General features: G+C 41.9%; 4 protein-coding genes and 1 pseudogene across 12 annotated transcripts in view; 1 reads left to right on the forward strand and 4 right to left on the reverse strand.

Moving 5' to 3' along the window:
• cspg5a (chondroitin sulfate proteoglycan 5a) overlaps positions 1 to 5,328 on the reverse strand; it is a 42,759-nt gene extending 37,431 nt beyond the window's left edge. For 2 of the 7 annotated variants that reach the window (XM_029451031.1, XM_029451026.1), the window contains exon 1: positions 4,184 to 5,325. In XM_029451031.1, the coding sequence (XP_029306891.1) occupies positions 4,184 to 4,280 (97 nt within the window). In that variant the 5' untranslated portion in view covers positions 4,281 to 5,325. Of the gene's footprint in view, positions 1 to 4,183 lie in introns of all 7 variants that reach the window. The other 5 variants (XM_029451027.1, XM_029451029.1, XM_029451028.1 and 2 more) reach the window with 5 other exon arrangements.
• Positions 5,329 to 16,939: 11,611 nt separating this feature from the next.
• On the reverse strand, positions 16,940 to 39,421 carry smarcc1a (SWI/SNF related BAF chromatin remodeling complex subunit C1a). 2 transcript variants are annotated; one of them, XM_029451322.1, is made up of 28 exons: positions 39,169 to 39,421; positions 36,723 to 36,842; positions 36,492 to 36,577; positions 36,227 to 36,308; positions 35,990 to 36,082; positions 35,821 to 35,890; positions 35,431 to 35,500; positions 34,779 to 34,854; positions 34,425 to 34,550; positions 33,188 to 33,282; positions 32,243 to 32,373; positions 31,251 to 31,310; positions 31,103 to 31,140; positions 30,312 to 30,433; positions 29,968 to 30,039; positions 29,715 to 29,828; positions 29,112 to 29,265; positions 28,755 to 28,865; positions 28,413 to 28,472; positions 27,953 to 28,211; positions 27,403 to 27,564; positions 26,142 to 26,197; positions 25,327 to 25,480; positions 24,298 to 24,470; positions 23,773 to 23,907; positions 21,408 to 21,735; positions 20,530 to 20,655; positions 16,940 to 19,940 (listed from the first exon to the last, which is right to left on the reverse strand). In XM_029451322.1, the coding sequence occupies exons 1-28, from the start codon at positions 39,352 to 39,354 to the stop codon at positions 19,849 to 19,851; spliced, it is 3,351 nt and encodes a 1,116-aa protein (XP_029307182.1). In that variant the 5' UTR covers positions 39,355 to 39,421; the 3' UTR covers positions 16,940 to 19,848. The 2 variants fall into 2 exon arrangements, with proteins under 2 accessions (XP_029307182.1, XP_029307181.1); XM_029451321.1 differs by having other exon boundaries at positions 33,188 to 33,306.
• Positions 39,422 to 46,944: 7,523 nt separating this feature from the next.
• LOC115021446 (fucolectin-1-like) lies at positions 46,945 to 49,357 on the reverse strand. The gene is made up of 5 exons (XM_029451906.1): positions 49,294 to 49,357; positions 48,482 to 48,767; positions 48,098 to 48,252; positions 47,211 to 47,493; positions 46,945 to 47,095 (listed from the first exon to the last, which is right to left on the reverse strand). Exons 1-5 carry the CDS (start codon positions 49,355 to 49,357, stop codon positions 46,945 to 46,947), a joined length of 939 nt encoding a protein of 312 aa, XP_029307766.1.
• Positions 49,358 to 52,889: 3,532 nt separating this feature from the next.
• On the forward strand, positions 52,890 to 72,444 carry LOC115021249 (uncharacterized; annotated as a pseudogene).
• A 4,068-nt stretch (positions 72,445 to 76,512) lies between these two features.
• On the reverse strand, positions 76,513 to 100,139 carry dpy19l1l (dpy-19-like 1, like (H. sapiens)). Of its 2 annotated transcripts, XM_029452025.1 has the most exons (22): positions 99,752 to 100,121; positions 99,293 to 99,317; positions 99,093 to 99,180; positions 96,978 to 97,115; positions 96,451 to 96,571; positions 94,170 to 94,263; positions 93,900 to 93,957; positions 92,665 to 92,756; positions 91,527 to 91,626; positions 89,520 to 89,597; positions 87,805 to 87,891; positions 87,520 to 87,579; positions 87,083 to 87,163; positions 86,444 to 86,545; positions 86,093 to 86,164; positions 84,828 to 84,907; positions 84,195 to 84,219; positions 82,658 to 82,777; positions 82,356 to 82,530; positions 81,435 to 81,534; positions 78,699 to 78,824; positions 76,513 to 78,540 (listed from the first exon to the last, which is right to left on the reverse strand). In XM_029452025.1, exons 1-22 carry the CDS (start codon positions 99,972 to 99,974, stop codon positions 78,378 to 78,380), a joined length of 2,208 nt encoding a protein of 735 aa, XP_029307885.1. In that variant the 5' UTR covers positions 99,975 to 100,121; the 3' UTR covers positions 76,513 to 78,377. The 2 variants fall into 2 exon arrangements, with proteins under 2 accessions (XP_029307885.1, XP_029307886.1); XM_029452026.1 differs by lacking the exons at positions 76,513 to 78,540; positions 78,699 to 78,824 and having other exon boundaries at positions 82,325 to 82,530; positions 99,752 to 100,139.
• Positions 100,140 to 125,000: the final 24,861 nt, after the last annotated feature.

The following is a 125,000-nucleotide window of genomic DNA, read 5'->3' on the forward strand; positions in this document are numbered from 1 at the left end:
GAGGACGTTACAGATGAGATTAGGATCACGTAGTTTCCCAACAAACAGATTTATCCGGGATGACGGACACAGATCCTACTGTAGTGCAGCGGGAAAAGTTTCTGTCTCTCTTTGTTCCACCGGGAGAAGGACATCTTTCATGCATCCGAAACACAAAATGTCACGATCGATTACTTTGTAACTAGTTGCATAAAGAATTATATGAGAATTGCTTGTTTTGTCTGACTAATGGTGCAAAAAACTCATTTCTAATGATATGAAAGTGAGTTAAAAAGCTGCAAGCAGTAAACGTTTGATGATTAAATATGAATAATGATTTAAATAAACTGATTATAACAATTGTCTTTGACCACTTGAATAATCCAATAACCATTAAAGTGTTTAATTGTCAGTAAAATGTAATTAATTGTAAAACAATGTATGATAATGCTGTGTGGTGAAACGAGCTCCATGCAGTGAAGTAAAAGTACAATGTTGGCTTCTAGAATGTAGTGGAGTAGAAGTATAAAGTATAAATGTACTTAGTTACATCCCTGCACGGGTCACAACCCTGTCACCAGAAGGATCAGACTCAGTAAACGGACCTCCCTGCTCTTCTGCTGACATGATTGCATGTTACTGATAACTCCTCTCCTAACGGGACCCTTTACTGCGTCAGCTGTTTGACAAGTGTTCAACTCATTTGGTGAATCGTCCTGGCAGATCTCGACGTCACTCGAACATCTAACACACACAAACTACGACGCTGAGTCCAAAGTGACGTCGCTTTTCTCTTTTTCTGTTGAACTCTTCAAGCTACATTTTAGGAAACCACGAGTGGCGACGGCGACTCTTTGAAGACGGACTGCGTTTCACTTCTTGCGTTCAAATCAAGTCGTAACACTGATGTTTGCGCGGCCAACAGTGGAACGTGCACATCTGCCGGAGATCAAACACAGTGTGCCGCGCATGAAATCATTTTGCAGAAATAATGATATCATCTGCAAATTAGAGCTGGTAATGATGGACTACACCCATCGGCACAAACACACACACACACACACACACACACACACACACACGCACGGTCAGTAGGCGTAGAGCCACCAGACATTTCACTGTGCCAAAATCCAACCAACATTTTGAGCGTGAACACATGATGGCGGCGGCGTGAACACACTGTTCTGCCAGCCGGTGTCAATGGATGGTGTGTGGTTTCCATGGCGACAGAGAAGATGCAGAGGGGAGACTGCAAAGCCATTGTTCGCCAATAAGCAGAGCTGTAGACGGCATTAATCTTTATGTTTGGTAATCTTTTCCTTCCATACATTGCAATAAAAATAAATAAAAAAGGCTGGATTGAGGTAGTGGAGTCATGGAGGAGGAGGATGGCTTCACCCACATCAAAGATAATGTGTCAGCAGGCCAGAGGAAGAGCAAGATGAAGGGAGAGGGGAGGGGCATAGAGGTACATCCAGTTTCAGAAACCATTAGTCCGTCAATCACCTATCTACCAGCTTAGTGTGGGGGAGGGGAGGACGGGAGGGACGGCGGCACATCATCGGTATTAAACACACAGAAGGAGGAAGATTGCAAATGGCCACCGGAGAAAAAGCCGGCAGGAAATGACTGACAGTATTCTGGTCCGCTGTTGTCAGTTCGGGGCAGTTGGCCCTGGTCGTCTGAGCATCATTCACAGATGTGGGGCAGGCGGCCTGAACCACACTTCACCGGTGAAGCGAGAAGATGTGTGTGTGTCGGTGTGAAGGGGGTGGAGGAGGTGGAGGGGGAGGTGGAGGAGGAGGGTTTGCCCAAGGTTGTTTTTAGGCGTCTGCACCAGATCTGCCAACCTCTTTTTGTGAAATATCCACCTGAGTACGAGCGGACACAAACCCCCCGCAGCATTGATGAAAAGTGACACAAATATTCCTGAAGGGGAGTTATGAAGTGCTTATTAATGCTCAACGTTAAGATGTAGTAATATATGATATTAATCTCCCAAACACTTAATAAACCTCCATCTTTTTCCACGCAGCACTGCAGCTGCGGGGCTCTGTGGACGTCTGCTGGTTGGTCCAGCACTTGAGATATCTCAACAACAGTTGGATGGATTGCTATGAAATTGTGTAAAGACGCTCATGTTCCCCGGAGGATGAATCCTCATGACTTTGGTGATCACCTGACTTTTCTTCTGAGATTGACACTAGCAGCAGCAAAGAAACACTTCTGCACATACACCAACATTTTTTGAGCAGATTAAACAAACAAGATCCGTCCTTTAGCTTTGCACACGTCTCTTTTAGAGGCTCGTGGAGGCTCGCCATTAGACGAGAGGCGGGTTCAAACTCTGCACAGGTCACCAGCCTCTCAGGGCTGACACATAGAGGCAGACAACCATGAACCCTACAGGCAACGTAAAGCCAGTGTTAACACTAACCTGCAATGGTGTTTGGACTGAAAGAAACCGGAACACCTGGAGAAAACGCTGCAGGCACAAGGAGAACATGCAAACTCCCTGTGAAGGGACAGCGCTAACCAGCAACCTGTACATGATAAATCCCATTTAAAGGTGGAAGTAGATGGATTTCTTTTTTTACGTTTGGACAATGCACACTAGCCGTTTCCCCCCTGATTCCATTCTTTATGCTAAGCTAAGCATCTACATATTAAACCTACAGACATGAATCAATCTTCTCGTCCAATGATCGACACAATGCTCGTCTACAAAATGTGCATTACTGCCCGGTGAACACGCTTAATGAACCTTAAAACGGTCTTACATGTCTATAAGACATTAGGGGTGTAACTGGGGAAGGAATGCACTTGCACCTTTAAAGAAAGAAAAGAAAGGAAACCCTCAACACCCTTTAATTTGACGGGGAAAGTGAAGCAAAGGCTGAAAGAACATAAACTGGTTAGTTTGTTAAATCCTTATTTTTTGCGCTCCAAATAAAACACCCACAATAACAACATCATGTTTGGGGGACTTCACCTTTATGTCACACTCCATGAATTTCAGCCAGTGCAATGAAAGGAATCAACCAGATTATATTGGATTATAACGCCAGACTGATTTCATCTCGTGCACGCTCCTGCATTATTAATCTGACAGTAATGTAGCTCGCCGTGCGCAATGAATCTCAGACAAAGAGACGGAGAGAGAAAGAGAGTCACCGTGTCTTTTTTTTTTTAATGTTTATTCTGGTGGTTTTTCTCTCTTCTTCTTCTCTCTGTGTATCAGAATGTCCGTCCAGATCCCTTCATGCATTATTCATAAAGTCCCCCCAGCCCTAATCCTCGCCTTTGTGTCGCTGTAGTGCCAGTGCGCCTCCAGGGATCAGATTTACTGCATCGGCTGGACGCTGTCACTGACACACATCTCTGTAATTTAATCTATAATATTCCTACAGTGGTTTAAAATGCGCGTGCAATAATCCAAAGTGTTGATTTAGTGACCTGATTGTGCTGTGGTGTGTTACCGGTGTTCCCTGTAGTGTGTGTAGAGTTCAATTGTGTTTTTACCCTCCATGTTGTATAATGTTGTCTGCAATACTCAGCATTGAGTTTATAGTGGCCCTATTGTATAATCATATCTTAAAATATCCCTGAAATATTATATAGATTTACAATGTGGGATCTTACAATATTTCAACTAATATCCTCTTTTGTTTGTCTAAGGTGTCTCCATTAATGCTTCTCTTGTGTCCATACGCGCTCAGATTGTCTATGTGTCTTTATTGTGACCTAATTTCAGTTTTTGTCTTCTGTGACATCTCTGAAATATTCCTGCAGGGACATTCAATAATGACTTAACTATGACATGTGTCCCCGAGGGATCATTATAAGATTTATTGTTCGTGTGATATTAAGGCGATATTTGCAAAATGGTATTTAATGGTCTCCAAAATCCTGTTTATTATCCAGGTTGCAGTGACTGGAAAATGTCAAGATATATAATGAGCTAAATAATAATAATAATAATAATAATAATAATAATAACCAATAGTATATCAATACCAGTTGAGTGTGCGGTGCCTCGTAACCTACAATCCGAGCCTCACTGACCTCCTTTCTGCCTGCCCTGTGGGAGTGTGTTTAGGTACCCGGAACCCACAGAGAGGTTGTGCTGCTGCAGCAACATTTTACCATTTAAAAGTGGACGTTTTTGCATGATTAAAGTGCACAGTGAAGGGCAGTTTCTTACCGTGGACAGGCAGCGGGATCATGTGCAGAGCCAGGACGCATGACAGCAGCGTTACTCTCCAGCATCCCGTGCAAAAGCTCGCCTCCTTCCGCTGCATCCTCGCCGTGCAATGATATTATAAGATGATAAAGACGGTTGGAGGAAATAATAAAGGAAATCCCTGTTCTAATAATGATATTAGAGTTCAAAAAGTGTTGCAAAAAGTAATCCGGTTGTGTTGATTTGCGTGCAGTCTAGACTCCAGCCTCCCTGCGCTTCTCCTCCATAGCCGCTTGGTCTCAGCTGTCTCTCGTACCGCGGCTGTTTCACGCGCTCGGCTCAGTCACACACACTGAGGGTGGTTACGGCTCCATTGCCACAGAACGGCGGTCGGAGACGACGAGGCGAGGGTGGGGTGGTGGTGGCGGTGTTGGAGGCGGAGGCGGAGGGGGGGAGGTTCGTTTGGGGGCGCACACGCACGCCGTGGTTCGGCTTGGCTTGGTTAGGCTCGGAACGGATCGGTGCTTTGGGCACTTTGTGGCTGAGAGGGAAACAAACGCACAGCGGATTGCAGCGCGCTCGGCAGCCTTCTCATCATCTGGGGAGGGGAAAAGAGGGTTGTTGATGCCCCCCTCCTCCCTCCTCTTCATCCCTCCTCCCCCCTTTTCCTAAGACGCTTCCATCCTCCTCCTCCTCTCTCCATCCTTCCCTTTCCTAAAACCTTTTTTTAAATTTCCTCGTGCTTCAAAGCTTCTACATCTTTTCGAGTTCCCACTGTTGTTGTCCTCTTCTCTGTTACATACATTTCTCCTCCTATTCCTTCTCACGTTCTTCATCTTTATTACTTTTGTTCCTCTTTTCACTTCCTTGTCCTCTTTCCAAACCCTTCATCCTTCACTATTCCCTGCCTTCCTTTCCTAAACACTTTAACCGTCCTCCATCCTTCCTTTTTCCTAAAATAAATGTCTACTTTTCCACCTGTGTCCTCCTCCCTCCTTTCCAAGGATTCTTCCAGAAGACGTTTTGCCCTCTCCTATACCTTTGCAAACACATTTCCCTCCCTGTTCCTCCTCCTTTACTTCCATCCTTCCATCTTGTACTCTTCCAACTTTTCCTAAACTTAAAACTAAACTGTTCTTCCTTTTTCTTCCTGCAAGCCGCCTCCTCCTCCTCCTCCTCCTCTTTCTTCCTCCCTCTGTATCCACTCAGACAAACTTGTGAGACATTTTTTCCCATCTTTTCCACTTCCTCTTTTTCTTTCCCAAAACTTTTCTACCTCCTCCCACTCCTCCCACTCCTCCCACTCCTCCCTCTCTCTCTCTTTCCCAAAGCTTTGAGTTATTTGCTATTCATCTGACAGTGTTGGATCTCAATAGGAGTGCACACTCTGCCCTGGACACTTTTCTTTTCTCCCCAAGGGAAATCGGTCTACTTCGAATGAGCTTAACTTCCCTTCATCGTTCCGTGTGTGTGTGTGTGTGTGTGTGTGTGTGTGTGTGTGTGTGTGTGTGTGTGTGTGTGTGTGGGGGGGGGGGGGGGGTCAGAGAGGGTGTAGCAGTTTGAGATTATGTAAAAAAAAATAAAAATCAGTGTAATGTATGATGCCGTCAAAACAACCAGCTTTGTTTAATGGTGTGACATAGAGAAGCAAACAAAAGGGGGGAGGATGAGGGGAGACGTGGGGGTGTCTGGGTGAAAGGGGGGGGGGGGGGGGGGGGGGGGTTGGAGGGGTAAATGGGGGGATGCACACGGTGATGAATGCCCAAGGGCCCCGGGGGTAATGGTGGTGGTGGGGGTCGTGGGCATTCTTCCACACACAAAAAAGCATAAAGAGAGAGGGGCTGGGCAACAGGAGATGTTTTATGTGTGTGTGTGTGTGTGTGTGTGTGTGTGTGTGTGTGTGTGTGTGTGTGTGTGTGTGTGCATGCGTGCATGCGTGCCTGTTGGTTGTTTGTGTGCATGCGACAGCAGTAGCAATGCCAACTAAATAAAATCCACAATGTTTAGTCGAATAGAAAATGTGTTCTGTGAGTGAAAAGTAGGTCAAGAGGACATTTTGGTGGCTTCCATTTAAATCATATAAAATATCTTTCTGACATGTTTTGAGCTGAATGAACAACGTGTATCCTCCCAAAAGAAAAGCTGCCATAAAAACCTTGAATAAGTACCAAGCACCTGTGGTTTCTCTCTCGTTCTGCCTCACACACATCAGTGTGTTCATTATGAGCACATTAAGATTACCTTCACACGACCGGCCTTCCTGCTCCTTCCTGCTCGTTCCTGCTTTATCTGATTCCACTGGACGACTGCTTTTTATCTATTCCGCTGTGTGATGCCAATATGAGCTGAGAGCAGCGTTGGACAGGGAAACAATAACAAAAGCCTGGCACACTTCTTTCAGTTGTAACTTCCAATCCACCAAATCTAATAAAGTGGGATATTTGTTCTGACTCCACTGAGCTGTCGTCTTATCTCAGGTGAATCGCTGGTGCCAATGAATCTCTTACAATCAGTGCTTATTAACACTCAACAAGACGAAGAGTCTGCAGCCATGCTAGCTGCTTTGAGCTAACGTGCTGATGTTTAGCACGTACGGCCGAGTCTGACGGGGATGCCTTTAGTTTCGCATGTATTTGGTCGTAAACCAAAGATTTAGACACTGTGGAAAGTTTTACCAGATGATGGAATTAGAGGAACTGTGAAGGAATCTCCAAAGTTAATACACTTCATCCTGCAGGGGGACATGGATATCTGAACCAAATCACATGGCAATCCATCCAATAGTTATGACCTTAAATGCAAAAAGAAGTCTGTTCCTCCTCTGTGTACAATTATACACATAAGTAACTCACCACATTTGAGATCCAGATCATTTCTGACATTTATGTTTGATAATTAAGTAAAAATCTGCCTCAGTACACAGTGACACAGCTGATGACAGGAAATGGATGTAACACACACACACACACACACACACACACACACACACACACACACACACACACACACACACACACACACCTCAGTCTGGTGTGTTACTCAGTATTTTGGGGTTAATTCCTCGTACCTATCATGTCCGATTGAGTGTCTCGTGCTGTTGTTGTGACAGTCCCGGCTGACCTCTTTAGTAATATTAACGAGGGGACAGGGCTCATCAACACATGGATTATGGGAGATTTAATCCTTTTTGTCCACCTCCAAAAACATAAACACCCCCCACCCCCCCTTTCTCTGCATCTGCATCAGAGAGAAGAAGTACGACATGCCACCCTGACCACGACACACACTTATTATCTTCTCTCCTCAGCTCTGTCTTTATGTCAAACTGCAAGCAAGATAATAAAAATTCCAATAAAGTTGAACAAACAGAAAGTCACATTTGGTGGCAGCACGACCTTTCATAGTCAACCATGAACAGAAGAACTTCAGTGTTTCTTTGTTTCCTCACAAAAGTAATTTCCTTCTTGTTTTTACAGGAAGTGCAAACTCAATAAAAAAGTTACAGCAATGAAAAGCTTACAAAATTCCCTTTGCAAGAAAACGTGGAACAAATCAATAGTTGTCATTCATTTGATCGAAGCTCTGAAGATTATGGATTGTTTTCTTATTTTTGTATTAATGCTACATAATTAGCACTTGTTAGCTACACTGGAGAATCAGTTACTTTATGTTAGCAGCTGCACAACACAGAAACAATTCAAACCTCTTGAATCCTCCGGACACACGAACATGCATGAATCAAACTGCTGGCTGTGTGAAGTCCACGATGCTCCATCATTCACAGTTCAAACCAACGCAAGTCTGCATGTGTGCGTTAGCAGACCTGGGGTCATTTCATGACCTATATCTCAATACGTGCATACTAAATCGTATCAAGTCTAATTAGCTCGCTCTGTAACTATTACGTAGTAACGAGAACAGAATCTGGCCTTGGAGCTCGTCTGCTGCACATATGGATGTTGTGTCCTGGATAGGTTCAGATTGTTCATCTTAATACAATACTCACATGCTCATATATTGGAAGAGTTAATGACCGCTGTAATTATTCTGCCTCACTGGCTCTCCTCCGAGTCTTTAGTGACGGTTAAAGTCGTGCGACAGTTGTGTGGTTCGTTTATAGTCTTAACGCTTAAAAAGTCATAAAAGTGGTGTTTATATGTGAAGGTTATCTCGCTGAACAAGCGCACAGACACAGTGGTGGCAACTTCAATCATAAGGCAGTCATGCACTACTTGTGGGCTTTTACTTTTTATATATCTACATATTTAATGAGCATTGAAGGGAGCCTGAGAGAGTGGAGCTTGTTATGACCAACCGCTGCTTCTTGTACTTGTTGTGCATATGCTACGTCCAATAACAACTAATCTCAGGCGCGTGCACGAGATACAAGACAGAACGGTACCAGCGATCGGAAGCATGCTGCAGGGTGCATGCTATTTTTACAGTTTATTGCTGCACACATAACATTTTATGTGTTATGGTAAATATTTGTTATTGATCAACAGCGTTAAATATTACATCGATCGCTGTCTGACACTTTGTTAATATTTGGTTTGTCAACAGTCTATTATGTCGATGTTATAAAGTTGCATCTGATGATATTAATACCACGTTAACTAGTTAATAAATCCTTAGTAAAGCATCTTTAAACATCATTAACATAGATCTTTAATTCTTTGTCAATTAATGATAAATGATTTGTTTCTGGTGCATCGACCTATGTAATATTTAAAGATGATTTACAAACATCCTAAAGGTTTGCAAATCATTTCGTATTAATTAAAAAAATACTTAATATATTCTATAAAATGTTAAGAATCTGTTAATAAATAGTTCACTAATATAATAAAAATGTAATGTTATAATCTCTTATCAGCTGAGATAAGCGATATAAATTAATTTCTAAACTAATTATTTGTAAATTCATTCATTTATATTACAAAAAAAACAAATACATAACTTATAGCGTTACTATGATTTGGTAAATATTATTAATTATGATTTCACTGTATGCTAACAGTAAAAAGAACAAAAAATAAAGTTGGGAGATAAAAGACATGACGTCATCAAAGACGAACTGCAGCTCAACTCTTCACACTTACAACTAAGTTTGTTCAAGAAGAACTCTACAAGAGCATCGACAAACAGCTGTTTTAATTGTATTTTACTGTAAAAAATGCACAAGATTAAACATTTGGTTTTTGCAGGTTTGGCTCTCCAGAGAGGAAGAAGAGGAAGATGATCTTGGATGAGGTGGAGACACAAACAAGTAAACAAATCTTTGACTCAATGGGTCGAACGTGTCCTGTGGAAAAATCACGCATGGTGAGAACGTGGTTGGTGAAACATAAATACTTTTTCCCCACAGAGAAGGGTCACAATTGTGACTGAGGGTGAGGAAGGTAGGTGGAGGAGCCACAGAGATAAAGGTAGGTGGAGGAGCCACAGAGATAAAGGTAGGTGGAGGAGCCAGGGAGATACAGGTAGGTGGACGAGCCACAGAGATAAAGGTAGGTGGAGGAGCCACAGAGATAAAGGTAGGTGGAGGAGCCAGGGAGATACAGGTAGGTGGAGGAGTCAGAGAGATACAGGTAGGTGGACGAGCCACAGAGATAAAGGTAGGTGGAGGAGCCACAGAGATAAAGGTAGGTGGAGGAGCCACAGAGACAAAGGTAGGTGAACGAGCCAGAGAGATACAGGTAGGTGGACGAGCCAGAGAGATAAAGGTAGGTGGACGAGCCAGAGAGATAAAGGTAGGTGGAGGAGCCACAGAGATAAAGGTAGGTGGACGAGCCACAGAGATAAAGGTAGGTGGACGAGCCACAGAGATAAAGGTAGGTGGAGGAGCCACAGAGATAAAGGTAGGTGGAGGAGCCACAGAGATAAAGGTAGGTGGAGGAGCCACAGAGATAAAGGTAGGTGGACGAGCCACAGAGATAAAGGTAGGTGGAGGAGCCACAGAGATAAAGGTAGGTGGAGGAGCCACAGAGATAAAGGTAGGTGGAGGAGCCACAGAGATAAAGGTAGGTGGACGGAGCCACAGAGATAAAGGTAGGTGGAGGAGCCACAGAGATAAAGGTAGGTGGAGGAGCCACAGAGATAAAGGTAGGTGGAGGAGCCACGAGATAAAGGTAGGTGGACGAGCCACAGAGATAAAGGTAGGTGGAGGAGCACAGAGATAAAGGTAGGTGGAGGAGCCACAGAGATAAAGGTAGGTGGAGGAGCCAGAGAGATAAAGGTAGGTGGACGAGCCAGAGAGATAAAGGGAGGTGGAGGAGCCACAGAGATATAAAGGTAGGTGGAGGAGCCACAGAGATAAAGGTAGGTGGACGAGCCACAGAGATAAAGGTAGGTGGAGGAGCCACAGAGATAAAGGTAGGTGGAGGAGCCAGAGAGATAAAGGTAGGTGGAGGAGCCAGAGAGATAAAGGTAGGTGGAGGAGCCAGAGAGATAAAGGTAGGTGGACGAGCCAGAGAGATAAAGGTAGGTGGACGAGCCAGAGAGATAAAGGGAGGTGGAGGAGCCAGAGATAAAGGTAGGTGGAGGAGCCAGAGAGACTAAGGTCGATGGGGGGCAGGTCATTAGTAACACTACATCACTCGCCCAGTATTCTGCCCATAAGACGCTAAACGATCTCTGGAAGGGAGTTCCCTCTCGTGTGATCCTTCCCAAGGTTTTTCCCATCCTTGCCCGTTAAAGGGTTATTATCTGAGTTTTTTCTGAGCTAATGATAGTTCTTACAACAGAATAGAAAGTTTGCTGCATAACTATTTTATATAACGTCTGCCATTCTATGTATTTCATGTCTCTTCTCACCATATGTTTTTGCTGTTGTGTTATAGAAAACACATATTTAATTAATTAATTTAAAGAAATGCTGTAAAGGAGCCAAAGTGAACATTTTACAAGGTTTTCACAGGAATAATAGGAGCTCTAATCGGACATTAGTGAGCCATACAGCAAGAAACAAGAGTCTCAATCTGATGTAAAGCACAAGAGTGGACACGGATGGACACACAGACAACATCATGTCACGCCTAAACAGTGAGAACTTAAAAATATTTCTGCATAGTTAGCTTGCTAGTTGTTCACAAAATTTGACTCCAACTTCCCTTTGGTGCTGGGCAGCTAGCGGTTAAGCTAGTTAGCTTTTTTTAGGCTGGAAAAGCTGCTTAATAAGGTTGAAAAAGCACTTAGACCGGACCAAATAGTTAGTGTGCTTTATAACCAAAACCACAAGCTAAAAGTGGCGGGAAAAGCTCTGGACAGCTGCAGAATTGTGTCCTATGATCCAGAGTTTTGGCACTATGCATGCGTGACCCTTTCATATTACAGAATTAAATTCAATAATTAAATATATATATATATAAAATACATGGTACCCGCAGGTTTAGAGCAGGCTGAATACACAAATTGCTATTGACGGAGCAGTTTTGTGGCACTCAATGAATTCAATCCTGAGTCTGGCTTTCAGAAACATAGACTGTATTAGACTTTGACAAATATTAACAAGAGCGAAGTTTGGATGTATGTTGGCCTCCTGGGAGCAGCGGTGGTGAAACCAGCCCTGAAGACAGCGTGAAGCGCTGCTCCCATTAATGCCAGCACCACAGAACTCATCACAGTCTGCCTTTGACGGATGCCAAAGTAGTAGACATCAACAAATATTAACACGCTCACACAGTTGGGATTTATTTTGAACTGCAAATTTGAGAAAACGCCATCGAGAACATGTCTGTCAGTCAAAAAGAGAAACTTGTATTGCATTAGGAAAAGAAGGAATACAAGTGCAGTGTGTGCGACTATATATGTGTTAAACAAGGTTTGTTTTGGAGGGAATGGGGGTTCATATTTTGGGTAGACAGAAATGGGAGGGGTTGAGTATGAAGAGGGGGACAAACAGTTTATTTCTGCTCTGGTTAGCAAACACTGCAGGCTGCACCCTCTGGAAAAACAAAAAGAGATGAAGGGATATTATTTGGGGGAAAAGGGTGGAGGAACAGAAGAGTGAAAAAGATGGATGTGTAAAAGACGGTGTGATTGTTTGAACGCGACTAAAAGTCCCAACCAAGCTGAGCTTGAGCTGTGAAAAAGGCCTATTGTTACACTTCATGCTGCCGTTAGCACCGGGCTACTGTTTAGCTCACAGTTTACATAACATGCTCATTTCTTTGGTTGCTTAATGTGGGTTGATGCTTACCATATTCATGTTAAGTGCTCGTTCGAACACCCACTAATGTGGTATCTAGACTTTGTAAGTGGAAAGTTGTGACAGTATATTTTAAAATATCTGCACCAAGTGTCAAAGAGTGTGTTTCATTCCTTCTAATATCTAGCAATCCACTTGTATAGAAGTCTTCTCACTTGGTTTATTACCTCAATAAACATTTTCCTTAAGAGTTTATGGCCTCAATCATTAAGTCATGCAAGTCTTCTTCAATACAGCGTGACGTTCATGTTGTAAATTATGGCTCCATTTTGATGAAAATAGAAAGATGAAGCCATGTACGCTTCAGTTCATGGCTGCCTGAATGAAGTCAATACGTCGGGCACATGCAGGGATGACATATTGTTGTGAGCCAACCCGGAAGTGAGCTTAGCCCTGGTAACGGATTATTATAAATAAGCTTAGTGGCAAATATGAAACTTCCACGTTTTGTTCAGCAAAATAATCTTCACAAATGAACCACTTTTAGGATTTTCTAAGCGTTAATGCAAACGCTAGAAGTCAAATCTAACGTTGTAAACGTAGAAACGTCTACAAGGAAAAACAGGAGAGCTGAAAGTGACCTCATTTTTCAGGACAGTGAATGTAGTTAAAAATTGTGAACTTTGACCTTTCTCTTGTGAAGTGTGAACTTGCACAACACTGAGCCCGATATCACAAATCACACGTTTGCCTGAAGGGGCTTTACAGTCAGACCGCCTGTCCTGACTCCCTGCAGCTGGATCTAATGAACGCAGAGATGATTGTGCAGATCTATTCTTCAGGATCTACTACATTTCTGAATCACCACAGATGAGGGATTAATGATTGTTAACATTTGTCACTATTATAATCATATCATCGAGAGGAGAGGGACGAGGAGAGAGGGGGGACGAGGAGAGAGGAGGGACGACAGGAGAGGAGGGACAAGGAGAGAGGGGGGGACGACAGGAGAGGAGGGACAAGGAGAGAGGGGGGACGACAGGAGAGGAGGGACAAGGAGAGAGGGGGGACGAGAGAGAGAGGGACGAGAGGAGGGACCGAGAGGAGAGGGACGAGGAGAGAGGAGGGACAAGAGGATAGGAGAGAGGACAGACGAGAGGAGAGGAGAGGACAGAGGAGAGGAGAAGGAGAGGAGAGAGGAGAGAGCGGAGGATAGAGAGAGGACGAGACTAGGATAGAGGAGCAGGCGACAGGAGAGAGGGGGGACGACAGGAGAGGAGGGACAAGGAGAGAGGGGGACGAGAGGAGAGGAGGGACGAGAGGAGGGACGAGAGGAGAGGGAAGAGGAGAGAGGAGGGACAAGAGGAGAGGAGAGAGGACAGACGAGAGGAGAGGAGAGGGACGAGGAGAGAGAGGAGGAGAGAGGAGAGGAGAGAGGAGAGGAGAGGAGAGAGGAGAGAGGACAGACGAGAGGAGAGAGGAGAGGGACGAGAGGAGAGGAGAGAGGAGAGGAGAGGAGAGAGGAGAGGAGAGGAGAGAGGACAGACGAGAGGAGAGGAGAGGGACGAGAGGAGAGGAGAGAGGAGAGAGGAGAGGAGAGGAGAGAGGAGAGGAGAGTAGAGAGGACAGACGAGAGGAGAGAGGAGAGGGACGAGAGGAGAGGAGAGAGGAGAGGAGAGAGGAGAGGAGAGGAGAGGAACGAGAGGAGAGGAGAGAGGAGAGGAGAGGAGGAGGACAAAGAGAAGGCAGCGTGGGAGGGGAGGGATACGTCTTTGCACGGCTCCTTCAAGCCCATGTGGTGCTGTGAACCGCTGGCCTACTTTAGCCTTCTCCATTTTTTATGACGCACATGCACTTACTGTTCATATGAACACGAACACACACACACACACACACACACACACACACACACACACACAGTAGGTACTGTGACCCAGTACATTATTATCTTACTCACAGTACCATGAAAATAACATAAAACAGCTTCAAGTTTTATTTTAATTTTTTAAACGTCACCGAGCTGGAAACAAACTTGGATCCAACTGTTTCCTAGCAACACAATTCTGAATAAACTCTCTGTATGGTGGTGCAGGAGGTGGAGGTTACTGATTTCAAAGCGGCCTCACACCGACCGAGCGCTGGGCACACACGGGCACATCAACTGTAACTATGGAGCCAATCGCTATAGCAACAGGCTGCTCCAACAAAAGGGCAAGGACCTGCGGCATTTCAGCCACACACACACACACACACACAAGGATGGATGCAACTGTAAAATGCAGAGTACTTCATCTAATGACTAGTAGCTAAAACATTTTCCACTGCAAGCCTGCACACACTGAAGCATTTATCGCAAAGACATCCTAATATTTGATATAAATCAATCTAGAAAATGTATATTATGCACAGAATTAATGACATGTTAGCGTGAAACCACAGTAATGACATGTATGAAGTCCTATAATGTGGCTTCATGAGCTTTTTCCACCTCTCGACTGACACAGGCCGACACAAGAAGACTAACCTTACAGCCAGACTTCATCTCTTCGTGAGCAAATACTGACATGAGAGCAAATCTCAACAGACGCGTGTCCATCATGTTGCTCCTCGCTGTCAGCCTCGCTCCCATCGTGTGATAAGAGGCAGTCAAAAGCTCAAAGAATATGAAATCTCTACCTAAATATAGACATCTGACATCAGCATCGCTGCAGATTGTGAACACACGCACTGTCTTGGAACTAAAAGGTCACCGTTTGTGTCAAGTTAAAATGCCCTCGTGTAAAACACTCGACCTCTTCTTCCTCACTCGCTGTCAGATACTGTTTTCTGTGGGAGCGTCAGCAAAATGTAAATTGGGGAGTTTATCTGAACTCTTTGGCAGGAAGTTGGTCCATCTTCAGTGTGTTGAGAGCTTTGACACACTCCCCTCAACGGCTGCAGGTAGCACTTAAAGCTAAGGTGGGGAATGTATTTTAGAAACATTTCATGTTATATATATATATATATATATATCTTTACATCCCAACAGCAATCACTCACAGCCTTCCACAAGATGCTAGCTTGACAGATGAGTAGCAACAAAAGCCATGTTTGTTGTTTACGATCATTATGATGATGTCGGGGGCCTGAAGTGACGAGCCGTCCGTGTTGCCAACTTCTTTTTGCCAAGACTTTGCCACTTTTGGAGCTCGTGCTGCTCCTGCCTTCTCCGATGTCACCTACCCGACCTTTAAAAGGGAAACACATTCTCTACATCTCTATATAAGAGATAATGACGAGCCAGGATGTGCTTCAAGTGCTGAAACTAAATTAGAATTTTAGAAATGAAGACCCCCCCCCCCCAACCTATGTCCCGTCCAGGGAGGGAGTAATCACCCTCTGGCCCTTCATCCCTCTCAATAACATCCTCATGGTCAATCTGCCGGACTCAGGAATACCCCCCCCCTTGCCAGATTACAGCCCCGGCGGGTCAGGATTAGGTTTTCAACAGTGGCAGGACTTGTGTTGCGTGCGTGCGTATACACATATACACACATACACATACACACACACACACACACACACACACGGCTCTAAAATGAAAACTGCAGCGTCAATCCAAACTCTTCACTCTAACTGTGAACAGTTGTTTTACTATATTATATAGTTTCACAACTAAATCAGTTAAAAATATATTTAAAAAAGAGTTAATAAAATAATGCAGCGTGTTAGTTTATCTTGTAATTCTATCTAGACATTTAAATCTCATTGATAACGTTTTAAATGTACTGCAGGAGATAAATGCTTTGTGTGGGACACTTTACAGATCCAGCCTGAGAAGACACATATTGTGGAGAACCTCTCGATCTATAACGAGAGTTTCTCCACAATATGTAACGAGCGATCCAAGAGGGAATAAAGAAGTCTGCAGACGTCACGATGCTTTTTTTTTTTTTTTTTTACAAATGAAAATGAAACGCTCACTTCCACGAGAGCTTACTACAGACGTTACTACACACTGCGAACGCTTTATGTGCAGATGTTTTGCAGCGGCGTCCCTAATCCCAACACAAAGGCAAGAGGGAGACACAAACAGATAATCCCGTTCCTCCTCCTGGAGCAGCAGCTTGTGAGAAGAAAAAAAATCCCACAGACAATAAAACCAGGAAACACAGTAACAACGTTCATCTTCAGATTACAAATCCTCCATTCACCGGTTCACCGGGTACACCTGTGTGTCTGGCAGGGGAGTGGGTTGAGGGGGGTTATTGAGATGGTTTCCCCAGTTATTCCAGAGCAGTGGTGGAATAAGTACGGATCATTTCCTTACATATAAGTACAACAATGTAAAAGTACTCCATTACAAGTCCTTCATTCAGTAAAAGTATACACGTGGAGTCGCTGAACTTGCTTTTAAATGTTCAAAGAGAACTTTTTCCTTTTGGATTTGGGCACACAAGTATTAGTATGTAACACACACACACACACACACGACTTTTCAGGAACCTGGATCAGATATTAAAGCACATACAACCAGCTAAAACCTAAGCTTGTGGGATTCCTGCTGGCTTAAGGGAGGATCATGTTGTCGACACGAGTCGCAAAGAAAAAGCATTAAAGAAACAAATAAAGGAAATCTGGACATCAACCTCATACAAAACACAGTTTATTCAGTGTCTAGGTCCAAGTACCAACAGACCCCATACAAAAGAAAGAAAGAAAAACAAAATGCTACAAACTTCCAAAGAACAAAAGATAACTTCCATCTACACAAAACTTCTCCTTAAAAATACATTACCATTAACACAGAGTATCGATTAAAGATAATATACGTTAGGGGATCCCCGTCATATTAAGTGATATTACATAACAAGCCTGTAAGATGTTGAATGGGCAAGGAGGGCGAGGTGAATGAGCGCGAGAGTGAATGACCGTACGCGTGTTCTTCTTCCAACAGACGAAGAGGGTAACAGTCAGCGATGCAGCGGTCACGTGGGCAGGACAAAAAGAGGAGATAAAAAAGAAAAGGAAACGGGAACGAGAGGTAGCAAAGGGATGCGCAGAGAGGTAGCAGACAGCGAGAGGAAGATTTCTAGAAGAGGTAGCTAGCGGATGAACGAGGAAGAGGTAGCAGAGACACCAACAGTGCTAGCGAAGGAGGAGAGGAGTGGTTCGAGTCGAGACTTCACATTAAAACGACTTTATTTAGAGCTTATCATCAACCTGTGTGGACTGAAGAAAGATGCAGCGAGTAGCGAGAGCAGGAGAGTAAAGCCGCTCGAGTTCAGATCTTAATTTAAGCCAATCTGCACGTTACACTTGAATTTTAACTTTTCAGATTTGTGTAGGGCTGAAAACAAAACGATCTGGTCACATGGTCCTTTCTTTTTGAATCTAAATATTTCATCATCAAGCAAACATACAAAATATCTGCTTTAAAACTTAAAATCAACTTTAAAGAAAAGGAAACGGTCGGATTCTTTTCTCAATGAATTAACCCCCATTTCAGTCGAGACAAAGTCAGACGGGGGACGCGCCTCGTACAAACTCCTGAAGCTCACGGTGACGTCTTCAAATATTCAGTTTAACATACAGGACAAAGACGCTCAGCAAATATTCACATCTGAAGAACTAAAGACACGATCACTAAACTAGTTCCAGATCAACTTCCTGTCGCTCCACTAAATCCTTCCAGCTCAATAAATAAACATTTGCTAGTTATTCTATTTATGCACCTTTTTAATCACGGGACACACAATTTGAGGCCTAAACTGTGAAATCATGATTGCTTGTTTTTGCTAGCGCCGTGTTTTTCAGTGTGGCGACCACGAATATGTAGATACAATGAGAATATTGCTTAGTCTTCCCGTGGCTAGTGACCAAAAGCACAAATGGCCGTGCGTGGAGACGCGCGTGTGAGAGGCGGGGTTAGCGAGGTAGGCAGCACTAGGCGTTGGATAATTGTGAGCAGAGGATGGGGGTGGGGGGGGGTAATCGCTACAGTATCAGCACCAAAGAAACATCTAGAAGTCCACCGCGCTGAGGAAGAGCGTCATTCATGTTATGATGTTTCAGTCGAGCCGCATCACAGCGTCTCCCTCTCTGTAAAGGCTGTGTGAAGGTCAGCAGGAGATTATGTGTATGTGTGTTTTACCACGTGTGTGTGTGTGTGTGTGTAGGGATGGGGGGGGGGTCCAGTGCAGGGTCTGGCCAAGTCGTGCACACAGCCTCCAGTGTGAGCCTCAGCTCACATTTCTGTGTGTGTGTGTGTGTGTGTGTGTTACAGTGCTGTGATTGGTGTGTGGATGGAGGAATGACGTCCGACTGAGCCTCGGTTTGTGCCCAACGAGATCTGAGACTTTTGCTGTTAATGTGTGAAAGATAAATCTGACGATATTGTATATTTTCCTTATCGTCAACAAATCCAGTCAAAGAGTCAAAAGCAACCACAGAGCTGTAATGTGTCCAACGTCAACTTTGATGGTTTTGGTCGTTTAATGCGAGTTGTTGAAAATGAATCGGTTTCTGTCAAATATTTGACAAAGTGTTTTTAGAAGAACTAGACAATGTCCTGAAAAACCCGTTTTGTTTTGTTGTCCATCGACGCGCCTCGTTTGTATCTTTATTTTATAAAAGTGGAAATTATTTCTGTATCTCAACACATTAATGCAAAAGTCTCCAATAAAAAAAGCGATGATTACTGAAGAGACACAAACTTTGGTCAGAGGAGGCAGGCGAGTGAACCTGCCATGAAACACCCACACACACATTCACAGACAGACACACACACAGAACTACAGTGTATCATTTGAAGAGGAGTGAGAGGTAGATACTCGACAAGACAAGAGCGAGGGCAGGCTGGGTCCCCTGTGTGTGTGTGTGTGTGTGTGTGTTTTATTCATATCATTATGTGAACACCCTGCTAAGCCTCTTGTGTGTGTTACAGCCCAGGTTGCTCAGCACACACACACACACACACACACCTCTGCATGTTTCTCTCGAGCTCCCCCTAGTGTTTGGCTTGCAGAAAGAGGCACCAGACAAGAAGATGTGTGTGTGTGTGTGTGTGCGTTAAAGAGAGATAGGAGGGGGGGGGGGGGGGGGGTTACAGTGTTATTTAAAACGGTAATGGAAAGAGAAAAAAGATAAGACAGAATGTTTGTTTTTTTTATCTGATCTCTCGCCTTGTTTTGTTTTCTGTACAGTCATTCTCTCCAGAACCCATCCGGCCCGACAGAGCAGAAAACAGTGTTTATTACGAGACTACCCTTGCCACTGTGCCCTGAGAGGAAGTCTGGATGTGTGTGTATGTGTGTGTGTGTGTGTGTGTGTGGAAAATTGGGTTACCCTTGCCACTGAACCCTGAGTGTGTGTGTGTGTGTATTCTGTGATTTAAATTTATGGTAGTTTTGAGTGTTGAGGGAAATATGCAGAGCCAGTAGCAAAGGCCATCAAAAAGGTGTTTTGAGATAGCGTTAGTTCTGTGTGTGTGTGTGTGTGTGTGTGTGTGTGTGTGTGTGTGTGTGTGTGTGTCTCTGTGTGTGTGTGTGTGTAGGTCTTAGTTGTCAGCCACTCGTCCACTCGCGGGCGCTGGAGGACCCACAGGAACTGGAGGAACCGCTTCAGGCTGTGCAGGTTGTGGGCCGGGGTCTGGAAGGAGGAAAGAAGCCGTTTTTAGAAAGAAAGAAGCGCTTGACTTGGGGGCTTCACTTGGGGGCTTCACTTGGGGGCTTCACTTGGGGGCTTCACTTTAGTTTCCAACTTGGGGGTCTGGAAGTTCTTTCAATGTTATATTCTTGGAAAACAATAAATAGAGGTTATCCAGTAATTTCATGTACTTTGATTAAGGATAGGTTCTCTCTCTCTACAAGTGTCTACAGCACAGGTGGAAGATAGACGAGTCTCGCTTGACGCGGTCATCTCGCTGCTGATCGGAGAAACAAATGCAAACTACAGGCTTGTTGTGTGAAGTTACAAACGTTTGTCTGCAGCTGACATCCAAAGTAAATACCAGCTGTCAGCTCTTGGGTCACAATAATATTTATATTGACAGAAAGTCCTTTTTCTGAAGTTGTTTGTGGGGTAAATACTAGATTCTAAAAACTGCTTTTGGTGAATTAAACTGTGGAAACAACATCTCTATAAAAAGCCTTTTAATCTGATGTACACAAACATACAAGATTATACATGTCAACATATACACTAAACAAACGTGTGGCAGAAGGAGATGTATACTCACACATGCCGTTGGGAGCTCCCGGGTGGCGTGGGGGCATCATGGGAGGCATGCCGCCAGGAGGGGGGCCGGCGGAGGGCGGGACGGGCATCATACGTCCCGGCATCGGCTGGCCTGGTCCCATCGGTCCTGTAGTGTAGAAAATATAGCAGGGACAACTCAGAAGTGTGCAGAGGACCATCTCATCTCCCATGAGTATATTAAAAGGGGTTTTATTCGCTGTAATTGTTTCTCCTCTCGATACTGGTCACAAAGAGATCCCCTCTGTATCATTATGAAAGTATTTTCAAAGTAAGAGATGGAGGAAAACATCCACAGTGCTTTGGCTTCGTGTAGCTGAAGCTTAAATGAGGCTGCAGCAGTCCGAGTAGATCAAATCAAGTGGGATCTAAAGTTCATCTCTGTGTTCCCATCCCTCTCTTCAGAAGATACTGGAGCAGCAACGATTCGTCAACTGAGTCCATCGACAGAAAAATGATCGCCAACTATTTTGATTGTTAATTAATTGTTTCATACAAAAGTGGCAGAAATGCCGTTTCTAGCCCCTCAAATATTCAGATGTTCAGTTTTATATCATATCAACTGAAGAAAAGACATTAACTGCACATTAAAAGTTAATGTAACTTTGAGAAACTGGGATGAACATTTTCCTCTATTCTGACATTTTATATACCAAACTATTAATCTAGAAGAAGATTAAATCAAAAGTGAAAATAATGGCAGCCCTAGAGGATCCCCACTTGATTGGTCTAACTCTGCTCATGTTTACACACGTGAAGGACTGTGGATGTTGTTCCCATCACTTACAATAAAAGATCTCAAAGAAGGGACCTCTCCTCAGAGGGAACAATCAGCACCTGTTCTGTGTTTCTGTCTCTCACCAGTCTGTCCCGGGTGGTTCGGGCCCATGGGGTGGTGACCCATCGAGGGGTAGCCGTGGTGCAAGACAGCACCGGGTGGGGCCACTCCGTGGTGCACAGGTGGTCCATGGTGTGGAGGGGGCCCTCCAGGGTGCATGCCCGATGAAGGGGGCCCGGAGTGGGGTCCAGATCCAGGAGCCTGCCCCTGTCCTTGAGCCTGGGCAGCAGCGGCAGCCGCAGCAGCCGCTTGCTGCTCCATCTGCTGCCTCGCCTTCATCTCGGCGTATTTGAGCTGCTCCATGTGGAACGCCTGGCGCTCGGTGAGCAGCTGCTGTCGCTGAAGCTCCAACTGCGAAAAGAGATGGAAGGAAACGCCAAGAGAGACGATTAAACGAAGACGACTGTTATGACCAACACCAACAATGACATTCAGCTCCTCACTAATTGCTGGTGGGTGAGTTAAATACATATTTAGCCCAATTTCACAAATCACAAATTTGCCTCAAGGAGCCTCAATCTGTAGAATATGAAACCATCGGTCCTTAGACCCTCGATTCAGATAAGGAAAAACCAAAACCCCTTTAAATGGGAACAAATAGAAGAAACAGAGGAGGGATCATGACTATGGATGGAAAGACTTGCAATAGATGTGAGAACAGAACAACCAACATAATATAATTACAGAATAGGAGAACAAAGTTATAGATTAGTTGTGAACATATATGGAGGTGAGGGGTGTTGAAGAGCAGTTGACCTCAGGACACACCAGAGGCTCACTGGGTTTCCTGAGCCTAATGAAAGTTGAATTAGACCATTAACATTAATTCACTCTGGAAAACAGCATTACAGAATGTCGAAGGTTTGAGAGGTTTCCCTTCACCTCCTGTTCTCTTCAAAGATCTCAGAAAGTCGACACATAAAACCAAAAGTATCTGCATAGCTAGAAAAATACGTCCTTTAGTAATGCAAGTGAATTGAGCACGTCTGTTAAAATAACTTACATTCTTGTATAAAGATCCTCTTTATAAAGCTCAACGATAATATTCTACAAGAGGACGAGAGAGCAGCATATCTGTACACCTCAGTGCTGCCTGCAGGTCTGCAGAGGAGAAGGTGCATGCTCAAGCCTGTGAAGACTCAATGTGAAACTGTCTCGTGTCTCTTTGCTGTACTGTGTTCAGTGTTCAGTGTTTTACAGCCTGTGGCAGCAGCAGAGGTTTGATTTCTCTCCAGTCTTTGGAAAGCTTATGTAAACCAGAGTCCTTTTCATGCACTATTTACAGCTGTGAAACTGGGCTGCACTCCCGATGCCTCCACTGTGAAAACACAGTTTTACACTCTCTCTGGCGTCTCCAGGGATTGTCCAGCGGCAGGACACACACACACACACACACACACACACACACACACACACACACACACACACACACACACAGCTGAGGGCTATTCATTTGGCTTCAAGAGGCAGGTAACAGTTTCACTTGCCTGACCATAAAGCCACTTTGTTCTGGAAAATGTTTTATTCTCACTTCACAAAGAAGTGATTCTGTGTCTCCTCTTTAGTCTCTGCGGAGGATTTGGACCAACTTGTTCAGTGGCCGATGAACTCCAAATATGTACTTTCCACTTATTTAAATATAGCAACAACAGAAGTATGTGTGACACTGAGTCATTACTGGACAATTACAGAAAACTGTCATTTAATTAACATTTATTTATTTTATGTCATCTTTCTTTTTTAAATTGTGTTTCATTCTAAAATGATGAAAACTTTATTTTGAAAAACTTCAGTTTAATACTTTACAAACAAGAAAGTAAAAGGCTTCTCTTGATTGCATCAATCAATGCTAAAACATATCCCAGTTCAGCTTCAATGCATCTCGTATCAATAATTTAAATCGATCAGTGTAAAGTCCCCGAGCATTTGGAGCAAGAGGCTTAAGAAAAATAAGATGTATAATTAAGCAGCTACACCTGTTATTCTAATGCGTCTCATACAAACTTAATCAACACTTGGTGTGAAGCTGCTCGTCTCTTCTGTAGGTTAACATTAACTAGACCTCCATCTCCTCTGCAGACAGAAGCTGCGAAGTTTGAGTTATTTACACATTTGTTTACTTGCAAATGTATCAATTATATTAAACCACAACATGCGTGTATATATATATATATATATATATATATATATATATATATATATATATATATATATTTCCACTTTAGTGAGTGGGTGTAGCTTCAGCCTCCTTCATTATTAATAACCACAGCTGAGAGCCCTTACCGAGTGCGTAGCGAGGTGAAATGTTAATGCACAGGGTCAATGTTGGCCAATAACATCCACATTTAATCTCAACTTCAACGCTCAAACAAAGTTGTTTTCACTCACAGCCTCTTTCTCTCGGTCCATGATGGTCTCGAGCTCCTCGAAGTGCCTCAGCTTGATCTCCAGCTTCTTCATCTGGGTCTCCACCAGCAGAGCCACCAGGGACTTGATCTTCCTCTCCTCCACTGCAGCCAAGTGCTGAGAGGATGAAGAGGGGAGACGGACACACGATAAATATCTGATCAATGTCGAGTACTGTGATAACTATTACATCACGGAGTTTATTTCATTCTGCAGTTATTTTGTGACAAGAATCTGATTGAATTTACTGCTTTGTTTACATATTTCCCACATTTTACAGACAAACATTTAATATTCCAACATGTAGTTTGAGAGTGTGTGCAGTACAATGAGAGCAGAACGTTGTTGTCTTATGTCTTCTTGTCTATTGTAGCCGTAATACACAAACTCAACGGGATCAAAGCAATGACTGACAGCAAAGGTTTCAAAATACAACCCAGGTGAACATTGGGAAGATCAGACTTGCTAAACTGTCCGTTTGCCGTGTCAGCACTCCTGTAATCTCACCTTGGCCTTGGTGGCAGCAGATGCCAGGGCAGCTGCGGCCGCGGTGGCAATGTTTCCCTCTCCGATGTCGTGCTCCAGTTTCTTCCTCTTTTCCTCTCCTTCATCTGTAGACGTCTTCTCCTCCTTCTCTTGCTCCGAGGACGACGTCTCCATAGCCTCCTCTTTGTCTTTGTCTGACAGGGACGGAGACAGGAATTTAAATACTACCACGGGAACACGAGGAAGTTTCTCTGATAAATGTGTTTACATGTTCTTTACACAATTAGTGGAAAAGTGAAAGATTAAAGAATATATTGGAGATAAACTGTCTTCATAAAACTTAACAGGTTTGTTTATGAAGCGGCTTTAACCAAGATCCTGCCAAAAGAATCTGGACTCACGGAGACGTCGGTGTTTTATACGTTAAGGGTCAATAAAGAGTTTGACAAAGACGACCAGGAATGTGTAGCAAAGGGAGGAAACCAGTTGAAGGGCCACAGGGGCCCATTGTTGATCTCATGCTTTCAAAATATGGCTCTGATAGTTTAAAACATTTACAAGAGTGGTGATGAATGTGGTTTTCCGACAGGAGGCTCGTTAAGTACGGCACAGATACAGAAACTAGGCCCAATACTCCAATGTGATTTTATACTATTTTAATTCTGCTGTTTGTATAATGGTACTTCAGACTCATGTACATCTACACTGTGATTATTGTTCTGTAAATGTTCTTATTCTGTCTCATCTGTACTCATCGTTATGTTTCTGCTGTGAAGCACTTTGAGCTGCAATTCTTGTATGAAAGGTGCTATACAAATAAAGATTATTATTATTACTTTAGACTCAGAATCATCACACAAAGGAGGTGATTTGAGGATCTGCAGCTTTTTCTGTGTCAAATGTCGTCGTAAACCGAAGCCCTTTGTGTTGTGGACAAACAGAATGTCACAATGACACACTTTCTTCTACTTTCTGACATTTTACAAACAACCGGATTAATCGCGTGTGTGGAACATTTTATTATATTTTTATCCTGAATCTCAGTGTTACCTGCTGGAGCTGTCTTGGCCTCCCCTCCCTCTTCGTTCTCCTCCTCGCGCTCCGACGACTCCGATCCCTCCTTCTTCACCTTGTCTGCGGCCTCCGTCTTGTCACTCTTCTCTGCAGACTCGCTGGGCTTCTCTGCCTCGTCCTTCAACTCCGCCTGAAGGATGAGGACACAGACGCACAACGATAAGCGACCCGTGTCAATGCCACAGGAACAAAGGGCGTATATTACAAGTCTTTAAGATCCGACTCGAGATTGTGTTTGAGGAAAGATTATGTGACATTTAGCAAAACACACAAAAAAAAGCAACATATCAAAGATGGCCGAGATACAGTATCTACAACAGGTTAACATAGCTGAAGTAATAGCTGGTAAATGGAATAATGGCTCGTATCATGGCCCTCTCCACAAACGGGTTAATGGAGCTAATGAGGAAGCCATCAGCCAACAAACTGCCCAGCAGAGCAGGGACAATGGGGTACGCAAAACAAAAAGCCATTACATTCAGCAATTGGGCCTTTCCAAACCAAGATAAATCAAATATAGATGAGAGGAACATTTACTCCAAACACCAAGTGGGAGAGAGGAAACGTGTTGAAATGGGATTTGCTTGAGGGAGTTGTTTAGCCTTTTTTTTATTTTATTTTTTTTATAAATGAAACTTTATATTTGGGGCCAGTTTTTAAAGATCCATGTCTACGATATGGGCTGAGGGCCACAGACAGGTTGGGAAAGTCTAAGAAAGTGCTCAGAGACAAACCACAACACTCGTTTTTCCTCGGCATGTAAGATGATGAAATACAAAAGGTGGTCTTACCTTATCGGCCTGCTGGGAGTCTGTGTCCGTGTCTACCTTCTCTGCCTCTGGGGCTTCTGCAAGTGACAAGCGTAGCGGAGGAATGAGCATCATGTTGGACTGAAACTTATCAAGACGGTTCACGTTGTGTTGCAGCCTAAATATTTATTGTTTATCCCCTAATGAATTCTTTATGCTGCCAAAAAAACAAGAGTGAGATCGCATTCATGCATCATGAAAGAAATTACAAAACAAATCCAATACATTCAACACTTGTGAGACGACACCAACAGAAACTAGTGTTTGAGTGAAGAAACTCAGGGCAGGAAATTAAGGTCAAAAGCATTTCAAGAGAGCAGGAACAGTTGTGAAGTGCGTGCGAGTGTGTGTGTGTACACACACACACACACACACGAGTGTTAAACTATGTCACGGGTGCACTTGAGCGTGTGTTAAGGGTTTGAATATTGATTGCGTGATGTGTGTGTTGGTCGACTGCTTCAGGCCAGGCGAGGCACTCAACACATTTAAGCTTATTGATTGAAACTGTGGCTCAGAAGGTCATTAAGTGTGTGTGTGTGTGTGTGTGTGTGTGTGTGTGTGTGTGTGTGTGTGTGTGTGTGTGTGTAGGAGAGGAGAAGGAATAATCAAAAGTGAAAGAGAGAGAGTGTGAAATATATTCAAGAAAGCAGTGAGCAAAATAGAGAGCGAGAGCGAGAGAGAGAGAGAGAGAGAGAGAGATAAGCACATGGTAGTCTGTGATGACCCAGTTTTCGGCTGAACCCCCTCCCCCTCCCCTGCCCCATCTGCCACTGTTGTTTTAATCCACTGGTGCGAAACACACACCAATATTTCTGTATTGCTCACCCCCTGCTGGTAAAAACTGACATGTGTGTCGCCTACAAATGTCAAGAAGGACTGATCATCTTCAAATCATATTCAGGAGAAGAAAAACCTCCATCTTTGAATAAAGATGGAGGTTTTTCTTCTCCTGAAAACAATGATGGGAGTACGTGGTTTCCACCCGTCCGTTAGAAAATCAAAGATGCCTCTCCCTGCCCACTAGCTTGCAGTGGTAATGCAACCATCTGCTGCCCTCCAGTGGCTACAATAAATCATACCAAATCTCCTGCGAGTAAAATCAAATGACAGGTTTAAGACTACTTTTGTTTTAACAACAAACTCCTTCTTCTTTTTTTACACATGGTGTTTCCTTTCTGGTCCGGAGACCTTAACCAGCGACTTCGGCTCCTGTTTCTATTCTTCTTCACGTTCTACTCACCAGTCTTTTCTGGTTCCTCAGGGGCGGTGCCAGCGATGCCACTGCTCTCCAGGCCGAAGGCGGGGTCCACCTTCCCCGTGCTCCTCGCCGCCTCCTGCACCTTCTTCACGTGAGCCTCCACCAACTCAGCCGGCACTTCTTCACGCACACGTGAGAACTCCTCTGCAGACAGAGAGGACATTTATTCATTCACAATTCTGACACTCAACATTAATATGGGTACATTACTGAATTTAATTTTGCATTTCTAAGACCTTGTTACTTTAAGTTTTTAAGATTGTTTTTAGATATTTATTACCAATTCCACACGTTCTTAAGCTTACAGCCTTGGACGTCTTTAGTTTTGTGATTTGTATCTGTTGATCTAAACCGGCTGCTGCACATAATTACCAAAATTGTAGTTGCACAAAGCTGGAAGAAGGTATTGAGTCTGTATTTAAAGATACATTTCACACATTTACAGGGTTTCTTACATGTTGCTGCAAATGTAAGAAAGAAAATAGACCTGATAATTTATCACAGTGAAAATTATCCTCCCGTCAGTTCTTACCTAGGGCTGCCCTGGCGGCAGCAGACGCCACTCTGGGGTCGACCACAGAGGCTAAGAAGGCGACTGTGCTCATGACGGGGTTTCCAGACTGGCTGAAGGGAATGGGCTGGTAGGCCAGAGGGCCCAGGGAGGCCTCAGTGCTCTCCATGTATGGATCCTCAATTGGCAGCCGCAGGAAGTGCAGGATACACTCGTCCTGGGTGCGTGAACCGATGTGCTCCGACACTTTGTTCCAGTCGTCTTTGAACATCTCCAGAGCCTGGAAGAGGTGCAGGGAGCGCATATACAAGTCTTACTCGCAATATCTGGTCAGTGTGAAATATTCATAGGCGGTATGCAGGATCATAAGAGCAACCGAAGAGTAGGAGGGGAGAAGTACAGAGTAAAGGGTCGTAAGGCGAGAGATGATGAAGGTTATTTAAATGTAAAGGTAAGAAGAGGAAGTTCCCTTTAGACTCACCTCCAGCAGCAGCAGAGTCTCCTGCTCGGTCCAATCTCTGATGGAGTTGACAGCTTTACTCTGTAGGGAACCCAAACAAAATAATCACATAAAGAGATAAAAGGGCAAGAGGAACTTGTATTGGCAGCATATTAAGGAGAATAGCAAAGAGGCTTTTCATCCATATTTGCCTGTAGCCTCCAATATACGTTTCTTTCAAAAAGAGAAAATATTTCAGGTTTATTATCGTAACTTTTCTCTTCACTCATCATTTAGAAACCCTAAGAACCACCACCACTTTAAGAGGAGTACAATTATAAATGTAAAACATATTACAGGTTGTTAAAAGAGTCGTTTGCTGACCTTGAGATTCTTCTTGTTGTAGAGGTCGGTGCGGAGGCCGAAGTTCTGCAGGTCGATGGACTTGTCTTTGCATTTGTCTGCAAAGTTGGGCATTGGCTGTTGAGGGGGAATCTAGAGGGATACACACAACACAGGACTGTTTTAGTGCCTGTAGAGACTTTATAGCAATCTTACAGAGTTTTGTAAATAAAGCTTATAATGCAAACGGTAGAAAAAGATGGATTCCAGAGAGAACAAGATGCTACATTACAGTGAAGCTGTGATTCTCATTCGTGCTCTTTCAGTTCCCTTTTCTCCATTTTACAAACTCCCTCCTTCCTTCCATCACTTTGTATTGTATATTTTTGTCAGCCTTACCGGTGGGGGTCTGTGGTTCAGGGGCATGAGGCCAGATGGTGTGTCAGCCAGCACGGTGAAGTGGGGTGTGGGTGGGGGGCCCATTGGCAATGGGCGACTCTCAGAGTCCACCTGGTAGTTCACTAAACCCCACTGCTCCAAGAATGCATGAACCCTGGAGACGGAAGAAAGTAAAAGCATATTAAATGTTATTTCTTGTCCAGCTGATTTGAACATATTCATAAAAAGTAAATGCAATAGTGATTAGTGATAGTCCTAGACATCGCATTTCTCTGGGATTATATTCGGGTAATATGACAATTGGGCTGCACGACATTAAGAAAATATGCAATAACGTTGTTGAATATCACAATAAAAAATGTTTTTCTTGCAATAATAAAGTTTACTACATTCTGCTGATTTCATTACACTGCTAAAACACAACAAATTGAACTGAATATAATAATTATAATAATAATAATAATAATAAGTGAACAATAACTCAAGATTGTGAGAAAGTTCTCCCTCAGGTTGTATGTGGGTGAGACAGGGAAATAATTTGAAGCTGCTACTAGAAATATTTTGTTGAATTAAAAACCTTTAAAAAAGGAAAACATTGCTCACCTCATGATGGCACAGACATCCCCGGTCAGGTTCCTGCGACAGGAGGTGGAGGTGAGGTACTCCTGAGGGTTTAGCCGATATGTGTCGATCATGAAGTTACGGTAGGCCAGGAATCTGTGGAAGAGTCGAGAAGAACCACAAAGAGATTAGCACGACAGGAAACCTATCGCTTGGTTTCATTTCATTTCTGACCGTGTGTGTGAGTGAGAGTGTCAGTGTGTGTGTGTGTGTGTGTGTGTGTGTGTATGCTCACATCTCTGGAGTTTTGGACTTGTTCTTTCCGTTGAAGAACTCGGGCAGGGCTCTTCTCTCAATCTCATGGATGCTAGCAGGAAAGTAAAACAAATAGGAAAAAGAATCCTAAGTTTTGGTTTGACGCTCAATGATTTTAAGTGACGACACATGAACTGTGGATCCTTGTTATCTGCTATATTACAACCGGTTTAACTACTTCAAATTCAAACGCACGTACAGCATTATGGCGCATTTTATCTGGCCGTAAGTCGTCATTACATCACAACATAAAACAATGCAAAAATCAGAACAACAAGCCACATTTGTGCAGTAGTGTGTTGATCCTCAGACCCCAGCTCTTACCAGTTATAGTCAAACCAAGCGCCGTAGCTGGGGATAATGATGTGGTGAGTCTGTTCAGTCACGTTGTCCTCGCTCGCGTCCATCAGTCGGTTGATTTCAGCTTTGCCCTGCTCCTCATCATCCTGCACAAAGAGACAAAGATTCAGATACGTCAGCATGACGACGACAGCTTCTGAGTGAACAGTTATTGAGAGGCACAAAGTGAAGCGGAAAACTTTCTCAACCTCAAGAAAGTGTTTGATCTTATAGTCTTATAGCTTATGAGAACAAACCAGGGAGTAATACATGCTTCTTTTAAACCACAAATGACAATTTGCAACATCATAATATAAAACAATAACTAAATTAATTGTTTTTTTATTCTGTATGGGCTTGTATATGTGCTGTATTTCACATTCCAGTCATATATTCGTTTTATAATAAGTTACTGTGATAATGTATGACATGTATTGAGTTCTATCATGAATATATACGTATACTTTGCTCTTTGTCATGTTGGCCATGTTCCTGATGAAACGTTGCCTGTTCTGGTTACAGATTGTTAAGTGTATGGTTTCAATTTGATTTTTAAGGTTTATATAATTGAAAACAAAATTCCTAGAGAGAGGGACGTGGCACTTTATGAGGGATGTGTGTGAGACCATTAGTCAACAATGGCGTCCTACTGACTGATAACATCTGGTGGGCGTTCAACATTTCTTTTGTCTAAATCATTTTTCATGTTACCTCCCTCTCACTCACACACAGCTACAGTATTTGGTGATGATGACAGGAGAAATCAATCCTCTTACCTTTCCACCAGACATCACAGAGCCATCCTCCATGTCATCTGGAAAAAGTAAAAAGCACATGTTAGTTAAGATACATCATATTTGAAAATGATCTAAAACTGTGTTATTCTTCTGAATTGATTAACTAAGCACAGTAATAGATGCTTACCCAAGTCGGCCATATTCCCTCCTTTCACCGGAGTATTCTCACTGTCTTTCTTTGAACTTGCTGTGTTTGGAAGAAAAGGATGAAAAAAAGAAAGAAAGTTCAAAGAGAGTTTAATTCAGCCGTAGGGAGGGAGGCATTAACGGCCACTCTGGTTTGCAAAAGAGGACACTAAAATAGATAGAGTGAGAAACAGTATGTGTGTGTTGTGTGCGAGTTGGCTGTGTGTGTGTGTGTTTGGGGGGGGGTTGTAAAAGTGGGAAAATCCCAGATGGGACTCGGTCTAAAAGGAGCATTTTAAATAAGGATTGTTTGTTTCCTCCGGTGGTTCTTATTTTTCTGATGTGTGTGTTCACGTCATCGTCCCAGTGCACGATAACCCCACAGGGACTCACACAAAGCCCACCACAGATTTCATGCTTGAAAATAAATTAATTAAATGAATGTCTGATATTAGTTTGCTGTTTTGTTTTTAAGAAAAAGAAAAACTTTTTTATACATTAATAAATGAAGAGTCTGAATTAAATGTTTTTCACAGTTAATCCACTAAATTGAATAATAAATTAGTCTGATGTGCAACTGACTCTGATACACAAGAAACAACGATTTAAATGCATTCATTTCATTTCTGGCTGATGAAGCTGGATGAAACTAAATGTACATTAGACTTTATATAGAGGATTATTATGAAATGTTCAAGTTATTGTTATTACCATTAATCACAGTTTTATGTTTTATAGTCATCTAAATACGTTTCATTTTGGACTGTTAGTCAAAACAAGTGTTGTGAAGATGCCATGCTGGGCTCTGGGAACTTTTAATTGCATTTCTTAACATGTAGCCCCCCCCCAAGACAATGGTAGGGGAAACACTGCGTTTGTCTGTGTCGGGGTGTCTTCGAATGTTGGTCGAATAGTCAGTGAATCTCAAATAGTACTTTTGCTTGCCATCCCTACCATGTATTAAAACCCCTTCACCCCACCCTCAGCACGTACCATTCTTGGACACGCTGCCCTCCTCCATGCTGGCACCAGCTGAGGAGTCGTCCATGTCCTTAGTCATGTCCTCCTCAGTGTCCTCTTCTTCGCCTCTGTGGCCCCGCCGCTTCCAGTGAGGCCCTGGGTTCCTAACACCAAAGAGAGTAATAAGTCAACAACATGTTGTAGGAAACTAGCCAGAAATCACAAGATCAAGCATGTAAAAGGGCTTTAGAACAATTTCCTCAAACATCTTTAGCTGTGCAGACCATGAAGCCAGCCTAAATCAAGCTTTTCCAGCACCTTACATGTGTGGTAAATAACATTTATATACAGTATACTCATTATTCTTCACATTATTTTATAGGTTATGGTGCAATTAACAACTAAAGTTAAAAGGAAAACATAAGAGTTTCATGTTTTAATCTGTGTCACTTGTTTGTAAGTAGACTTGATATCCTATACAACATATATTTCAAATAGTTTCTAGAAATTCATTCAAAATCCAAGCACTTTTCAAACCTTCAAAAAGCACCACATTACAAATCAAGTGTTTCCAGCACCCGTAGGAACCTCACATCAGCACACATGAATCAAAGACAGTGTGTGTTTGGACTTAACATTGTTGTTACTCTGCCAATATCATTCATTTTCAGTTCCCAGAGCATAGACATCTTTGGTAACATTAAAAAGGATACGTCTGGTGATATTCTACATTTTTGTTCTGCCACCGCCCTATAAAAAGCTCATAAGCACTAATTAAGTCCAAAAACTATTTAAAAAACACATCAATGAGGCACACTGTTGCACTGGGTAATAATAATCCATTACCATGAATATGGCAATTGTAGTTGCTTCAAATAATGTGCTAAACATTAGCTAAAAACTAGAACACCCAGCTGCTTTAGGCAATAACTGGGACTTAAAAGCTATGAAGGGGAATATTCAAATTAGCCTCCTTACCCCTTCTTTCCTCCCTTCTTGCGGGATTCAGCAGGGGTGCTGGGCGGAGAGGGTGAGCGCCTCCTCTTCTTGCTGGCAGAGTTGGCCTTGCGCTCCTTGCGATCGGGTGTACGGGAAGACTGATCAGACAAACCCCGTGCAGCGCAGGGAGCGAGGGATGGAGGATGAGAGAAAGAGCCGCAGAATGAGAGGATGGAACGGTTGCACACACAAGGAGGGGAAGCGGTGGGAGAACGACGTCAGGGAGGGGGGGGAGGATGCCGTGGTGGTGGAGGAGACAACCAGGGTTCCTGTATACTGTCCTCTATCTCTAAATAGTTGATCTTTCACCTAAACTCATCACTTAACTTTTGTAATGACGGATTGTCTTATTTCCTATAGTACAGTTTAATTTGTTCCTTTACTAGTTTTGGCAACTGTGCACTCTGTAAAACAAACATAAGTAAAACAAAACTTCTGAATCAACTTCTGATTAGTAGCCCATTGTGCCAGACTCAAATTAGATGGTAACCGTGAAACATTTGCATGGTCAGTTATCTTAATGTTAGTTAAAACTGTGAGGATAGTTCCATGTGGTGTCAGACAAAAAGAGGTAAAAAATGTTTTACTAAAACTTAACGTTTTCCCTCTCGCATGGCATCTAATTGTCATCATGTCAAAGTTTTTAACCTGTGTGGGAAATAATTTGTGACTTGTAAACCTACTTTACCAGATTTTATTCAGATTTTTTAATCCTCCAAATGTTAAAATAAATGTTCCCAACATGGACAGAAACCCTGAAATACATTAGAAGGAGACAAAGAGCGAGGAAAGGTTTGGAAAGGATGGGCAACAAACAGACAAAGGCCAGGTGCAGACGGAGGACGCCGCCGCCGCCCACTTCACAGAGCAGCCACATGCAACAAAACACAAACTTGCAGCAAAATACACTTTTACACAAACCAGCGGTAAGAGGTTTTTTTTTTTCATGACCAACTTTCGATACAGTAAAGAATTTTATGACCAGTATTTGATTTATATTTTCAATGTCTTCTGCTGGTTGGTGTCAGTGTTTGTTGGTTAGTTAAAGCAATTACAACGTGGGACACGATCAGGAAAGTTGTTGCCGATATTGAACAACAACAAACTGTTTCAAGCTGCACTGATGATCTGAAGGCTCGAAAACTTTCAGACCCCAACATTTATGGAACTGACAAACACACACACACACACGCACACACACAGCACAAATACCTACCTCCTCCTCCTTGGGAAAGATCCTTTGGCGGAAGTTGACTGGCTTCTTGTTGTCGTCCACCTCGTAGTCTTCTTCATTCATCCACTCATTGAATGCATCAGTGTCTAAAACCCACTTTGCATGGACCTGAGTGGGCGAAAGAGGTGGAGGCAAATTGTTCAACATGATCGAGTCTCAGTGTGCTGATCGTTTATTATTGCATCCTACAAGAATCTGATCTTCCCTTTACACTGCTGCCCTGATTTTTGTTAATTGGACATGATGCAACTTTTACCAAAAATATTTTTAGGTTTTGTTTATAAGAGTTTAAACTTGCTAAAAGTTCCTTCTCTGCTTGTGATGCTCATTGCTCACCTTCCATGGTCTGTCATTGCTGGGTGGGTCCTCCACGTCCCCATCCACCTCGCCTGCCGATACCCAGGTATCATAGCTAATAGAATCAAAAACAGCCATGGGTCAGTGATAAAAACAACATTGATAAACTGACATGCTGCCTCCGAGACTAAAACCCAGGACTGACAGAGATGTTGTTATTAGGCATTAAAAAGGATCACCATTTCATCTTATTAAAATATATATTGAATAGTTTAATGTTAAAAATTGCAATAAAATTTAACTGTCAAGAATCTGCTTTATAAAAACAAAAAAACTCTACAGCACTGTTTTTTATTTTTATTAAATTAGAGTGACAATTATTTCAAATCAATCTACTCCCTCAAAAAAAAAAAAAGGAAATATATTTATCAGGCTAGTTAAACTTTATATGTTGTTTAGTCCCTTCAGAAGACACCAGAGCATCGTGCCTGCCCTCTTTATCCTTTACCAACTGACTGTAATCATTTTACAATTGAGGAAAACGTATTTGTCTATGGTAGCTTAATGACAGACAAAAAAAATTAAATTACAAAAGTATTTTCAGAGCTGGTTCCCCAAAGATCACGAGGAATGAAAACAAATCTATGACATTGTGAGATCTGTGAGCCTCTTCATCCTCCTCTCTACTCACCTGTCTGGGGAGAGACCCCAGTGAACCAGCACCTGTTTGTCTTTCCTCAGGACAGGACGAAGCCACTCGTCTGCAACATACACAAACCAAAGCTGACTTACACACCAAAAAACTATACAAAATACTATTACACATACGGAGTATTCCATTAACTAAAACATATCTGCTTTTACAACATAACTGATAACATCGGTAAAATGATTACTAGCCACATATTTGGTATTGGATTTCTTTTGTTATCATCGGAAATGTACTTCCTCACTGTATTACTTTTTCTCTTCTTTTTAATGACTCACGTTTGTCATAGCTACAATGAATAAAACACTAGTTTGAGGTTTTAGAGATACTAAATTAGACCCAATCTGTGAGTGACAGACACTTCAACCCTACCTTCTTCTTGTTGGGAAGCAGAGGGGTAAATGTGGTGGGTGGCCTTTGACTTGTCATCAGTAATGGAGCCCTGAGGAGGACAGAGTGAAGACAATTATATTAACAACCTAAGAGACAGATACAACAGAGTTGGTTATTGGAAAGTTTGATGTAGTAGGTTTGGGCTCACCTGGTGCCTTTTGATAATGTCTTTGAGCTTACTGGCTTGTTTCTGGTCGATGTCCGGCGACAGGAAGACGGTGGGTCGAGTCAAGCAGTTGTTCTAAACGCACAGAAACAATAAGTTAGAACAAGTGTATTCACATAAATACATGAAGAGTATCCAGAGAATGCAGCAGACATCTTATTTGGGGACACCGAGTAGTTCATCAATCAGCCGCTTGTGTGTGAATAGTATGTGTCGTACCTGGACCAAGTTCTTCTCTACATTTAAGAACATTTCCACGTTCCTGTCCATCCGGGAAGGATTCTGCAGGTCAAATCTACGCCTGGGAATGTTGACAAAAAGAGACACATAAAATGAGATGTGGTTGAAGAGGTAGAGTACAGTACAAACAGCTACAACGCAGAGTTTAGCGAGAGTGAAAACAAGAAAGTGAACGTGTGCAAGCAAAAACAGGAACTTCTTTGTAATGACATGTCAGGACTACACAAGGGTTAAGTCAACTCACCACCCCTGCTCGCTCTTAAACTTGTAGACAGACCCCAAGATGTGACAGAGAGACCCTGCTGCCTTGAAATCCAGGAAACACTTGGCCTGAAGATAGAAGAATAACAATGAGGATATGACATTACAGCACTATGGAGGCTATTCAAGAATTTCATAAACGCCATACAGCACAAACACAACAAAAAGTATGTGGTTTTAGTAGAAATACAAAATATGAGTGTGTTGTGCTTACAGGTAGCTTGGTAAGAGCAGGATTGTTGACCCTGCGTCCAAACGCGTCCTCCTGGAACTGCAGCAGCTGGACAACCAGGCCCGCCAAGGATTTACTGGAGGGGGAGTCATTCTGGACATACTGGGACCAGACAGAAATTAAAATATTCATTATCTCCACTCAACACAGTAATGTATCACAATACTAATGCCAATGATTAAGGGGGAATTGTATTTGAGTAAGTCTTAGAATAACAATTATTCACATTTTTAAGCAATCTCTGATACTTTTTTGATTTGTCAATTAACGGAGTTCCTACATCTATCTACCGTAATTTCCGGACTATAAGCCGCGACTTTTTCCCCATTTTGCGACCCTGCGGCTTATATAACAGTGCGGCTTATCTATGGATTTTTACAGCTAACGGCCACTAGGGGAATTCCTAAATCTATGGATTTTACAGGTTACAGTCCACCGGATGCAGGGAAAGAGCGCGCAAAAGTAGCGAGTGGTACGAGAGACAGACGGACATTACGAGAGCGAGGCAGTGTGTGAGACACCCTCATTATGGAAATATATATATTTATTTCGAGGAGTCTTATTTTGTTAAATATGCTTTTATGTTGATACTCCTGAAACCGGATACTCCTGAAACCGGCACTTTCTGGGGGTTCGCGCCACTTTTTCGGGAGACGGAAAGAAGGATACGCTGAAGAGAGGGGTGCATGTCCAAAACCCCCGACTGTGGAGTTACCGTATGATGATGACTTCCATGTGTTTCTTCTGTTTCAACGGTAATTTATGGACAAATTAAGGAAAACACCAACGGTCAGAGACAATAAATGCTGATTGAACAGGCAGAAGTTCTCCATCGTTATTTCCTGGTTCTACACAACACAACGCAGAGTCGATCGTGGTGTCAGCTACAGACCGGCTACATACACATCAGTCAATTTAGCGTCTGCGGCTTATAGCCCAGTGCGGCTTATATATGTACAAATTAGTCAATTTAGCGTCTGCGGCTTATAGTCAGGTGCGGTTTATAGTCCGAAAATTACGGTATCTATCTATAAAAATGGATTTACTACAAATTACAAAGCTGTCCAAATGTTTAAGGGCGGATTTTTCAATTTAAAAATTATGTGAAGTTGCCATTTCAGGTGCCTTTAATCTGAAGCACCCACTTCAATGTGTGGGTTTACTTGCTGTCTTCCACACATCGGTGAAAGGTCACCAAAAACAACACCAGGAGCTTGCAGAAGATTCAGGATCCTTTCAAAAGAAACTTTCAGCAAGGTAGATATTTGCTGTCACGGGTGTTACCATGCAGCAAATGTCATGCACACATGAGTATCTTTTCCTGGCCACAAATACATTTCCACTCCCGCTCTGACATAGAGATGCAAAGGCATACAATGATAAAAGGTCTGGTGAGGAGAAATTAGGACAAGCCAAACTAAACAGGGGGGAAAGCTCCCATAAGACATGGTCTATTTATAACAAGGACAATGTGAAGGAGACCCACTTCTAACCATAAAACACACCCAACTTAGTCGTTTTAGGTACAGTGATTACATATAAACAAACCCAAGCAAAGCATGTTTGAAGAAGCTTGTTTACACGTTTAGATCCAGATGTGTTGTAACTTAGTCTCTAAAACAGCTTCCACAATTCCTCATTAAAAAGGTATTAGATTTTTTTTTCTTCTTCAACATAACCGGCTAAAGCGTGTTAGTGGGTTTGAATGAGAGCATGAAGAGACAGGAGGACTATTCTTTGTTTGGCTAACTAAGTGGGCGAGTGGAGCCTGCACAGTCTGGTATGCTGCTGTGTTGACAAAACTCAACACCGCTCACTCTTCAGCACAATATACAACAGCGCTTGCAAAACACACAGTGATCTGATGATTATTGTGTGACTGCAGTGTAATTAAAGCAGGAATAAAAGGGAAAGCTCGGTTCTACTTTGCTAATATTTAAGATGTTTGATTGCACGGTGTCCCGTGACTAACGTTGACATTTGGTTAGCTTCTCAGGCCTTTTGCAACGCTCATAAGAGAGTTCGTTGAAATTGTGCTAATTAGAAAAAGTTGCAAATATAAATAGCACAACTGCAGTAGCTGCAGGCTCCATTTGTCGCGCGCTTATTAACGTTCTCGCCCCGAGTGTGTTATTTTAACGGTACTGAAGGAGCCGTTAGCTAGCTAACGGTGAGCTAGCTAACAAATAAACAGCTTCACTCTTGTTAAGTTAGAGCCTGTGTATTTTGAGGCATGCTATCACGAACATGTTCTAACGGGGTATCAAGTGTCACTCGCAGATACAAGTAAACGTTTGTATACACAGGTTAAACTCTAGCTTTAGTTAGTTTGGTGTGGCAGCCGCTAGCTAGGATAGCAGCGCTCCATTGTGCCAGCGGGACGCGGGCCGTCATAGAAATCAATGGAGCACCAGTGCAGCTAGCTCACCTTCTTGTAGTGTTTTCCGATCCACTGCCGCACCGTCTCGAACTGGGATATCGTTTCTGAACTTTCCCAGAATTTCGTAGACGGACCGCCGTCCTTCTTTCTACCCACTGCAGTCCCGCCGCCGACCGGGCCGGTGGCCGGTCCGCCTGAGCCCGTTCCGCCTGCCGTTGTCGCCGCCGTCGCCATTGTGTGTTTTGTTCGCTGCGTTGTCTTTCTCCTCCACGGCGTCGCTCGCCGTGCAAGTTTTCGAATGATATTGCGCAGCCGCAAACGTGTTGACACTTAAGTCTCGCGAGTCTCGATATTATAGGGCTTATGGGAAATCTAGGCGACTACACGTCCTTTTAAAAAGTGATAAATATATAAAACATTTTATGAAGACCTGATAATATTTGCTGACCCACAGGAGTAATTTATTTATCTGATTTATATGCCACTGTTTTGTAGTTTGTTTACTTAGTTTATCCTCTATTATTTATTTCTAATCGTATATGCCTTGTTTGATAATATCGATTTTGCTCTGCACTAATGTTTGCAAATGAAACTTTTTGCAATAAAAACAAACTTAAATGCTTTGAACGCATACAAATGCACACATGTTCCATCTTCTATCAGTAACTAGTGCTGTGTGCACTAGCTAGATTGCTGTGCATACTAATGCATTGACGTCTACTAATGCCCATTCAACCTCACTGTATTTAACACATAGTACCTGTATACAATATTAAAATTCCAATGTTTCAATGCTCTATATTACACACTGATCATGCAAACAGAAATCCAACACATTCTCAATATATTATTATGTATTATTGTGGAACTTTTTTCTCCTCCTTTGTCCTCAGGTGGTTTCACACTTCATTGCTTGTTTTCCTTTTCAGCATAAAAATTAAATTCCTGAGTATGCACACTTACACACTATCTAATCTATCTTATCTAATCAAACCTGGAAGTTGTGCCTTATATGATCCACCTGGCAGCGTATCCGCAACATTATTATCACTGTTTTATCTATGTGTTTATCTGACAAGGAAGTACAACTGTATTTATTTGAGAATTAACAGTAAACGGCAACTCCACGTGACACATTTTCAAAACAAAAGGACACATAATATGAACTTGTTCATCTATGAACGTATTGAACTTTTGCACAGCTCTCTTGCAAACACAGCACAGACAGGGAGAAAAAGCTAAACATATATGCACAACCTAAAAAATCATTGGTACTAAGCTACCATTTCTCTCAGAAGTTTAGCTAGGAATTGTATCTAAGCATGAGGCCAGTGTTGTTGACAAGAAAACAAGAAAAAGGCAGTATTTTCCTGCTAGCTAGCAATCAAGAACAACTGGATTTATTATGGCAATGAGGACTTTTCACAACTCATCTGTAACAATCAAGGTGCTATGGCTTTAAAACTGCTAGAAATGATGGCTTCAGAAGGCAAAATGGTGAGCAAGTCAGACAACAAAATTTACCCAGATTCCCTCTTAAAAGCACATTAATAGTACAAATATAAAAGCTAAGTGTCATCAGTCCTATTGTCTGTATGTTGTCCTGTAGCCTATCACCCATAACATTTAAGAGCAACAATCTAATCCACTACCCAGCCTGCTCCTGCCTGAATGCAGGAAAATAAGATTGATGACATAAGACTGAGATCGGAGACTGTTGTGCTCACATCTTTACTGAGACCTGGCTCTGTTATGGCGTCCTGAATCAAGCACTTGACAAACTCTTTCACACACCGACACCACAGAAGAGCAGTGCAATAGCTTTATTACTTTCTTCAAAACTAAAGTTGACACCATCCGCTCTTTTCTCTCCAGCTGCACGGCTCAGTCTGTCGTTACTGTCAACCCACAGCCTGGGATTTTCCCGCCTCTTCGCGTCTTCTTGGAGATCTCTCAGCAAGAGGTTGAGGACGTCAGCCGCAGGATGAAACCTTCCACCTGCGCACTGGACCCTTTTCCCACAGCCATGGTAAAATCCAACATTTGTACTCTAAGCCCCCTGATCACCAAAGTCATTAACCTCTCGCTCCAGACTGGTCATGTCCCATCTTCTCTAAAAACTGCCGTCATCAGACCACTTCTCAAAAAAACCACCTGAGACCCGGATGTCCTCACCAACTACAGGCCCATCTCCAACCTGCCATTTTTGTCCAAAAAATGGAAAAAGTAGTTGCAGCCCAGCTTCAGGACCATCTCAAAGCCAAATGCTTCTTTGAGAAATTCCAGTCCGGTTTCCGTTCCGCCCACAGCACCAAAACAGCTCTGGTCAGGGTCACAAACGACCTGCTGATGGCGGCTGACGCTGGCTCCCCATCTCTACTCACCCTCCTGGATCTGACTGCAGCGTTCGACGCGGTCGAACATCAGATCCTCCTTCAGCGCCTCCACTACACCATCGGACTCTCTGACTCCGCCCTGAGCTGGTTCCAGTCCTACCTCTCTGGAAGAACAGAGTATGTATCATTGGGAGGTGCAAGTTCCCAGATACACCCAGTAACCTGTGGTGTCCCTCAAGGGTCGGTTCTTGGCCCCACTCTGTTCACCCTCTACACTCTGCCCCTTGGCCGTGTCATCAACCAGCATGGAATACCATTCCATTGCTACGCTGATGACACACAGCTATATAAAAACCGACCCGATGCCACATGCAGCCCCACTGTCGACATCATCATCATCATCATCATCATCATCATCATCATCATCATCATCATCATCATCATCATCATCATCATCATTATCATCATCATCATCATTATCAATTTCCTTCAACTAAATAGCTATAAAACAGGCTATTTTAGTTGGCACACCACACCAGGTCCAGTCTTCCCCCATAACCCACATCACTTTGTCTGGCCAAGACATCCTCCTATCACCATCAGTCACCAACCTGGGTGTAAGATTTGACCCTCGTCTGACCTTTGAACCCACATCAAACATCTGTGCAAGACCTCCTTGTACCACCTCAGGAACATTGCAAAACTCCACCCCACACTCTCCCAGTCAGATGCTGAACAACTCGTCCACGCCTTTGTCTCCTCAGGGTTGGACTACTGCAACGCTCTGCTCATCGGGATTTCAAGCGGGGGCCTTCAGAAGCTCCAATATATCCAGAACAGCGCCGCTAGGATCCTGATGAGGGTGCAAAAATATAATCACATCACACCCATTCTCCACTCCCTCCACTGGCTTCCTGTCGCATTCAGGATCGAATACAACATCTCCCTACTCACCCATCAGTGCATACATGGAAATGCTCCTCCGTACCTCAAGGAACTCCTCCCCCAACAAACCTCCACACGCAACCGCCGCTCCTCTAAAAAAACTTTGCTCCACCCCCCCAGGACCAAGTTCCGCACCATGGGCGATCGGGCCTTCAGTTCAACCGCTCTTCACCTGTGGAATTCCCTCCCAGAACACCTGAGGGCTCCACAGGCCACCGACTCCTTCCAGAAGGAACTAAAAACCTTTCTTTTCACAAAAGCCTTTCCGTAAAATCTTATGTCTGTTGTTGTTGTTGTCCTGCATTATAGCGCCTTGAGATTGCTTTTAGCTTGGAAAGGCGCTTTACAAATAAAATGTATTATTATTATGAATAACATTTGACTAAATAAGTAAATAGCAACAGTTAGGCTGGAATAATCGGATTTTTCCCACTCTATGTCAACTGTACGAATACTCTGAAACATACGTTTCTCCATGTATGCACACAAAATGCAAAGCATATTTACAAAAGATACATCTCACGCGTGTCTAAACCTGTCATTTGCAAGTTACACCAGCTGGTCATGATCTCGGTGCTGTTGATTAGCAAGCCTAAAGATGTTTCCTAGCAACCAATTTACACATTGCTAAAGTGTCAAGTGGTGAGAGTTGAATATGTGGCTGAAGCCACACAGGATGTGATAATTTGATGCCTCCTTCTCATTTTCTATACAGCTGCGGCCACATCACAGTTTAACTGAATTCATCTGAAGGAAGAAAAATTGGCAAAATGCACTTCCTGTTACTAATATATTTGTCCTTTGCAAAGTGGTATCTATTTAAGCTACATGTGTCCTCATTCTAACATGCAATACAGTGAGTCTCACCAGCCAACTGGCCTATTTTGAAAATTATAAAATGATAAATCATAAGAAGACACAGTTTCTCAAATGTTATGTATTTTGGATAGTTGCAGAAACATATTTGCAAACTTGTTATACACCATTTCACAGTTGTAGACATAAACATTCTAAATACACATTTACAATGTTTATGTTGATTTCCTGATGTAGTGTATGTATGTAGTGAATCAGCTGACAGGAAGTAGTCATGGACCTAAAATGTACACATGTACTAATGCTAGCTGCTGGCAACAAGTGGCAACAGGCATCTTCACAACTTTCCATGACCTCTCCATCTTTTACTGCATTAGCTTCTCACCACTGGAAAGGGCAACAATGTGCAAATTGTCTCATTTATAGAAAATGTGTGATTGCAAGGAAAGGGCGACCCAGTCAGACAGTAATGCCAACATGTAAATCATGTTTGTTCAATCAGTTTTCATTCAATTATATTAATCCATGTCAATCATCATCAGTGTGTACAGAAATCCATCACAGGGCCCCCGTCTGGAGCCAGGCCCAGAGGGAGGGCCCGACAGTGAGCGCTTGGTGGCCGGGTTTGCCACGGAGCCCGGTCGGGGGGCTCCAGTAGGGGACTCCGTAGTCTTGCTGGGAGACTTCAACGCACACGTGGGAAACGATGGAGACACCTGGAGTGGCGCGATTGGGAGGAAGGGCCTCCCTGATCTAAACCCGAACAGTCGTTTGTTGTTGAACTTCTGTGCTAGTCATGGAATGGCCATAACAAACACCATGTTCGAACATAAGGATGCTCATAAGTGTACGTGGTACCAGAGCACCCTAGGCCAAAGGTCAATGATCGATTTTGTAATCGTATCATCTGATCTGAGGCTGCATGTTTTGGACACTCGGGTGAAGAGAGGGGCGGAGCTGTCGACGGATCTTTAACTCACACCTCCGGCGGAGCTTTTCAGACATCCCTGTGGAGGTTGGGGGCATTGAACCTGAGTGGGCGATGTTCAAAACCTCTATTGCTGAAGCTGCGGTGATGAGCTGTGGTCTCAAGGTCTTAGGTGCCTCAAGGGGCGGTAACCCTCGAACACCGTGGTGGACCCCGGTGGTCAGGGAAGCCGTCCGACTGAAGGAGTTCGGAGAAGCTATGGAGAAGGACTTTCGGTCGGCACCAAGGTGCTTCTGGAAAACCAGACTAACGACTAACACGTCCTCTATGGTAAAGGCAGAGCTGGAAGCTGATGGGGGATCATCGTCAATTTCCCTGATGGAAGTCACTGAGTTAATCAAACAACTCCACACTAGCAAAGCCGCAGGGGTTGATGAGATCTGTCCAGAAATGCTGAAGGTTTTGGGTGTTGAGGGGGTGTCTTGGTTGACACGCCTCGTCAACATTGCGTCTAAGTCTGGGACAGTGCCTAGGGGTTGGCAGACCGGGGTGGTGGTTCCCCTATTTAAAAAGGGGGACCAGAGAGTGTGTCCCAACTACAGGGGTATCACACTTCTCAGCCTCCCTGGTAAAGTCTACTCCAAGGTACTGGAAAGGAGGGTTCGGCCGGTAGTCGAACCTCTGATTGAAGAGGAACAATGCGGATTCCGTCCTGGTCGTGGAACAACAGACCAACTCTTTACTCTCGCAAGGATCCTGGAGGGGGCTTGGGAGTACGCCCATCCGGTCTACATGTGTTTTGTGGATCTGGAGAAGGCGTATGACCGGGTCCCCCGGGTGATACTGTGGGAGGTGCTGCGGGAGTATGGGGTGAGGGGGTCACTTTTGAGGGCCATCCAATCCCTGTACGCCCAAAGCGAGAGTTGTGTCCGGATACTCGGCAGTAAGTCGGACTCGTTTCCAGTGAATGTTGGCCTCCGCCAGGGCTGCGCTTTATCACCAATCCTGTTCGTGATTTTCATGGATAGGATATCGAGGCGTAGTCGTGGAGGAGAGGGGTTGCAGTTCGCTGACCTGAGGATCTCATCGCTGCTGTTTGCAGATGATGTGGTCCTTATGGCATCATCGGTCTGTGACCTTCAACAGTCACTGGATCGGTTCACTGGCCTGGGAACGCCTCAGGATCCCCCAGTCGGAGCTGGAGGATATGGCCCGGAGAAGGGAAGATTGGGGTTCCTTACTGGAGCTGCTGTCCCCGCGACCCGATCCCGGATAAGCGGTAGACGATGGATGGATGGATGGATTGATTTGATTTGTATTATACATCATTTTAGCTACATAACATAATGTGAGGAGCTAAAAACGACTCTTAAAGTGCAATTCGGTAAAAACATCCACTCACCAAACTTAGAATTGTGTTTTGTGCCTATTTTACGGCACACATTTGAATTGTCATAGCAGGAAAAGACACAGATGTCACAAATAACACTAACGATGGCTGTGTTCTTTTCAACTTTCACAGTTAAATCATAAACAGTATGAACAATACCAGGACCCAGGAACTGAAATACAGCCGTAATTATCTTCATTATTTACACCAGTGCTTTTTCCTACTGTGACATGTCAAAATGTCACAGTACAATATTTTGTTTAAGAGTTGTTATGAGTTGAAGATTTCAAATACTGAACTTTTCCTGGAACGGCCTGCAATTGAATATTATGTCACCTTTGCTGAAATAAATTAAAATGATATAAAAAAGTCATATCTTTGTTTTCATTCAACCTGTATTTATTCATTCCACATGGAACAATTTATAAAATGTATTATCTCCTATTAAGCTTTAAAGGTAAAAGTAGGTGTGTTGTTTTTTTTTCTTCCACTTAGTAATCATTTAAGTTAGAATGAGGATAAGTTTGAATATACGAACAGCTGGTGCAACTGGCTTCAAACATTTCCACACAATGAACCCTGGGGCCACATATACTGCCCTGGTGCTCTGCTGCACAAAACCAACCAACCTGTGAAAATCGTCCCACTGCAATAATTACTACTGTTTGAGGAATGGTTGCTTAAAACTACAGTAGCGTAGTGGCGCCACAGGATGGCGCCATCTTGACTCTCACACACACGCTCCAGTATTTGAAACATTATTTTATTCTTGCAACGAGCAAATAAGAACACTATACATATATTTGCAGGTTATATTACATTAGTTGAATATAGATTTCAACAATGCAAAAATGCACTTTTTTATTTTTTATGTTTATAGGCTACCCTTTGTTTGGACAAATTGTACCACGTGCACTTGGCTGTTTACTGTCAACTCCTAAATTAATATACTTTTCCTTCCTGGTGAGATAAACACAGAGATAAAACAGTAAAAGTTACCGGTCTGATTAGATAATGTGTGAAACCCCATGAGGACAGAGTGTGTGAGAAAAGTCCATAATACAAAATAAATCTAAAGAAGCACTAAAGAGAGAAAGATGTTTATTTTGATGACACAGATCATATAAGTCACAACTTCCTGGTTTGATTAGATAATGTGTGTACTTTGCATTCTCAGGAATGAAATATTAATTTAATAAACAATGAAGTGTGAAACCACACGAGGAAGAAGGAGGTCCAATAATAATACAACATATAACAATGCACTGAAAATGAGATGGTTCCCTGAACACACTGATGATGATGGAAGTGATTAATTGAAATTGAGTGACTTTAATGTATTTTAACATGATTATGTCCCACATTAGTATGTAAAACGTCATTGTTATACATTTTAAACCTCGTCAGACCTAATCCAGTCTGGAGCCGTACACCTCCACCTCGCAGAGGATCAGGTACTCGGTTCTTCCAGGAATGACGATGTTAACGTAGCGACCGTCCATCCCGTTACACTGGAAGCCTTGAGTGAAACCTCCACTGATGCTTGAGATCACAGCGCACCTAGCAGAAGAAGGAATTAGTTTGTTAAATCATGGAGGGATCATTTGAATAAATGTGTAATCTCAAGGTACAAAGCAAAATTATGCCAAACTGTACACTGTACACTGTAAACTACCTGGGATTGTTGTTGCCATTGTTTTCAAGAGAATCTCCAATTCGGATCTCAGCTCCATTAAGTCGGGTAGGGACCGAATCTAGAGTGTTGGTTATGTAAACAGAAAAGACTCTGTGTGTTTTGCGCAGGTCCAGTCGCCACCAGGGGTTAAGGTTATTGCTTGTGTGAGTACAAGAAGCCTGGTTCCAGTTGCTGGCACGATTCCCATCTATGGCATTATATGCAATGCCTGTAGAATGCAGTGATGACTGGGTGGCTTTTCCTTGGAGTGCCAAGTTCTCTCCTGCACAAAGGACACAAACATCAGGACTGATGGTTACTTTTCTCTGCAGAACAAAGTGGCGCCAATCTGTGTATATCCTATCGTATATCCTATATATATATATATATATATATATATATATATATATATATCCCTTTCCAGTGGTAAGAAGAAACTACAGGAAGAGATGCAGAGGTCATGGAAAGTTGTGAACATCCCTGTTCTTTATCTGGCTCATCACTGCACCACTTGCAAAAAAGGATGCACCAGGAGCCAGCAGTAAGTGTGTAAATTGTTTTGTATGTCAGTGTCCACAGTATGTATGAAAATGTGCAAATATTAACTTCTTTACCATCTATATCACATATGAATCATTTTAAAGACGTTTTCATCTTCAAAAGGAACCAGCTGGTGAGTCTCACTATATTGCATGTTAGAGTTAAGACACATTTAGCTCAAATACTTTGCAAAGGACAGATCATCTCTATTACTGTATTAACAGGAAGTGGATGCATTTTCCCGTTTTCTTCATTCACTTTGAACTGCAGCTGGATAGAAAATTAGACGGATGTATGAGCTAGAAGATCAGATCCTGTGTGGCATCAGCCTCAAGTTCAACTCTCACCAGTTGGGGTCCGGTACCCGTAGACTTCCACTTCACAGAGTGTAAGGACCCTTTTTAATCCAGGTAGAGCCACAGTCACGTAACGTCCGTCCACACGTTTGGTAAAAGTGATTTTTAAAGACCTGCCTATTGGGATATGAGAAATGACACCAGCCCTGAAAGAGAGAGAGGAAGCAGTGCGGAGAGTTGTTTTAGAACTGCAGTACTTCAAAGGTGATATGAAGAAATAATATTTAACCTGCCAGAAGAAAAGTAAAGGCAGCATTTCACACAGAAAATCTAACAGATGATAAGATGAACTGTGTCAGAGTCATTGAGGCACGAGTGTGCTAAAAATATTTCCTGGGGGAACCTTGTATTTCAGAAGTCATTACGATCACTCACACTGGGTTTGCAGCACCATCGTCCTGTAAAGAGTTGCCGATGTGAATCTCTGCCCCGTTGATATCTTCTGAACAGCAGTCTCCTCTGTTGGTGATGGTGATGGAGGTGACGATGTAGGACTCCAGCAGGTCCACTCTCCACCAGGGGTTGGTTTGTATAGCAGTGCGGCTGCATGATCCAGCCAGGTAGTTAGAATCACGGTTTCCATCGATGGCATTTTGGGCAAATCCATACAGGTCCGCAAGACGCGTTGACTGGGTCGCTTTTCCACGCAAGGCCACATTTTCTGCAAATAAGAGAATTGAAACATACATTCACATGTTCAAACATGCAATAACCTATTTGTTTGGCCACTTGGGGACAGCCAACACACTTTGCAAACATTTGCTTATCTACACATGTAGCAGTTACAGAGCCAGATTATCATTCATTAAGAGTTGTGTTTATGTCCACCTGATGAAGGTAAGTTCAATATTCACTCTCTTTTAACTTGTTTTTGATCTCAAACAAACTCCTGAGATAAATATCCGTCTCTTTAGCTGCTAAATGCTCTACTATGTTCAGCAGCTGCTCTCTGAATGTGTCTGTCTGCTGTTTGCTGCAGAGGTGGTCGTGCACGGTGTGTTTGACTGAAAGCGATCAATTACAGCTGATTTAAGTGCAATCAATGTGAGATCAACAGACTCAAACTATGCAAAAACATCATTCTGCACAGTGAAGCTCAAATATCCAAGTGAAGCAACAAAAAGCAAAACACATGTCAGCGTGCAGGGGACTTAAAGATATCACAGATACAGCCAGAGCATACTTACGATAGGTGTCAGCTGCGCACGTCGGCAGAAGGAGCAGCAAAAGCAGAAGTGAACTGTGTTTCATTGTTCTGGTGGAGACAGACAAGAGACTCTTTACAATAATTACACTGAAGAAATAAACATCATTATTACTGACCAACAATTTTTGATCCAGATGTTAGATACCCAAAGTGCATACAAATTAAATAACGTTTAAAATAATAACTGGTAGCAAATGAGAAACAAGTGTTTAACCTTATTATTACTACAACCACATACCTTGACTTGCAAAATGAACTCAGAAGAAGACGAGGAGCCGCTGTTTATGTTGTGTTGATATGATCTGATGTGGACCACACAGGGATATTTATGTGCACATCTTATCCTGGCACATGTTGTTATTAATCGATGATTTACCCACCGCAGATACGGTTCAACTGAAGCCGATCAGAGATTAGCAACTTCTTATGACGTTGTAAAAAGTGTTTCCTTGAATTTGTCGGGTGCTAGCTTTGTTATTGTAGATAATATATATATAGGCTGCCATAAAGCAGCATACAGTAAATGCAATTTACTGCTTCAAAGAATTGATTAAAGTTCCTTATTGTCTAGAATTCCAATGAAAAGACCAAAAATCAACGATGAATTGATCCTAATGAGAATGTTTTTTATTACCAAAGCCTGATATATCTTCTTCCTCTGTGCCATGGAGCTCCATTGTTTTAAAAACTATTAAAAACACATCAATGAGCCTCACTGCTGCCCTGGGTGACATCCTTCATCACCTTGAACACACACAATGTAGTTTATTTTGAAAAGCACAGTATGAGCTGAAAGAATAAAGGTCTTAAAAGTAGATGTTGACGAAAGAACGCTCCTCAAGATCAGAAGTTATTCATAAATCCAAGTCCAAGTTCATTAGTTTCAAACAAGTCATTTACTAAATCGCATTTCACTACTTAAACGTAAAGAAACGTCTTTGCTAGTGAAGACTTTAGGAGTGTGCAAATCGAGTGCGAGGAAACTTTGTAAACAGGAAGTCACTGAAGCATTACAAGGGTCGTGTATAGATGGTAACCCAGGATTTGGAAAACTTGTGAAAAACCCTTGTGAGACTCGCTGCCAGAGAGAGCTGTTATAACCTTAACTATTCGAGGTCAATGCCTAACCTCAAATATTTTGAAAAACTACAGTTATAGACTTGCAAGATATATATACAAATTTGTAAATGTAGTTTTACTTGATTACATTTCAAGGGGAACTATTGTAGCCTTCTTTTTTACCCCACTACATTTATTTGACAGCTTTAGTTACTTTGCACATTCAGATAATCAATACTAATTATAATATTTTAGAATATCAAGTCGTTAATATGAATTATTGCCTAGTTATTGTAAGTTGCTAAGGGTTATATTGTCACATGGGCACAATAGGTGTTATGTGTTGACCCATCATCAGAATAAGGCGTAAATTCACCTTAAAATTGATAAAATAGTAGAAATAATATAATATATAATAGTAATATAATAATAGAAAGTATACAAGTAAACTGTAGAGTTTCTGTGTTTTCAGAGAGAAACAGAGAAGTAGTCGAAAAATGTAAATGTTGAAACATTGACATTTAAGTTTCTAGGATTACGCAAAATAATATCTGCAACTAAGCCTTTTCATCGTTAACAGATACTGATGTTTTCTTTCTTTTCCTGCGTGTTTGATATGTCGGTAACTTAAGTCAGAGATATAATCGTTCGTAGTGTCAAAGATGTCTTCAAATGTGCACCAACCGCTGCACACAGAGAGAGGCTGACACTGTTTTCTGCTGTTCTTCTCACATTTGGATAAATCATGTCCCACTAAGGAAAGTGCTAATTCCGTTGAAAAGCAACAACATTTTCTCATTTAAAATAATCAGGGTTGATCATCTGAGGGTCTTTTACACAAATGTAATATTTTTTCATATGTTTGTCTTTAATTTGATAAATTATATGATTATATGATCGCCCAATACCCAGAAAATCAGTTGTCCCCAGACAAGAGGTTGTCATTTCAATTCGATAAAAAAACTCATTCATTTAAAATGTATAATCAAGAATTCTTACATATTTATTGATGTTGCTACTGTCACAACCATGATGTGTCAACACTGTCTCTTTTGTAAAGAAATAATTATTTATATTATGACATAAATGTATGCATTTTAAGTAAAGGCTAGAGGCAGCTAGCAACAGACAGAAAACAAGATGGCTGCTGTATACAACTCATGCATGACATGTCAAAAAGTGAGTTTTTGTCACAACCGTCAGGTTTTCTGTCTTATTCATGCTTAAAACATTGCAGTACTCTAGTTTTTATCTTGCCGTTCACCATTGTTAATATTTACAGAAGGATAACATGTACATAATCAGGCCATTGTCACGACCGTCAGGTCTCAGTCACCACCGTCAGATGGAACTTTCTTTGTTTTAAATTAATATAACTACAATATGTTCCTCCAATGCAGTTGATGTATTGAAGTAAATGTCTATTTGAAATCAAAAATGTGATTTTTTTTTATGTCCACAATTATTATTTTGTATATTTAATGCTAATGATGAAGGTTGCATGATACTAAGCAATGACAGGAAAAACACATAATTATGAAAAAATGACAATCAGGAGGTTGCCCAGAAATATTGCTCGATTGCTGAGACCTTGTTCTATAAACACATACCTTTAGATTTCTTAACAATAAATCATTTTTTTTTTCAAATTTAAAACCTGTTTTATCCAAATTCTCAAGAATCAGTGATTAGTTAAGGAGCTGCAAAAGACCTCAATCACACAAACACATTGAAAGTTTGAATATAATCTTAAGTAATGACCATCAGGCTGTTGCATCGTTGGTTATGACTCATAAGTTTACAAGAAGTGACTGTTCATACTCGTGAACCAATATTATCGGGGATAAATGGATGTGTATGATCTTTAGCATACTTTTTGGCATGAACTTGGATGATCTCTGAAATGAAATTCACAAGTAAAGGGAAGTGAAATACATGTGCATGGGAGTAAACCGATAGGATGTGATGGGATAGTGTTGAATATGATCTGATTTCTGTTGATTGGTTGGATATGGTTCGACCGAGATGCATATAGAGAGCACAGGACTCGCCCGGTCTTTAGGGGTATGATAGCTTTTCTCTCTTTTCCATTGACTCCATCAGACTGTCGGGGGCTCCATGTAACACTTTTAACTTCTTTGTTGCATCAGATCGTCTTAGTACATTAATATCTGTGTGTCCTGCTCTCTTACCTGCCTGAAATAATACTAATACTAATATTTGTTATGCACCTCTGCAGCATAGGGTGGCAATTAAGAGCCACAATATTTTAAACCTTAATCCCAATTGTGAAATGTAACCACTACTTAATACTTATACTATATATGTTATATACTATATAACAATTTCCTTCGGGATAAAGACATCTTCTATCTTCTATCTTATCTTGATGTTGAATGTATAATCACTGCTCTGCAAGTCTTATATGATGCATTTCTAACAGTAATAACGACAAAGAAAGTGTTTTTATTTATTTTAAATATGATCTATTAATGACTATCCTCTGTCTCAACCAGGATGATGAAACTCAGTGTTTTCCTTCTGCTGCTCCTCCTGTGCTCAGCCTCCATTTATGGTAAATATAATCTGAGAGTATGTATGACGTTTTCGTTATAAAAGAAATATGTGGATGTCGGTATGTTTTAGCAGGAATAGTGTGTCACAATGTGACGAGTTGGGAACTAGAACGGGTTGCATTGCTCAGAAATTCATGTTCCCCTCGGGATGAATTAAATTTGGTGATCCCTTAACTTTTCATCTAGCACCATTATCGGGTCAAAATTTGTAATTTGTCTAATACTAAATGGACTTTAAGACCTGCAAAACTAATGACATTCCCATCAGTTTCAGCTGTACTTTGTGTTTAGTGCTAACGACAATATTTTTGCATGCTAACACTAAGATGGTTAATTTTAACAGCTTTAGCATTTTAGCATGCTGACGTTAGCATTTAGCTGTGTAGCCTCACAGTGGCTGCTCTCTGATAAACCCACTTTAAGTTGCTCAGCACCAAACTGCAGACACACACAGTTAGTAACTAGCTGGTGAACAGAGTGGAGCATTTAGAGGCTAAAGAGCCAGATATTACCCTCAAGACCAAAACAAAAAATGAACAAACATTTCTGCTTCTTCTGCCAGGTGTGCTGTGATCACAAGTATCCCTGCAGGTGGTGTCGGTGAGTTCGATTGTAAGGGGATGGACGGTCGCTACGTCAACATAGTCATCCCAGGACGAGAGGAGTTCCTGAGTCTGTGTAGTCTGAAGAAATTCCCATTATCTCCTAGTATGATAGAGATTGCATTGGGGAGAGTTTTAGGTCCCTACTTAGTGCATACAAATTATGTTTTACTTCCTAAGGCTGTTTTTTTGGTGTACCGTAAAACTGTTAATAATACTGAATTACATTAAAAACATTAACACAGTCTATTGTTAATTTCATTTCATCATTATTGGTCTGAATCAAAACATTATTTCAGGGATTATTTCATATATTTTCATATATTTTGTGGGTTGGTATGCACCTTAGATTCCCAAATATATGTGCATCTGATCCCAGAATCAGAATCAGAAATACTTTATTTATCCCCGGTGATAATTCACACATTATCGTCCTTATATAGTTAAGTGTATTATTATAACTGTCAATGTGATAAACCAAAGTCTGAGTCAAGTGCTGCTGTTTGATCAGTGCAGTCACTCCGTGTACGGAAAGCAAGATGACCTCAGATGACCATGGATCAACTGAAGAGGGGGTTAATTCATGTGCATGAGGGTGACTCCCCCAGATGTTGTGATTGGATCTTTGTTATTGATCGACTGTAGAGGGAGATTTTAGATAAATATCTCAGTTTCAAGGGTTTTCATGGAGTTCTTTCAGGGTGAAGCTGCAACTGAAAGTCTAATCAGCAAAATCAGAGATCATTGAGCTCCAGAGTTAAAACATCTGTTCTAGCCAGGAATCAGGGTAAGCACTTCTTTTAGCATTTCTCTTATTTTATAATGCATCTTGTATGTTACAAATACATTGTATGAATATATATGTTTGTTGTATCTTGCCATGTGATGTTTATGGAAAGTTGCAGCCGTTTTGATTCTGCAACTAAAGTTGGGGAGAGTTCAGCCAGTGAACGTATCAGTCCGTCAATCAGTAAACAGACTCCTGGGACATGTTGACACATGTTACAAATAATTTCTGACCGTCTGAAACACACGAACACAGAAAATGTAAGTGTTATCCACATAAAACTTAATTATACAGCATCATCTAGTGTCATTTTGTTGTATGAATAAGGCACTAATAAAATATTTACTGTTTCCTATGTAGGTACAGGAACAATTATGAATATTAGTTTGAATTGTTATTAACAGTTCTCTCTCTTGTCTCAGAATAATGAAACACAGCGTGGTTTTGCTTTTGCTGCTCGTCTTGCTGACAAGCTCAATTTATACTTATGGTAAGTATAATGTAGGGATATCTGTATTTACATTGCTCAAAACACACATCTGGTGCTGTCATTTAATATTTAGCTGTTTGAAAATAATGTATTCTATACAGGTCATTAAAGGTGGAGGTATAATGTAATGGATGTGGTGACAATAAAAGTCTGTTCTGTCACCTACTACTACTACTACTACTACTACTACTACTAGTAATTAACACTAAACACAAAGTACTGCTGCATGAGGCTAATGGGAATTAGTTTTGTAGGTATTCTGTCATAAACCAAAGCATTGAACAAATTAAAGACGTGACCTGATGATGGCACTGGATGAAAAGTAAAAGGGGAACCTCTTGCTGAGAGTTAGATGAGAAGGTGAAGATGAAAAGGTTGAAAATGAAAGAAATCTTTGGGTGTGAAAGAAGTCAGTTTTAACAAACCCGCTCGGGAGGCAGACACCCTCTCCACATTTAGGAGCAGGCTAAAGACTTTCCTTATTGATAAAGCTTATAGCTAGGGCTGGCACAGGCTTGCCTTTAACCAGCCCCTAGTTATGCTGCTATAGGCTTAGACTGCTGGGGGACACCTCTCTCCTCCTTCTCTTCCACTCTCCTCCTTCTCTTTCTCTCTCCTCCTCTCCCTCTCTATCTGTATGCATGTATGTAAATGTATGTTACTAACTCAGCATCCGGGGCATTATTCCCAGAGTTTCTGTCTCTTATGTGGCAGGTTGCCACTATTAATGTTTAAATCTGGATCATGAATCATGGCTGCACCTGCTGTCCTGGTCCTGCCTGACGCCCACGTTTATATATACATTATATATATATATATATATATATTTTTTTTTTTGGAGTCACCGGGAAGCCTTTTTGACATTATACTGGATTCATCCTTTTTTATTTATTTATTTTTGATCACTCCATCAGTTCTGTCACACGGATGTTGTATTTGTACTATGTTGTTTATCCTGTACACACAACATCTATTGCTCGTCTGTCTGTCCTGGGAGAGGGATCCCTCCTCAGTTGCTCTCCCTGATGTTTCTTCCATTGTTCCCCCTTTAATTGTGGAGTTATTTTAGGAAGTTTTTTCTTGTGCGGTGCGTGGGTCTAAGGACAGAGGGTGTCGTATCCTGTACAGTCTGTAAAGTCCACTGAGCCAAATGTGAAATTTGTGATATTGGGCTATGTAAATAAATTTGATTTGATTTCAAGTTACCAGTTAGTAGTCAACATTAAGCTCAAAATGTATTTCTTTCACAGACAATGTGGCCTTGCGCGGCAAAGCAACTCAGTCACACGTCTCCACGCTATCGTTCGGGGCTGCCTACAATGCCATCGATGGAAACCGTGATTCTACATTCTTTGGCGGTTCATGCAGTCAGACTGGAACACAGACCGACCCCTGGTGGAGAGTGGACCTGCTGGACTCCTACATCGTCACCTCCATCACCATCACCAACAGAGGAGACTGCTGTGCAGAACAGATCAATGGAGCAGAGATTCACATCGGCAACTCTTTACAGGACAATGGTGCCACAAACCCAGTGTGGGTGCATAATGTGGAAAAACTGAAACTGCTCATTTTCATATTCACCCTGTTCAGTTTTCACCACATTTTACCTTCAACCTCAGTGCAGCCAGGAGGGTTTCTTTAAGCATGACACTACTCACCCCACCTAGATACTGAACATCATTAATGAGCTTCTCATTCTCTTTTTGTGTCTCTTTTAGGGCAGGTACCGTTCAAGCAATCCCTAAAGGGGGCTCAGACACTCTGAATTTCAACACGACAGTGGAGGGACGTCACGTGACTGTGCTTCTACCTGGTTTAGAGAAGACTCTTACACTCTGTGAAGTGGAGGTTTATGGCTACCGGGCTCCAACTGGTGAGAATTTAATCTATACCATGTTGTATCTCTGTGTTGTATAGCTTATTATAAGTAGCTATATAACACAGAGATCAGAGGTTGCCCAGCCTGCAGGAAACCCTCAACATGACTCTTATTATCATCAGAATATCATACAACTCTGTCAATGCTGCTCAATGTTTGTCCTATTGAGACGAACTTCAAAATAGGTTAGAATAACTTACGAGTGCTGCAGCATGGCACACATGCAACAAATTCCTATTTGGCCACTGTTTGTAAATAACAGCTATTTGCCACAGTGAACGCAAGGCAGGCTAGGCAAGCATATCTGTATAAAAAAGCAACAAGAAGTGCTAAGTAGTGAAAGTAGTATTGCTCTTCCATAAAGGTTGCTTGCCAGAGACGATTAAGAAATGGTGTAGATCCGTGAAGCAGAGGCCAAGACATCTGGCAGGTTGCCACTATTAAACCTGCCACAGAATGTGACACATTTAAGAAAATCCACAATTCTTCCTGATGTTACTATGTTTTAAATGTCTATGTATCAGTGCTGTGACTACATTTTCTTTACAGGAGAGAATCTGGCACTCCAAGGAAAAGCCACACAGTCATCACTGTTTTCTTTTGGCACTGCATATAATGCCATAGATGGGAATCCTAGCGGCACGTGGGAGGACGGTTCCTGCTCTCACACAAAAAACAACATCAAACCCTGGTGGCGACTGGATCTGATCAAAACTCACAAAGTATTTTCTGTCCAACTAACCAACCGAGAGGATAACCCAGAACGACTCGATGGAGCTGAGATCCGCATTGGAGATTCTCTGGCATACTTTGGCAACAACAATACCAGGTAGCTTACAGTCTCCTGGTTTCTTCATTTACATAGGTACATTTGTATTTTGTATTTTACCACAACATACTTTACAGCTTCTCTTATCAATATTTTTTAGCCACTCTAGCGGCCGGTCCAATGCTTTGTTGGGACTGATACATCTCAACAACTGTTTGATGGATTGCTGTAACATTTTGTCCCAGCCCAGTCTCATCACCCAGGCGTCAAATACCACCTCAACACGCCCCTCAGTGTCTGATACCGACACACAAGGCATCCTTTAGAATCTTTATGAGATGCATGGGCTTTCAAGTAACTACAATGTCAATGCACCCGTGTCAGTATTAGACCATCAAAACAAATGCTCTGAGGGTCTAATATTTATCTAAGCCTAACCAAGTGACCTGACCAAGTGTCACTATGTGACGAGTTGGGAACTAGAACGGGTTGCATTGCTCAGAAATTCATGTTCCCCTCGGGATGAATTCAATTTGGTGATCCCTTGATTTTCATCTAGCACCATTATCGGGTCAAAATTTGTATTTGTCTAATACTAAATGGACTTTAATACCTGCAACACTAATGACATTCCCATCAGTTTCAGCTGTACTTTGTGTTTAGTGCTAACGAGAATAGTTTTGCATGCTAACACTAAGATGGTTAACATTACCTGCTAAACATCAACATTTTAACAGCATTAGCATTTTAGCATGCTGACGTTAGCATTTAGCTGTGTAGCCTCACAGTGGCTGCTCTCTGATAAACCCACTTTAAGAAGCTCATCCCCAAACTGCAGACACACACAGTTAGTAACTAGCTGATGAACAGAGTGGAGCATTTAGAGGCTAAAGAGCCAGATATTACCCTAAAGAATTGGTGGAGACCAAAACATAATATCTTATTGCTTATTTTAATCACTTACAAAGCCTGCTTAGCCCCAAGCTATATATCTGACCTAATAAACCCAGACGTGCACGTAAAATGACCCATTTGTAACCTGTTTTTTAACTGACTTGTATGATTTTATATCAACTGGACAATTTAATCTGATTTATCTGGTTTTTACTTTTGAAAGTATGATTTTATTAAAGCTTTGTGCCCTTTGTTAAAGCAACAAATCAATCTTTTTTGGAGTCAATAACACCATTTCTGCTTCTTCTGCCAGGTGTGCTGTGATCACAAGTATCCCTGCAGGTGGTGTCGGTGAGTTCGATTGTAAGGGAATGGACGGTCGCTACGTCAACATAGTCATCCCAGGACGAGAGGAGTTCCTGAGTCTGTGTGAGGTGGAGGTGTACGGCTCTCGCCTGGATTAAGTCTGAAGAAATTCCCATTATCTCTTAGTATGATAGAGATTGCATTGGGATTTTTGATGTCCCTACTTAGTGCATACATATTATGTTTCGCCGTGTAGGATAAAACTGTACATCATTAATACTGAATTACAATCAAAAACATTAACACAGGGTATTTTTCCTTTCATTTCATCATTATTGGTCTGAATCAAACCCTTTCTTTGAATTTAAAGTTTAATTTACCAGAACTAGTTAGTCAGATTTGGTGGTGAATACACCTGTCAACATTTTGGCAACACAACAAGTTTTTGATATATTCTTCAATAACATATACGTTTTAAGAATGTTTAACCATATTATCACCCCACAGTTTTGGTAGTATTATTATGTACAGTGTTGGGTTTTGAAGCCCAAAGGGCGCTGTGATTGCCTTTCAAAAGAATCCAGTAAACCTCTAGATGATCAAGATAATTATTTATTTAAAGTGATGATGACAGCATTTCAAAAATACCCTCAGCCGAGGACACTTTCACACACCAAGTCCACAGTCCGAATCAATAAAGAGCCAGTTAGCTGTCTGTTGGTAAAAGTGAAAGTGATACAAAAACATCATAAACATTTTGCTATATTCTCTACAGAAGGGTGTCGTCGTCTCTCATTGGTCCATGTTGGCGCGGTTATGCCCCTTGATGGGCAGTCTTGTTGTGACGAGATGGAAGAGAACCTACAGTGCTTCACATTCATAACTAATATAGTGCTCATTATACATTTGTGCAGAAATACATGTTGTGCAATAATACATTTTGATTGAGGTGGACGAGTACATGTGATAATCATTAAGTGTGACACAATACAATCAGGAGTTTATTTACTTCACAACAGCATATATATGTATATGTATATGTATATGTATATATATATATATATATGTATATATATATATATGTATATATATATATATATATATATGTATATATGTATATATATATATATATATATATGTAATATAGAGAGAGAGAGAGAGGGAGAGGTAGAGAGAAGACAGAGAGAGAGAGAGACATAGAGAGAGAGAGAGACAGAGATGAGAGACAGAGAGAGAGAGAGAGAGGAGAGAGACAGACACAGAGAGAGAGAGAGAGAGGAGAGAGAGAGAGAGAGAGAGAGGGAGAGATAGAGAGAGAGAGAGAGACGGAGAGAGAGAGAGAGAGAGACAAGAGACAGACAGAGAGAGAGACAAGAGAGAGAGAGAGAGAGACAGAGAGATAGACAGAGAGATAGAGATATATATATATATATATATATACTATATATCTATTATATATAACTATATAATATATAACATATAATAATACATATATATATATACATATACATATATATATTATACATATATATATACATAGATATATATATTATTATATACAATATTATATACATATATATATACATATAATATATATATATATATACTATACTATATATATATACACATATCACAGTGCTGTGTCCTGTAGAATATCTAATATTTCCATATATAGTATGATTTATTCTTCCTTTTCTCTAAAATGTCCAATAGTTAATCTATTGCTTTCTTTTAACTGTACCTACATACCAGGAAAAGTATTTTATTGATACATGATTCAGACATTTACACATTTATCAAACGTCTGCATAGAAGTGGCAGCAAAAACTGACTGATTATTTTATTTCACTTTGTGGGTTGGTATGCACATCAGATACCCAAATATATGTGCGTGTGATACCAGAATCAGAAATACTTTATTTAACCCCAGGGGATATTAGATTTCATCACAGTTGCTCCATTTTAGAATAAAACAAAAATATTTATATAAATATAGAGAAGTCAAAATAAAAATGTGCACATTATAATAGATTATATAACAAAAATATATTTACATATATACAACAAGAGTATTGCACCGTTAAATAGTTGCACAAGTAGTATAAGTATAGTCCTGTAGAATTGATGGGGTTATTGCTGCTGACGGGGTAAATCATTTCCAGGGCGCTCTGAGGGAGGAGTTAAAGAGTTTGATGGCCACAGGCAGAAATGACTTCCTGTGGCGCATCTCGTGGAATGAGTCTTGCACTTACTTCTGTGTTTGACCTGCAGATTCATGGAGTGGGTGGGAGATATTATCCAAGCTGACCCTTGTACAGCATCCTGGTCACTGACACCGCCGCCAGAGTCCAGCGCCACTCCCACAACATCGTACTTGTTTGATCAGTGCAGTCTTTATTTCAGGGATTATTTCACAATTTGTGGGTTGGTATGCACCTTAGATTCCCAAATATATGCGCACGTGATTCCAGAATCAGAAACAGAAATATTTTATTTATTTATCCGGGGATAATTCACACATTATCGTCATTATATAGTTAAGTGTATTATTATAATGTGATAAACCAAAGTCTGAGTCAAGTGCTGCTGTTTGATCAGTGCAGTCACTCTGTGTGAGGAAGACAAGGGGAGTGTTTGATACGTGTGACCTCAGATGACCATGGCTCAACTGAAGAGAAGGTTAATTCATGTGCATGAGAGGAGACTCCCCCAGATGTTGTGATTGGATCTTTGTTATTGATCGACTGTAGAGGGAGATTTTAGATAAATATCTCAGTTTCAAAGGTTTTCATGTCCAGACACAGGAGTTCTCTCAGAGTGAAGTCGAATCAGCAACATCAGAGATCATTGAGCTCCAGAGTTAAAACATCTGTTCTAGCCAGGAATCAGGGTAAGCACTTCCTTTAGCATTTCGCTTATTTTATAATGCATCTTGTATGTTACAAATACTTTATATGAATATATATTTGTTGTAGCTTGCCATGTGAAGTTTATGGAAAGTTGCAGCCGTTTTGATTCTGCAGCAAACTAAAGTTGGGGAGAGTTCAGCCAGTGAACGTAACCAATCAGTAAACAGAGTCCTGGGACATGTTGACCCATGTTACAAATAATTTCTGACCGTCTGAAACACACAAACACAAAAAAATGCAAGTGTTTTCGAAGTAACACTTAATGTTCCTATGTAGGTACAGAATTAAGAATATTAAGAACATGGAAGTAATCATTGGGAATTTTAGAGGAAGGAGACTTATTTTACAAATAGTGGATGCTTACTGGGCCCAGTAGCCTAATAAAAAAAACTGCCATGAGCAAAAGCATTTGTCAATCCAAAGAAGATAAAATGGCTAAATTGCATAGGCGTTGGGTTAGTTTTTCTCCTGTTAAGTACATTATGGTCCATTAATAATTGAAAGTCCCTCATTATTCCAAGATTTATTCTTCCTACGACAAAACTATATTGCTGTGTTGTTGAAAGTTTGAATTAAGTCTTTATACAAATTACCAGTGAAGTCTACTTCAACTTGTCGTTGGAATATTTATTCTCTGCACAGAGAACGTTCAACAAAACTGTGTTCATGTATTTTACAGACAGTCAGGAGAAGAAGGGGTGGAGGATGTTAGGAACACATGAGAGTACAATTGTAGACATTCTGTTTGTTATGATGACCTTCAGTCTACCTAAGATACAATGGTCGAGTTTGACGAGTGGGGCAGGACTTAAGTTTTGTTTCCCAGCACTATATCCTGTAGGTATCCAGTATTTACATATATACAGTATGATTTATTTCTCTAAAAGGTCCAATAGTTAATCCCTTGTTTGCTTGTTTTTTTCCACTGTACCTACATATCAGAAAAAAGTATTTTATTGGTACCTGATTCATACATTTATCAAACGTTTCACTCGGACTAACAGTCAAAATTGTGCAGCTCACAAATAATTACATGAATAATCACATAATAGCCAATCAGAGACCATTTAACCAACCTCTTCCCCATTGTTCATTCTTTTAAAAAACTTTGTTTGCAGCTATTTTTCATTCAAGATCATGTCGACAAAGTGCTTTCATCTCTTTCTTCCATCTTGTTCTTCTTCTAGAAAGTCTTCATCATACAGTTTTTAATTGTTACTAACAGTTCTCTCTCTTGTATGTCTCAACCAGAATAATGAAACACAGCGTGGTTTTGCTTTTGCTGCTTGTCTTGGGGACGAGGTCAGTTTACACTGATGGCAAGTATAATGTAGGAATATCTGTATTTATACGTTAAATATTATATGTAGTTGCGTACATTGCTCAAAACACACATCTGGTGCTGTCAATTAATATTTAACTGTTTGAAAAGAATGTCTTATATACAGGTCATTAAAGGTGGAGGTATAATGTAATGGATGTGATGTCCATAAAATGTCACAAGTGGACAAAGATCTGGAGTAATTTATATAATACTACTACTACTACTAGTCGTCGTAGTAATAATAATAATAATAACTGTAATGATGATAATAATGATAATTATTATAATCATTTTAATTATAGAATAGTAATTCAATTATTTTTAGCCTCATGCAATCTTAATTTAAATGTATAATAATTTTTTATCTTAACCCTGTGTTCATATTTTTGTTATTCAGCCAGTGTTCGTGGGTCTGGTGGACCAGCTGTATTTTTGGATTTTTAATTCAACACAATCAAACAATTTTATGTTAAAATACTCAACAGGTTACTTCATCCCAATTACAAGCAATATAAACAGTATATATGGTTAACATTTGCCCTTTACCTTTGTTAGATCACATTTATGAATTAAAGTGCTACTCGTTTTTGCTGGTCCTGTGGCTCGTCTTCATTTTGGAACTAGCTGATGTTCAATCTCATCCTCTTCTTCAAAGTCACTGTCAGACTCTGTGATCCTCACATTCTGAAACCTCTTCCTCTACATCATCATCAAAATCTTCTCTCTCTTTCAAAATCAATTGCAAGGCCCTCTGAGCTGAGAGTCTTTTGGCCATCTTGATCTGTTGTGATAAAGAACCACACTGGCAAAGCTATAATTATTGTGTCCCGCCCCCAATTTGCAGCTGGGATAAAGTATGAAAAATAAAGATTGGTTCCCGCAAGAGAGAGGATGAAATGTGCGGGAATGTGAGAGCAGAGAGGTGTCAGTGCTGGAATTTTGCAACAATGTTGCAACCTTGTGCGGGAACGGCAGGTGCAGATACACACACACACACACACACACACACACACACACACACACACACACACACACACACACACACACACACACACACACACACACACACACACACACACACACACACACACACACACACACACACACACACACACACACACACACACACACACACACACACACACACAGGTGGAGGACAGAGTGAATGTACACAGGACCTACAATTTCTACACTTTTATTATCCCCGGGTCCAGTGGATGTAATATACATGTGTAGGGGGGTGTACAGTGTGTGGTCATTGAAAATATGTTCTGATATATGTTCTTCACAGAGAATGATCCAAGGACAATGAGTCTGAGTTTGAAAAAATAATGAATCGTATCATTTCTATTTTGATAAAAAATTAAAACAATCATACAAGGGTTAATATTCCAAGCACATGTGGTGCCTAAAATGATCCTTCCTTTGTCCCTTCTCAGCTCCTATAACATAATATCCCAGCAGGGTGTCGGCTGCATCTTATTAAATGACAAAGGACAAGGAGAAAAAGTTAACTAACACTAACAACTGCGACGTCAGCTGACAAAATCAACCTAAATCCAGGTTAATAACAACCGGTGTGCTGTGTATTAGGCTACACTGGCATTTAAAATGAACGATCACAGAAAAAGAGGCGACTACAGTTGGCACACAGACCACAACCCTCACTGGGCTGGTTTACTTCATCGTTTTGGAAAAGCTCCATTTTCCCCAAACACACTGAAACACCAAACTGACACATTAAGATTCATACACTCTCGTTTTGGAAAAGCTCAGTTTTGGATGGAGGGTGGAGAGGGAGAGAAGAAGATGTGTCTGCAGATTTAACTGGCCTCATCTTAATTGACTACAGCCATGCTTGCATCACAATGATAACATGTTGATATTTGGCAGGTGTAATGTTTACCATCTTAGTTTAGTGTGCTAGCATGCTAACACTTGGTGATTAACACTTAACACAAAGTACAGCCAGTTTTCATCATAATAGAATAGTTTGAACGGGGGCTTGCAGTCGCAATTTTTGCAATCGTGAAGCTCACAATGAGATTCTGCCCATTTATTTAGCTTTCTCCCACTTTTGAACGTTTGAACATCCTTTCACCACACAATGTCGGTGTCCAAATCCCATAACTAGAAGAGCGATGATTACACACTAAAAACTAGCCATATACAATGTAAACACGCTTGAAGAATAAGCTAAATACAATGTAAACATGTAGAGAAGAAATCCAATATGGCGGCTCTTGTAGAGTTGGTGCTCACTTTTCTAGGCTTGCCACACCAGCATGCATTGCGATTCCACCGGAAGCCCGAAACTCCGATTCCGTCTATAGGCTTAGACTGCCAGGGGACACCTCTCTGCTCTCCTCCTTCTCTCCCTCTCCCCTCCTCTCCCACTCTATCTGTATGCACATACATAAATGCATGTTATAAGCTCAGCAGTTTCTGTGTCTCTTATGTGGCAGGTTGCCACTGTTAATGTTTACATCTGGATCATGAATCATGGCTGCGCCTGCTGACCTGGTCTTGGTTTTTTTTAGACACCGGGAAGCCTTTTTGACATTATCCTGGATTCATCCTTTTTTTTTTTTTATATCACACCGGTTCTATCACATGGATGTTTTATTTTTACTATGTTGTTTATCCTGAACACACTCGTCTGTCCGTCCTGGGAGAGGGATCCCTCCTCAGCTGCTCTCCCTGAGGTTTCTTCCATTGTTCCCACTTAAATTGTGGGGTTCTTTTAGAACGTTTGCTGTACATTCTGTAAAGCCCACTGAGACAAATGTGTAATTTGTGATATTGGGCTATGTAAATAAATACATTTGATTTGATTTGTAGTTACCCACTCCTCAAGACATTAGCATACTAGTCAACATTAAGCTCAAAATGTATTTCTTTCACAGACAATGTGGCCTTGCGCGGCAAAGCAACTCAGTCACACGTCTCTACGGTATCGTTCGGGGCTGCCTACAATGCCATCGATGGAAACCGTGATTCTACATTCTTTGCTGGTTCATGCAGCCAGACTAAAACACAGACCAACCCCTGGTGGAGAGTGGACCTGCTGGACTCCTACATCATCACCTCCATCACCATCACCAACAGAGGAGACTGCTGTGCAGAACAGATCAATGGAGCAGAGATTCACATCGGCAACTCTTTACAGGACAATGTTACCGCAAACCCAGCGTGAGTGCATAATGTGAAAAAACTGAAACTGCTCATTTTCATATTCACCCTGTTCAGTTTTCATCACCACATTTTACCTTCAACCTCAGTGCAGCCAGGAGGGTTTCTTTAAGCATGACACTACTAACCCCACCTAGATACTGAACATCATTAATGAGCTTCTCATTCTCTTTTTGTCTCCTTTAGGGCTGATGTCATGCCAGCAATCCCTTTAGGGGACTCATACACTGTGGATTTCAACACAAGCGTGGTGGGACGTTACGTGACGCTGCTTCTACCTGGTTTAGAGAAGAGTCTTACACTCTGTGAAGTGGAGGTTCATGGCTACCGGGCTCCAACTGGTGAGAATTTAATCCATACCATGTTGTCCTCTTCCATTGGTTGGCTTGGGGCCAGGTCGTTATTGGTCACATTGTTGGTGCGAAGACGTGTCCACACCTCTTGGCGCTGATGTCATCAAATTGATTTTTTTGGTCGTCCCGTGGAAGGGCATACCTCTAGCATGCTTCTGCTGAACTTTGTCTCATCAATACTTAGTTCGTTAGACAATAATGAGTCAGTTGAGTTTCTTACAACCCGTCTAAATATGAGCTTGGTAAATACATATAGCACATAACACTACTTCACATGGGCAAAATAAATACATACAATAGTTAATTATATCACAAATTAACACATACAGCAGTTAATTGTATCACACCAGTAGCTGTATAACACCGAGATCAGAGGTTGTCCAGTTCATTCAAGAAAATCCACAATTTGTCATGACATTGTGTTTCAAACGCCTATGTATCATTCCTGATACTACATTGTTTTTGCAGGAGATAACCTGGCAGTCCTAGGAAAAGCCTCACAGTCAACAACACTTGAATTTGGCTTGGCACATAATGCCATTGATGGGAGTCGTGCATCCAAGTGGGACGATAGATCCTGCTCTTCCACAGAAGTTGGGCACAACCCCTGGTGGCGGCTGAGTCTGCCCAAAACCTACAAAGTGTTTTCTGTTCAGATTACCAACCGATATAAATTCTCAGAACGACTCGATGGAGCTGAGATCCGCATTGGAGATTCTCTTGAAGAAAATGGCAACAACAATACCAGGTAGATTAAAGCATGTTAATTACAATACTAATGTTAAAAAGTCATAAAATTGGATTTTAGCATATTTATGCTACAGGAGAAAAGTTCAGTCTCTCTCCAAAATATTCACTGGTGCAAAGACCTGGTGATGACACCACATCTCCAATCCTTACGTCACAGCAGAGTCTATGTTACAGCCCGACACTTACCAAAATTGATATTCACTCTTATGTAAACTAATAACACTCAAATAATTGATTTATGAATTGATATATTTATTAATTAATTGCAAAAAAGGTGTAAGAACAACGCTATGGTTAAAGTTAAAGTGTAATTATATCAAAGTCATTGAGTCTCAGCAATCATAGAAATATGAGGGAGAAAATGATGCTCATGGAACGGCACCATAGAGAGTTTTGTGTCATGAATTGAAGAGACATTCATTAAAGACCTGAAATATCAATATTTGTCATCATCCAACACCTGCCTCCAACAGTCTAACAAAGTAAAGCGTACAAACCTACGTCGCTCTGTTTGTTGTATATTACACACAAAGTTAATCGTCTATTCCTCCTGCAAACCTTTTAAAGTCTTAAGTGATTTCTGCTTCTTCTACCAGGTGTGCTGTGATCGAAAGCATCCCGGCAGGTGAAACTGTTGAATTCCAGTGTCTCGGCGGGATGGATGGTCGCTATGTTAACATAGTTATCCCTGGAAGACGGGAGGAACTGCAACTGTGTGAGGTGGAGGTGTTCGGCTCCGCCCTGGATTAGCATTGAAATTGACTTCATTTGTAAGAATTTAGCCAATGCCGTTGTATGTACTCAAAGCAACTGAAATAAAACATTCATCTTAAATGTGTTCGCGTGATCAATATAATTGTGTTATGGGGCTGAGTTTGTCTAAGAATAGTTAGATAGACAATAGCGAATGGAAAAAGTCGACAACAACAATATGTGAAATAGAATTATTGTCATTATGCAACACAAGGTTGTACAACAAAATGCATTTGCACCCTAACCTTATGAGAAAAATATGACGGAACAAAACAAATCAAAAACAGTAGTGCATTCCTGTCGTGCATTTTCTGTGCAATTTGCTTCTCTCATGCACATGAATTAACCTCCTCTTCAATTGATCCATGGTCATCTGATGAAACATGCATCAAACAGTCCCCTTGTTTTCCTCAAACAGAGTGACTGCACTGATCAAACAGCTGCACTTGACTCAGACTTTGGTTCATCACACTGACAGCTATAATAATGCTTACACATATGACTATATTATGGCCGAAATGATCCTCACAATTATTTTATTTTAATCTTGACATCACGATTATTATTAATGAAAAAATATTTGTATTTATTCACATTTAAATACACAGAGCTGTGCTTTCACTTCCTTGTGCTACAATCCTGCTAATGTACAAATTAGCGCTGCACAATATTGTAAAAAACTGACTGATATTTGGTGCAACATGAGGAAATACAGGAATATTCACCATTCATTTTGTTGGCTGCATTTTAATCCAACATTGCTGCATGCCCCCTCGCACTATGGACAGTCCACCCAGTTGGCAAGAGTAGATGTTAGACAATGTTTGCAAGTTTAAAGTTCTGCATTAACAAATACAGAAGTTGGTCCATCATTTATTCCCAAAACGTTGAGTGGTTTATCTGTAATATTGATGATTTGCATGAGTTTCTTTTTGTCGTCATTTTTTAAAATCATTTCAGTCTGTGACTGTAGTTGATTTCCACATCATGAATTGCACTGATGCTGTATTGTGTTCCTCACAGGGAGAGAACCAAGCTGTACATGTACTACTCCATGTACAGCCGCATGTTGTAACAGTCGTTATTAAATATGATCAACCTGTCTCTATTATCTGACTACGTACCACAATCCTATAAGGGGTAGAGGAATTTATCTGAAAATACCTACAAACAACATACCCAAAGTAAATTAAAAGCTGCTCTTCAACAATTTGGACCAGATGCATGATTTTACTCTCATTCAAAAGATAATTCTCTTATTGTTCTTGCAAAATAGTGAAGAATCACTTCAAGTGCTTATGGAACTGAGTAATAGTGGTCTGAATATACTGAATTTGAAGAAAATAAACTCTGCCTGAATTTTTTTGCTGAAGATGGGTATAGCTGGTAGTTATGAGCTGGGAAACACAATAGGAACATAGCATCAAGTATTAGCAAGTTCAGGTTCAAATTTCAGAACAAAGGCACAAAAACTTAGACAGGTTTTTCTAAGAGTAACTCCAGGCGTTCACAAGCTGTGCATTTGGAGATATTATAATATTTATTGATAAAAAGGCCATAAATAACTATCATAAATAACTATTCTATACCCAATATTCCCTGGCATTAGTAATGACACAAAGTAAGTGAAGTATAAACAAATTGTTTATAATATTTGTGTTTTTTTGTAATTTGATTTCCTGAACCACAACACCAGTCGGTATACTGGCCCTCTCTTTAGGTCTTGGTCAGCAAGGCCTTCTCTGCTGGCCTAAACATCATCAGAATATACATTTAATTTTGATATATTTTTTCCAAAAATATGTATTAAATTATTCCCCATAGTCTATTCTCTTCATTTCATAGCTTTCCTCTTGGTTGCGCTGCTTCCAGCCTCAGATCGAGATTTGGAGGTCTGGCCTTTATGTTAGAGCTTTTATCCAATCATATTTCAGCTGTTTCAGCTGTTGCCAGGGTCCAAGAAATCTGCCCTTAGGCCCTCAACAGTGCGGGCGCCTGTCGCTTAAAGTGAACGGAGACAAAACTGTGGCGTTAACCAATCAGATTTCGAGTTGGGGACACCGGGGCCAGCTAGCAGGTGTGAAGTAAATTACTCCTGATTGCATTAATCCACACTTGAAAGACTATCATATGTATTTGTCTACCTCTATGAATGTATTTCTGCACTATTATGCATTTTCTGCACTGTATGTATTACAAACACAATACTGTATGTATTACAAACATAATATTGAATGTAAAAGCAATAGGAACACTTCCCCTTTAAGAGAACAGGTCAACAAACCATCACTTCCTGACTCTGCTGACGGAGGAGCGTGATGGCGCCAACGGGGACCAATGAGGAGAAGGTCAACGCCTACTCCATGTGTTAGATGCGATGTTTTACAACTCTTTGTACACACTTGAGCGGAGCCGTGAGACAGCAACCTGGATGTATCTTAGCCATGCAGTCTGTGGTAACGGTGATGTGATTGTGTCCTCAGCTGAGAGTATTTTCTATGTTTGACATATCACGTTAATAAATATATCGATTTAATTAGAAGATTGCTGTTTTGATTCGACATTCAAGCTCTGAGTTCTTCATCTTTTTCCTCCATTACAGGCGTACGATAACGTCAGCACGTCCACGTCCTTTGATTGGATACGCACTATTGAGAGGCGGAGCTATGCAGAGCTAGCAAACTTTGAACAAGCTAATTTGTGTAGATTTCTACAAGCTGTTTTTTTTCAACCCACAATGGCTGAAGGAGGAGAAGAGATCGATTTGGTCGCAGATATAATTATAACGCCATTTTCAAGACCAACTTTTCAAGACATCGTGAGAAGAGAACGGCCAACCCCGACGCTAGCGAGCCTATCACAGCTGGGAAAAGGGTTTGTCCGCCACTTTCAAATCACTAACTACGAGCGGTACCCCCGAAACACAGCCTCCGAGAGGCACTGCAAGTTGTACTGCTGGGAATGCCTGCTATTTACAACCTAAATGTTTCGTAAATATTGATATAACTCTGTTGTTAGGGTGATGCAATGCCCGATTATACTGCGTTTCTGTCTAAGTGTATAGTTTCTAGAGCCATGGCGTCATAATGATGGTATTAAGAGGTGGATAATTCAGGTAGGACTGTGTAGGACATCACTGAAGGCCTAGGTGTGAAATGCACGGCCCTCCACTGCCTATATCTATCAACCGGGTGCTACCCAGGCCTTCTCCAAAGGACTTATCTTTTAATTTACTGGAATGACTCCGGGCTTTCCTAAAGTCTTTTAAACTTTAAACTAGTTTTAACTATAACTACCGAGTATGATTCGGGCCTTATCAAAGGACTTGTTCGCTCTTCATTTTCATTCACCAGGACGTCTCCGGGCCTCCCAGAGGTCTTTTTAAACCAATACAGTATACAGTTTATCACATTTTATATCTTCAATGCTTTGTCCAAGTATTTCAACATCAATGGTTGTTTTATTTATTCAAATCGTTTTAGTCCTATCGGAGACGACCGTAGGGTTATGTTGCTGACACCCGCACCTAAAATCACCATTTCTATACAGATTTGAAATCCAACAGGTTCTGTATACCTTGTCATTGAGGCCTTTGTACGGGTATCAGACGCCACAAACCTCCGGTACTTCTCCGCTGTTTTCTCCGTCTTTCTCAAATCACGTCGGGGTCACCAATTTTGTCGTGTTCTAAGTCGGAGTTTCTATGTTGAAACAATCCAGTAAACTTCTTATTTGTCTCAAAGCATTTATTAAAGTGATATGACAGCATATAAAATATACTCAGCTGAGGACAATCCTGTTTCACAGCACCTCTCTCTCCCCGTTCCACAAAATCATACCGCCTCCAAGATTTTCACACTTTTCACCATGTGTTTAATGTGACTGTAGTGTCAAAGCTTGATGCACTGGGTCCTGACCAATGTTGACGAGTTGGGAACTAGAACGGGTTGCATTGCTCAGAAATTCATGTTCCCCTCAGGATGAATTCAATTTAGTGATCCCTTGATTTTCATCTAGCACCATTATCAAGTCAAAATTTGAATTTGTCTAATACAAAATCAGTTTCAGCTGTACTTTGTGTTTAGTGCTAACGAGAATATTTTTGCATGCTAAGATAGTTAACATTACCTGCTAAACATCAACATTTTAACAGCATTAGCATTTAGCTGTGTAGCCTCACAGTGGCTGCTAGGCTGTCGACTCTTATTCTTTTAACAATGAATGAAATTAGGCATACTATGTATAAAGTGAAATTTGTAACCTGTTTTTTAACTGACTTGTATGATTTTATATCAACTGGACAATTTAATATGATTTATTGGGTTTTTACTTTTGTGTGCTGTGATCACAAGTATCCCTGCAGGTGGTGTGGGTGAGTTTTATTGTAAGTGTATGGACGGTCGCTACGTCAACATAGTCATCCCAGGATGAGAGGAGTTCCTGAGTCTGTGTGAGGTGGAGGTGTACGGCGCTCGCCTGGATTAAGTCTGAAGAAGTTCCCATTATCTCCTAGTATGATAAGGATTGCATTGTGTTAGACAAATATTCTTAATAACGCCACAAAGTCAGGATCCAAATCAAATAAAAGGGTTTAATCAATATTCTTGCAAGAAGGAGCCGAGGTTTTATTCATGCAAAGGATGATCAAACTCACGCACATACAGGTTGTAAGTTCTGCTGTGTTGCTCACTGGAGCAACTCTCCCAGCCTCAGTATTTATACCCATTCAAAGGACAGGAAGTCATGAAGAGCTTCCAGGTCAGTCTTCCTGTGTTCTACAAGATGGGGGTTTACAGTAAACATAGATGTACTAATCAACTCAGGTCCCAGACGTGCTAATTCAACCGACTGAGGACTGTTCTTTGATTGAGCAGTTCACCCCCGGTCCCCTGCTGTGCTTAACAATTAGTATTGCCTGTATTTTCCTAGAATCTGTGTTCTTCCTAGGGTACATCGTCACGGCGAACCAGATTCAGATGGACCCTGCCAGTCAGTGCGGTAGCCAATTGGCTGACACCGGACTCGAGAAAGAAGGTTCAGCAGTTCCTAGGGTTTGCTAATTTCTACAGACGATTCATTCAGAATTTCAGTTCGGTTGCAGCCCCGTTGCATGTGCTTACCTCCTCAAAGGTCCTCTTCAGATGGACCCCCCAGGCCGACACTGCCTTCCGGAGCCTCAAGGTGAGGTTCACCACAGCTCCCATTCTCACCATCCCGGATCCTCTACGCCAGTTTGTGGTCGAGGTCGACGCCTCCAATGAGTGCATTGGGGGGGGGGGGGGGGGGGGTCCTGTCACAAAGGTCTGCAGAGGACAACAAGATGCATCTGTGTGCTTAACTGTCACGTAAGCTAACACCAGATGAAAATAATTATGATGTGAGGTTAGCGGTGAAAGCTGCCCTTGGGGAATGGAGGCATTGGTTAGAGGGTGAAGAGCAGCCTTTTTTAGTCGGGATGGACCATAAAAACCTGGAGTACATCAGGAAGGCTAAATGCCTCAACTCTCGCCAGGCCAGGTGGACGTTATTTTTTTAGCAGATTCCATTTCACGCTCTCACCCTGGAACCGCAAGCCAGATGCTCTGTCTCGTCTTTATGACCCAGAACCTCTTGCCAAAGAACCCGAGATAATCCTTCTACTGAACCGTGTGGTCGGAGCAGTTTCTTGGCAAATAGAATCAGACGTGAAGCAGGCTAATGTTGTGAGCCCGGCTAGTGAGTGCCCAAGCAACAGGTTATTTGTTCCCTTGTTTCTCCGCTCCAGGGTAATCCACTGGCTCACATGTCTATGCTCACGTGCCATCCAGGTGTTAGGCGAACTATGTTTGTGATCAGACAGCGCTTGTGGTGGCCTGCCATGGAGAAAGAGGTGGCAGAGTACGTGGCAGCCTCTCCGGTGTGCGCCCGGAGCAAGACCTCGTCCCGGGCCCAGGTGGGCCTGCTACAGCCGCTGCCTGTGCCCCAACGCCCCTGGTCCCACATTTCTATGGACTTCGTGACTGGACTCCCTCCTTCTAAGGGAAATACCACCATTCTGACGGTGGTTGACCGCTTCTCCAAGATGGCTCACTTCATTCCTCTCGCCAAACTCCCCTCTGCCAAGGGGACGGCAGAGGTCATGATGAACCAAGTGATCCATGGTTTTCCCTGTGATATTGTGTCCGACAGGGGTCCACAGTTTGTCTCCTCATTTTGGAAAGAGTTTTGTCAACTCTTGGGAGCCACCGTCAGCATGTCTTCTGGCTACCATATTCAGTCAAACGGGCGGTCGGAGCGGCTCAACCAAGAGCTGGAGATCACCCTTCGCTGTCTCATTCATAATATATATATGTGTATATATATATATATATATATATGAATATGGTGGATGCATGCACCTTGTGTCCCTATTTAGGTATGCAGATTTGGATGTGTGACCGCCGCCCGCTTGATTGGCTGCGGCGACACCTCCTCCTCCCCACCTTGATGACCAGCTGTGATTGGTGTGCACCTATTCCGGCTCTCCAATCCGAGGCGCACGGGAGAGACAAAAAGGTAAAAAGTAAACTGAAAAGACAAACCAGGATGACACGAGAAGCACGAGGACGCACAAGGAGACATCTGCAAGGGTGACACTTAGATGACGATCTGACAAGGAACACTGGGAAAGACAGGGATATATACACACAGACACTAAACGAGGGGGACGAGACACAGCTGGGGAGATAAGCTAAAACACAAGGGCAAGGTGAACGGACACAGGAGGAAGAAATCAACAATCACAGAGGGAAAACACACAGACAGGAAGTACAACTAGACATGACATAAGGGGGAGTGAACACGTCAAAATAAAACAGGATATACAAAAATCATGATCATGACAAGTTTAAAGCATGTTAATTACAATACTAATGTTAATTAAATTGGATTTTAGATGGAGCGCATTTATGCTACTGGAGAAGAATTCAGTCTCTCTCCAAAATGTTCCCTGGTGCAACGACCTGGTGATGACACCACATCGCCAATCTTTACATCACAGCAGAGTCTATGTTACAGCCCGACACATACCTAAATTGATATTTATCTCAGTCCTAGTTTGACATGTCTGTAGTGCAACTTCTTGTTACTTCTCTGCCGACATACACAGATACAGTCCTAAGAAAAAGAAAGTGACCCTTTTGAATTTCCTACATTTATGCACAATTTATCCATAAAATGTTGTCCGATCTTCATCAAAGTCACTTTAATAGTATAGATCTACTCTTATGTAAATTAATCACACTAAAATAATTATTTCATGAATTGGTATATTTATTTATTAATGATAAAAAAGGTGGAAGCTAAAGACTAAATATATCAGTCAGTGAGGTCGTGATTTATGTCTCAGCAATCATAGAAATATGAGGGAGAAAATGATGCTCATGGAACGGCACCATAGAGAGTTCTCATTTGTGATTCTGTCATGAATTGAAGAGAGACATTCATTAAAGACCTGAAATATCAATATGTGTCATCATCCAACATCTGCCTCCAACAGTCTAACAAAGTAAAGTGTACAAATTCCTCCTGCAAACCTTATGAAGTCTGAAGTGATTTCTGCTTCTCCTACCAGGTGTGCTGTGATCGAAAGCATCCCGGCAGGTGAAACTGTTCATTTCCTGTGTCCTTTGGGGATGGATGGTCGCTATGTTAACATAGTTATCATAGTTAACCATGGAAGACATGAGGACCTGCAACTGGCTGAGGTGGAGGTGTTCGGCTCCGCCTTGGACTAGCTTTGAAATTGACTTAATTTGCAAGAATTTAGCCAATGCTGTTGTATGTACTCAAAGCAAATAAAATAAAACTTTCATCTTGAATTAGAGTGTTCGCATGGTGAATATAATTGTATTATGGGGCTGAGTTTGTCGGTCTGAAGTTAGATAGAAGATAGCGATTGGAAACAGTCAAGATAAACTCTGATCATCTTTGTGTTAATATCAGCCGACAATGTGTGTGAAATGATTTCTGGATCATTTATTGTCATTATGCAACACAAGGTTGTACATCAAAATGCATTTGTACCCTAACGCTATAAGAAAAACATGACGAAACAAAATGGAACAAAACCAGTAGTGCATTCCTGTCGTGCATTTTCACAATTTGCTTCAGAAAACAGACTTACTACTATATATTATATTATTATATGGATGGACACAAAAGGATCAAATCAACAATCACTAAGGGAGGGAAAAAAAGGACAGGAAGTAAAACAAGACATGACACTGTAATATAATTAACTCCTGAATGTATAAATATGCATTTGTTTTACTACAATTTTTAATAGCTAACTACTATATGTATTATGTGTACTACTGAAAATAAGTATTATGTACTGATTGTATTCACTGTTCAGGTCAAGTCAAATAAAATAAGTGTGTTTGATACGTTTTTGAAGATATAAAACGTAAATTTAAATCAACGTTGACATTTGGCTTCACTCGGGACACAAACACCTTCTTGAGTTTGTGAGATGTGAAAGGGAATAGACGTCAGATTTCCATTTTTCAAACATACATCGAAGACAAAAAAAGGTGCTGATGGCAAATACTTTATTTTTGAAAATACAGACAAAATAGACAAATATTATAAAAGACATCTGAAACACGCCTGCGACAGGAACAAACTTTTTATGTCAAAGTATTTCGGGAAGTGTGACGACTTAAAAACGGGCACTTGACCTACAAGATCACTTCTGAAATCAGATGGACAAAATGTCACAGATTAAATGTGCACTGTATGATTTGTTCAACCGCTCGCTCCGGCACATTTAATCCCACTTTCTTTTGTTTCGTTTAAAATTGTTCACTCATTCTTTCATCTCATCCTGAAGCCCAGTCAGTGAAATCTCCGGCACCAGGATGTGTAAAGCCCAAATGATTTCAATGCGTTGCAAGTTCATACACAAAAAATACATTAAAGCTGAGAGAAACTTTTAGAAAAGAAAAACCCATCACGGAGTATTTTATAAGTAGTCACTGATAATTGTGAAGGACGTGGCATCATCTTGGAGGAGGAAACATGAAACTACCAAATATCCGTGTTAAATTCACGCTCTTGCAGGAGGAAGAGGGATCAGGAAGCGTTAATGTTGCCACTCCTACAACATGATTACTCTTAGAGGAATATAGAACATTTTGGCGGATAAATGTATTTGCTTTCTTGCCCAGAGTTGGATGAGAAGATCGATACCCCTCATATCTCTGAGTGATATCACTCTTCTCATCTAACTCTGGGCAAGAAAGCACTTCAGCTGTTTCCTGAAATCCTAAACGGTCATTAATGCACCCTGAAGAAGGAACCGACGACTGCTACCATTTACATAGAACCCACTGCTACACAGAGTTGTGATTGGCTGTTACAGAACTCACAAACCGATAAAAAAACACGTCTTTTATGCGTTACAGAACCCCGAACACGCAGCTTTAATAACAAGACTTCCTTTGGCAGAAAATACAGAAAGAAACAAAAAGAACCTTTTAAAGGCCGTACGTTGTGTTGGGTATTTACAGAAAGGTTGTTACAGGGAACAGTTCGGGGAAGTATACTTGTTTTGCGATAAAAATGTCTTTATGCCAGTTTAGAACTGAATTAAGAATGAAAGCTCGTCTCAGATGTGAACTTTAGTTAAAAACCTTCCATCCGGACACTAAAGCGGAGTGATATGTAGGAAGAATATTTTTAAAAGCTTCCCAATACAAGAACAGATGTTCCCCCTGTGATTCCAAAGACTCGTAAAACACTGTTGGCTTCTGAAGAAAACATCTTAACAACTTGAAGTTTGCACACAAATAAATTATAAACATAGCAGTACAAGTGAAAACTCTTTTCAGAGATCAACACTGTGCAGAACAAGAGAAGAAGTCACATTTTGTTGCAAAGGGTATTACTTCACAGTATGTGGACATCATGGGTCCTGCCAGACAAAATGTACTTCTTAAGCAAATCAAAGTAAAAGTATTCCTTATAGTAAGAAACATTACTGTCGTATGAACAGCATCGCTTTGAAGACAATGTGTTTTAAACTAAAGATTCTATAAAACAGAACCAATGCAAACCAATTAAAAGCTACGACACCTTTTGGCTTTCACTTGGGTACCAATGGGCGTAATGGGAACGTTGCTGGACGACAACGATGCAACAATAAGGATGATTGGCAAAATGTGGGGAACAAGGAGTTCCTTTAAGTCAAAAATACTGAGTACTGTGAGCGCACCAAGAGCGGAGAGACTCATGGCGAAGTGTTTTGGCGCGTCCAACCGCTTGGTGAATCAGAGCACAGCTGACGAGGGGAACTGTGGGGCTTTGAGTAAAAAGCAGCAATGGCAGTGACTGATCAAAACCTGTAAAAGAAAGAAGTGGTGGAAAGAACAAGTGCTGAACTAGTCCGTCCCAATGTGTTATCTGAGTTCTTTGGGGACTTTGAGAACTTTGTAAATGTCGTTGGAAAAGACTGTGGTGAAGTGGGGTCGTGAGCTCCGGGACATGTGGGTGCAGAGGGGAGTTTTACCAACATTCTGGGAATCCTCAACGTCCCAGATCTCTGGCATGCTGCACCCGGGCCTGAGCCAAGTGAAGAGGAAGGAGAGAGAAATGAAGACAAGGTCAATGACAAGTACAAACTGTCTGTCCTGCATTTGAACTAAATTCAAATCTTTGATATTATCCCTGGATAAAAGCAAATACCCAGAATCTAAATATGAAAGAAGATGTTGAGGCACCTGGTTCGCCTGGTGCACCAGGAATCCTCCAGGACGAAGAAGTCCACTCCCAGCTTCATCAGGTTCCCCTTCACTGTTTCTCCAGACATGCGGCTGTACATGGAGTAGACAAGCTTGGTTCTCTCCCTGCGAGGAACACAATACAGCAGTGCAATGCATGAGTTGGAGAACAACTAGTCAAAGAATAAAATAATTAAAAAAAACATTATGACAAAAAGAAACACATGCAAATCATCAACATTACAGATAAACCACTCACACAGTTTTAAGAATGAATGAAGGACAAACTTCTTTATTGTTAATGCAGAACTTTAAACCTGCAGACGTTTGATAACAGCCACTCCTGCCAACCGGGTGGACTGTCCACAGTGCGGGGGGGGGGGGGCAATGTTGCAATGTTGGATTAAAATGCAGCCCACAAAATTAAGGGTGAATATTCTTGTATTTCTTAATATTGCAATGTCAGTTTTTTTCCAATATTGTGCAGCGCTAACTTGTACATTAGCAGGATTGTAGCACAACATGGAAGTCAAAGCAGGGCTCTGTGAATCATGGATGCCCGCCAGAGGCAGTGCTAAACACTGAATATCTTCTGTCTCCCGCATGCGCAGGTCGAATATTTATATCAACAAAGTCACGTGTGACCTCGGATGACCCCCGTCATGTATAAGATCGCGAGGAATCCCGAGTTCCTACCTCATAAAAGGTGGAGCAGAGGGACTCTGCAGAAGACCTGAAGCTTAAGCTTCCCAGTAGCTGAGATGCTGCTGGGAAAAAAGCCGACAGCCGGCCCAGAGACCTCAATCCCTGCCCCGGGGGGCTCTGGGAGGGACCTCAATCCCAACTCCCGTGGCTGCCCTGGTGGGGGTGCCCTACGAAGACCCGAGAACTGCTGTCTGGTCTGCCTAGCCTGGACAGTCCGCTCTAGAGCATGTAGGGCAGCTGAGCCGAACAGCTACCCCGGTTCCACTGAGACAGAACAGAGGGTCCTTCTACAGGCCTCTGACAAAGGTGACTGTGCCAGCCAAACCTGGCGGCGAGTCTGAACCAATGTGGAGTTCTCTTGACATTACGGCAAAAGCTTGTAGTGAAGCATCACTGAGGCTGGTGGAGGAAGCGCAGAGGGCATTCTGCTGCAGGGAAGATGACAGGGCGAGCATGAAGTGAGAGAGGGAGTTGCTGATATGGCCCATGCGTGCCGCTGTATCATAAGCCGTAGAAAGTAGGTAATCAGTGACCCGACATTGGGGTTGAGGACACCTGGCATTTTGCAGGGGAAACTATGAGGGAAGCGATGGTAGGCTCAACAGTTGGCATGTGGTCAAGGCCAAATTTTGCCGCATCCTGCATGTCTGCCAGGGTTCGACCGTCAGGTGGGAGACGGGAGAGAGCCCTGGTGTCCCTCCACCATGCATGTAACTCCCTCAGATATTATCAGAAGGAGGAACAGAGAAGGTGGTGGGTGCTGGAGTGCACCTGAAGAAAGCACTAGCAGGCGTCGATTCCGACTGCCATACATCCAGTTGCAGGCGAGCCAGCGCCATGCGAATGAAAGCCCCCATGGAGCCGTTTTAAAGGAGCAACGAACTGAGGAACAGGAGCCAGGCCCGCTTCTGGAAGCACAGAAGGGCTCCTCTTCGTTGTACTCATTAAATTGAGTGGCTGAAGCTGCCATCGAGACAATCACCAAGACAGTTTGTCAGACTTAGCCTTCTTCTTGGGCGAAGCACCCGCAGTCTCTGCGGCATGACGCTTAGCATGGGTAGGTTGGGCTGGAGTCAACTGCTCAGACAAGGGGACGCCAGCTTCACCCATCTGATCCACCTCAGCCAGCCGAGCAGCCCTCACCGCACGAGACATGATGGGTCTTCAGAGGCCCTCCCTCAGATGCTCGAGGCCAAGGCAAGAGGGGCAAAGGTCATGGCTGTCTTCTGGTTGAAGAGGAGCCATACAGGTGTTACAGTCAGGAGAGCTAAATATGGCAACCACGCAGTAGAAAACAAAACCATACCATTGGTGAGGGCTGCTGCGAGAGCACTTGTTGTAGAGAACCAGGCCAGGGAGCAGTATATGCAGTGAGAGGTGAGAAGAGCGCTTCCTTCACTGATGCAGTCTGTAGGTTAGCGTGAGCTAGAGCACACTGCTAACTTGTAGAAACACCAGGCCAGGGAGCAGTATATGCAGTGAGAGGGGAGGAGAGCGAAGGTCCAAAAAAGGTGGCACCCTGCCTCTGGAGGGCGAGTAACCCGCAGCTCCGACAAACGCGGTTGCGTGGCTACAGCGACAAACTTTAAGTAATAGTGTACTTCATGATTAGCTCAAGCGAATGCTAAGAGAGTATTCGCCTGCGTCTTAGTGAGAAGAAATTAAGGACTGATCTCGTCGATGACACCGGATCTTATACATGACTGGGGTCATCCAAGGTCACATGTGACTTTGTTGATATAAATATTCGACCTGCAGGTATTCAGTGCTAAGCACTGCCTCTGGCGGTAAGTAAGAATGAAATAGAACTCACATAACGTTGTTACAAGCTTGTGATAAAGTTATCGTCATTTGTCCTGGATTTGAAGCTAAACTCATCCATGTTTTATGTATCCTGCTGTATGTTGCATCATATAGCTGTGTCTTTTTATGACCTGTATCAATTAATCTTTCCACAACATTTACATAAAGAGATGTAGATTTTACACAAATTGTACAGAAAAGTGATCTGCTGCTGTGAGCTGCACTGACCTCAGACCAGCGTCTTCGTAGTGCGGGTGGTTGACGATGGGCCGACCTGTAGAAAGCTTCACGCTGGCCATGGTGGGCATGGCCCCAGCAAACACAGAATCTGCATCAATCACAAACAAAACCACAAACAAGACAATGCTGTTGAGTTTCTGCTCTACCAGTTACATGTCTTTTAACCTTTAAATTCACCAGAACTATACTAACTGTGAGAAACAACAAAGATGTCACCCACTTGTCACACGTTGACCTTTACCTCCCTGACCTTTGAAAGGAAACAATACTTTTGTCCAGCGTGCTGTGTTTCAGATACTAAGTGGACCTGACGGGACTCATGCTTGGTAGAACTATAAAGGCTATAAAATGGAACGAGAAGCTCTCTTGGTGCTGTGTATTGTCGCACTTAATCATAAACTTCTGATGTAATCTTTAATAACTTTGTGATTATCCAACTCATTTTACTGATATTTTATTAGTCAGGTTTACATCCAAATGTATCGCTAATTTGAACCGAATTTTGAGAATATCTTTTAAATGGAAATGCAAATTAATGCTTATTTCCATCCACTACCGTTATGCGATTATTAGGTCGTAAACAACATTATACCACTGCAGAAGAAGATGGAGCAACAAGATGGCGGAATATAAAGAGCGCCAGTCGAAACACAAACGGTGAAAAACAACTTAATTTATCAAGTAATTCATACTATTAATATTATAATGAATACTACCTCCCATATCTTAGCATCTTTAAGACTTTTAAAAGATTGATTTAAAAACACATTTTAAAGGGTGACAGACTTTTTAAGATTTATTCTGCATTTCCACTCGGGGGTTATTTTATGCTCAAATTGAAAATTCACTTAAAAACAGGTGGATGGAAATGTACCTACTGTAGCCATGGAAACAGGCGACTTCACTCACCAGGAAGGGTGTTTTCCTGGATCCAGTCGAGCAGCTCCTCCTGCGGCATGTTGCTAAACTCCCCTATGATCCCCCACTGGGCCTGCATGTTGGCCACTCCCTGCACGGCCATGATGGCCATGACTGCAAACACCGCAACCTGGTGTTTAAACCGCTCCCCGATCCAGCCAAACAGCTGACAGACCCGCCAGGGAGAGAGATAGAACATTACTTAAGGACAAACAGATAATCTCCTTAGTAATGAACTTCAGAAGAAACTCAGAAAACAAATACTAAAAGTAAACTTTGCATTTTTATTTTACCTGTTTGGAGCAGATGAGCGAGGCCATGATGCACATGTGGGGCGTGAGGAAGAGCTTCAGACGCATGATGAGGACGGCGAGGACAGCAAACGCCACCAGTTGCAGGCTGTGGTACACCAGCTGCAGAGAGACCAGTTACACACCGTGTAGGCACACTGGCTTGCATTTCTTGGTGCTTTACTGACACTAGCTGTCGATCAGTGGTATAGAGTGAAACCTTTTGCACATGTGTGTTACGAGTGTCTGCATGCTCGTGCGCATACATGAGAAACAAACAAACAAAAGGCCCACGTGTACAAACGTTACCCCTTCATATTGCCCCATAATTCAAGAGGTTCAGAAAAAAAGTGTTGAAGAAGAAATTGACCAAATTAAAGAAGCTGGTGTCCCCTTGAATCAAATATTATTTTTGTTAGGATCTGTACAGTAAGCAATATATGGCACAGATCTGAGAAAGCAGGTTTACAACTGAAAACATTTATTTATATATCGGTTTAAATTCTTAAGATGAACTGTGATCCACTGCTTGCCCAGTTGCTCGGCTATTATTTTCACAGAATGGAGAAATGATGACATCAGAGATGTAATGTGAGGGAACATTTTGGTTTCGACATCACAGAAGGAAATGTTGTGTGTTAAAGCTGCATGCTGAGGTGAAATCCAACTGACTCACAGGAACATTAGCTTGTCAGCTTATTTAAGGTAGTGGAGGAGAAACGTGCTGCAGCGTAGGTTGGGATTATGCTACGTGGTTTGCTTTCAAATTCATTTGAATGAATTGTGTGTTCTAAATAATAGGTCTTCAACATTAGGACATTAGACCTAGACATTAGCCGGAACGCGCTCCTAACTACCTCCCCAAGTAACCCTAGCACCTAACCCTGACGCCCCTTTACTACAACTCGTCGTTCCTTGGCCTGAAAAACGTTGAAGACTGTTCTAAATCGTTGCAAATGCATATTTCCTAAAAAGTGACAGCAACGTGCTGCCCTGCCAGTGAAGTCTATTTAGAGGAAGCTTTAAGTGACCTGCACTCTGTATCATGACATTAGCATGAAGCTTTGATCTTTCTGAACGGCGCTGTGAGGAGTGAGAACACCCTCAGGGCTCTGCAGAGCTCATTGAGCTATACAGAAACATTAAAGCAATTATCTGGGATACTCTGGAAACCTCCGCACACTGCAGCTATTGGATGCACATGTGAACGTTTCCCGCCCTGGGAAAGAGGGATATTACAGAAGATGACATGAAGCAGCTGAGAGAGAGCCGACAAAAGGCAGCGCAGGGAGATTTTATAGCAGTAGGGTAAGCTGCCTTTCATTTGGAAGTAATGAGAAAAGGGATGAAACTCACTTAGGGACATAGTGACTGAGCAGACCTTATTGTACTGGAGGAAGCTAATCAAATAAAACAGATTTAGAAAAATGGAACGCTTCGGCTGCAAAAAAAAGGCGTCCGAGTTCACACTGAGGTGTTATCATGAGAACTGGTGATGTATTTAACAATAACATAAAGGATGTGAAAAGTAGTTTCTCACCTCTCCTCTTGCGGCTATTTCAGACCTGCAACACAGAAGAGACATAAAGTCATAGAGTTATAAAGTCATAGAGTTATAAAGTCAGCTGTCCACCTGGGAGAAAACGTCCCACAGCCTATTCTGGTCATTGTAGGTCAAAGTAAAGAATATGAGAAAAGGTAGCACTTTTGGGTTTTGTTTATTCGCCTATAAATACAATTTATTATCATTCTAAAAACACAAGGATATTCTCTGAAATAAAGTCAGAGGTTGATCCAAAATCGTAGCTCTTGATCGTAAATTTAAGAGTTTATAATGTCAGAGAATATTTGAGTTCTTTTCTTTTGAATGCGTCACTTTAATCTAAGAGAATAAGAGTTTTATTCTCATTTCATTTTGACCTACAATGGATTGAATACGCTATCTTACGAAATAATGTGCGAATGCTTGATTGAGGAAAATGTATTATTCATTAAGATATTATTCACTAAAAGCTTTAATAACACCGCCCCTTTACTACCACTTCCCGTGGTTACACAGGGATAATCTTGACACCATTGCATTCGCAATGCCTGAAAATGGGGGGGGGGCAGGACTTGGTTTCAAGTGTCTACGACCTTTCTTAAAAGTAGTAATTGATAGAGAGACGCTCACCCTGCAGCTTCATCGACATCGTCAGGCTTGACCGACGCTTTCCCTCCGTCCCTCAGGAACCGGACTATATCCTGGAGAGTCTGAAAAGTAATGGTTAGAATAACGTCATGTTTCCAACAAATAGTGCACAGCAGGAGAAGATCTTCTTACAGCTCGCTCGTGTGCTGGATACTATGCTTTGTCAAATCGACTTAAGTATTCTTGGCTTAGCGTGGGCAAGGCGTAATGAGATTAGACTACATAAAGAGCAGTTCCTTAAATATCTTCTTTCTCTGATGCTTCTGTCCCCAAAAATATGTCATGTTTTAGGAATCAGGAATAAATCTCGCTGTTCGTCCTTTCTCAAGGCTTAAATATACACATGTAAATGTCAGCTACGCTTCCCATGCAGAGCGAATAAAACCACTGCAATTTCTCTGAAACTGAAAACCTGGAATAGGAAACCCTCCTCACACAGTTCTCCTCGGGGTAGAATAAATGTATGCATAGCGAACAGAGCAGATCGACTCCCAGCTTTGTCTTCCTGCTGCCGTGAGCCAGCGTCTCACTTCATGTGTGACTGCCTGCTGGATTGTTCTGAAAGGTGAGACGGGAGGCGTCTTACTGCAGGTCTGACACATCTGCACAAGTTCTCCAACTGCAAGCTACACAGAAGACTCTTCACTTCCACAGATTGGGAAACAGGAGAAGACGCGTGATGTATGTAGATGCACGCAGAGATTACTGAATGTGTTGACTTGTGATGACAGTGCAGTGCATGTGACGTGTGGTTCTGGAAAAGCTGAGAAGTGGACCTCCAGTTAATTTGTCCTCTTTATGCTGCCGTACTTTGTGAAGTTAAACTAATGATATCAAAGATTTGCATTTAAATAAACGTTTGTTAAGTCGCTGTTTATCGCTGAGCCTTTGGCGCACTGATGAAAGTATTACAATATTTATATATTTGCAGTATTATGAACTGCTTCAGCTTCACGTTTAAAGTATTTTCCTGTCCAAACATGACTTTGATTTTTGAAGTAATCACAGGAAATGCAATGTAACCGCTATAATTCATCAGGAGCTGGTAGATGAAGAGCTGCAGACGACAGGCTGAACACCTCAAACTTCTCAAAGTAACCAACTACTTTCACTTTGGCGGACTTGTGTGCAGCAACACATCTGATCACAGAATGATGGAAAAAGGCCAATTATTGCCCGACTTCTTTACTTAAACGTATTCTGGGACGTCGGGTTATTTGCTGTCCAAAAGCTACAAGAAAACGTACCTTCCCAGCGATGAGAGCAACCACCAGCATGTTGATGGGCAGCAGCAACGTTCTGAGGTAACGTAAAGGGGTCTGAGGGAGAGACACAGTAAGGTGAGAAATCTAATAATGCAGACTGTACACTGCAGTCACAACACGCAACCAGCTGTGTAGCACAGAACTAAATAACAGTTTTTCCTGTTCTACTCAGGACAGACCTGGCTGCACTGAGACCAGCTGGGAGAAAACAGCAGGCTTTCTGACGATGATGATGAAAATAAATGGTTTTCACACAAACCCCCCCTCATCCTCGTGAGCTGAAGTGTTCGCTGATAAACGTCAACTCTGATCGAGGGCAAAAACTGACTTTACCTCCAACTCTAGGAAGTCAAATTCTGCAGCACACGTGTACATCAGAGTGTGGAAGTCTTGGTAGCTCGTGAACTTTGACTTGATCAGTCCACTGATGTGAGCCTGGAAAGACACACAAAAAAAGACAGAATCCAGACATGTTTTCTATACATTTCTTTAAAAATCCTCCAATTCCTGACTTAAATGTTTAAATTTGCACATTTTAAGCATTTTCTGATGTTTGCGTTAAACATGACACGACATTTAATGAGGCGGTTGGAATAGCTAATACAGAGTGTGGAGTAGTATGCATCGTCAACACGTTATATGAACTGATACACAAGAATTATTTTTGTGCGGTGTCGTAGGGCAATTGTAGGTAAAAAACCAGGGGAGGGGAGGGGGGTTATATTCAGAGATGAAAGTGGTACATTTATGAGAAAGAAACTTGAATATTCTCTGAGATTATAAAGAGAAAGGAATTCTGATTTCTTTCTCAAAGAATCAAAAATTAGACGTGAATATTTTCTATGAACATTTGTAGCCGTTACTTGGATGTTAAGTAAATTGTCAAATTAGTAATTATCATTATAAGGAACACAATCTACTGTAAACACGATTCAAACTGAATATTTCCACGTGCAAGTTTCTGTAGCTTACATCATCTGAGGCACAGAGGACTGTGGACAGCAGGAATTTGAGCAGAACTGTGGAGCCAACCCACGCCAAACCCTGCATGACCTGAGGAGGGAGAGGAGATGCACACTGACAGGCTGACATGTGTACACACACACACACACACACTCTGGACAGGAACCTGTAATTAAAGCCTGGGAGGCTGTTGTCTGGACAGCCAGGTCCGATATTTGACTTCTTTAAGCTTTAGTGTTCATTTAAGTGAGAAACAAACTAACTGCTGCAAAGTAAAGGCTGCATAATGAATAGATGTGTATTTGTAATATGCTCGTTTACAATAAGAGTACATATACAACACTGAATTTAAACATTTAAATATGAAATGTGCTTTTTAGTCACATAATGAAGCGGCTAAATGATGTGTGACCCTCCAAACACAAGCAGAAGTCATCGGCACATACCCAGAGGACGATGCCAGGTTTGAAGACTTGAGCAAATCGATCCCTCAATGCAATGATTGCCTGAAATAATTCACCAAAACAGAAAACCACAAAATAATTCATCTATAACCACCCAAAATGATAAAACACAAACATATTTTCACAACAATAGTTTTGCATTTTCAAGTCCATTCACTTGAACAAATGTATTACCAGCTGGAGGCATTAATCGCACGTGTCCTGACCGACGCAATACATCGGAGAAGATTCAACGATACATGAATGGTACTGGAGGATCCAACTCACCCAGATGGAGATGAGCGAGGAGGCGTAGAAGGATGTGAGCAGCATGGAGTTACCAAACATCAGGACAAAGCAGACGGCGAGAGTGATCTGCAGGTTCAACAGGTAGGAGGCGTCATTCACCAGCTTGATGTGCATGTCTGTGAGCTCAGACGTACAACAGGAAGCACAACTACTCCATTACACAGAACATCTCTGGGATAGATCGTGTTAAGTGTTGATGATGAATCTTTCTGTGTGAAAGTGTTGTGGAAAAACACTCCAGAGATTCAAACCAGTGCATTAATCTTTAAATAAACAGCCACTAGCTAAATATAATCCTATTTAATGAACTGTTGATGCTTAATCCCACATGAAGCGTAGAATAATGCATTATGTAGACAGAGCATTTATAACCCAGGGGGTGCGAGGAAAGATTGTAGAGAAGCTCAACTAACTTGTAAAAACAGAAATTACATCGAGCCAGCTTCATTTTGATCATTTATTAGGGCTGCAATAAACTATTATTTTCATTATTATATATAATATATATTACATTTGTCTATCTATTATCAAAATGATTGCAGAGTAACTTTCTGCTGATCAACAAATTGATTAATCATCTCTCAGTATTGTTTCAGATCTATATACTTTACTGCGCTGTATATTGAAGGACGACAATAAAGCTTCTCTAATCTTAATTACAGATTAGTTGATAGTGAAAGTAATTGTTAGTTGCAGTCCTACACGTTTGTATTCCCTGTAACAAGTGACACTGCTCAGGCTCATTAACAACGCTGTAGGTCATAGAGGACACACATGCATGGTTGTGTGTCTGTATTTCTTTTCTTACACACAAACACAAACACACAAAGTCATCGTTGCCAAAGTCTCTAAATTATGCAGAGGCATATGCCTTCCTTTGACACAAATCTCCAGCATCTTACCACAAAGAGCCTTCTCCTTATCTGTGGAGCACACAGGGCCAGGCTAACAGCTTGGCATGCTGAAAGGATTAGGGGCAAAGAATGTGGAGGAGAGGGACGAACGGCCAGAACAACACAAACACACCCCCCCAGAACACAATCATCTTTACACATCATCACAGATGTACTTTTGTCCTTGGCAGGGTGAAGCAAGTTGCCTCCTCTCCTCCCTCTTTAATACTAAAAAGGCAGTCTTGCACGCACAGGGGCATCGTTAATGCTAAAGAAAGTCACCCCCGTCTCGGCTGGTGTTGTCCTCGCGGCTCATGAAATTCTCCCGGCCGAGGAGCTGAGCGAGATAAGGAGAACCGAGGCAGAGCACATTACAGCTCAGGGGACAGCAGCTGGAAAGGCCTTCACTTATGTTGGGCACAACACATAATCCTCCCACACAGTGAACCCTAATGTACATAGTGATCCATCAAACTACCGGAAACCTCCACCTCCACATTCTTTTGAGGTCCTTTCTCAATTTGGAGGTGGTTCGGGCATCTAGTAAGGATGCCCGAACCACCTCAACTGGCTCCTTTCAACGCAAAGGAGCAGCGGCTCTACTCCGAGTCTCTCCTGATGGCTGAGCTCCTCACCCTATCTCTAAGGGAGACGCCACCCGTCTGAGAAAACACATTCCGGCCGCTTGTACCCGTGATCTAGTTGTTTCGGTCATGACCCAGCCTTCGTAAAGTTAGGAAAGAGAAACACTTTTCACACGGATGGATTTGTGTCAGACTTTGGAAAGCTTGTGTACGGTACCATATGAGTGACCAGGATGGATTGCATCTTGGCGGCACCGAGGTAACCCAGGATGTACGAAGCAAACAGAGAAGCCACCTGAAGAAACAAAAAGACAACTTTGACAATAGTCCAGGAAAAGTTATCAGCATAAACTAATTATTAATGATGAATTATTATGATTAACTCAGTCTTTCTTTTTTATGAACATTTTGTTAAAAAAAGCTAAACGGCAATAAATATGTATTGAAGCAGAACATTTTGTAAGATAAACTCTGTGTGTTTTGGAAATGGTGACATCGAGCTTTTTTAAATGTGGACTTTGCTCGACACATTTTGGACTTATTGGAAATGTTTTGTTTTACTGTTTGAGGTCAAGTTTATTTGTGGAGGCCCAGGCTGCACGTCTGTGCGTGTGATACAGCCGGGGCAGTTTCTCACATTCACACCTTACTAGACGCATATTTTCAGTTTTTAACTTCCACACATCACCCCACCTTGGTTTCTTAAAAAGGGACCTAAAAGTTAATGTCGATGCATATAAATAACGTATGATGCAATTCTGATAGAAGCTGGACAAAATATGCTCAAACTTACTGAATTGAAACTGATCAAAAAAGCGGGACTGCACTTTATGTGTATCTTTTTATATTGCCATTGAATCGCATTAAACTCTAAATATAAACTAAAAAGGAGAGCGGAGGAAAGGATAGAGGAGGAAAGGAGAGAGGAGTAAAGGAGAGCGGAGGAAAAGGAGAGCGGAGGAAAGGAGAGCGGAGGAAAAGGAGCGGAGGAAAGGAGAGCGGAGGAAAGGAGAGCGGAGGAAAGGAGAGCGGAGCAGAGGAGAGCGGAGTAGAGGAGAGCGGAGTAGAGGAGAGAGGAGTAAAGGAGAGCGGAGGAAAGGAGAGAGGAGGAAAGGAGAGCGGAGGAAAGGAGAGCGGAGTAAAGGAGAGCGGAGGAAAGGAGAGCGGAGTAAAGGAGAGCGGAGGAAAGGAGGGGAGAAACAGCAGTAGAGTGTATTTTGTTTCATTATTCTCACTCCTTCCACACATGTACAGTCTTCAGTATGCACGCAGTGGACGAGGTGAACAGGCTTATTTAGCAGTTTACAAGTATGAAACACAGAAATCATAGTTAAATAACTCGTCTTGTGTTATAAACCCGGTACATAAAGCTGCAGCCTGAACGGATCCCAGATGCTCGCTGCAGTGAGCGTTTGTTCTGGAGTTGTGGTTCAAACTGCGGCTCTTCTGTCTGCTGCCTACACTCTTTAACCTGCTCGTCTGCATCTCTGGAACAATCTGTACTTCCCCTTGCGTTTGTGTCCAGGTCACTAATGGAGACAACAATCTTTGAAATTGGTAGCTGACAACATTACGGAAATACTCAGCCGTGAATCTTCAGATAACGCTAAGCTACTCTTTCTGTAGTCCAAAACAACAAACTCAGACAGCACCGGCACTTCTCTCTCCAACTCTCACTGTCGTTGCACCGTCGTCTTCTCGCAAGATCTCAGAACGAGACTTTAGCAAGACTTGGTTTGACACAATAATAAACAGCCCCAATCAAGTGAAAGGTTGTTTTTTATCTGTGCAGGGTGCTTTCCATAAAGTTGGCACTTATTATATTATTATCTTTTAGTGGACGTCACAAGATAATGTGGAATTGCACAATATGATTATATTGCAGAGAGTTTTGCAGTTGCAGTGCTCTTGCTCAATACTAGACCAATTCAAAAAGAGACACAAAAACATGGGAAAAAGGGTTCACGTTGACAAAAACTGACGTTTCCCTTTAAATGAAGACGTAAAAGTCATTTTAGTTTCACTACCTCCTTCCCTTTTCTTTCAATCTCTCCTACCGCTTTGATTATTTCCCATTCTAGCCAACTTCTGCAATCCTGCATCTTCCTTGCCAGAGTCCTCTGTTCTCTCCAAGTCTCTATGTTCTCCCTAATCTCTCTGCCCCTTCTGCTTTCTTCCCACATTCTCTCTCTCTCTCAATGTCTCTCTTGCTCTCTCTGTTTACCTGAGTGAGCAGCACAAACTGGGCGAACTGCCAAGGCAGCATAAAGCACAAATTGGAGATGCCCAGAGCGACCATGGCCGTCCTGCTCGGGCTCCGTGTCCTGCGGAGAAAAGAGAGAAAAAGAATAAATATAGTGGTGAGAGAGTGTGGGTGTAGAGGAGATAAGAGAAGATGCATTAAGAGAGCTGAGAAAAAACACACACACACACACACACACACACACACACACACACACACACACACACACACACACACACACACACACACACACACACACACACACACACACACACACACACACACACACACACACACACACACACACACACACACACACACACACACACACACACACACACACACACACACACACACAAGCACACGCATTCAATTTCACTCTTGTGAGTGTACTACAAAGCCCCGGTTATGTAGCGAGGCAGCCTCAGAAATATGACACGGAGTTCATTCTCCTTTTAAAGCCGGTGGTGGAAGAAGTCACAGTTTACTGGCTGCACTCACAGAACACAGGGTGGCGTCCGCCGGTTGATGTGCAATGAGAAGATTACTAGTCTTTGTGACAAGTACATTAGCTCACCGCGCTGCCTGCTCGAGCGCACCATTTAGCAGACAACAGAAGCAAGCTCCGCTTCACCCCAGTAATTACAACACAGCGCAAATTGTCGCCTGTCTCATATTAACGTGACAAGGGAACAGCTGTTAGATCATGTTTCACGTACTCAACAGTTCAAATGCAAAGAAAAGCAGAGGTTGTCTCCATCTTTTTTTGTTATTCTCCCAACAAAGATTTCAGGCACCGGGATAGAATTAGATTAGGGGGGGGTGAACACCAAACTAATCCGCTGCACAATGTTCCACAATTGAAAATTAGAGAGCTGCATGGTTTCTGAGATGATCACATGGGGGAGTGTGTACTGTATGTGCACCTTCTGGTACACTGTGAAATAGCCACTAAGTTACACACGGTGAGATTTGTGTGTAAAGATTACAGAAGAACTTCTCCTCCGACATTATTTTTGGCGTTCTTATGTTGCAATATGGAGCATTCACAGGGTCAAAAAGACTTAAGATAATCTGGACATCTGTGATTTTAAGACAGGAAGGCCGGTGGCGAGTTTACCGCAGGATGTAGGTGAGAAGGAGCATCTGCAGGACTAAGAAGGGGTAGGCAAAGCTCTCCCTCAGGGGCGGAGTCCACATCACACGAGTGCTCTGATGACATCCAAGAGGCACACACAGAAACGCACACAGAAACACACACAGACATGCAAATTAAAAAGAAAATCAAGACATCGCAGTGGCTGGAAAAACAAAGAGGGATTTAGTGATTCAAAAGCATTTTCTTCCTCTGCGGCTTTTACATAACTACAGTTTTTAAATCCTGTATTTATACAGGCATGACTGCATTTAATCTCAGACATCTGCAGGTGACGGGTCGTCTGTGTTCTTCATCCATGCGGACACGTGTTGTAATGTAAATCTGTCAGGCACTTTAAGATCGGCAGTTTCAGCCGGCACTGACTGTGACTTATGCCAGACTAACATGTTGGCTTTCGCTAAATTCCAGGAGAAACATGATGACAGGATGAAGTTACTTTTGGCTGTGATCTGGTGTCTGTACTCGACCCACAGATCACTGCTTCACTCTCACGCTACTGTACAACCACAGTGGACCTTTTCTTCTTCCTACTCCCACGAGACGTCTCTAATGAAACGACTTAACAGATCACATTCTCCCAGTTTATTTAAATAGTTATTATAATACTATAGTTTAACCTCGTAAACTTAATAGATTTGAACCAGGACCTTCAGTATTTAGATCAAGTAGCTTGTGAATAATGAGTGCCACATGTACAGTCCACAGCTGCTATTTTAATGTGCCAGATGCAGATTACATATCGTTTTATCTGATCTAGTTTTTAAGCTATAAGAATGGGACTTCAGTATCAAAAGGACTTGGATCAGTACCAAAATAAATTGTTAGGTACTTCTCAAGTGTTCTGTTCCCTGTTCTGTAAAAGGGGAACCAGTATTTATACATACATACGGAAAGGAAAGACTGGAACGAGGAGAGCCTGGTGTTTGAGAGTAGGGCAGCAACTAACTATTATTTTCATTATCAATTAATCTGCCGGTTAGTTTCTAGACTAATTGATTTATTGTTTTATCTATAGAATGTCAGACGAGAGTGAAACACGTTGATACGAGTCTTGTTTTGTCTAAAATGCAAAGATATTCAGTTTAATATGATATAAAACAAAGTAAAGCAGGAATCCTACAGAATTATAGGACGAAGCATCAAAGCCTTTAGCTCTCCTGGCTCACTGACACGTATAGAAAGGGCAGCGCACTCACCTCGCCGTGATTGAAGAAAAAGCACACGGTGGTAACAACGCCGCCCAGTCGACTGCCACTAGACAGGAGAAACGGAGAGAGAGGCAGAGAGCACACGACGGGTTCAGAAGGTCATCCTCATGTCTCACATCCATATTTAACAGGAGACAAACCAGCAAACTGTGCAAGTGTGACTGCTGAGCGATGACATGGACAGAAACGATCCCTCCGCTCGTATCTGACGCCGGTCGGAGCGTGACGGGGGAAGAGCCGGGGCGGGAGCGGAGTTACCTGAGGTACGCTCCGTAGATGAAGAACAGGCTCATCATCGCGCCGTTCAGCAGGAACACGAAGGTCACGTAGAAATACGCCGGGTCTCCCATCCCTAACAGCACACACACACACACACAAGATGCTTTAGGTTAAAGGTTACTAATGGAGCGAATTGATGAATGAATTAGTCAACCATCCTTTTTATAGTTGAGTAATAAGTCATTTATTAACCAGAAATGCCAAACATCGTCTGGTTCTGGACGGTAACACTGGCACATGTTGTGAAGGAGCAACAAAATGTGGCATTACTACTTTACAAGTTTCACTAAATTCTAAATATTTTACAGACTAAAATGAATTAAAACCATAAACGACAGAGAACGCAACAACTACTCAAACCAACACAGGAGAGGAAATGTTCCCTGAACACACCTAAGCCTTTGGTCTCCAGCAACTGTAAGTTAGGTCAATGCACAGAAGTAGCCCTATGAAGCAGGTAACGCCTCTGCAGAGCTGGTTCACGGCGCTCTGCTCTCCCTGTGAGGAGGCCACACCCCCGTCACCTGCTTCAGGACTTTTTATTCAAGCCACGTTTTCCATTTATTTTTGGATGACTACATGAAAAAGTAAGTACGAGTTGTAACATTTGATTGTATTTATATGCATTACATATGATAATCCCTATCATATACTTTTTGTGCAAATATGATAAAGCAGGTATTCTATAAGCTATCCAAGTCATAAACAAAAATATAGTCCGAGTGAAATGTTTTACAAAACTGGACATTACTATTTCACAAATCCATGTTGTGTCATATACACGACACAGCATCATTTCTGCAAATGTTTCAGTGAGACGGAGACTTCAGGGAATTAGCAATGACAAGCACTGTAGTATAAATTAAACTTATCACAAGTTAGTTTTATTAAGCATGTTGTTGTGTTTTAGCAGTATACTGAGAGCAGCAGAAACACTATAGTATCCCTTTGCAGGGGAAAGTTTATAAAGATCACATATGTTTTAGATTTTAATAACACAAAAGAGGAACGAATATTATTACGAGAATATGCGGCATATTTGAGATGTATGGAACTTACAACACTTCCCTCCGACTTGCTGAAGTGTTAACCTAATTAAGACACGAGACGTAACATTATATTACACCGAATAATAATATGTCGTCTTTTTGATACAGAAAATAAGGTTCCTTCATTAAAATAACGGAGTTTGTTCTAATAGCGGCTCAGCATAGAAATTAAGTCAAATGTGTTATTCTAGGTCTTACGATAATAATGTGTTGACCGACAGTTACAGTAAGTGTTCCCACTTTACTGACCGTTAGCTCTTATGCAAGGCGGTTTGTGTAAACACTGCGGCTGTTTCCGCAGTGTTTACACAAACCTCCACCCCCGGGCATCGACCCGGGGGTGGGGGGGGACACACACACAGACTGCAGCTCCACTAAACACAGCTGACAACAGCTTGTTTATTTTTACAGCAGATTTTCGATTAGCTGAGAGTCAATCATTTGCAGACATTACTTAAGTTCAGGTTCTCAGAGGATTTGCCGTTTATCTTTATCTTACGATAGTAAAGTCATTTATTATAGAAACTATTCAACAGTTTGCAAAAGCTCTTTTTCTGAGCCGTGCTTGTGACTTCCTCGAGTCTCTAAGAAGTCCAAGAAAGATGCAGCAAACAACCGCCCAAAATAAAAGCACAAATTGTTGTACGTATCAAACCAACACGATATAACGTGTTAGTTAGGGAGCTTTGAGCAGCTGGAGGCCACATTGTGCAAGCTGTCCCCCCCCCCCGTTGAGCACGTTTGTTAAACTATTTAATTAAAGTTTTGATTGAAAGTATAACATAGGAATCAATGTTGCTTGATTCCTTTGTTGAATTCAGTCTGTGATATTTATACATTTTCTGCCAACTCCCCTTGAGGCTGTTTTGACTTAAGAAAAATCATTAAAGTCTGTCAATAAATTAGTCAGTCAGTCAATTCAGCGAGACACTGTGTGTGAGTCAGCACGAGTATTTTAAATGTTAGTGTAGCTCCAGGTCGTAAGAGGAAAGCTATGTGGCTGTAATGCAGTAATCATTCAACCTGCTGTGTGTGTGTGTGTGTATGTGTGTGTGTGTGTGTGTGTGTGTGTGTGTGTGTGTGTGTGTGTGTGTGTGTGTGTGTGTGTGTGTGTGTGTGTGTGTGTGTGTGTGTGTGTGTGTGTGTGTGTGTGTGTGTGTGTGTGTGTGTGTTTGCAGATCAGACTGCAGCTCCGAGGCAACGGTCTGTACCTTCACAGCTGTCCACAGGAGTGAGTCCCTCTCCTCTGTTGATGGACCAGCACATCTTAGTGGGAGTCCCAAAGTATCCCATTACACCCGTGTACATCCGGTACCAGCTGGCCAGGACCACCTGGGGAGCAGAGGCGGATGAGAGTTTGGAAGCCCGTTTAAACAACAAGCCTCTCTGTCACACAGGATTCAAACTTTTCCAAGAAGTGTTAGATTGTTACCCTGAGCAGAAAAGGTTGATCTTTGCTGCACTGATCAATGAGTAAATAGTGCGACTGTTTAATACAATTGAACTAGAGGAAAGAGCTTAACGGGTGTGTGAAGCAAGATTTAAACTAAATTCTGATGTCAGTTTATACAGTAGAGATGATATCGGCAGATAAAGGCTTTAAAATGAAATATCGGCGTTGGCCTGAAATGAACCCGCACAATTATGTTTCAGTTTAAAGTCTGATAAAAAAAGACACTGAAATGGGTAAAGCTGCCATACACCCCCAACTCATATGAATATCCAGAATGAGCATTACCTCTGGATACAGATTGAATCTCTGCAGTGTGTTAATAACCAGGGGGTACTCTGTCAGACGATCGTTCATGACCATGTGGAGGCCCTCCAGGAAAGAGGGAGCTTCAATAATGGTCTTGTAGTAGGAATAATACAGACCCTGGAACCAAAAGAAGATACAGCACACACTTTATTAAACTTATACAGCAAAACTGAGAATGAGATTAGAAATAGAAATGTCAAGGCAGAGTGACAGAGTAAGAAGACCAAAAAGACAAACAATGAAAAAAGCAGACGCTCAGAGAGAGAGAGAGCGAGAGAGCAGAGTGACACAGAGAGGAAGAGACAGCAGACAGACGCTAAAAATATCTCCACAACTGAGACGGAAGATACGAGCGAGTTATACGTCTCAGCAGATGGCAACGGTTCACAGCCCATCGGTAGCACACAGCAGGGGTGAGGGAAGAAAAATATCCTGTTTGCATATGATGAAATTGTCACCTTCACTGTCATCTCTCAGAAGGACGCGGAGCCTGCGCTGCATGTTGAATATCAGCGACTTTTATAGCCATAGTGAGGCATAAACATATGTTATATGTCATTAAACAACACACATTTGCTGATTGTACCCTTGTGTAGAGACCAAGACAGAAAGTGGCAGAAAACGGTAGAGAAGTTTAACGTTGTTTATAATACTGTGGGAGGAGATGATGATTGTATCTGACTGTGCAGATGCTATGGAGTCAGAACGGTCACATTACTGCCTTGAATATTCTATTTATAAGTCTGGAAAACTGACAGATTCTCGACTGCTTTTACTTGCGAATGCCTGGCAGACGAGCAGGTCATAGTTCACCTTCGTTCAACTTGGCTTGGATATCAAATAGAAACACTGTGTTTGGAAATGTCAATGTCATTAGTCCGGTGCGGTGTAATCGCCTTGTTTTGTGAGATAGCACAATGCCAGATTACAAACTGCAGCATCGCTCGCAGGCGCTCCGCTCTGCTCTAGATAAATTGTATAACCCACATTAGAAAGACATCACATCTTTGTCAAGGCTGACAGCAGAGCAATTTTGTTGAACAGAAGGCTTATGTGACAGTACCGTTATGGAGGATAGGGCTGAAACTCACATTCATTTTTACCACTTCTTTCTGCCCATTATTTATTTGCATAATCGCTTAATCCTTTGGTCAATAAAATTTCAAAAAATATTGAAAGACACCCGTCATAATTCCCTTATACCTAAGGAGCTGTCTTTTGTCGAACAGTCCAAATATTTTTAAAAACTTCAATCAAATTATGCACAGAAAAGCAAATGACTTAGAAATTGTATTACATTTCTGTCAGTTGACGAATAGATGAAGGTTTCAGTTCTAATGATACACTGTGATCTACTGCTCTTATAGATTACATGAATCTTGTGTCATGGATCATCACAAGCTATCATTTGTTGATAAAGTGGACATTGCTCATGCTCCGACACACAATGATTAAACTCATATCACAGTTGCTGCCTCAGAGAGCGCAGAAGATGTCTTTACTGGTCCTAAATAGTATTAATACGGTTCATATATTCTATTTTCTATAAGCAAGTTTCCCAGTGTAAGGCGAGGGTCAAATTGGTAGCAAATCACAGAATTTACAGGTGAAACAATTGGAGGTATAAAACAAAAACATTGATCTGCAACTATTCTGATAATCTATTAATCATTTGAGTCATTTGTCGGGCAACAAACATTTCCTGGTTCCAGCTTCTCAAATATCAAAATGTACTTCTTCTCTTTGTTTTATATGATTGCAAATTGAATATTTCGGGGTTTTGACTGTACGTTGGACAACACAAGACATTTGAAGACGTCAACAAGCGCTCTGGGAAAGAATATATATTTTTGTTTTTGCAGATTTTACAGACAAAGCAATTAGTCGATAAATCTAAAAGTTATTTTAAGACTAAGTGATACTGAAAACAATTGTTAGTTGCAGCCCTGAAGTGCCAGGATCTTCCTTTGACAATAAACCTATACGTTTATCCCCTGCATTTGCATGGATCAGGAAAGTGCTGCATCAGCTTCAAAACAATGTTATTAGTGCATCTCTAATTTTAAATTAACAAAACAATATTAATCTATTTACCATTTCTGTCCGGAAAGCCATTTCCTTCTCCAGGTTTGACAAGTGTGAAAAGTGCCTGTCATTCTCAAACAGCTGTGAGAGATGATGCCTGATCATAAGGAGGAGAAATATAATAATAATAATGTGTAAGATAAGAGCTGCATCCACAAGTAAACACAGCAGTAATGTGTGAGTAATAACATGCTGAGAGAGCAACTTACCAGTGGAGATACCCAGTCAGAGCAGCTGTGGACAGAGAGGATCAACTTTAACTGTTGCTAAAATAAAATGCTACTTCATGGTCCAGAAAGAAGCCACCAACACCGAAACCAGAACTACAGGGCTGACGACTTGGACAACAGTATGGGCGGCTACAGCGGTGCATTTAGTAGATAAATCATAAAAACAATAGCTTGAACTTTGCCAGAAAACCTGTTAACACGTGTGGAACTATTTATGTCACATAAGCAGAGAGGAACACGGACTACTTTGTATGATTTTAATTAATAGCAACATTAGGTAGCTAACGCTGGTGAGCTAGCGTTAAGGTGAGCTAACGTTAGCCAACTAATCATCGGCGGAGATAACTTAATTTAGCGGATCCGCTAATGCTACTGGTGTACAAAACGTTAGCAGCCGTTAGCTAGGGGGTCTATCGAGAAGCTAACAGGCTAACTTACCGAGGAGAAGAGTGATTCCCAGCTTCGCGACTGCAGAAGGAGTTAGCCCGAGCTTGTGTCTGATGCCCGCGAGCCCGTTTGGATGAGAGCCGTTGAAAGCTTTGCCCTCCCTGCCTGCTCGCCTAACGTTACTTTTGGCAGGGGGCGAAACAAGCGGGCTCCTGTCGCGGTCAGTCTGGGTCGTTGGACTCTTCCCGGTCTGTTTTCTGTTTTTAGCCACCATGATTTCCCAGGGAAGAGCCGAGGTTCAGGCAGCGAGAGTCCGTTGAGAAAAAAAACCCGAGGGGTGTGAGCTAAGCAGCCCCACAGTTGCTCGTATCTGGTCCACGGATCTGCCCCTTTACTACCTGACTGATGCTTTCACTGGTTCTTCTTCACACACGCGCGCAAATCTGATGAAGCTCCGCCCCCTACTGGCCGCGTGCCGCCACTGCAAGGAGCTTCTGGTGGTAACCGTGACAACGTCCAGCAGCGGGTACCATACAGTTTACCATACTGCTAAAACACACACACACACACACACACACACACACACACACACACACACACACACACACACACACACACACACACACACACACACACACACAGGACAAAGTGCTTTTAAATCTTTTTTTATTTACACTTTTAAATGTTATGCTGGATGAAACTTTATTATTATTCTGTTAGGTTTAATATTTATATTTATATGAATAATTTGAATCCATTTTTATTTATTGTAAAGCCAGTTTCTTTTTGATTATCATTATATATTTGTTTTACTATAAACCAATATAAAGTAGCACAACACTAAATGAAATGGGGAAAGAAAAGCTGTAGTGAAAAGTGGGACTATATAAAACACTAAATACGCTGTACATGTATATGTTTATTTCAGTTTCTAAATGTATCGCTACTGTCAACCTAATTCTTTGAATTACTGAAGCGATCCTTTTCATTTTCATTTGTCTCTTGTTGTCTTATTCTTTTCTTTTTGTCAAATTTTTTTTTTATTTGTATTTTATTTGCCTGGAATAAAAAATATATATAAATAAAAGTTGTAAACGTAACATGGTCGCTATATTGTAGGATTCCAGTATTTCTTTGGACTTCTTTTTATTGAAACAGCATTTATACCTTCATGCAGTGGTGGACAGTAACAGCACATTTACTCAAGTACTGTACTTTTTAAATTTAAAATTAAAAATCTTTCCATTTTATGCTACTTTATAATTCTACTCATCTACATTTATAAGGCAAATAATGTAGTTTTAGATTCTAGTTAGATACGACGTTGCAGATTTAGATTATTAATACAAAATATAAATCAACTGATGATTTATTATGTATTATTGTTGGAAAACACAGCTACAACATTAAAGTGATATAAATGAGTGTATCACTAATTATAACTCAGTGATGTAATGTGTGTGCTTTCTGCGTAACGAGTACTTTTACTTTTGGTACTTTAAGTTTATTTTGATGCTAATGCTTTTGTACTTTTACTTGAGTATGATTTTAACTGCAGGAGTTTTACTTGTAACAGAGTATTTTACTACTTTTACTTAAGTTAAATATCTGAATACTTCTTCCACCATTGCTTTCATTAATTAAGATAAATTCTAATAATTTAAAAGGTTTTTTTCGGCGCCTGGTAAATAATTTCAGAGGATTAGAAAAGTCAAATTTATTTAAAATTTGTAAAACGATGATCTTATAATTTTGATTTAACGCTCAAAAGAGCAAAACTTTACTTAAATCCTAATTAACGAAAGTCTTTAATTTGTAAGTCAATCTTTTGACTAAATATCTCATCATTTTGATTTACTAAATTATAACCATGATACTAATTATGATTTAGTATTTCATAATCTAAACCCTAACCAGGCCACATGAAGACATATTTAGATTTAATACATAGTAATAACACTGGAATCACTGGCTCATACATATTTTTCTTAACAAAATTAGTTTATGAATATAAACAATTACAACAATAAATAATAGAATATGTTGCTGCTTTTGGGATTATTATATGTAAATCAATTAGTATTTATTTTCTTCAGAAAAGTAGTTTACAAATACATATTATTATTATTATTATTATTATTATTATTATTATTATTATTATTATTATTATTATTATTATTATTATTATTATTATTATAAAGACAATAAATACCACAAAAATACAGTGAAACCCAGAGTTGGCTAAACAGATTTTACCAAAAAGACACAATATAAATAAAAACCTGATTTATTTACCAGACAGGAAAATAAATATTTACTATTAAACTATGAATATGAAATTTGACCATAAGTATGACCATCTGTCAGGGAGCATGTGTTCTTATCATCCCTGTTGGTCCTGCAAGTTCCACCAGCATTTCCAAACCAGTAGATGTCACTAAAGGTTAACAATATCTTTGCATTATAAAAGACTCACAACAGTGGCTCTGGTTGTCTCAAAGCGATTAGAGATTTAGTTTATTACATTATTTAAAGGGATCATTTGTGCTTCAAAATTGTTCTTTATTCTTTATTTATTTTTCTTCATCATCTGGTTCTGTTTCAACAAATTCACATTTTATTGACAGCAGCCTTGTTATCATCATCTGTGGATGGCAGAGAGATTCTGCAGATGCTCAGGATAATAAAAACTGTATTTTCCTTAAAAATAAATATAGCAACTGAGGAGTGTGTGGTGTGGATGTTGGTTCCTTTAGGCTGAAACTCGAGTGCCATAGATTCTATCTGACGACAGAGACAGTAACATCAGGGAAGATGAGTTGGAAGAGGAGAAAAACTCTCTGCTCTCTGGTGGTAACATCATGACAGCGTCCCTCAAACTCCACAAACAGTGTCTGCGTGTTCCCGCTCAGGGCGATGTGGTGGTGGGCGATGTGGTGGTGGGCTCGGGAGGCGTAGGTGGCTGAGAAAACCAGGGAGGGATGAGAAGGTTCTCGTGAGACAGCGTGTTTGTTTTCTCCGCCGGCTCGGTACTGGGAGCCAAAAAAAAAAGGAGGATGAAGTTGAACATGGAGTCAAAGCTGAGGTCATGAGTCTGAGGGGAAAGGAACATGTGTTACGTAACTTGACAGGATTGTGTGTCTTTGAGCTTTGCACTTAATCCAGTCATAGAGTTTATGTAATGTTATACTAAATCTGAGTCTTTTTCATTAGTTCATATTAATGCAACAGAGAAAATATCTACAATTCTATCCATGTTGAGATCTGCAGCTTTAATAATACATTTAATGTTTTCTAGATACACAAGGATGCTATGCAAAAACAGATTTCAATGTCAATTATGTGACTTTTAGGTCTTTGATCTTTCTAAATATATATATATATATTTCTTATACTTCAACAGTTTAAGGACAAACTGCTTTTCTATGTTTTTTTGTATACATTCTTATTTAGTTGTTTTATTGTATTTCTCATTTCATGCTTTTGAACGATGTGTTATGAGTTGATTTGTTATGAAATATCTTTATATAAATGAAATGACCTTGCCTGACTTTATAAAACATAACTTAAAGCCTAAACTATAATGAAAATAAAAGTTCTCAGTTGCTTCATTCTTTATCATAATCACGATTAAACATAATTCTCTCAGATTGGGACACAATCTGCAGTTGTGTTATAATGTAACTGCTTTCTTCCTCACTGCCCACGCACATCTGACAGGACGCTTATTGTTACGCCAGCCTACAGCAGTTGTTGTTGGAGCGCCATGCCTTTGTGCTTTCCCCATTTTGTCCGTCCAAAGCCACGCCTGAAAAACTGCCAGCACATGTGGACATCGCCTGGGATGAAACCCTTTCACTGCGTGCCACATCTCTCATCGTCACCCCCAATTTCCAACCCACCAAAAGCCCCCCCGCTCCTCCTCGCTCTCATGGTGGTATTTTCTCAAACTCCCAGCTGATCCATGGCTGGCGGGCCCGGACGAAATACAATAACTGAGGCTGAGTTGTCGTCAGGACTGTCAGAAGCCCAGAGGTGTCGCTGGACGGGGCGACGGTGAAGGACAAGCTTTTGAAAACTGTTAGCTCAGCTTGAGATTACATTGAGGGAATTTGTTTTTACACCAAACACAGCATGGCGGAGGCACCGGCCGGGCGAGGGTCTGTGGGGTTCAGGGTTGAGAAGCCTCTACCCAAGGTGCTTCATTAACCTCCTGCTAATCATGTTATTAATGAACGTGCATCAGGGCATCTAAACACACGGACACAAAATATATTACTCTCCAAAAACATTGCACACACAAACACAGAATTGTACCCATTGCTCCTCCATCACAGCGAGGAGGGTAGTCCAACAAATAGTGATTCATACTTTCGCAATTCTGTAATTACTGACCATTGTGTTTGATGATCAAACACACACACAGCTGTCTTTCCACTGTCCCTTAGTTACTTTGGCATCGACCGGTCCCCTCGCTGTCCGAGCCAGAATCCTCCTCTTCTTGCAGCCATCTGGGAGATGTTTGTGCAGCAGAGACGAGCTCGCTGCTCTGAAAGCAGCAGCTTATAAACACTACTAACTGTTTCCCACCTCTGCCTGCTCACTGACAGGACACACACACACACACACACACACACACACACACACACACACACACACACACACACACAATGGATGGTTTATGAAGATAAATACATTATAATACAGATTTTCTTTTTAAATAATCAGATCTCTGCATTAATCTGGGAACACAAGGCCATTTATAACACTGCAAATGCAACGTCTTTCATCCTCAAAACTGTTACTTTAAATTAGATTAAATGAAGATTAAGATTATGGTGAAGGTTGGGGTTAGACATGTAGATGTCCTGGTGCCCCCATGTGTCATTTATGTCCCTATGGTGGATAAAACCTGATGAAATGCCCTCTGTGGCGTCCAAATGTGCACGAAAACGTGAAATCTTTCTGCGGGTTGGTGCCCCACCGCATTCCACTGATGCCCTTTTTATTTGTGTCGCCCCTGACCTTGAATACGCCGCGGTGCAGATGTGATGGTTAGGCTTAGAGGGTAGGGAATGCATTGTGTCAAATATCCCTTTTCCATCACAGGAACTTTTCCTTTTTCTTTTGTAAACTGTGTTTCAAATGCAGGAACAAGAAATGCAATACATCAGTGCACTGCAGCTGTGTGTGTTGGTGTTCACTCTGCACTTAATCAGCAATTCAAGTCCTGCAGGTTTATCCTACACTTGGAAACCTTTAGTTTTTGTGCACCAAACACATGGAAATACCTGCAACACATTCTCAAGACCGTCGCTCTCACTACCCCTGGACGACTGAAGACGATGATCCCAAACCGCTTCCCCTCCGTGTGCAGTTGTTTGTGAGTATCGTCCTGTTTTGCTTCTGAACTCTACGTATTTCTCTCGACATCATTGCAACTGAGAAAAACCTCATTTCCGGGGTTTAAACAAAGGTTTTAAAGAAAGAATGAATAATAATGTTCCAATAGTTTTAGGATTGTTGCCTTCATTGAGTTTAAACTTACAACATTTAAACCCTGTGATAGTCATGAGCTCAGGTTTATAGCGCCGCCTCAAACATCACCATCAATTATTCATATTAAGTTGATCTAATCTAATGTCTCTGTGCACAACAAATGGTATTGTGAAAACCTGACCTATACACGTGTGTGTGTGTGTGTGTGTGTGTGTGTGTGTGTGTGTGTGTGTGTGTGTGTGTGTGTGAGGCACGGGATGAGACTGGAAGCGGGGGAGGAATTAATTTACGGGCCAACTGGCTCCCTGTGGTGCTGTGACATGTTTATCATGGAGCAGAAACACATGCTGTCAATGATCACTCGTTGTTTGAGTATCAGTTATCTCAACATTAAGGCCCATTAGTATTCTCTGGAAGTCAATTCAATTAGCGCTCTCCAGGGGCCTCGGGGCCACAACACCACATCAGTCAGGAGCGAGCGGCTGTCGCAAACCAGGGCGTCTTTGTGTGTGTGTGTGTGTGTGTGTGTGTGTGTGTGTGTGTGTGTGTGTGTGTGTGTGTGTGTGTGTGTGTGAGTTTAAATCTTAGAGGTTAAGAGGAATATACTGTATTTCACCTGTTTCTTCTTTGGGCTGATTTAGGGCTGAAATGTGGTTTAAAGTTAGAATGAAGACTATGTTTAGAAACATACACACATATTCTCCTTACATTAAGATATTTGTAACATATGAGTGACTGAAATGAATCCAAACGTAACAAAAGAGTGCGCTTTACTGTAATACATTTTTTCAATTTGTTTTTAGTTGCAATGCGTTGATGTTTATTCTCTTCAGATATGTGTGTGTGTGTGTGTGTGTGTGTGTGTGTGTGTGTGTGTGTGTGTGTGTGTGTGGATATTGTTTTGTCCTGCTTTGATTTTAGTGTCAGATACCGAAACGTAACTGTTGATATTTAGATTTCTCAAACCCTTTTTGTTATTAAACATTAATGTCACTGCAGGAAATGTATGTGGACACACACACACACACACACACACACACACACACACACACACACACACACACACACACACACACACACACACACACACACACATTTATATATATTATATAGTCACAACTATATGTATCTTTACTATGTGTTAATACCATAATGTGTTATAGTTATCTGATCATATATATGTATACACATAACTCCTCATTGATAGTTTGATCTCATTCTGTTCTGTATGTCTTTTACAAATCTTGCACTTTTTTATTTCTTATATTTGAGATTAGATTATGAGTTGAGCTGGATGGAGTCTTTATTAATGTTAAGGTGATAAGCAGGTAAATGGTGACTCCTTATGGGTGTACAGTGAAAGAGAAGTGTTTATGTATCTGTATGTGTGCATGGACACATTATGTGTTGGCGCAGCGCTGTGCGTCTACAGGTGCTGCAGTACTTCTGTTTCTCCCCGCAGGTCATCGTCATGGTAACACCCGTTTTAGGTGGACAGAACGACGGCCTTGGCCTCGTCTTAATCCTGGTAACACAGCTGCCCGGATTACCGGCGCACCTTGACCTCGAGCGTTTGAATCCCTCGCTTCCCGGGACAAAGCTGTCGGCCGGTTCACCTGCCGCTCTGCTGATGGAGAGATAACGTGAGGAGGAGACGTCGGGCCGAAGAGTCGGATACACATCAGGGATCATTTCACTCAGCTGCTGCCTCAGCAAGTCAGTGTCCTCCATCTTTTATATGATTCAGTATGTGCTGTTGGACTGATGGTGATGCCGCAGATACCCGTGAAGATGTTTAAGTAATGTGTTGCCATAAGGAATGTTTTGAACATACAATTCTCGCCTAAATGTCTCTTCTTATTAGAACTAATATCCTGAGGGATGTTGGAGATTATTAAAGGGTCATTCTGGCATTTTTCACACTGGGTCTTAATCTCATAATTGAGGCTGTTCTCCCTCACTGCCTCCCTCAGATTTAAAGATTTTGGAAATGCGGCAAAACAATATATATATATATATATATATATATATATATATATATATATATATATATATATATCAGCAAGCAGTATGAGCCACATAAAGCTTAATAAACTAAAAACTAAACTAAGTTTGAAGTAAATTCACCCCCTGGATCAGCTTCGTAGCTTTGTGGGGATGCTTTAGCTTTATAAGTTTACAAAATATAAACCTTTTCCTTGACTTTGCATTTACAAAATCTCTGCAAGGCAGGTGTCGAGTGCTCCGATCGTATATTCAGAATGTTTACAATTATGATGAAAAGCAGGTTGAAAAATATTTAGAGAATAAAAAAGAGGTTTAAAGCGTCACAAAGATTTATTGATGTTGATATTGATGATCTTCTCAGTCCTGCAAGCTTTCAATATTGTCCACAACCAAACAGATTCACAGGCAGTCACGTGAGGACTGTGAGCACACAACAATGAGAAGACGGAGGCCAAGCGGCGAGTTGAGAGAGAGGACATGATTGTTTCCTTTGGCCCTGTGCTGCGATTTCCTGCCCTGTGATCATTTCTTCCATATGATTAGGCCGATGTGCAGAGCATGCAGTCATATGACGGGCTTTGCTCCACGCCGGCTGTGCAGACAAATGAAGCAGAGCAGCAACAGAGTCAGCAGGCTAACACACGGAGGATTAGCTGCAGCAGAGGGACGACACACAGGTGACGATGGTGCTGTGAGAACACAAATGTCCAAATCACTCGGACCGAACATCAAACAGACTTCCCCCTGCCAAGCTCCCTCGTGCTAAGTCTGCGTAATGTCCGATTGAGCCCGAGCGTGAACAGAGTCGCTCCATGTCCGGAGACGAGTGGACGTGTTGAGGACGTTTCTGTCGCAGCTGGCGTGAAACAGTCATTTACACAAAGATGCCAAAGAAAATGTGGAACTGAAGACACGACAAGATTCAGGACGCCAGCTGATAGACGGCAAGAGACTCGGTTGTTTATGATCAAATTACAAACCGGCTAAATGATGGTGGTGTAATCTGCGTCATGTCGTGTCTCCTTTACGCAGGCGTGCTCGTATAATGACGAGTATTTCCAGTAAGTGAGAACATTTCAGACACGGACGATGTCCTGTCGTGTGCTACATGTGTGAAAGGGAAACTCCGGACACTGTGTGGACCTGAGTCTCCACATGCTGTCCGTTCATATGGGAACACAGATATAGCTTTAAGTGTCCTCATTGATTTAAAGCCTTAAAGTCCAAACCCTCAAACAAGCCTTTGAACAAAGGTTTGAAGAAAATGTGCTTTCTTTCCAAAAGTGTCATCACTCTTAAACTGGTCTTCACAAAGACAGACAAACAGCACACACACACACACACACACACACACACGCACACACACACGCACACACACACACACACACACACGCACATAAATCCAGACCTAACCAGCCCTGAGTAGGGTCTATGTAATATAATTAGCCCAAATCAGTGACCTCCTTTTCAGACCCTACACAATGCCAGAGGGGCCCTGCGCTCCCTCAGCAACGTCCCAACACACACACACGCACACACACACACACACACACACCTTCAAACTCCCTCGCCACCACCACTAACCTCCAGAGTCACCCAGCTGGGACTTTCTGGCTAATGGAGGCTGACAAACACAGAGAGAAGGACACACAGTGTGTTATGGTGTGTTTGTGTATAATAAAGATGTGAAGAGACTTCAGCCGGTGTGAAGGTTTCTCCATCACATTTCTACGGAGTAAACACGAGGGTGATTTGGTCATTCTGAATAGTTATGCTCAATCTCCACGTAGAAAAGATCTGCTGAATCTTTGGATCAAAGTCGTGTTACATTCGGATGGAAAGTTGACTAAAGTTCCACGGACGTGCGCTTTGTGTTGAAGAGGAGTTCAAAGTGACAGCGAGTATCATCATTAGTTTGTCCTCTTTTTGATATTGAGTGAACTAATGAGTCTGATGGATGAATGATAATGTACTTTTAGGTGTTTGCTCATTTGCATATTATTATTATATGTGTTTATCTACTTCCTATGTTCTTCTGCTGATTCCAACAAGTGTCCTTGAGGGGTCACCGTGAAATACAGAATACAGAAAGTTGCTGAATAAAAATAGAACAAAGGAGTAAAAGACAAATCTAAAAATACACAAGCATAGAAAGGACAAACTTAACTCAGTAACTCACTTTCTGCTTCGACAACATTGTTTTAATTACAGTAATCCGTAAGTGCAGCCACTCACAGGACACTTGTTGTAAACGACTGTTCATCCCCAGACTTCCCATCTCGCTCTCCTTCCACCTAAACGCTCTCATTACCGCAGCGTTTGGACTAATCCTCTTACTGCTGCAGACGTACCTGATCAAGTATTGGGGAAGCAATCTGGAAAGCCAATTGCTTTAATTAAGATGAAGAGTCCCTGAACGTTTGGTCATCCGTACACCACCATGCATGCAGTGTGTGTGTGTGTGTGTGCGTGTGTGTGCGTGTGTGAGTCCACCGCTGTGACTTACACACTCGACGAGGTTCTTCTGTCATTTGTCAACACTCTGACGGTTTAATCTTTCCTGCCTGTGCACGTATTAAAAGATTATGAGCGTTCTGCATGGCTTCATGCATGCCGCATAAGGGGTTGCTTCTTCTGGGCCTCTCACTTCATTCTCAGAGGGGGGGGCTGAGGCTGACGGGGCCATGGAGGAGCAGTGGAGGTGGTCGAGGTGGTTTGGGGGAATTTGGGGGAGTTTTCTCCGGTTGCTGATGCCAGAGAAACATTTGGAGAGAAATCTACTAAAGCTTTCGCCCCCAGATCACACTGTGTGGCTTCAGGGTGATGGGAATTCCAGTTCCTGAGAAGAAAAAAGTCTGAGTTACCCCCCCCCCCCCCCCCTCTTAGCTTCTGTTCCTGAACTGCTCGTACGCAGTTTATAATGATAATTGGCGCCAATTTACGAAAATAGACAGTGATTTTTGAAACAATGGCTCCCTGGGCGGCAGTGGCTCAGTCAGGAGGGGCTTGGACTGTGAGCCGTAGGGTTGCTGGTTCCAGTCACCGACCCGACCTAAAAAATGGAGTGTGACTGCTACTTCACCTCCTGCCCTGCCGTGGTGCCCTTGAGCAAGGCACTGGACATCCTCCTTCCCCCTTCAGAGCTGGAGCTCTTTGTCACTGGAGCGTAAACAGATATGGTATTGTGACACTCGTTCTTCCACTTTTGACGTCACAAGAGAAACGGTAACCACGAGTGTGCATGTTGTAACTAAACGTCTTGACTCAGGCCGGTCAGGAGCAGAACACAACAACTGTGACAAAGTCATCTATACAGACAGATTTAATGTTTGATTAATAACCGTTATAACATCTGCAACAGTTCACATCAAGTGCTTTTACTGTGTTTAGTGTTGACAAACACTCCCCCAGCGCCTCCTGCCACTGTGTGCATCTGTGTGTGTGTGCACAGTCCGATGTAAGGAGTGTATATTTCCTGCAGGCAGGGAGTGTGTTACTGTGCGTCTTCATTAGCAGACGGTCCAGGTACTGAGGCGAGGTGTAATCGGCTCTTTCAGCGCCCTGGCTGGCTGGCGTGCTGCAGTGATCTTTCAGCGGCTGGGCGTCCCACTAACACCTCTCTGCTCACTACAGTCCTTCAATTAGCAGTTTATTATTGCAGGGGCCCTCAGCTTCGGCCCCCGGGCTCATAGCTACATGCCAATGCGGCTACCGACAGTGTGTGAGCTTGTGTGTTTGAGAGAGACGGGGTGCCGGGGTGCAGAGTGACACCTTTCAGCAGCAGGTTTTTGATGAGATGTGCTGCGAGCTGGTTTTATGTATACGTGTTCCGAGTCCGGCAGAATATACACATCCACTGTGTCTGTATCCTCCACAGGAAGCCTGCCACATTGAAACATTGTGGAGAACTCAGTGCAGCATGGCAACAGGGCCGCCAACTTATTCGTTAAATATTTTATCTTCCTGTGACTTAGTTTTAGATTGACAAAGGAATGACATGAGAAAATCAATACCACTCTCATATCTGTGCTTAGCTTAGCATAAAGACTGGAAGCAGTGCGACGCACCTCTAAAGCTCTCCAAACAACCAGCCCAGTGTCTCCAGGAATCTCTATGCTGGAGCATTCTGCACCTTTCATTCTTAAACATGCAACATGCACGAGATAACATGCCCTGCAGGCTTGTTTGAGTTTCATGCTTCATGATATTGTAGAAGGTGAGAATTTCAAAACCTGGCATTTAATGTAAAAGTTCAGTTTTGCAGTATTGTCCAACATTAATATCTGGTAACACGTTTAATCTGCACACAAACATCCTGTTGTTAGTGTAACGATTTACATTTCTTTTGTGTTTGAGATTTCTTTTTAAACCTAACGTGTTACTTGTGAGCTTCAGAGGAGTTGGTAGATGTGTATTTGAACTTTCCCCCTGCTTCCAGTATTTATGCTAATCTGAGATAATCCCGTCTGGACTTCACACTTAACACGCAGACATCAGAATCTTCTCCTCTAACTCGCGGCAAGAAAGTGTTTTTCCCAAAACTGTCCCTCCAATGCATCGAATGCATCCATTGGTCATAGAGCCAAACTGCACGAAGCTTTTTCTCATTAATGTGCTGTTTGTAGTTTAAGTGCATTAAATAAAGGTCACTCAGATTATACAATGCAAATACAGGTGATACAAGAAAGCAGATTATGCTTAAATACAGTAGCATAATATGCATTTAGCATCATGTACAAATCCCAGACACAATGTAGTAAACCCTATATATTCTGTATATACAGTATATATATACATATATATATATATATATATATATATATATATATATATATATATATATATATATATGTATATTGACAAACCTGTCATTCAGACATTCATAAGCAACACATTTAGTACAAAATCCCGATCCTATCATCGTATTTCATTATCAAAACCATCTGTCATCGTCGAGTCCTCTGCAGAGAATCCAGTAAAGACACTTTCACAGATTACAGATTTGGACGAGAGCACATTTTATGTTTCTGCGTGGAGGGATTAACGCAACATTACAAATAGTTTGAGTTTTCACTGCAGAGGTCTCACACCTCGCTGCTGCTCTGTGTTTACTTTACTGTGTGGGAGACACACACACACACACACACACACACACACACACACACACAGAGCTGCAGCCCCCCTCGCTCTCTGCTGCCAATGCGCTGCTGGTTAGATATTGTTAGGATTCCATTTGCCATTTACATTTTCTCTGCTTGACATAATTGAGGAATGGATGCTCTTATGAAAATTAAACTTGCAGTCCTCCTGGGTTACTGTAACCCTGTTAAAATGTAATGAGATTCTTTATGCGTCGTCCTGTGATTTTTTTATTAAATAGAATATCAGTATGACTAATTCCCCTGCCCCAAATGTGGACTGGGACACCGCATTATTGATAGGCCAGTGCATAAGTGGTCTCTCTTGGCCTGCCTCTAATGGCCTAATAATGCATTATACCAGTATCAGTGGGCCTGCGGCTTGCAGTGCTTATTGTCGTTATTGAAAACACCTGGGCGGACCATTCATCAAGGTTAAATCACCAGGGCCCATCCGTTCATTAGGCTGTCAGTAAACATCTTTATTTAGTTTCGGCTGCCGATACTGACAGGACAGAGGCACGAGGAGCCCTGACGAGCAGCTGCGGCCCCCGAGCGTCCAGGAAGACACGAGGACACGAAGCCACAGAGCCGGGGCCATGGCGAGGCTCCTGGCCCGCGGTTGGTCGGCGACCGCCCGGACCGAGCCTCCCCTGTCAATTGGAAGGATGAGCGAGCAGAACGGATTAGGTTGGCCGTTCCTGGAATAGAGGCATTTTACGATAGCTGTGCATTCGCTGTGCATATTTATCTTCTTCTGATGATTGTTTTGAGTGTAAGCAGAGGGAGAGGCTGAAAAACTGTCGGGCAATCTCAGGGAATTTGGAGCCACCCCCCCCCCAGCGTGACGGATGGCTCGAGGCCCTAACGAAGAAAGATCGGCCGGGCAGAAGAACCAGTGGAGAAATGATTAACCTCATTGACTCCCATCTTTACTTAAAGAGCAACTTGACAAATCATCACTGCAGCGGCTGAAGGCAGCAGGTTTAACATATTCATACTAAATACCTCTAATACAACACACACCTGCTTGAAGAACAGTCCCATTACAATCATGAGTGGCAGGTGAAACAAGTTTAATGATCTGAAACCACAAACATTCATCTTGATCGGCAGTATTGGTGAAAAAAAGATTAAAAAATACCTTTTTTTATTCAGTATAAAGTCGTTTATCACGTAAAGTCTAAATACAAGGGATTTAAATGTAAACACAAAGTATGTTTGAATCAGTTTTTAAACACTGACTTTAATTAATTACCAACAAACCTTTGAGCTCACACTAAAGAATAAAACATCATTAAGCTGCAACAGGACAAAAGACTCATTTGTTTGATCCGTGGCCCAAACACAGATAAATAATTCATCGTCCGCTCATAATTAATTTCTTTACAGCCGCTGGACTCTTGTAGCAGAATTGGACAATTTAATGAATAAATTAAAGGCAGGTTTGAGAGAATAAGTGACGTCTACTGCTGTGTGCTGCAACACTAATGGGACCTAATAGGGTTGAGCGTGACGTTAGCCATTCATTCAGAGGAAATTGCAACAAATTAAGCAGATGGGATAAAGTTTCAGACCTTCATTTAAAAAAATAAAAACTAAAACCGAGCTCAGACTGTTGTATTGGTTCGGATTCTAATCTGGAAAATGGGCTAAAAATGAAATGCTGCCTTCACTGGCTTTTAGTAGGTTCAACATAAATGATGAGGGTGAATCCTGCGTCAGATTACAAAAGCACGCTGGTAAAGAATTTGCTGACTTGTGGTGCAGTGAAACAAATGATGTGTTGCTTCATCAGTTTATCACCGACTCTCTGCGCTTTGCACTCGACTGACTTTAAGTTTCTTCGTCTTATTGTCTCTGAGCAGGGAGATGAACAACATGTTGCAGCTGCACAGTCCACCATGAGACACTGAGCACATGATGAGGCCTTCACACAGCACATCATGTTGCATGTAAATAAAGTGTCTGTGTTTCAAACCTCTGCGTACTTTCATTAGAAACGTATAGAGAAGATACAACTTCTCTCAAAACGTAAGGAACAATGCAGTTCCCATCATCTTTAGAGCAGGCGGACTCTGAACATTATTATAATAAGTAATAATAGTTTGATAAAGGTCCGTGGTGGATAACAGTTTGTGAACTCTTACTTTAAACATCCAACGTTTTACTCCCACGGCCTTTTCCTTTACCTTCAGATTACACGATGAGCTGCACACACAGTTCAAAAAATAAAAATGGACGCTCAGCAGGTTACTGTGAAATATTGTTTCACATTTTTTACTTGTGGACAGAGACAGAACAGGAAAAAGTCAGAACTGGATATGCAGACAAAAGAGCTTTGTGTCACCGTCCAGAGGCCACACACACACTCACACACGCACACGCACACACACACACACACACCTTTGGCACACTTGGAAGAGACACCACATGTGAAACTGGCGGCCAGGGGTGTTGATGAATTGATGTGGCGGGCAGCTCTTCTGCTGCCAAGTCGGGACACACAGCTCGGATTCATGGGAACCAAAAGTTCCAGGGAACAATATATCTCTCATAGGCAGAAAGCAGGGAGTGGGGGGGGGGGCGTTAAAGAGCTGCGCACGTCTGTCACTGAGCTGGCCGGGCCTCAGACCAAACACAAACAAACTGAATCAGCTGGAATCAGATGCACACACAGTCATGTAGATCAGAGTCTCACACACACGGTTCAACCGAATACCTCACACACTGCACGTAAGAGAGTTTCCTCGCGCTGTACTCAACGTCTGAGGAGATTCATACAAAATAATGTGTGTTTAATATAATCTCTGTCAAAAATAAACTTTTATTCAAGTTTGAAGAACAAATTGTGTGAAAATATCTTCTCAAAACCAAAATGATTGAATGAAGACATTTACTGTTGTGCACCTTCACACACACACTTTAAATATAGAGAATATTCCCATACATTACATTTGGGAATAAGTACATCTCTCTACTTAAGTACAATTTTGAGATACTTGTATTTCCATCCAATGCTTCTTTATACTTCTACTCCGCTTCGTTTCAGAGGCAAACATTTGTTTTTTTTAGTCCACTACATTTATTTTGACACTTCAACACTTTTCTGTTTACTGAGCACTTTTACTTTTGATACTTTAAGTACATTTAGCTGATAATACTTCTGTACTTTTACGTAACATTTTGAATTCAGGACTTTTATTATTATTATTATTATTTAAGATTTGATTATTTCTTCCACAACTAGTTTTTAGCCTCTCACAATAAATGAAAGCTTTATTTCTCTGTACTACAAAAAAAGAAGAAGATTATACTGAAATTCGGAAGTGAATTTGCAAAAGGTTTGTTTAAATATTTCCTAGTTGTGGTGTTGGATCGATTCAGAAATGTGTTATAGTTACTCCTCATGTTATTGTCTTTATCTTTGCTTTTTGTTTTAGCTGCAGCTGCCTGTCAAACCCTGCAAAAACATAGTCAATATAAAAAACAGTTAGTTTACCCTGACTGGGAAATACATGTCATTCCACCTTTGACCTCTAGGGGGAGATAACAGCATGAAAAGCATCCAGACCGGAGACAGCAGAGACTTCAGAGAGGAAGGTCTGCAGACACAAGAGGAACATATTTCTACTCACTCCTGTAGTCTCGTCAAGATATCTTCAAGAAACCAAAAGTCTGGTATCTTATAATCCTCAATACGTCAAATTATTTCCCTCGTGATAAATAAAGTATCTCTCTCTCTCTCTCTCTCTCTCTCTCTCTCTCGTCTCTCTCTCTCTGTCTCTGTCTCTCTCTCTCTCTCTGTCTCTGTGTCTCTCTCTCTCTGTCTCTCTCTGTCTCTCTCTCTCTCTCTGTCTCTCTCTCTCTGTCTCTCTGTCTCTGTCTCTCTGTCTCTCTCTCTCTGTCTCTGTCTCTGTCTCTCTCTGTGTCTGTCTCTCTCTCTCTTCTCTGTCTCTGTCTCTCTCTCTGTCTCTCTCTCTCTGTCTCTGTCTCTCTCTCTCTCTCTGTCTCTCTCTCAGTCTGTCTCTGTCTCTATCTCTCCTCTCTCTATCTGTGTCTCCTCTCTCGTCTCTGTCTTCTCTCTCTCTATGTCTTGTCTCTGCTCTCTGGTCTCTCTCTCTCTCTATTGCTCTTGTCTCTGTCTCTTTCTCTCTCTCTCTCTCTCTCTTCTCTCTCTCTCTGTCTCTCTCTCTCTCTGTCTCTCTCTCTCTCTATATGTTTCTATCCACAGCCTCACCTGCAGTTACCATGTAACTCACTAAATCCTGCTTTTTCCTCGTGGAGAGAGCCGTGTCAACATATTTCCTCGAGCATCTGGAGACAGACACGAGCAATTAAAAGCTGTTAAGTGACCTTGTTTGGCAGCAGCAGCACGCGGGACAGCAGCTCTGCTGGCAGAGCGAGACTGAGGGGAGAATGAAGCCTTCTCGACAGCGTTCGTCATCCCGGGGCCCCCGAGAACTTCTGAATGAGTAAAATGATTTGATTATGTTGAGGCTAATGACGAGGGGCATACTTAAATCCATCTCCACGGTTTTCCTTGCTTCTGCCCCTGATTCAGCGCGCTGTCAGCAGCTTGTTAGGCGGGTTTTTACTGCAGTACCTCAGCTCACTGCCTTGTCACAAGAATACTGAGAGAACAGGGAGGTGTAACAAGACAGGGAGGAAGACACCAAGGTTTGAGCTAAACCACTGCGTACAAATACTCACAGTACAGTAACACGTGCAGACTTAAAGTTTAACTACTTTATATATACTTTGGGTCATTTGTGAATTTCACCTCCTGGGGTCAATAAAGCTTTATCCTAATCATCGTAATTTATTTGGTGATTATATTATGTGTTATTAATTTGAACTAACTTAAGTTATCAATATATATATATAAATATTTATATTTATATATATATATATGTATAAATATATCCATCAGAAAGCAATCCAAAGTGCTTTACAGACAACTGACAAGCTAATAAGACAAAAATAATCTCATTGTACTGTACTGTAGTTACTATAGTAAACCATGTTTCATATCAAAGCTGAGAATGTGTGTGTGTGTGTGTGTGTGTGTGTGTATGTGTGTGTGTGTGTGTGTGTGTGTGTGTGTGTGTGTGTGTGTGTGTGTGTGTGTGTGTGTGTGTGTGTGTGTGTGTGTGCTAAAGATAAAAGTACCCACTATGCAAAATGTCTCCTGATACATAATTAAATGTTATATAACTACATTGTTACTAATGTATCGATGTGTAAACACTTTACTGTTATTGCTGGTTGGAGTGAAGCTGATACTTTTAAGTGTTTTATACTATCGGGTAGTTTAGTCCAAAGGTTCCCAACCTGGGGGTCGGGGCCCCTCTAAAGTGTCACAACATTCATGTGGGAGGTCAGAAGTTGATAAATGGTAGTAAACATGTTTTTAAAGTGTTTCGACTTCTAATCTTTGTGAGCATTTGGATGATTAATAAGTGAATAGTATCTACAGCTGTCATATGCTGTGTAAATACTAAAGTACCTCACAAGTACAGTACTTGAGTAATAATCTTAGTTACTGGTTACTTAGTCCTCATTTCCACAGCAGGGTCCGACTTAACTTGACTCGTCTTTACTCACTTTTGGTACCAGCTAACTTTTGATAGTGGAAAACCAAAAAAGAGAAAGTTGAGTAGAAAGAAATTCTTTCCATCTTGTTTGTTTAATCCGTAAAAACAACAGTTTGCTGTGTTATGATCGGTTAAATGCCGAATTATTTCTTGGCCAGGACAAGAAGAGTTGCTGAGCAACCTGTCCTTAATGCATTAAATATTACAAAAGGTCAGCAGTGGTTTGGCGTGTTTAAGTCAGCTTGTCAGGATAAACCACCTCTCAGACATAAAGATGTTAGCATACCAATGTTAATGTCCCTGCAGAAGTCAAGACAAACCACATGGAGACATAAAGTCACTTCTCCTGTAATTGACAGAATTTTAATACCAGGAGAAAAAGTGAACAATCAGCAGCATGTCGAGCTCGTCCCGCCCCGCACTTTAAGTGACATATCAAAGGAGTCAAACAAAGCCGGTGTCTGACAGACAGCGACCTCTCCTTCCTGCCCGTCAACACAACAAAGACACCGGGCGTCCATTTACAGGCAGCTGCCGCTCGGCACACGGCACGAGACCGCCCTCCAACAATCTGAAACCAAACGAATTACTGTAAAGAAAAGAAAATCACGTTAGGGACGAGAGTGGACGTGAAGAGGAATCACGGCCTCTTGTTCTAATATTAGCGCCGCTATTGTTGTAGGTGAAGCCGGGCCTGCTGGGAGCTCTGTGAATGGTCGTAATACGCGAGCAGTTGTGTCATTGTGATTAAATCTTGTACTCGGGACAATGTGCAGAATAATTTGTGTGTGTTTTGTTGTTGCGTGTGTATTCTCCCAGATGCATTAGGTCCAATCAGTGGACGTCAGTTGTCCTGTTACTGTCTCATCCACTGGTGTGTGTGTGTGTGTAACAGGATTACACCAACGTATTGGGATGATATTAAGCTTTTATTCAATATCAGATATCGGCCGGGCGCTGTTGTAACTTGACATAATGATGGAGACAAAAGTCTTACAGCCTGTAAAAACTACACGTTTCATTATAATTGTAAATTGTGTTTCTTTAACCATCATATACGTCATAAAAAATAAATCACATAATATACACACACACACAAATACATACATACAAAGTGTTTGTGTCTTTCAGATATTCTCACTCAACACATTTTTAGGTTTTAAAAGAGACTTTAGTTGGTCGAGATTATGGCTGCAACAAACGACTATTTTCAATATTCTTTAAAAAAATGTTTAATCAGTCCATGAGTCAATATAACTTAGAAAGAATCTGAAAAAAGCGTTTAATTCTGTGAGACTAACACTCCAAACACCCAAACATTTCATCACATCCTAAGGATTAACCAACTGTCAAAATTAAAATTTTCATCCTGACATATATCAGTAAAAAAATCTGTGTCAGCTCTCAAAAACGAAATCAATCAACACTTCTGCATGGTAGTGTGTGTGTGTGTGTGTGTGTGTGTGTGTGTGTGTGTGTGTGTGTGTGTGTGTGTGTCTTCCTGCATCACAACCTGTGTCTCCGTGTTATCCACACTTCCTCGTCCACCGCCGCAGGTCACGCCGATGAAAAAGACAAAGCGAGAGCGTGCAGAGCGAGATGGAAGAAGAGGAAGAGGAAGGAGGGGAAAAAAAGAAACGTTTCACCGCTTTCAGAGAGACTCCATCGGTGAGGAGCACCCCCCCACCCCCCCTCCACCCCCACCCCATCTCTCTAATCACATTACCCAAGAAAACTTTTACTTATGGCTAATGGAATTCGCTTAAAATTGAACGGCTGGGGCGAAAGTAGATTTGCATTGATCCAGATATGTATAGAGCCAAAGTCAGTCTATCTATTCTGTGAGGGAATTAAAGGCCGCTAAGCCTATAGAGCCAGACTGTATAATCCTATGTTAAAAGATCAATACTGGCTGGAACCCACGTGAGCTTTCCTCATTGTGTGTGCTGTTGTGTGTCTGCCTGAATATACAACCTGTGTGTTTCCATCCAGAATGTATATTTTACCTGTAAATCCTTCAGTTTGTGGCGCTGCGCTGCTCGTGTCCGGCCCTGTTTCATCATGAAACGGGCTTTTTTGGGGCGGGTTGAAGGGGTGTGGTGGGGATTTTGCAGTCAAACTGTTAACACTACACAAATAAGCCCTGACTGCCCAGCGTTTATTTAGTCTGACACCCATCGTCTAGTGTGCCCTCTGACAGCTTTCACCCCCGGGAAGAGCAGACTGAGTTGGCAGCCAAAATGTGGCGGGTGCAGCTTCCAGGAGCAGAAACCATCTGGACATGAAATGCGACGCCACAATGCCCGCCTCCTGCACATTGCAAAGAAAACATGCATTGCTTCACACTCATGATGCATCATTTATATTATGTTGCAGCATTCAATGTCTGCTTATCATCGACTGTATAGTTAAGAATAGGCAGCTACAGATCAAGGTTAGGTAAAGATCATGGTAGCATGTAAACAAATACTACAAGTCTGCAGTGCAGCTCCCAGTCAAAGTAGGAGGTCGGAATTTCCCAGTTGAATTTTCCAACTTTGACCTCCAAGCGTTCCAGGTGCACGACGCCAAACGTAAACAAAAATATGATGTTTTTTTGGCACAGCGGCTCGTCTCTTGGTGTTAAATAGTGATGTAACTAAGCGTTACTCGTCAGCTGTGCTCCTGCAAAGCTGCATCTGAAGGTAATCTGCAGTGAATGTTGTATATTTCCTAAGATTTGTTTTGTTTTTAACGTTTCCCGGGTAACGTTTGTGCAGAGAAGTTAACTTTTCGGACATTATTCACCGTAACAAGCTACTAATAACATTAGCAACATGCTAGTAATGCTATATTCTTTAAACTAAATACAGACAAATATACTTTACGTTGCATTTACAGGTACAAGTAGGAACACCCACTTTGAGCCTTCCCATTGCACTTCTTCTCGTAGGATATCAGACATTTTCGAGTTGACTGGAATGCAGCATTAGGTACAACTGTGCTTTGAGCTAAATGCTAGCATGCTAACATGCTAACGATGACAATGCTGACACACTGATGTGTAGCAGGTTCACCATCTTAGTTTAGTTCTAGCATGCTACTTGCTACATGCTACTTAGCACTAACACAAAGCACTGCAGGTATTTGGTCTTAAAGCAAATTTACTGCAAGTTAAAAATGTCAACCTGCTGGTGGCGCTTGAAGAAATTCAGATTCCTCCTCTGGGGAACATGAATCCGTATAAAATGTCAATCTATCAAATGGTTGTTGAGATATTTCAGGACTGATGTTGATGGACTGACCGACCAAAAGCCAACATCATGTCTGGTGTCACCTTTACTTGTTTCCATGTTACATAAACACCACACAACTGTAGTAACAGTGACACCACTCACCAAGTTAATCACATACAACCAACAAGGTACAAACAGGGTAAGAAACACGAGCAGGCAGACGATTAGTTTACAGACCAACTTGAAGTCAAAACGTGAAGAATGACCATTATAACTTCTTAGTTTACCGATCAACAGTCTAAAACCTAAAGATATAACAACACACCACCAGTGGTGGGCCGTCAGGGCCAGCAAGGCCTTCTCTGCTGGCCTAAACATCATCAGAACATACATTTCATTTTTAAATGAAATCTGCCCTGAGGCCTTCAGAATCAACAGTGCGGGCGCCTGTCGCTTAAAGTGAACAGAGACAAAACTGTGGCGTTAACCAATCAGATTTCGAGTTGGGGACACCGGGGCCAGCTATCAGGCGTACGATAACGTCAGCACGTGCACGTCTTTTGATTGGATACACACTATTGAGAGGCGGAGCTAGCAGAGCTAGCAAACTTTGAACGAGCTAATTTGTCTAGATTTCTACAAGCTGTTCTTTTTCAACCCACAATGGCCTGAAGGAGGAGAAGAGATCGATTTGGTCGCAGATATAATTACAACGCCATTTTCAAGACGAACTTTTCAAGAAAAGATAGACATCGTGAGAAGAGAACGGCCAACCCTGACGCTAGCAAGCCGCAGCTGGGAAAAGGGTTTGTCCGCCACTTTCAAATCACTAACTACGAGCGGTACCCCCGGCTCACAGCCTCCGAGAGGCACTGCAAGTTGTACTGCTGGGAATGCTATTTACAACTAAATGTTTCGTAAATATTAATATAACTCTGTTGTTAGGGTGATGCAACGCCCGGTTATACTGCGTTTCTGTCTAAGTGTATAGTTTCTAGAGCCATGGCGTCATAATGATGGTATTAAGAGGTGGAATAATTCAGGTAGGACTGTGTAGGACATCACTGAAGGCCTAGGTGTGAAATGCACGGCCCACCACTGCATACAACACATGCACATGTTTGTGAAGCTACAACCAGAGTCGAGTTCAGATAATGATCGAAATGATGCACAAAACTACAAAAATAAGATCCAATTTGTAATAAACCCGAATTATCCTTAAACCTCACAGATTTCTTGCAGCTTTCTGTTATCACTAAATGTTCCTAAAGTGTATTCGCTCCATTATTATCTGAGCAAAGCTTCCGGAAAGAGTTCTGTCTTTGCATGTGCTTAACATGGAATCAAAGAGCGAGATTAGCTAAGTGTTCAAGCGTAATCAAATCACAAGGTTTTAACTGGGCAACATTGATCAGCTCTGGAAAATAATTCCTCCTGCCAGTCCATCAATCTCATCCATATTCACTTCCCCCCCCCCCGCAAACATCTCCACGGTCCCCCACCCCCCCGCAAACCCTGAGAATGTGCTAAATGACCTCACACACTGACAGCGTCGCCACACACACACCCGATAGTGACCTCATTGATGAGCCGGCTCCTGCCAATACTGACGCAAACACACACTCACACACACACACACACATACACACGCACAGACTCATCAGTCAGGAGGTCACAGCGAACCCATCATCATCACACCGGCTGCAATGGGCAGCAGCAGCAATGACATTGGCGAATCTGATGACTAAGAAAATCCAAATATGAGATTAGTCCCTCTGACTATCCTGCTCCTAAGTGCCACTCCACACAAATGGGGCCCTAAGAAGATAATAACCGTACAATTGCTTTTATAGGGATGGAGTTATTCAATTACAAGCCTCCTGGAGTGAAATGTTGCTATAACTGTCCCACCGGCTGGGAGAGGAGAGCTTTTGAACAATCTTTGGAAAGAAAAATAAATCTGATGGGGAACTTTCCATGAGGATGAGAAGAAATGTGTTTATGTGTGAGAAGATATATATTCCCAGTACAACTGCAGCCTGACCTCTTGACCGCAAAGCAGCTTAGAGTTTGAATACCTTGCTGAAGGGCTCGTGGTGGGAATAATGGAGGAGTTTCATTTTCATGCAGAAATGAGCAGGTTTTCATCTGCGTAAAGATACATGACTATTTACGTATTTCTATCAGTATTCATTCAGTTCATCTAAAGCACCACCCTGCAGCACAACTGTGCAACACATGCAGCATCTGTACGGCCCCATTAAGCTGCAGATAAACTTGCTGTTAACTACACGTTCACGTGCGCATGATGGCCGCCGTGGTTATAAAGACAGTATAGCTCCGGCCTTAGCTGTTTTAAATGATGACTTTATTTATGTAGCACTTTTATCCAAAGCACTTTACAATTTGCCTCATTCACACACTCACACACACAGAAATGGCAGCACGTTAACATACAAGGCACTGGTCTGACCACCAGGAGCATTTTGGGGTTCATTATCTTGCCCTCGCTCCAGCTCCTGAGCATCAGCTTTGTGTCTTTGTGGATTTATTCAGCAGAAGTTACACGGATCCAAACGACTCATTAATTGGCCAAAGTTTATGTGATTCTGCCATTTTGGAGGCAAAACAAATCTGTTTCCAGTCCCTGTTACTTCATCTATTCATGACTGAGCATGTTTTCACACACACAATGTTATTTCTTTGAGTTGTTCCCTGTTAGGGTTAGGGTTAGGTGCTTTTTACTATATTCCATTAGATGGAATTGTTTTCCTGTCGCCAAATGATCCAAACAAGGAAGCATTTGATATTAACAGTCATGAAAAGCTTTAGGGTGTATCACACATCTGACTTGTTCAATGCTTGACGTGTAAGCCTGTGCAGATGCTGAAGCAGGAAGAAAAACAACAGCGAGTAAGCTCACATGTCAACAGATCCATCTCCACGACACGTGAAGGAGCTCCGTGTACCGATGAAGACTTTTCTCTAATACTCCACCCCAAACATACTTGCTGCACACATGCTCTTAAAAAATGGTGTGTCGTTCTGCACATGAGGGCACCATCTCGCATGAGTCACATTTGGGTTAGATTTGCAGAGAGCCTTCTTAACGTCACCAGATTTAATCGAACTGCCACCTTCAGGTGCATAAAACAAGTAATGGAGAAGAATCGCTGGACAACAAGCTCGCTCTCTCCTGAAACCCTCGACTGCAGATGGAACCACAGTAACGTCTTTACCTCGCTGCACCTTTCCACCAATGAGAATTAACTGCTGCCGTGCGGCGGACCGGGCCAGCGAAAAGAACGAGTACGTTTGACCATTCTTCCTCGCCTCTTTGGCAGCATCCACTCAGAGCTGTTGAAAGTCCAGAGGCAAGCGCGCCCTCTCCCCAACCCGATACCTCCAACTTAATCCTGTTTGTCCCCGTTTACCAGGATTGAAGTGGAGAGGCCTCTCTGGAACCCCCTCCCCACACACCCCCACTGCCTCCCACGTTTAAAAACATTTCCTGGACCATATCTATCTGCCCTCATCCAGGACAACTTCTATTACTTACAAATTACAGGCTCGGTAACGCAGTTACCCGCCGAGGCCTCGGTTCCTCTGAAGATGGACAGGGTTTGGAGGGGACGGTGGCTCGGCCAAGGGCAAAGCACAGCCGAGCAGGTCGTGTTTGTAAAGCGAGATGTCGAGAGGCGGGACACAAGATCGCTTTTCACCCCAAACTGCTGAGGCCGCCTTAAAGAAAAGTTGCACTTTTTACTATCAGAAGTAAAAACATCTACACAAAGTAATAATTTGAAGCTTTTAAGGTAAATAAAGTTTAAAAAAAAGATGCAAA

Source organism: Cottoperca gobio, chromosome 16 (assembly GCF_900634415.1).
Source record: "Cottoperca gobio chromosome 16, fCotGob3.1, whole genome shotgun sequence".
Lineage (NCBI taxonomy): Eukaryota > Metazoa > Chordata > Actinopteri > Perciformes > Bovichtidae > Cottoperca > Cottoperca gobio.

What these genes read in the sequence shown, in the direction of transcription:
- smarcc1a (XM_029451321.1), bottom strand. Translation starts at nt 39,354, where the DNA reads ATGGCGACGGCGGCGACAACGGCAGGCGGAACGGGCTCAGGCGGACCG. An exon ending in TGAGGAACCAGAAAAGACTG is followed by an intron (nt 26,198 to 27,402) that starts GTGAGTAGAACG and finishes TGTCACTTGCAG; the next exon opens with AAGCCCCAGAGGCAGAGAAG. An exon ending in TGGACCGAGAGAAAGAGGCT is followed by an intron (nt 21,736 to 23,772) that starts GTGAGTGAAAAC and finishes CTCTTTTCGCAG; the next exon opens with TTGGAGCTTCAGCGACAGCA.
- LOC115021446 (XM_029451906.1), bottom strand. Translation starts at nt 49,357, where the DNA reads ATGAAACACAGTTCACTTCTGCTTTTGCTGCTCCTTCTGCCGACGTGC. An exon ending in GATGGTGCTGCAAACCCAGT is followed by an intron (nt 48,253 to 48,481) that starts GTGAGTGATCGT and finishes TCTCTCTTTCAG; the next exon opens with GGCTGGTGTCATTTCTCATA. An exon ending in CGGGTACCGGACCCCAACTG is followed by an intron (nt 47,494 to 48,097) that starts GTGAGAGTTGAA and finishes TCCTTTGTGCAG; the next exon opens with GAGAGAACTTGGCACTCCAA.
- dpy19l1l (XM_029452025.1), bottom strand. Translation starts at nt 99,974, where the DNA reads ATGGTGGCTAAAAACAGAAAACAGACCGGGAAGAGTCCAACGACCCAG. An exon ending in CTGACTGGGTATCTCCACTG is followed by an intron (nt 99,181 to 99,292) that starts GTAAGTTGCTCT and finishes CCTTATGATCAG; the next exon opens with GCATCATCTCTCACAGCTGT. An exon ending in GATGTCGATGAAGCTGCAGG is followed by an intron (nt 84,220 to 84,827) that starts GTGAGCGTCTCT and finishes TCTGTGTTGCAG; the next exon opens with GTCTGAAATAGCCGCAAGAG.